The 121,702-nt window shown below is 39.4% G+C and overlaps 7 protein-coding genes across 12 annotated transcripts; 3 read left to right on the forward strand and 4 right to left on the reverse strand.

Moving 5' to 3' along the window:
* Nucleotides 1-265: 265 nt before the first annotated feature.
* On the reverse strand, nt 266-9,342 carry LOC117473532 (testis-expressed protein 47-like). The gene is made up of 9 exons (XM_034119141.1): nt 9,177-9,342; nt 8,014-8,086; nt 7,437-7,540; nt 6,902-6,966; nt 6,275-6,353; nt 4,938-5,063; nt 4,502-4,622; nt 2,683-2,742; nt 266-1,831 (listed from the first exon to the last, which is right to left on the reverse strand). Exons 1-8 carry the CDS (start codon nt 9,288-9,290, stop codon nt 2,705-2,707), a joined length of 720 nt encoding a protein of 239 aa, XP_033975032.1. The 5' UTR covers nt 9,291-9,342; the 3' UTR covers nt 266-1,831; nt 2,683-2,704.
* Nucleotides 9,343-10,389: 1,047 nt separating this feature from the next.
* ndel1a (nudE neurodevelopment protein 1-like 1a) lies at nt 10,390-28,015 on the forward strand. Of its 5 annotated transcripts, none has more exons than XM_034119144.1 (10): nt 10,390-10,473; nt 12,812-12,908; nt 17,474-17,627; nt 20,051-20,199; nt 21,054-21,190; nt 21,354-21,527; nt 22,686-22,780; nt 22,882-23,027; nt 23,508-23,542; nt 25,897-26,085. In XM_034119144.1, the coding sequence occupies exons 2-10, from the start codon at nt 12,823-12,825 to the stop codon at nt 25,905-25,907; spliced, it is 987 nt and encodes a 328-aa protein (XP_033975035.1). In that variant the 5' UTR covers nt 10,390-10,473; nt 12,812-12,822; the 3' UTR covers nt 25,908-26,085. The 5 variants fall into 5 exon arrangements, with proteins under 5 accessions (XP_033975035.1, XP_033975034.1, XP_033975036.1 ...); XM_034119143.1 differs by having other exon boundaries at nt 23,505-23,542; nt 25,897-26,046; XM_034119145.1 differs by having other exon boundaries at nt 23,505-23,542; nt 25,900-25,989.
* A 2,977-nt stretch (nt 28,016-30,992) lies between these two features.
* Nucleotides 30,993-34,079, forward strand: armc7 (armadillo repeat containing 7). The gene is made up of 3 exons (XM_034118976.1): nt 30,993-31,188; nt 32,437-32,580; nt 32,671-34,079. The coding sequence occupies exons 1-3, from the start codon at nt 31,101-31,103 to the stop codon at nt 33,012-33,014; spliced, it is 576 nt and encodes a 191-aa protein (XP_033974867.1). The 5' UTR covers nt 30,993-31,100; the 3' UTR covers nt 33,015-34,079.
* Nucleotides 34,080-35,743: 1,664 nt separating this feature from the next.
* acsf2 (acyl-CoA synthetase family member 2) lies at nt 35,744-66,889 on the reverse strand. The gene is made up of 16 exons (XM_034119819.1): nt 66,528-66,889; nt 62,978-63,173; nt 59,309-59,437; nt 58,500-58,553; nt 58,295-58,413; nt 57,298-57,460; nt 56,380-56,475; nt 55,284-55,435; nt 51,912-52,003; nt 51,679-51,755; nt 40,817-40,924; nt 39,811-39,962; nt 39,569-39,710; nt 38,991-39,101; nt 37,610-37,678; nt 35,744-36,233 (listed from the first exon to the last, which is right to left on the reverse strand). The coding sequence occupies exons 1-16, from the start codon at nt 66,644-66,646 to the stop codon at nt 36,171-36,173; spliced, it is 1,842 nt and encodes a 613-aa protein (XP_033975710.1). The 5' UTR covers nt 66,647-66,889; the 3' UTR covers nt 35,744-36,170.
* On the forward strand, nt 43,817-50,268 carry chad (chondroadherin). The gene is made up of 4 exons (XM_034119820.1): nt 43,817-44,814; nt 47,958-48,127; nt 48,209-48,352; nt 49,470-50,268. The coding sequence occupies exons 1-3, from the start codon at nt 44,029-44,031 to the stop codon at nt 48,348-48,350; spliced, it is 1,098 nt and encodes a 365-aa protein (XP_033975711.1). The 5' UTR covers nt 43,817-44,028; the 3' UTR covers nt 48,351-48,352; nt 49,470-50,268.
* Nucleotides 66,890-76,105: 9,216 nt separating the features above from the next.
* Nucleotides 76,106-92,164, reverse strand: tap2t (transporter associated with antigen processing, subunit type t, teleost specific). 2 transcript variants are annotated; one of them, XM_034119654.1, is made up of 13 exons: nt 92,039-92,163; nt 88,408-88,643; nt 88,109-88,305; nt 87,298-87,412; nt 87,078-87,208; nt 85,040-85,245; nt 83,662-83,859; nt 82,869-82,997; nt 82,584-82,775; nt 82,327-82,500; nt 80,923-81,082; nt 80,243-80,379; nt 76,106-77,261 (listed from the first exon to the last, which is right to left on the reverse strand). In XM_034119654.1, the coding sequence occupies exons 1-13, from the start codon at nt 92,039-92,041 to the stop codon at nt 77,076-77,078; spliced, it is 2,064 nt and encodes a 687-aa protein (XP_033975545.1). In that variant the 5' UTR covers nt 92,042-92,163; the 3' UTR covers nt 76,106-77,075. The 2 variants fall into 2 exon arrangements, with proteins under 2 accessions (XP_033975545.1, XP_033975544.1); XM_034119653.1 differs by having other exon boundaries at nt 88,109-88,643; nt 92,039-92,164.
* A 2,033-nt stretch (nt 92,165-94,197) lies between these two features.
* slc16a5a (solute carrier family 16 member 5a) lies at nt 94,198-116,255 on the reverse strand. Its single transcript, XM_034120182.1, has 5 exons — nt 116,096-116,255; nt 112,008-112,471; nt 105,287-105,430; nt 103,649-104,488; nt 94,198-95,964 (listed from the first exon to the last, which is right to left on the reverse strand). Exons 2-5 carry the CDS (start codon nt 112,366-112,368, stop codon nt 95,699-95,701), a joined length of 1,611 nt encoding a protein of 536 aa, XP_033976073.1. The 5' UTR covers nt 112,369-112,471; nt 116,096-116,255; the 3' UTR covers nt 94,198-95,698.
* Between the last annotated feature and the right edge of the window lie 5,447 nt (nt 116,256-121,702).

Below are 121,702 nucleotides of genomic sequence, written 5' to 3' on the forward strand. Positions count from 1 at the left end.
TGTGCGGATCTTGTTTAAAATGTAAAATCACTTTCTGTGGGCTTGCACAAAGCTTGTCCGAACAACCTGCAGCTGTAACGCAGGGTTTGAGAGGTTAAAAGAGACTCTGCATGAAACTGTTGCACCGCTGTCTTTTTGTTTCACAGCGAAACAAAAACTAAGATCTTTACAGTTACCTTAGATAGATATGTGATAGATAAAAAAAGAACAAATCAGAACCTGCAAAAAAAGTTTCCCAGGCACAGAAACAACAGGATATTTAAGGGCTGTGAATAACACATATTTATTTCCGTCTGGCATTTCTGCTCTTCAAAATAACACTTTCTGTCAATCAAAACAAATCGACCTAATGTTTCAGCTGTGCTACAATTCACACCAATGATTCAATCCGACCCTTCAATCAATACAGCATCTATGCCAGTGTTTATAAGTAGGAGTTTATTTTTATTTTCTTTAGAAAGTAATTGTTGCAATTTGGCTGTGCTGAAGTGAATGGTGTGTCCTGTCTATGTCTGGATTTCTGTGTTACAATGTGCTGCTCTTCGTTTTGTACTAAAGGGTTTCAGATTAAGGCTTGTACATACAGTATTCATCAAACACAACTTTATTAACAATAACCGTGTCGAGCAAGAGACAGCCGGGAGACAGTTTCCAGTATTACAGCTTTTGCAAGCATGCCCTTTGAGCACAAAAAATACGAAAGGCCTTTTTTTACATGAATAGGTGGAATGTATTGGTGATAGACGATGTTCACCTCATACTGTAGGTCGTGATGAAGGCAGACTGTTTGTGTTGTGGACATATTCTCAAGTAAAAGAGAGTGGTGGGGTATTTGATCAAAAGTGTCAGTTTTGGGTCGGGAGGCGTGGGGGGCGTTTGATTCGATGTGTGAAACTCGGCAGCATGCTTTTTTAAACCATGCCTATGAAATGTGTCTCATCTTTGGTCCTATATAAATGTGCTTGTATTTATTTTTTATAAGTGAATAGATCAACCTTTATAAAAAAAGAAGAAGAATTTAGTGCTGCCCTTTGACCTTTTTTAGTCAACTTTCCACCAGTTTGTTTTGAAACCATCATGATTTACTGTTTCCCCCATGTATCTTCTGTGTTTATACAGTGTCTATAGCAAATAAGAAAAGCACATCTGGCTCAGAACAGAGATCACTGTCAGGAAATCAAGCTGTCGTTATGTTTGTGCCCAGAAAACTACGCTTTCAAAGGACAACAATCTCTAGAAAAGTTCAAGAAAATCATATAGCAAGCAAGAAAAAACCCATGCTGCATTTGTTTGAACCCAAACTATTTGTAGATTACACTGTGGTGCATGCAGCCATTGCAAAAATCCATCTCCAATCCTCTTTTCTTTCCTTGTTTTTGCTTACGTTCCAATTAATGGGGGCCAAAATAAAAAGGGAACACATGAGTGATCAAGGAATCTTTTGAGACTTCAAAGTTATTTGTGTGAAACTGTAGTGACGCTGTGGACTCTTTAAAGTTTTGAGGAAATGCCTTTTTCTTGGACGAGCTATCTCCCGGTCACCAAGTGGAACACAGTGTACAGTAAGATAGAATTAAAATTAACCTCATTCGAATGTTGAAACTATTAAAAAATGTTTTTATATTACCTGGAGTTTCTGTGCCTTTGTTGCAAATGTGGTGTCACTGTTATTTCACATAAACAAGTGTTATATATAACAGCATTTGGAAAGAAGCATATTGAAGAACACAAAAAGGCTGCAGTATATTAAATGTTCAAACTGTCACGGTGATTTCTCTCCTCCAGGAAGCCTTCAGTCACATCCAAGGCAGTTCAGTGAAGGCCAAACATTCTGCAGAGGCATAAAACACTCCATTACGTTTCTGAATTGCGAGGTCAATCACAATGTTAAGTCTCTGACAGTGACAGCACTGAAATGCATGAAGACCTCTAAGATGAACATTTCACATGCTCTGCTAAACGTTAAACCTAAAATCTCAAACATACAGCTGCCATGTTAAAACCAAGCTGTGCTGCATGCAAAGATTGGAGCATGCAGAGAAAAGTACAACAGTGTCTACAGCCAAAATGCTGTTTCTCTGAAGCTAAAAGCTAAATGCTAATATGCTACCATGATCTCAGTGACAACGCTAACATGCTGATGATCTTGAGTTTAAGCATGGTGCTAATTAGCAGGAAACACAAAGTACAGCTGAGCCTGATGGGAAGGCCATTAGTTTTGCAGGTATTGGGTCATCATTCTAATGGCGCCTTTCCACTACACGGCCTCGCTCGGCCCCGCTCGGTATGGCTGGGCCTCGTTAGGACTGGCTCACTTTATGGCGCATTTCCATTACAGTTTAGGAACTGGGGCAGTATCTATAGTAACGCAGTATAGGCGGAGCCGTGACGTGATCTTCAGAGGACCCCAGAAAAACAACACAGCCGTTAGCTGTTAGCACTCACAGCCAGGAAAACCACATTCCCCCAGGATAATTAAAGTATTTCTGAATCTGATTCTGATTTTTTTCAGACAAATTTATATTTTCTTTAAGGATTTATCCTCCGTTCACCATGAATGTCTGAATACAATTGGAACAAGGTCATTGTTTTGCAAGTGTCAAGACTGACCAGTCCTAGGTCAAGGTGAAGCATTAACTGAGTTTCATAGTATCACACAAGCAAAATAACGAGATTCCCTACCTTTGACCTTTTGTCCACAACATTAAACCGTGGTGAGGCGGCTGCTGCGGATCACTTGTCCTGTTAAGTGATCGGAACACAGAGCAAAATGTTACTTGGTGCAGATTTGCTTCATTCAACACTTTGAATCATCGCTAAAATCAACAAGATTATTATAAAGACAATCATCTTTTCATTAGATTAATGTTGGATGAGTAAGCATACAGTGCATCCGGAAAGTATTCATACCCCTTCACTTTTTCCACATTTTGTTATGTTACAGCCTTATTTCAATTTGGATTAAATTCATTTGTTTTCTCAACATTCTACACACAATACCCCATAATGACAAAGTTACAAAAGTTTTAAAATAATTTTTGCTAATGAATTAAAAATAAAACACTCAAATATCCCATGTGCATAAGTATTCACACCCTTAACTCAATACTTTGTTGAAGCACCTTTGGCAGCAATTACAGCCTTAAGTCTTCTTGAGCATGATGCTACACGCTTGGCACACCTTTCTTTGGGCAGTTTCTCCCATTCTTCTTTGCAGATCGTCTCAAGCTCCATCAGCTTGGATGGGGAGCGTCGGTGCACAGCCATTTTCAGATCTCTCCAGAGATATTCAATCCGGTTCAAGTCTGGGCTCTGGCTGGGCCACTCAAGGACATTCACAGACTTGTCTCGAAGCCACTCCTTTGTTATCGTGGCTGTGTGCTTAGGGTCATTGTCCTGTTGAAAGGTGAACCTTCGCCCCAGTCTGAGGTCCAGAGCGCTCTGGAGCAGGTTTTCATCAAGGATCTCCCTGTACATTGCTGCATTCATCTTTCCCTTGATCCTGACTAGTCTCCCAGTTCCTGCCGCTGAAACACATCCCCACATGATGCTGCCACCACCATGCTTCACTGTAGGGATGGTGTTGGCCAGGTGATGAGCGGTGCCTGGGTTCCTCCAGACATGATGCTTGGCATTCAGGCCAAAGAGATCCATTGTGGTTTCATCAGACAATTTGGTTTCTCATGGTCTGAGAGTCCTCTAGGTGCTCCATGGGGGCTTTCATGTGCCTTTTGCTGAGGAGTGGCTTCCTTCTGGCCACTCTACCATAAAGGCCTGATTGGTGGAGTGCTGCACAGATGGTTGTCCTTCTGGAAGGTTCTCCCATCTCCACAGAGGAACACTGGAGCTCTGTCAGAGTGACCATCGGGTTCTTGGTCACCTCTCTGACTAAGGCCCTTCTCCCCCAATGTTCAGTTTGGTTTGGGCGGCCAGCTTTAGGAAGAGCCGTGGAAGTTTCAAACATCTTCCATTTGCAAATGATGGAGACCACTGTGCTCGTTGGGACGTTCAATGCTGCAGACATTTTTCTGTACCCTTCCCCAGATCTGTGCCTTGATACAATCCTGTCTCTGAGGTCTACAGACAATTCCCTGGACCTCATGACTTGGTTTGTGCTCTGATATGCACTGTCAACTGTGGGACCTCATATAGACAGGTGTGTTCCTTTCCAAGTCATGTCCAATCTATTTAATTTACTACAGGTGGACTCCAGTCAAGTTATTGAAACATTTCAAGGATGATCAGTGGTAACGGGATGCGCCTGAGCTCAATTTTCAGTGTCAAAGCAAAGGGTGTGAATATTTATGTACATGTAATATTACATTTGTTACATTTGCGAAAAATTCTTTAAAAACGTTTTCTATTTGTCATTATGGGGTATTGTGTGTGGAATGTTGAGAAAAAAAAATGTAATCCATTTTGAAATAAGGCTGTAATGTGAAAAAGGTTAAGGGGTGTGAATACTTTCCGGATGCTCTGTATATTTATCATCTGCTCTTACCAAAGTCCATGTGGATGTCTAGCGGTGAGTTGTACATCTGAAGGTGTTGCTGAGGCGTCAAGAGCTCCTCTCGAGCCAGCAGCTTGTAGAGAACCCTCTGAGAGGCGATCAGCTCCGGGGTCTCATCCCACACATATTTATTTGAAGTTATTATTAATAATAATTGTCAATTTTGTATAAATTCATCATGGTCATATCTAATTATTTCTGGTTTTCTTTCACTTATTTTGTTGCCTTGATGTTGTCAACTAACAGCCAAGGGTTAATATTATTTTTAAATGACCAGGAACATTTATTGAGTGATTGAGGCTTTTATTGCTACATTTATTTAATACTTATAGTAATTATTTATTTTTTAATCATTTACTACAATGACAGCTCTTGGCCTCCATATGCTGTACATCAATCCCTAAAGAGACCATAAAACTGAACACACCTTTTTAGATTTGTCCAGTGTCTGCAGCCCTGACAGAACGGTGCACACTAAAGTTTCTGTGGCCTCCTCCTCATCCTCAAGAGCCTTCGCTCCAGGGTCTCCTGCCACCTGGTCTGCTTCGAGCACCTTCAACAACATGAAACACTCAAACACTGCAACAAACTCATGCATACAGATTATAATTCAGAGAGGGAAATCATAGAAGAGGGGACATCTAAATAAATGCGTGGAGAAAGTGAATGAATGCTTCTGATGGCTGGTGCTGTAACAACACCTTACTAAGACAATTTAAAGTATCACCCAGTGTTATTTTTCTGCTATTAATCAGTGTGGGAGAAGTATTCAGATGTGTTACTTAAGTAAAAGTAGCAATACTACATTTTAAAAGTACAAGTAAAAGTCCTGCATTCAAAATCTTACTTAAGTAAAAAGTATTGTTATTAATGGCCAATTTCAGAATCGTATATTGAATTGCTGGGTCACTATTATGATTATTCATGTGTTTTGATCACAACTGGTAAATGAAGAGCTCATTTGAATAATTTGTTATACTGCTACTTGATATCTTAACCTATAAATATATGTCAAAGTTTATTTAATCATTGATTTAGATTTTGTATTAGCTAATAATATAGCCTAAAAAGTAACTAGCAGGGTTCATACACTTTTTCACCAATGACTTTTCCATGACTTCTCCATGACCTTTACCTATTTTTCATGACCAAAAAAATGACTCTCTCAGCGGTACCACTGAAAATGGTTTATTTGAACATGGAACAGGAAAATAAGGTCTGCATATGAAACATGTTGTGCCTATCTAAAACAAATCAAATAGGCTTACTAGCTTCTACACGCTAAAGAAACTCAAATCTCTCACCAGCAAAATACCTCGACAGTTAAATGCCATTTTACGTTTCATTACTATACGATACAGTATTTATTATCATTATAGTATTACTATTTCGGCGATTAGATAAAATATAAATTATATTTGATGCAACTTTAGTTACATTTCCAAGACTTTTCCAAAACTTTGGGAAAAATATTGTTTTCCATAACCTTTCCAGGGCCTGGAATTAGCATTTTGAATTTCCATGACTTTTCCAGGTTTTTAATGACAGTAAGAACCCTGAACTAGTTACAAAAGCTGACAAATAAATATGGGGAGTAAAAATGTAAATATTGGCTTCTTAAATGTAGTGGAAGTACAAAGTAGCATAAACTGGGAATACTCAGGTAAAGTGACTCAACATTGTACTTAAGTACAGTACTTGAGTAAATGTACTGTGTTACTATCCACCACTGATATGAATGCATCCTCAAAGATGAAAGCTCACCTTGTAGCTCCACTGTTGGAACAGCCTGCTCTGAGGATGATGGGCCATGAACACAACCCTGGGAGCTTCCAGCAAGGCACTGAAAGAGATGGAAACAATGGTTCTGTTTACCAGATATAACAGTCTGGTTTTAGGGTATTTGTATCCCTTTTGATTATTCTACAGTGAGGGGTGTTTATGGACCTAGTTACACGTGAAAAAAACAGACGAACAAATGAGCACACACACAGGTAGACATTATTATTTGAACACACCATGACAGTGCTTTTAAGTTGAATGTTATTCATCTGTTTCCATCATTGTCAAACATGATACCTTTGTCTTCAAACATACATATATGTGCTTTGAAGTTGGCAGGGTATGACTTCATCTACTAAATATTCTTTTATGATCTTATTGCTTTTATTTGCACTTTCCTTTACTGTTTCCTTTTTTCCTTTAAAGCACTCTTTGAAAGGAGAAGTGCTACATAAATCAATATTTCCTTTTGATGGAATTGTGCAGTCATAAAAACATTGGGTCTTTGGTTTGAATATTTAACTTAGTACAAGAAGATAATTTAATGATACATGATTATTTTGCAACCTTAAACCACTTTTCATGTGAGGATGAATGAAGCATCATTACCCGTCTGTCTGGTGTTGCATGTCTTTAAGGTCTGTCAGAACAGAGAGCAGAACCTCTCTGGATGACTGGAAGAGAGGCACAGAGAAGCGTAAGAGCACCATATTGAGTCATAATGGATAACAGTAATGAGGACTGAGTAATCAAATAGCCGCAGCCGCAATTATATCTGAAATAATGCATAGAAAGATTGTAGTGGTTGTCAGTGGTTACTAGAATACATTTGTTTAGTTGGTTTATTTTGGTAATTCAAAATATGGCAATTTAAAATGTATTTGTATTTATTTAATTGACTCCAATGTTGTAAAAACACTCACATTGCACTTTCAGTTTGTACCAATCTTGTATGGGTCATTTGTTTCAACCAACTGTGGATCCTGAAAATCCAAAATACTTGCAATAGCTTACATTTTTGGTTGAATGTATCCAAAAGTATTCAGATTCGATTACATTTTTTGTAATTCAGTGGATTACATTTCTACGCAACCTTAATGATAACACAACACACATCTTCCTCATAGACAAACTTGAAACTCACTTCGATGATATGCAGCAGACAGGATGGGTAAATGTACAGCCGGCCCGTCATCAGATCCCATGAATACCGTTTGCTAAGCTGAAAGTTGAGTCTCTCGTAATGAGCTGCGTGGAGACAAACAAAGGAATAGTTTGTTGCCGATAAGTGAGAAATGAGGCAGCCTGACAACTTGAAAGTGTCTCTGTCGTTAACACACAGTTCAGCCTTTCTTTTATTGTGTCAGTATTCCTAAGCAGCAACTAGAAAAAGCCCAACAGACAGGACGCCCTGCAGACGCATTCTCATAGAGGTGTGAAAGCTTATAAAAACTCCAACAAAGGGAAAGTCTGTCACAGCTCTTTTCACATTTTTGTCATTTTAAAGAGTTGAGAAATAGATGTTTCTCCACATAGATCAGTACATTTGTAACACCAATCACCATCATCCTGCACTCCCCTGAAGGAAAACAAGATGACATTGGTAGAAGGTGATTAGTTCATTGATTTGAATGAAGGGGGAATAGCAGTGCCTTATTATTATCGAGCACTGAGCTATTGTGCCCCCGCTCTTCGTGGCTCTAAGGTAATTGCTGGCTGACCTCCAAGTTCTGTCCTGTCAGCGAGGTCGTGGGGGAGCCGAGCAATCACTATCAGCCGCTGTAGCACGATCCTCTGGGGAGACAACGGAGAAAAGTCTTAGAAAAGCTGCAGAGCAACAGCAGAAAGTGCTTTGTTACATATCACACACATACAGGAGGGAACACACATGCACAAAGTACAAATAAGCTATATATGTTAATACATAATGTGCTGTTTGATATCATGTTTTTAGCCTTAATTCAACTTAGATCTCAGAACTCTAACATGCCTCTACTCTAAGCTGTATTTTTACAAACCTCTTCCTTTTCTAGATCAGTCTTCTTTGTCATAAGTAGGTGAAATAAACTACTCCCAGATTCCTCCTCTTTCTTTTGTTCTGCTTTAATGTCTTCCATCTTACTGTCTCCTCGTCCAAATCAAGCACTGAGTGAGTAAAGCCTTAGCGAGCTGCGTGCCCTCTCTGTTTATAAAAGCTTATATCCTAGAAACCTATTGTTCCCCAGATGCTGTAAAACCAAACCGGCTGCACTCGGATGCAATTACATATATATAGGCTGCATGAAAAAGGCACGAGCCAATCCCAGCCTTGTATTTCAGGTGATAACAGCCAATAGGAGGAGGATGTGCACAGGACAGAGGACACAGTAGAATAAGCAGTTTTGGTTCAAGTTAGCTGGTTCCTCCTATGATAGGAGAATGTATTATTACTAATATTACTAAATAAAGGTTGTATACTGTATGTGGACAAAATAAATGTTAACAAAGATAATACATAGGGAAATAATTAAATATGAAATAAATCAATTCAAAAATCAGTTATTTGTTTTATTTCTAAGGCTTTTATGTCTACATTTCCCTTCAAATTGAATTTATTGTGCATCAATTTACTGTAGGTCAATTGCTAGTTTTCATATATAAGTCTAAATTGTATTTGAGATATATTAAGTGGCATTGTCATTATATGTCATGAAAGAAAAATTTCATGTGATCAATATGGCTACTTCAGTGATTGTTGGCAATTATTTTGGGCCTTTTTTAAAGTGTTTCCCTTCATTATGGGTTAGTCGAGTAACGTTCAAAGAATGTACACAGTAACCTCACATAGCAGAGTAGCTAGGTGAGCTAGCTAACTCCCACCATGACAGGCTGCAGCAGCACAAACCTCTCTCATGTGACTGTTGAACACGTCGAACATGGTCGCTGAGTCTTCTTCCATGTCCTCGGAGTCTCTGTCCCAGGAAAAGCTCATCATTTTCTCTAAACTCTTCTCAGTCATTTTGTTTAATTAGTTGTAGGAGCTCCGCACGGTTACCATGGAAACATGTGAGGTAATGACGCGTTTGACGTCAAAGACCACGCAGTTGTTATTTTGACAAACCAAGCCAAATCTTATCACTTGTTGAAAAAAAATGCAAGACTAACTTAATCTGAATTCTGTATTTAGAGAGATAATGTAGTACATTGTAATAATAATAATAATAACACAACAATTAATACAAGTGTTACAAAATGTAGAGGACAAATGTGTGGAAACATTTCCAGTTAACTAAATACATTATGTCATGATTTTATAAATACTCTCTTGGTAAATGAATAGTAAAACAAGTAAATAGAAAGTAACATTGATATTATTGATTTAATTTCAGAATTGTGTTCTTTTTTTTGTCAAAACTACTTCTTTTTTAAATTACTCAACCTACAGATACGTTAATAAGTTAAGAAATGTACCCTTTTTTAAGTACATTTTTTATTTTGTCCCCATTTTAACTTCTAAAATATATTTTAAACTATTATCTAATACTTTAGACTGCTTATTTTATATGTTTTTACTTTGTACCTTAAAATTCTGTAATCTAATAACGTTGATTTACAGAGTAAATTAAGATTCTCCATACAGATGGTTTGCACAACACAAGAACACCTTGTTTACACAGTTAATTTAACAACACAATATGACTTTATTTATTTCAAGATTTGTTTATTCTGTCCCTAACATCATAAAAACTTAAATCAAGTAATACTAAACCCTGTTGTAGTCGATGAGCAGCAGATGGTGCTAACTTGATATTGACTTATTTTACGTTATTTGTTATAATGCGTGATCATGCGCAGTTTGTGTGCAGCAGTGAAGCTCGTGAACACAACAGAGCAAGTGAGTGCTAAGGAAATCCACCCTAAAATCTGTTTCTTTCCAGGGTTGTTTTCAATAGCTTTATCCACATGTATTTTCCCAGTCTTAAAAAGAGAATACAATAGTTTAATATGTCACACTTTTATCCAACCTGAGTCACACATATCGGGATTAATAATATTCATATTTAGGGTGGACTCTCCATTAAATTCCCCACTGAGAGGAGTCAGCACAGATCATCAGACATCAGAGAAGAAGCTCGGCCTCAGCAGCTCACACAAGCGGGAATAATGGACTGATAAACATCACTGTTTGGGGCGATGTTCAGGTACTAAATGCTTTTGATTTCATTGTATTTTGTCTTCATTTGGAAACCAGTTCAATTAAAACACTAGAGCCAACATGTCGTCGGCTGCAGCTGGTCGTTTGTTCGGTTCACGGCTTGTTTGCACACCCAGTTTTGACAGCTGAGCTCAGCATCATGTTTGTGCTGTTAGACGCCAATCCTGGTGTCATTCTTGTCCTGTTTTATGTAATTACCATAGATAGACTGTATATATAAAGGGTAATTAATTACTCAATACAAAAGTATGGTATTTTTAATGCATCAATTCAACTATTTTAATTTGTTTGCCAGGTGACTAATGTTATAATTAGTCAACCAGATTACCATATGGTCAGTGTTCAACAGGGTCATTTCTCATTTGGAAATTAAATCAGTATGTCTAAAGAAGATTTTAAAGTGTAGGCCAGTCTTATAAAACACAATGTTTTTTAAATCCTATAATATATTCCTTATAATATCGAAATGTGTAGGTCAATTCAGTTAACATGAAGGAAACGTTTTTTTTGTAATTATTCTCTCTGTTTTAGGACTGTTCCAATTATCAAAAAGAGAAAACAGGAAATAAATAAAATAAATCATCCTCTTGCAAAATATTAACAGTGTTTGTGTTTTATGTAGGGGGCATACCTGGCCCTCTTTATGATGCTATCGAAATGGCATGTGATGCATTCTCTTCTACTGTAATAACATTATAGTTTCCCTGTGGGCTGCTGGTTGAATGTAATCTGAAGCTGAATTATTCAGGAAAAATAGAAAGATATGTTTGGGCAACATAAAAGAAGTCAGTGACATTAAGAGCAGACAAGCTCTCTTTATGGTTAATGACTTTTCTGTTTGAGTTTTTGAAGGCCAGATTGCCTTCCCTTGTCCTTCAGTTGTTGTAAAGGATTTTTATTGTGTCAAGGACATTTTCACCATGATGCTAGAAGTCAGCAGTATTTATTGTGACACTTGAGCCCCTGCTGGCCTTGATGCCTTGTTATCCTTCTCATACCATACACTTTAATAATCACATACCATTCTTATTAAGGTTTATTTCAGTTTTTGGACCTGCACAATAGTTAGGTAGTGCATTCTGGAATTCTTATTTGCTGTTCTAATTTTAACTCTTGGTTTGCTGTTTTGAATATAATAATTTCTCCCTATTATTTCTGACCAGTCTCTGCGATGCTTATGTACTGTAGAAGTGTTGTCCATAATCAAACATCCACGAGATAACAACGTTTTGGAAAATATGCTTATATATCCTTCTTGCATATAGTTACAGTACATGAGAAGATTGGTTTCACTGTAGGATAACATTGATATAATATAACTTATTTCATATACAGCTTTGTAGCTGGGCATTTTCTACTCAATAAAGTGTCATCTTAACCTGTTATAATATATAATCATGTATTTGTTGATTATATTATGTACTGTATAATTAAAACGAATCTGCAAAGTAACAAAAATACAATATACCTCTGAAAAGTACAAATAGTTAAATACTGAACATTAGTAAGTATACTGACTGACTTGCTACCTCTGGCCATACCATTTAATTGTTTGGTTTACAGGTAAACATCTCTTTTGATTCCCGTTCAGTCAGCTGGGGACACAAAATGGAAAGAGCAAAAACAGAGCTAAAATAGTGCAAATTGAGCAAAATGAGGCATGGCTGAAATGCATGATCTGTTTGGTATTTTGAAAAAAAAAAAGTATAAATATGCCTTATATAGGTATGGTCCTACACTATATTATTCAAATATAGCATGATAGGTCCACTTTAAGTCAAAGGGATTGATTAATGTTGACAAAAAATGTTCTGGTTTCTCAGTTGGGCGTGTTCCCATCTGCTGCTGCATTGAGTTGGGTGTTTAGGGGTTAAATTCTTGTTTCCTCTCTAATTATGAGTCAGTATAAACGAGGCTTCGGGCCCCAATGTTACCTCTGGGAACAGATCAGGCAGCACTCGGTTGCATTTTTAACTTAGTAACAGATTTGTTGTCTTGTGTAATGTCAGAAGGGCCCTTGTTTTGCCAGGCTTAGATTTATTTGATCTTATGGAAGGCCAATATCAAATCCAAAAGGCTGTTTTGTTCAAACCTTGGAGAGCAGAGTGTGGTTCTCTGTGAGGGGAACTCCTCAGGGTCTCTGTGAATCAGCAGGGAGCTCTTTTGATGATGAATTCCTAGCTGTGAGTTTCTCACTCGTGTCTTTATAGACTAAGATCTCAAGCTATTGGAACATTGAATGAGTTTGTTTCAGTTCTGAGAGATAAACCTGGCCGTTTTATCTCATTGTAATCACTGTTGTTTTCTTATTCCTTCCCTTCCAGATTTGTTTGCCATGGAAACAGATATGATACCAAAATTCTCCTCGAAAGACGAGGAAATTAACTTCTGGAAGGCTCTTTCTCTCAAGTACAAGAACGGGTATGTAAACTGACTCATATTGTGTTGTTTTGTATAAAGGATAAAACCAACATTACTCCATAGTTTTTGTTTTTGTCAACAACTCAAAGACATCCTCTATCTTGTCCTTTTGTGTCCTACATTATGGTATAATGTGTAGACACCCCTGTTTATGATCTGGGCTTGTCCCCATTGTTCCACATGACAACAATAGTGAGCTTTGTTGTAACCGTTTGTGTTCCTTTTTTCTTCAACATGACAATGCCCCCCATGCAAAAAACACGCTTTATCTGCACAGCTTGGATTCAAAACTGGGGCATAGAGTTTGAAAAATGAGAGCAGGGAATTAGTTAATAAAGATATTACTTGCAGTTGCATTGTGGGAAATGTAGGATCTAGGTTTTGTGAAGCTTGACTCGTGCTATGGGGCCAAAAGTCAACGTATTTCTGACCATTCATCTTCAAATCTGCACAACAATAATGATTCCAAAATGCTAACGTTTTTCTTTTTAATGCAGCTGCAACAGTATTTATTTGATTGTAAAAATCATACCTTTTAAATCTGAACACCATGCTCTCACAATTGGCTACTAACTGCCACATTTCAGTAGAACATATAAACTTATAATCAATCAAATGTGAATGCACTGAATGGCCAAAAGTAGGCAACGTATGTAGACACCTGAGTATTGGTCTGTTTTCCCTGGTTTGCGCACTTTAGTCCAAAACAAGTTCAATCTAAATGCTTCCACATACAAAGAGATATCTTCTATTGGACAATAATGTTTCTTTGTGGTTGTGTTCATCCCTTTTCTGTGGCAACATGACAAAGCCAGCTCCAAAAAGACAAGTTTTTTCCCAGTTTAGTGTGAAAGAACTTGACCTTAACCCTATCCAAAACCTTTGTAATGAATCGGGCTACATTTGAGTCACTGATTGTACCGCTGAGTGGCGGTTTAGATCCCAGGCTCTGATGGAAACACCGGTGTCTTTGTGTCTGTGGGAACGGCCGCTCATCACAGTGGGAATACATCACCTGAGGAATGTTTGATCTGCTGTCTTGTCATTGGGTTTCAGTCGCCCATTCTTTGTCTTTCAATCAAACGCCAGCCTTGACATATCCAATGACTTTTTTTATGTGGGACAAGCATTGAGAGCTGCAATGGAAACCTGTCCCTTTATTTCCCAAAGTGATGGCTCATGTTTCACATAAAACATAAAGGGCTTTCATATGTCTGTGCTGTCCCATCTTTGAATGGCTTTATGTAACTGGGCAGCTGCTGCTTTTGCTGTTCAACATTTTAATGATGTAAAGGCTGCTAAAATTAGCTCCAAAATATAATCGTATTTTACAAGACATCACTTGATTAAGAAGTGATTACATCTCGACCCGCTTTGCTAAAGGAAGCAGAGTCAGGCCTACACCCAGTTATGTAATCTCTAGACAATGAGCTTCCTTTCAAATCAAGGCTGCATCCATCCTGTTTGTGATGTACAGTAAGTGTTTTCTTCTATACATCTATTCATGCTATGAGGTCTTGTATTATTAAGGTGTTTAGTGTTAAACTAACTTTAGCCACATTAAGTTTCAAAGACAGTAGTGTACTAAAAGATTCCTACATTGCATGATTGTATTAGCAGATTTAACAATAGGGACCTAGAAAAGCTCACTCCAGTAGAATGCAGATCTGTTGCAGGTGTGTCACGTTCTCCCCCTAAACAAAGAAGAGTTGAATGTCACTCATTTGCCCCTCCCAGCTTCATAGCAGTCAAAGCGGAGGCCAAGATAACTCAACCAAAAATGTTTTTGTCTTGTATCGTCCCTTGCTTGGATGGTATGATAGCCAATAGGGCTGCACGATTTGGGGAAATAATCTAATTGCGATTTTTCTGACAGATATTGCGATTGCAATTCGATTTGCGATATCTGTTTTTAAGCGACCCAACAGAAGTTTATTGTAAAATGAGGCCATATCTCCGGCTAGGAAGGTCGTATCAACGTGCTCCCGTCTCTAGCACCCTGCAGCCCGAGCTACGAGTGAAAGAACTAAACTTACATGAAACTTCCGTTGGGTTGCTTTAAAGTCAAGCTTCAGTTTCAGATTCACCCTGTAATAGAAACATGTGATGGAGCATTACTAACCTGACTCAGATGGTTTGTTTCACCATCTAGGAAAGCTCCATTGGAAGCACTTTGGAAAAGTATTTCAAAAATACTTGGCAGGTGATTGGATCAATCTGTCTATCACCTACTATCATGGGCCACTTCTGATTGGTTAACAATGGCTGGTACATGTGGAGCACAGCACTTCTGATTGGTGTGTATTTTCTTTTTTAAATCGCAGGCTTTGCGATTTGATAATCGCATCATTTAAAATCGCGATTTCGATTTAAAATCGATTAATCGTTCAGCCCTAATAGCCAATCAGGTATCGGATTAATCTGCAGATACTCCTGTTCACACATTTCTAAATAGGCCTGCAACAAGCTGGGTATGGCTCATTTGAGGCCCCTGATAACAGGTTGATAAACGAGTTGGCTGTCAATGATAGTATAAAAAAGTCGTATTTTTTATAAATTGTGAATCACAAAAATCAGGAGAGGTCCTTTCTGTCATTAATGATCAGAAATACATATTAGGCTGATATATCCAGGCAATATATATTTATATGATATCGATATCGGCATATGAGACTTGATATTGTCTTCAATGTTGGATATCGTACAGTATTGTACTGTATTATGGAATGAGTATTTCCTGGTCCTAAAGGCTGCATTACAGTATATGGATGTATTTCTTTGGAAGTAACCAGACTGTTCTAGCTGTTCTATTATTTGCCTTTTTGCGACTGTGGTTGAGTGGTCTACCAATCGCAAGGTTGGGGGTTCGATCCCAGCCCCTACAGTCAACATGTTGATGTTTCCTTGGGCAAGATAATTAACCCCAAGTTGCTCCCAGTGGTTCGGCCAATGGTGTGAGAGTGTTAGTCTCATTGAGCAGGTGGCCCCCAGTATGGCGGCCTCTGTATGAATGTTTATGAATGGGTGAATGATGAGTTGTAAATGTAAAAGTGCTTTGAGAGGTCCTAAAGACCAGAAATGTGCTTCATAAATGCAGTCCATTTACCCTTTGATTACCCACCTAGGCACAATGTCCACGTAACTTGGATTTTTTTGTAAAAAATGTCTTAATGTTTTGTGAAAGCAACAGTCAAGCAATATTCAACCATACCATTTTGTTGCAATATCAATATTGGGATATTTGTTGTGATTCTTTTATTTTCCCCATTTCGGCATCTGTGGTCAGATACACACACGCGCACACACACAGTACGAACTCGCACACATGATCGAACACATTATCTCAACACAGGCTAATGCTTGGCAGATCTAAAAATAAAATAACTCATCTTTTAGTAGTAGCATTTATGACGCATTTTAGTTTTGTGAACCCCTTGGAACTAGAACTCATTTAAAGCCGTTGTGCATTTATCTTTGAGAAAAGTCACCAAATAGAGCAAAGTTGTGTATAACAAGCAAAAAGAAGCATTTTGCATCAAGAAAATGTTCCTCTGCTTACTGAGGATTCCCCCGGATGCACTGGAGTATTTTGAGTAAAGATTATAACTGAAGAGGAAGCACCAGTTTGAGAATGAGTCCCAGCCAAACGTTGTGAATCAGTTCAGAGCGAGTCTCTGAGTCTCTGAGTCTCTCCACAGCGGCTGAACACAGGCTGTGGACATGGGTTTTCTGGCTCTGTGCCACCTCCAGCACTTTCACTCACATGATGGTTTCCATTTTTAGACAGCCGGCTCTGCGTGTGTGTGTGTTCATCCGTGGCAGTATCCACACTTACGTAACCTGCACTTTGTGTTTAAGCTGTTCAGTGATCACATGTCCTGTGTGGCTGAATGAAATGTCAGAGATCAGTCCAACTGAATAAAGAGGAATGCCAGTCAGTTTTTGTTTGTTGTCGTTAGATGTCAAATGAAATGTATCAAATGCAGCATGATCTGCTACAAAATCAGATGCATACATTTTGGTTTGAAACTATTGATTTTTTTCATTATCGATTAATGAAAATATTAAACATTTTGAAAAAATTGTAAAATAAATATCTATTCCAGTTTAGAATATTCCAGGGTGATGACTTTAAACGTCTTGTTATGTCTTTTTTTTGGGTCAGTTTTTCTGATTAAAAGATATATGTATATACAAAGAAAAATACGTACCTCAGATGTGTATTTAAGTACTGTAGGGTGTACTTGATCAGGATCCACCACTGATATTGATGATATTGACGGTTGATCATTTGAAGAATCGATGGCCAACCCCTGCTGTTTAAATTCGTACATACTGTGACAATTCCCATCATCCCATGATTGATGACCTGCCACTCAAAAACATACTGTATTGATTATCATGTTTTAGTTTGTTGAATTTGTTTCTGGGTCAGAGCCTATTTAGGATAACAAAATATAAATAACAATGGATGCAGCCACATGCCGTGCCTCCCGTGGCTCTCACCGACCCATTTCTGTCTAGGCCTGTTGTCTAATGGCCTCTCCTCCTCTGTGTGCCCTCAGCTGTCAGGAGGCGCAGGAGGAGCTGCTGGAGTTTCAGGAGGGGAGCCGGGAGCTGGAGGCCGAGCTGGAGGCACAGCTGGCCCAGGCCGAGCACCGCATGAAGGACCTGCAGTCGGAGAACCACAGACTCAAGAGTGAGGTGGACTCGCTCAAGGTAACTGCAGGAGGAAGAGGATGTGGGAATGTGTGTCTAATATGTCCATCTGATCTGAACTGAGCTGTTAACATGTTGGTTTCATACAGCGAAGTTATTTATATGCATACAAATATAAACATGTGTTTGAGTCGGTATTATCCTTCCAGTTTAGAATGATTGGATCATATAATATAATACAGTATATAAAGTATACAATGCTAACTGACAACAAACGTATTAAAGATGACTCGTAGCAAGTGTTTCCAATGGTATGACCTTATATCAAGTTCTTCTCTCAAGAGGGCACTGTCTAATGTTTTTATATTTGATTTAGCTAAGATTAGATATTTACCTAATGTTAAGCATTAAGAAAATTAGCTAGCTAGTGTGTTTGCAAAAGTCAGTCAATGTTAGCTTTAAGATTTGACACAGATGAACTAACGTTAGCACTCTCTGTTGCAAGATCCAGCTAAATCCTCATTTAAATATAATATTTAAATGAGGATTTGATATATCTGCTGATTTTTGCAACTTTTGGAGCTAGGACTAGTTATGTTCATTGTGAAAGAGATACGTTGGTTCATTTGAAAGAGGAATATTGAGAGGTCCCTTTGTCCTCAATCAAAAATTGCAGGATTTCATCATTTGTTTACATTTTATTGACTAAACTATTCATTGTTTTATTTGAAAAAGCAGTACTGGATAAGTCTTTAATCATTTTGATATATATGTTTTATTCTCCAAAAACCCATGATCATTTCCCCAGAAAAAGCGAAGATATGCGTCCTGTCTTGAAAACAATATTTGTAAAAATATCTCTCGTTGTACTGTAGGCTCTGAATCAAGAACAAATTGCATATCTCCCTTGAAATTAATATTTGATGTTTTTTTGTATTCCTTATATCACCACCCGTCCTTGAGTGCAGTCTCTTGGGTAACAGTCCCTCTGTAACAGCTGCTGCTCCCCAGGATGCACTCAGCACTTATTTTGTTGTTTTTTTGTGCACCTGCAGCTTTGCCATTATGGTTTTACTGTATGTAAAAGGTCATGGGAAATGTGTGGATCAAACCTTGTCCAACGCACAACAAAAAAAGTGTGTATAATGATAGAATTTGTGTGTGTCTCTGCTTGTCGGAGGCCTAACTCCAACTCCTTTTTTTGCCTCAGTGGAACCCTGGAGTTGATATAGTCTGTGAGTCCACGTGCAATCTAAATGTTAATCTCACCCCAGGAAGTGCTGATACACCTGTCAGTACTTACCCACCAACACTGCTCTGTCCTAAGCTGGCTGCACACTGTTTGTCTCTCATACATAATGCATCAGGTTGTGTCTGATTCTCGCGCCATAATTACAGGAAGGCGGGATGCCCATTTGTGTGTCCATGTTTCCAGCTGGGATGAGATGTTTGTGAGCCAAAGTGTCTGTCAGGTTTCAGGTTCCACACATCAGGTGGATCATTTGTCTGTTGGAGAATAGTGATAGTATTTCCAACAACATCAATTGCTTTTTGTGAATATGTTTTTGATTTTCATGATACTATTGGCTCAAACGGTTTTACCCACTGTGTTCCGTACAAACACAATTTCAGAAAGAATACGAGCTTTGAGAAAAGGCAACATTTTAGAAAAATGATGTTGTGTTCATTATACATTTCATCCATTGTCTGCAGTTTTGATTAAGAATCTACGGTGGCATAAAGGTGAAAACACAACAGCATTAGTGAAACTGTAAGAAATCAAGAAAGCGTATCTAACACAATACTATTTCACAAAATGCAGGAAACTCAATATTTGAAACGGGAATTCACAAAAAGAAATTACCATTTTTAAGAAAACACAACATAGGAAAATATAATCTTATCAAAACAGTATTTAAAAAAAACACAGCATTTTGCAAAATAATTCAAATCTAGAAAACCATTTCATTCCAAAAACAACACTGGAGAATTGTTGTTTTGAATGTTGTGGGTTAAAACAAATGTGTTGCTCCGTTTTCTCAGTCGATAACATGTTTAATCTTATCTTGCTTGTGTTTCGCACCTCAAGGTCCCCCGTACAAAAGTCACATCACAGCACACAACGTGTTCTTAATGTGACTTGTGTAACTGCTGGCATGTGCTGAGTGAGACTGGAGTAAAAAGACTCCTGTGTGGCTGCAGTTGAAGCAGCAGATGTAGGTCAGACACAAACGGGCCCGGCGGTATTTATTGAGCTGATTGTCTCGGAGCTGGTAGATATTTAGGTCACACTCCACATCCGCTGCCTAACTGGGGAAATGAAGGGGAGCACTGAAAAATGTATGAAAGCATGTCGGTGGTGTGTGTCTGGAGCTGTTCAATCACGTCTCCTGCCCGACGTGTCCCAGATTGAACACATGCGATCAATAATGTGCTGTCTGTCTTCATCCTCTTCTCTTTCTCCTCTTCCTCCTCTTCTTCAGGAGAGGTTTGAGCAGCAGTACTCTCAGAGCTACAAGCAGATCTCCATGCTGGAGGACGACCTCGGCCAGACACGCAGCATCAAAGATCAGCTCCACAAATACGTCCGGGAGCTGGAGCAGTCCAACGATGACCTGGAGAGAGCCAAAAGGTGTGAAAGGGCTCACATTTCAAACAAATAAAAAATCGCTTCTTTATTTGACTATATCATTTCTCTGTTAAGCATTTGATGTTCCTGAGTTACATTGGATTGATTCTTGTCACCAGATGAAGATTTGTTTCTTTATTATGAGCGCAATGCACCATAGACGAGATGTATTTGTATATAATTGAATACAATTTAATGTATTCATCTATATGACACGGATACTACTTACAGGCGATTTGATATTTAAATAAAATGTAAACAATGCAAGGTGTATAGGACTTCTAGCCAATGCTAATTTGCGGTTAGGCTTTAAAGGGATAACACGCATAATCAAATGAGTTCAAACTGAACCGCTGCAAACAGTCATTGAAACACCAATGAGCGATATATTGAGAACAAGATAGAAAAATATATAAAAGCTTTTTTATGGATCACTAAATAAGATTTATTTTTGTATTATAAGGATGAGACAGGATATACAATATTGCATCCAAAATGTTTCTTTAACAAAATGTGTTTTTCCACCGTCAAATCAGTTTCTTTGTGATCCCCGTTTAATCTACATGGAAACAGTCTTTGTTACAATTAACATACTGTATGGGTCAAATATGAACCCCCGTGGGGAACTGAATTTCCTCACAGGGATTAATAAAGGTCCATCTTATCTTATCTTAAATTCAATTGCTTGCTTTCCTTGAACTTAATTCAATCAATGCTGCACATATTGATCTCTTATACATACTTGAATAATGATTAATGAGTGTTAAAGACATACAGAAAGGAGCCCCCGTGAGGATATTGAATTAATAAAATGTCAATCTCAACATTGCTTTTTTTTTTTTTACCTCCTTCCTCAGAGCTACCATCGTGTCTCTGGAGAACTTCGAGCAGCGTATGAACCTCGCGATCGAGAGGAACGCCTTCCTGGAGAGCGAGCTGGATGAGAAGGAGTCTCTTCTTTTCTCTGTGCAAAGATTTAAGGATGAAGCCAGAGGTGATTATTGACCAGGTTTTTACTAATGAGCCACGCTGTCAATCACACGACATTAACATACTGCTGCTCCCCTCCAACCATTTCAAATATCTGCTTTCCCTCATTCTAAGTCTGAAGGGCGGAAGAGCTGCAAAATGTTCCTTTACTTTGAATGTCTTGGTAGATTTGCGGCAGGAGCTGGCTGTGCGAGAGAGGAACACAGATGTGAGCAGGATGTCCGCCCTGAGTTCCCCCACAGAGGACACTGAGAAGATGGACACGGCTGCCCAGGCCTCCCTCTCTCTGCCTGCGACCCCAGTGGATAAAGGTCTGGACAACGCCTTCGCCAACCCCGCAGGTAGAAGCAGCCCACTTCCCTTGAATGCATCTCATCATGAAGATGGAGATGCACCTTTATTTATTTGTCATGCACTTAAAGATGGGGAACATTTTCATTTGTTTGTTTCTTATGAAAAATAAAGAAGTGCATCTGGTCTCTGAGGGGGAAGAAATTATCTACATTTGTTTCTATTTTATTTTAATCTTTCCTTATCTTTCCTTGTTTTATTTTAATGCAATTTATTAGTTTTAATCTATGTTTTAACTTATTTTGAAGGGGGAAGGTTAATCACTTAAAAAAATCAGTAACAAAATATATGTATCCGTTGACTTTGTAGACAATAATACATCAGAGTGGAAGGTTAAGAAGGGTTAATATGTATCATCTTCACACTTGCTTTCCTCAGGATGTCTGGTATCTTGTATAAGATCATTCATTTCTATCCTCTGAGCTGCTATGATCAATATTTCTATATTGATAATGGATCACATGTGAAAGGCCCCCTTGTAGTGACTCTGCAGTTTCTCTCAGCTCTACGGAGCATTTTATCATCCAGTGATTCAGTGGTTTCAGTTCAGTGTTAGTGATGTTATCAGAGACATTCTGTTAAAGCCACAGCACACTACCAGCTCAGCTGCAAACAGCACAATGACACAGCTGGTGGACATAGTTGAGCATGTAGCAGTTATAGCTACATTCATAATGAACTCGAGTGCCTTTTCAAATTGAATTGTTATATGCCACACCCTTTTTATGGATGAATGCATATTTTTTCCTCTTTAATTATTCATGAATATTGGGAAAACTTTAACAATTGATGGTACTATAAATAAATATGAAGAACAAATGAAAACACTTTTTGGATACTCTCCTGATGAACAATGCCCTCTTTTGACATCATATTTGGTAATACAGTAAGATGCAGTGCACCTCAGTATTATTGTTATTTTAAAAAGAGGACTACATTGAAAAGATATAGTAAAAAATGACCTGTGCACTGATTATTATTTCCAACACTGGTCATGACACAAAATAAAGATTCATCCAGACAGTAAGTCTCTGAAATGTCATTTAGCTTTTTACTACCGAGTAAACACCTCCATGTTTTTATAGGCAGTAGTAATTAAGTGAATAATATATTTATTTCACTTTTCTTTCTTTACTGTCTCTGTACAGGTCTATCAAACGGCTTTGGCAGCAACACTCCGTTGACTCCTTCTGCCAGAATATCAGCCCTCAACATCGTCAGTGATTTACTGCGGAAAGTCGGGGTGAGTCAGTCCTCCAGACTTCCTGTTTTCAGGTTTTCCCTTTCTCTAGAAAGTCCCCATCTTTCCTTCATCTCTTATTTATTTGAATGTCTCCACCTCAGGCTCTGGAGTCGAAGCTGGCCGCCTGCAGGAACTTTGCCAAGGACCAGAAAGCGAGGAAGGCGTACACTCTGGACAACGGCAACGTGCTCAACGCAAACACGGCTAACTACTCACAATCACTCCACACGTCGTATTTTGACAAAGCGTGAGTGAAACCAAAATGTATCTGCCTTTTACTACCTGTTGTATCTCTTTAAATCCAGACAGGGATGATTATAGACAAGAATCTTGCAATGTAATGTCAAGATCTAATTCCAGTCAGATTAGTTTAAAGGATGCATTACGAGTGTTATATGGTAAAAAGAAGATGGGGAAATGTAAGCAGTACATTTATTCAAGTCCTCTACTTGAGTGCAAATTCAAGGTTATTTTCTTGAGTATTTTCAATATGTGCAAACATCTACTTTAATTTCACATCATTAATTGAAAGCTTTAGTTACTTTCAAATTACAATTTTCCATCCCTTTTCCTGAAAAATGACTACTATGAGTATTTTAGCAGTTTTGCAGAAGTACTTTTCTCAAGTAAAGCATCAGAATACTTCTTCCACCATTGATGAGAGGTCATGTGATATGTATTGTGTCTGGTGGATGACTAAGGAGGAGAGTGTGTTTCTTCCCAGCAGGACTGAGAAGGTCACATTCCCCTCATTGATTCTGGGTAATGACGGCTCCTCCTGTTCCCTGAGTGTCAGGGTACACTAACGCATGCTGCTGCTGATTATAACAAACCTCTTTCTCCATGTAGAGCTCATAGACATTAACCATGACTGCGGGCTAGAAGATGACTCCCCAGCCACTAACTTTGTGATTGTGGTGGTGGTGAAATGTAATGGTGCTGGAATATTTCTAATGTCTCTCTAACTCTAAGCTGACTGAATAGATCTCTTTCCTACTAGTGTGAGTTGTTGTTTGTTTTGATCCTACATATAACCATTTATTATTAACAAAGAGAGTTTTAAACCAAACAGAGTCCTTTTTAGTTTTCTACGTTTGATTATACCTAAGGATAAAAGCATAATAAAGCTTTATTTTATATCATAATAAGATTTATTTTTTCAAATATGGGTACGTCTGGTGACAGCTGGATTTGAATAATAAAAGAAAAGGCGTTTGTCACGTGAAGTCTTCTTTGAGCGAAATGCTAAAATACTCACAATGACAATGCTGATGTGTATGCATGCTGAGATTTAAGATTGTAGATTGTGGAGTGCTGATGTGTACGTTTTGCAGGTATAAAGTCATAAATCAAAGTATTGAATCGGAAAAAATAGCGACTTTCACTCCAAACCAAAATGGTACCTCATAGTATGCTGGAGGAGAAGTCGAGGAATCACCTAAGTCAGAAGGATCCATCATTTGGGACCCATCAATATTTTAAGTTTTACACCAATACATCCAAAAGTTGTTATATTTAGGTCACGGCAACATTTTGTGGAGTGACAATGCAGTTAGTGTGGCTAAAAAAGGCTTAGTACCAAAGAAAAAGGATGAAATAGTGCATTTGTTGGGGACTATTTTCAGCAAAGGATTAATCCACCGTTGGCAATATGACACAGAGGAAGAATATACATTTAGTTAAATCTAAATATTCCTTAAAACGTAATCCGATGTTTTTGGCACTTTTTATGCTGCTTGTATCTGCAGTTTGTTGTTGTGTGAGGCGGATAGTGAGAGCAGAGGCTGGCAGCGTGATGATGTGACTGTGTTTCTGCTGTGTGAGGGAGAACTACTGTAAAGAGGCAGAGTCTGCATATTGAGATAAATACACAACAAGGTCATTGTCCTTCTGCTATCAGAGCAGGGCGTTTGATATGTACACCACTAACCTTCAGGAAGGTCAGGAGGTCTTACTGATTGTAATAGAGGGAAGTATAATTAGAATAGGGCTTAGGGTTGAACCTTGATACCTTTTTGATCAATGACCAAAGTGTTCATGTATTCATTGATCAGGTATTTCATGATCTAAAATATAGAACTTCTCAACCTTTTAGACAATGTTTTTTTAACACTGATGTATATAGAAGTTTGGCATACTTTGAATAATCCTAAAAAATAAAATAAAGCTTTTAACTTTGTGAAACTAGGGTATTAAAAGTGTAAAATTGCCTTGGTATTCAGAAACTCTTAGTAGTTCAAACCAGGCCTATAGCTCGCCAATTTTCTTTATTTACATTTTATTAGGTCGTTCATTCCAGCTCTGAATGGTGCGTTCCAGAGTCATGACTCAGGCCTAAAGCAAACAAAGGGATTCTGGTCATAGTTGTGACCGACAAAAGAAACCAGTGTAACCGGTCAGATAGGATAACGCTGCAGCTTCCTTCCCACTTTCTGCATTTGAGTTCCATTTTTAGCTTCAGACACATAACTTTGTTTGAAATGCGTCATCTCTGTCTACTAGCTGCAGGCTCCTCTGTGAATGATAGAGACATTAAGAAGGGATATATCCGACAATTTAAGCAGTTTTTTCTTTTATTTCCAATTCCTTTCCCTTTTATTACGGGAGTCCAATTCTGCCAGGAAAATAAAAATTTTTAAAACTGTCATTACCATCATCATAATACTAAGTTAGTTTTCAATCATGATTCGTCACATGAAATCATATCCATTCAAAGAAACATAAAACAAAGTCAAATGCAATCCCGTCAGTTTTTCAAAAATGCTACATTCACATAAATTAAATAAGATGCATTTGTGAAATTATTAAAACATTATTTTTAATCAAAGTTTAGGTCTTGTTTTTTCATTTTATACATAAGTTATGTATCTATCTCTAAAAATAATGAGTATTTTTATTTTTGTCATTCCTACATTTTCCTGGCAGAAATGGGCTTCCATAATTATCAGCTTGTTTAATCATAACTGCCTTAATGAAGTGGTATTCAATGAAATGTTATGGAGGCTTTGCCTAATACGTCATGTTAGTATGACAGTGGCTGGTTAAGGTCATTTGTGCAACACTGTTCTTTCTGAGACCTTCCTGGTTTAATGTAACTCTTGTAACTGTGTTTGCAGCAGGTCGGTGAATGGACTGAAGCCTGGTACCCTGACGGCCATCACCGCCCCCCCCGCTGCCTCGTCCCAGGGCTTAGTGCCTCTCGCTGTTTGACGGTAAACCCAATGCATCGTCCTTCCAATTGAAAATCACATCTATGAAGACAAGGCCTCAGACAAATACTGTAAAACGTTATTGATGTACTGTTGTACCCCTCTCTGTTGTTCTGACCCGATACACTGTACTTATGGGTCGCTGTCTGTATATTTCATGTGTTACTGTATCTGCTGTTTGCTCACTGGCTTGTACAAAGATCTACTCTTCACAAATTTAAAGATTTACTAGGATCTCACCCTGAATTGCGAAATATGTGCACCATATCAGCCTAAAAGCATGGATTGATTACTGATCAGGCTTACCGGCCACAGGCCATAGGGTCAGGTTTCACATGTTCGACCCAGGAAGAGACTCAAAATGACCACAAAGAAACATGAGGGGACTACAACGAGACACCAAACAACTACAACGAGACACCAGACAACTACAACGAGACACCAGACAACTACAACGAGACACCAGACAACTACAACGAGACACCAGACAACTACAACGAGACACCAGACAACTACAACGAGACACCAGACAACTACAAAGAGACACCAGACAACTACAAAGAGACACCAGACAACTACAAAGAGACACCAGACAACTACAAAGAGACACCAGACAACTACAAAGAGACACCAGACAACTACAAAGAGACACCAGACAACTACAAAGAGACACCAGACAACTACAACGAGACACCAGACAACTACAAAGAGACACCAGACAACTACAAAGAGACACCAAACAACTACAACGAGACACCAAACAACTACAACGAGACACCAACAACTAAAAGACTCAAAACAACTACGAAGAGACACCAAACTATGAGCCTTAAAATGAGTCCAGACAAAAACCAACAACAAAGTGATACCAAATAAATACACAAATATTTTAAATGACTACAAAGAGAAACCAAACAACTACAAGAGACACACATCTAAAAAATGTACAAAGACAAACAAATCAACTTCAAAGACACACAAATTATCCAAAAAAGACAATTAAAATGACTACATAGAGCAAACTTTAACTTCAGAGACTTAAAAAGTTACAAAGCAACTAAAATAGATACAGAAAAAAGCAACTACAAAGAAACACACTGATTTAAAAAACACACAAATCCACTACGGGCGTTCAAAAATACTACAAAGAGAGTCAACATGACTAAAAGAACCGTAAAACCAATAATAAAAGACACGGAGAGGCAACTACTGAATAACACATTTGCTAAACAAAGCGTCTGTGCCCTGGGGCTCGCTGTCTCACAATCCTCTGATTAAATATGCAATTCAAATGTGTTTTTTTTAAATAAATAAAGAATGCAACAGCTTTTTTGGCCTTTAAACCTTTATGTATACAGTCTATGCTTTAAACTAGCAATAACTTCAATTAAGTCGTCAGTGATGTGCACTCACATCCACGTGCTGCAACCATGAAAGGAAAATAACCAGTTATATGGGTTGCCACATGCGCAGATATCCTAAATAATCGTGTGCCACATGGCCAGTTCACCATTAATTATTGATGTTTGCAAAATGTGGGCCTCACAGGTTAATGTTTTAAACATGATCTCTGTTGTGTCTGTGATTTTGGAATTCAACCGTTATCTTGTGACCCCTGTTTTATAGAATTTAAGTTTCAAGCATTTTGAAAAGAAGGGAAGGTGAGTCTGTGTCATTGAAGTGAGTCAAACACCATCTATCCTCTGAACGATGTGACATGATGTGTACAGTATGGGTCATATTGATCAATGTTTATCGACAGCCTTTAAGTGGTGCTGCTGTCGTGTTCAGACCAGTTAACCAGCATTCTTTTATTCTGTAGTCAGTTTTGATCATGTTGTAAAAGCTTTTGATTTATAACACATTTTCAGTACTGTACACAATGAGCAATTGAAGCACTTTGACTTTGTTTGAACTCACTTTTTATTCAAGTGCAATATTGCTTGTTTGTTTGTTATAGTTTGTAGGTTTTATTTATTTCAGATTTCTTTTCCGGCATGTTTTAATAAAAGGTGCAATTCTGTAACATTTGTTACGCTTCAATCTTTTTTTGCTGTGGTGGAAATGGGCGCTACAATTATTGAACTGTTTTGGAAATGAATCCATCATTTTAGGTATTTTTTTTAGACAAATGCTTATATTATTCTCTGATTCCAGATTCGCATATGATACTTTTTGGGGTATTTATGTCTTGGATAACCATTTATTAAAAGTCAGACAAAACAATTAATTAAAAAACATCACTAGGGCTGTGGAGATTATTCCTTCATAATAAAACTAGAATTTGCAAATTAATTCATACTGTTGAATTAACCGTTAGATGCATGAGTGGGTCTTTTTTGACCCGGTGAGGTGGTTTTCTTGAAGTATCTTTGTAATTACATTCTATTATCATTTCATATTCCAGCTATTCCTCAAAAAACATGTTTTGGATATCATGCCATTCAAATTTTAAATTGACATTTTATACTTTTTAAGAAATTGTAGTTTTTGTATTACAACCCCAGGCTTCCATAAGTGGGTCAAAAATGACCCGCATGCATTTTCTATGGAATTTTTTTTTTTTTTTCAAAATGTCACTCGTGCATCTAAGGGTTAAAGGAACATTTTGGGTGTATTTCTTTTGCTTGTATTGTATTTTTAGACTACTTTTAAATCGGCAGGCTCTTCAAATGTGCTTGCATTATGTATGCATCACATTACAATTATTTAATTGTTAAATTAAATCATTAATGTAACATACAAAATTACTGCATAATGATGTTTACTGCAAATAATGAGAGAGTCTAGCCAGATGTAAGGGTCCGTTTATGGCTTGTAGGCCTAATGGAACGAATGGAAACCTACAGGGTGCATTTAAAAATATAAAAACGATATGATAAATAGTTAAAGAACTACAACTTGAAAAAAAAACAATATGCCCCTTAAATGGTAATCAACACTGCCCTCTGCTGGACAAACATTTACAGGTAAAAAACAGAGCTGTACTTGTCATATATTGGTCATTTAATTGTGAGTATTCATGTCTCAAAACAGACACAAAGCAGTACATTTCATGTGTGTGACTGAATAATCCAAAATTATTTCTGTGATCATGCACATGTGTCTCCAGTATAGATATCTTCAGGCTATGTACAGGAATATATATACATGTAGAGTCTGAAGAGTCGTGTAGTACAACAGTGATAGTTCAGGCTGCAGTTCAGCTGATCCTTCCTCTCTTCTTCTCTGCCACCTCTTCGATCTGCATCATCCTCCTCTCCATGATCTCCCTCCTCTTGGCCTCGTTGCGTTCTCGCTCCTGAGCCTTGAGCTCCTCCAAATCCTCAAAGAACTTGTGCCTGCATGGGAAGAGGAGGAATCATATTTATTATATTGATTAATGATGGAGGAATGAAATATCGGACATAAATTAATAATGGAAAGCACGTCTGTGTCCTTTAAAACTTTGCATTTCACTACTTTATTGTATTGTGCTATATTGATATCCGATTAAGCAATTTTTCAAGTAAACTCAAAATATTTACTGGTTCCAGCTTCTCAAATGTAAGGATGGGAGGTACGATACGATACGATATTACTTTATTTGTCGGATCAGGTCTGACATTTGACTTGCGTCACAGCAGCTCCATGTCCAACATCAACAGACAAATATCCAGACACAAATACATGAAACACAAACAACAAACATTTAACATAACAGCACAATCAGTGAGAGAAAACATGCTCAAAGAGCCTTCAGCGTGCATTTGATCTGGGATCAGCTCTGTATTTACTGTGAGAATTGACTGATGCACAAAAGAGTGCTTCAGTCTGACTTTATTGAATCGTGGGACCCTGTATCTCCCATTAAGATGGTAGCAGTTCATATTCACTGTTCAGAATATGGTTTGGGTCAGAGATGATGTTGTTGGACAGCCTCACTAGGTTGTTATGATAGGCTGAGTCATAGAGTCTCTGACAGGGTTGACCAACAATCTTTGAGCAGATTTTTAACAGGTGGAGCAGTTTTGATTTGAAAGCTGCTGACAAACATTTGTACCAGGTAGTATTGCAGTACTGTAGAATGGATATGATCACAGATGTAAAGAACAACAGAAGAATATCTCTGCTCGCCCCAAAAGACCCAAGACGGCGGAGAAAATAAATTCTGTTTTGTCCTTTTGCACAGATATTCAATGTGATCCTTCCATGACAGCAGATGGTCAATTCGGTCAGTTTTTGTATATCATAGTAAACTGTAGGCGTGTATTGTGCAACACAATTATTAGTCCCGCAGGAATTGTTTACAGAATAATCAATCAATCCAGAAAATATTTGGCAGATCAGTCGATAATTAAATTAATTATATTTGCTAAATAGGCATACACAGTTGTCCATAACTGTCTAGTAAGTAGTGTTATTTGTAGCCTATGTAGAGTAATGTACCTTGTTTGTAGCTGCTGAATGATGTCTGTATGTTAGCTTTTCAATTTAAGAAGATGATTAATAAAGGATTCATGGGAAAAACCAAAACCAAAACATGCACACAATGCAATACATCATTAGTTACCTGTTGAAGAAAGCAGTGCCTAATCCCACAAGAAGCGTCCCAAATAAAAAGGGTTTGGTCAGACGCTTAACCGCAGACAGCTGGTGATTCGTCATTATAGCAACATTTGCAGTGAAGTGCCTACAGGCCGAAATGTAAGCAAAGTTTACCCTACATTTGCTTCACAGCTGACCTTTAGCTAACCGCTCCATACACACCTCCTTGCTTGTCGTGCAGTTGATCACGTAACACGACTTCCGGTTCACATTGTTTATGCACCAATCAAATGTATCTTGCAAAACACGATGGCATGTATTTAACCACCAAAGCCAAAATATGTTTGTTTTTTACTGCGTTTGGGTGGTTTTATTTTATATTTAAAAAATAATTATGGTTATTTAAACTTTTTTTTTTAAAGTTGAAGGTTTAGCCGGAAACACGTAGTTGTACGGACACATTTAACAGACGGACCACAGTCTTATCATGGCCATACATTCAGAAGCCAGTGCATAAGGGCAAGTTTGTGTTTCATAAATAGTTTATTTATTATAGCTAGAGTTAATATAGTTAAGCTAATAATATGTGGAAGAAAGATTCGTCCGAGGGCTCTGACCGGTTTGAATATTTACAAACTCTGGTCACTGAGTTTCAGGACACAGACAGTGAAGGTAGGTACACTTTTGTCATTACTCAATGCATTATGTTTATTAGGTTCATTTGAGAATGTCTTGAAAATAGAACAAATCTCGTTGTTTATGTTGAAAGCACAATCCGTCATGTAAACAACAGGGTAACCACCTCCATCACTCAAACAACAGAATTAGAAAACTGCTGTCAGTCTAGCACTGGAAAAATACTATAACCTAAGTAAATCTAATCAAGTAGTTAGGTAAAATTGTGAGTTACTTGTCTTGCATTGTACTTCCTCTATTCCAATTTGTTTTCCTTTGTATACCAAATGTCAGAGTCAAATACTGCACTTTTTACTCCTGCATTTATTTGACAGTGCAGCAGGATGGTCTGCATTGCATTACGATTTTGAGTAGTGGGAGGCGAGCAAATGATTTGAGTCACCTGTTCAACTGTATTTCCCTTGATGGATGTTCTGGGTGGGCTGTGTCTGATGTGCCATTCTTCTTCAGTTTTGTTCATGTTCAGCTGCAGACAGTACGTAAGCACTTCGGTTATTGCCATGCAGTAGAAAGTTGATGGGAGTTTCAGAGGATTTGATGTATATGATGATGGATGAAGTGATGATACAGATTTGTGTAGTGTAAAAGAGAGGACCGAGGACACTGCCCTGAGGGGCTCCAGTTTTTGTGGTGACTGTTGATGATGTTATATTTTATGAGTCAGTGGCCTGTTTCTGAGGAAGATATGAACCCAGTGATCAGAAGTGATGTTGAGATGTTAAATGTAACCTTTATTTTAACAATTTATTGTCTGAAACGTTGAATTAACAGAGTCTTTGATTTACTAATTCTAAATTAAGGATAAATCCTTCTTTTGTTTCCACAACCTAATTGTTTCCACTGAGTTTGAACTTGTTTAAAGCTTGTTACCAATATATACATTTCATTTCTGATGTGTTGTTTGAAGCAAAAACCTGGTTAAAAAACATGGTGATTTTATTTAATGTACACACATAATTTGAACAAACATTAAAAATGTTTTTGTTTTTCCTACTTATGACATCCCTCATTTTACAGTTGAAAAATAAGGGTGTCACTGCTCTCTGGTGGACAAAATCTGTAATGATGTGATTTCGAATACATGTTTGCATTTCTCTACTGTCTGCATCTTCTTGTTACTTATCAGCTAGTATGTATGTGTAAACTGATCTTGACTGTAATTTATTAAATGAATGTGTTCTTTTGAACTATTATTTGCTTACATAACTTATTTCACATTTTCAGAGGCAAAGGAGCAGGTGCTGGCTAACCTTGCTAACTTTGCATACGACCCAAACAACATGGAGAATCTAAGGGAGCTACAGGTGCCCGACCTCTTTTTGGACATGCTCACTGAGGAGAATGCCAATTTTGTGGAATTTGGAATGGGTGCGTACAAATGATCATCTCCTTGTTTTCGCATTGTGCATACACTGTTTCCTCACATCATCACTTTTCTCGTGTGTGTCATGTTCTCAGGGGGGCTGTGTAACCTGAGTATGGACCCTGAATGCCGAGAAGTTATCCTGCAGTGCAACGGGATCAGTTTGGTCACAAATTGCCTGTCGAACCAGAGAGAGGAGACAGTCCTGTCAGCCATCACTACACTGATGAACCTCACTACGCCCTCGTCACGCGCTGAGATCACTGATCCGGCCATCCTGCAGTGCATGCTACGTTTCTCGCTCTCAGAGAGCCCCCGCCTGCGCAGCCTGGCCGCTGTGTTCCTGCAGGACTGCTGCAGTCAGGAGCAGGTGGCCCGGGCGGAGCAGCAGATGCAGGGACAGCAGACTGCAGTCGGCATCCCGCTGCCCAAGGACTGAGACAGCTGAGGTTTTCATGTCGGAGATTGATTTGTGAGAAGATACGTTTGCTCTCTATGAGAGTATAAGAAACATTTGACACTTTATGGCCCCACATATACACCTGCTGCAGGGATTTTCTCCCATTAGGACAAAAGAGCATCATTGATGTTGGGTGAGCAGGTCTGTCTCACAGTCAGTGTTGCAGTTCATCTTAAAGGTTCTGGATCGGGTCAAGGTCAGAGTGCAGACTAGTCATGTTCCTCTATATCAAACTTTCTTTATGGGGCTGGCTTTGTGCAAGGAGTACATTGTCCAGTTCAAAAGGAAGGATAGGAACTGTGTTTAAGGGGATATTTTTGTTGACGAAAATATCAATTTATCCTTTATTCTCCATCAAATTGTTTTCATTCAAAGTTGAAGACTCCATATCTGTTGAAACATTTTTCATATTTGTTTACCAAAACAAATGCATTCCTCTGTTCAGTGTTAATGTGTTTTGCAGAATGAACAGTCTTTATTTTAAGAAGTCCATGACCATTACCATATACTGCTGTAGCAGTGTAGTACCGTTTGGTCAAAGCTACATTGTTTCTGGATTACAGATCCTGTGCTGTGTATGAACAGCTGATATATTCTGCTAGCATACACACAGAACAGATAGCTAGCACACATTTAAGTGTAGTGCCTTTTTTTCTCCAAAAGTTACTGGATAGTTTTTGCAGGGCTGTTTAGTGAGAGATGAATACAGTTGATAGCTAATTGCCTAGAAACAGCATGTGAAGAATGTAACTAAGTTGACTTGCATAAGGTTGTATACAAAGGGTTCAGAGAGACCACATCTCTTTTGTAATGCCAGATTCACTGACTGTAAGATCAATATCAGTACCTATTTCCCCCCAAAATGTACATTCCTTCTGCTCTGAAGTTATTTCCTAAGACCCAGGAAGGATGCTGGAGCATTATAGCCAACTAGTTGACTATTGAACTCTGTGCTCTCTGTAAGAATGTCATGTTCTATTACATTAAATTCCAACCCAAAAATATGTTAAATGAAAAGTGTTAAATAAACCAAGAGCCACGAAAGCTGTTTGTTTTTCTTCTGGGCTCTTAAGAGCTATTTCTGGGCCGAGTCCTTCAGGTCTAGACAGACGAGGACATCTGATCCTGCTGCCCAGCGTCAGTTGGACTGCACATGTAGCCCGGGCAGACTCCAGAGGAAATTCTTTACAGCGTGGAGAGTGTGTGTGTGTGGCATTCATTGTAAATGCTACAAAGATCTCCTTTTCTGTGTGTGTGTGTGTGTGTGTGTGTGTGTGTGTGTGTGTGTGTGTGTGTGTGTGTGTGTGTGTGTGTGTGTGTGTGTGTGTGTGTGTGTGTGTGTGTGTGTGTGTGTGTGTGTGTGTGTGTGTGTGTGTGTGTGTGTGTGTGTGTGTGTCAATGGCACTCCAAGGGCTTAAGAGTTGAGCACCTGCCACAGAGATCAATAAAATACCTTAATTCTTCCCGTAAAAAGAGAAACACCCACGCCTTGTTCTAATAATGTGGTACAAAGCTTATTTCAAGCTGATGTAAAAATATTTGAATAGCTTTTTGCAGGATAAAAAGGAGCTGTCGGGAACTCAGTGGCTCAACATCTACAAAAATGTCTGCACGGATATTCAGTGTACCTATACTGTATGTTACAAAGGGTATTGTTAAAGAATCATTATTTGATATTGTATATATTGTAAACAAATCCCAATATCCCATATTGTACTATGTTATTTTTAGTTTTTTTCCGAATTTGCATATATATATGCCGAAGGTTGCATATTTTTTACAAACTATACTATATCGTTTATTTATTTTTTTCGACATACTATGTTGAATTTTACATCGTTTCGGCATAGTATAGTATGTTGAAAGTATGCAAAATTCGTTTTTTGCATAGTTTGTAGCACATAGACATACTTTACTATGTCGTTTTTTCAGATTATTCGACATGTCGTATATTGTATATTATGTCAACATTTTAGAAAAAACATCATAGTATTCTTTTAAGTCAGAAAAATTGCATCGTATAATATGTCGAAATGTGTGAAAAAATGTGAGAGAAAAAGGAATGATAAAGCATGTAGAGAAATATGCAAAAAAGTTATAGTAAAGTATTTTTAAAAAATAAAATAAAATTGAATAGGATACTCTGTCAAAAAAAGTCCTAATATTGTATGTCAAAAATTATGAAAAAACAGTCACATTATTCAATGTTAAGTAAATCATAATAGAATATGTCAAAACATTTGAGAAAAGTCATAGTATTGTATATCAAAAAATGTAAAAAAACGGCACAGTATAGAATGTAAACAAGTTGATAGTATGTCGAGAAAAAGCATTATTTGTATATATAAGTGTCATTGTCAAAATTCTAAAAAAGTATTGAACAATGCGTCAAAGAGTCACGATAGTTATTCATAAAGAGTTCATTTTTACAGTTATTGAGGGCCAAAACATTTTTAGAAAAAGGCCTTGTATGATATGTAACAACATGTAGTCATAAACAAGTCATATTCTACTATATCAAAAACAAGTGCTTCATAAAAACATTAAAAAAAAGCATTGAAAAAAATGTACACTATAATTTGGTCATGGTATAAAGTAAGTTAAAAAAGTGTATTAATAATTCCAAAGTCTTAAGAAGTGAGCACCCGCCACAGCGATCAATAAAATATCTGTATTCTTCCTGTAAAAAGAGAAACACCCACACCTTATTTTAATACCATGGTACAACGTTTATTTCAAGATCATGGACAAACAAGTTCTGCAGTGATATTCAGTTTGCGAATAATGTTCACATTTCCGGTGTTTTCTATATTTTCTATATTATTAACAAATCACCAAACACATTGGGTCCTAGTGAAGATATACAAGTACAAAACTGGTCACAATTAACTCTAACTTCCTCAAAGATTTGGGCACTGAAGTCTTTATTAAAATATAATGCTAAACAGTTAGAAATAGTGCATTTGTTGGGACTACTTCCAGCATTGGATTAATTCATATTTGGTGCTCCTGTATTTGAGATAAAAAACAAACAATATGTGTGTGTTCATGGTCATTCATGGGATCTTTCAGATGTTCTGATGGTTGGGTATGTTTGTGGGACATGATATCAAGTCAATGAGTTACATGAACAGTTCATTTGTCCTTCTTCAGCCCGAGCTGCTGCTCCGCCTCCTCTCTCAGCAAATGCTTCTGGATCTGAAAGAAGAGTTTGCTGTGAGTTGTACTGAAGGAGAAGAGAGTGAATGGACCTTACCATTTAAACATTGTAAAATAATGAATAATCAAATGAACAACTGTTCCAAAAGTATCCGCCTTCAGGGATGGGACAGATGCAAATCTACAGAAAATAATTTGCTTTATTTTCATTATGGATTATAGACAAGCTGGTGTAACTTCGTCCAAAGGTGACAAAATCTGCCTCTAAACACATCACATAATAATATGCTTTTAACGAGTGGCAGAATTGATGGTAAGCAGATTCTGTTGGAAAATATTGGCAGAAAAATGAAATAATTAAAGTAGAATTTAGTTGCAGCACTAATGTTTTACGAGAATGTTGCACAATTTATCTAAATAGTTATCATTGTAATAAACAGTATTTAATTTCATCTTACTGTACACTATTTATTTATACATTCTGCTGTTGTATATATCATATTCCATTTACATGTATATTGACTTCTTGCACTATTTGTTTTATTAGTATTTTTGTATTTGATCATATAACTATGTTGCATTGTTGGAGGAGCTCGGGTCAGAAGATCTTCATTGCCATTTCTACACTGTAGCTTTGTGCATATGACATTAAAACCTTTGAATGTTGAATCAAAGAGCAGGAAGGCTTTTTGATCATGAATGATGAGATATGATAAACAGAATATTTGGATTGATAGGATGATGAGCCTCAAGTATTTATCCCACATCATCATCATCATCAGTTTTCTCTGATTTACATGAAATCTCGATGTATTTTATAACATTTGGATGTTAGAAAATGGCTTTAGTAATCTAGCTGACGTCTCGAAATGAGTTGCGTTGTCTTGTAATTGCTATAATATTCAATCTTCTTATCTAACTCTCAGCGACAGCAAATCATTTTGTTCAAATGCTTTCGAGAGGTGGGATTCACATTTTCTGAGATATTAGGGCGTCACTTATTTATGGGACAAACTATTCTGCAGACCAGTGTTGACGATTTGTAGCCAGGACTCTTTGGAAGCACTGTTAATACTGATTGCATTCTCCTAAAAGTGACTTTAGGCGGAGGGCTGGTTTGATCTGATACGCTGCTTTGGGACGGGGTCCGCGCCCCTCTGGGTGGATGTAACAGAGCGCTGTGCGTGCAGACCACCTAATAGCTCCCCTTCCCTCCTGTCTGAGGGCTCTCAGGGCAGCCTGTTCAAACACCATGTCTACAGTGAATTACTTCTAACTGCATCCCATGAGAGAAACACAAGAACCAGAGGCCAGGTCTTGTGTTGGACTTCATTTATCAGACTATAATAGATCTGGAAATATAAACCTTGTTTGACATCGTCATTTATACATTTCTGGAATGTATGAGCTCTTACCTTTCCAGTGATGGTGATCGGGTAGCTGGTCACAAAAAGTACGTAGCGGGGAATCTTGAAGTGTGCAATCTATAGGGAGAAGATGGAGACAGTTGTTCAACATTTTTGGGAGGAAGAAATATATTTAACCCTTGTGCCTCACTATAAAAAAGTTGCTCTAATATCCTTAAAGGGCAAACCTTCCTGAAACTGCTATAACATTTCATATATTAATGATATTGTTCACTTTCACAGGGTCAAATCTTTTCACTGTCTTCAGTCATCATGATAACTACTTAGTATTCCTTGATTTTCACAATTTTAACCCTATAACCCTCCTATTGTCTTCGTTTCTCCCCCCCCCCCCCTTACTTTGGTGTTCGCGGTCAAATTTGACCGGTCCTGTTTTAACTGCTATTACATTAACACAAAAACCATTAATCATCACCAAATTTCATTTAACACCCTTTCAAACTGTAAATATTGTATCAGACTACTGGTATACATGAACAACTGCAGTAAATATACAAAGAATAGACACTGAACATGTATTGCGTTTGCCAGGTGTGATCCATGTGGGGGGATGGGCACACAAGGGGGGGGGGGGGACACACATCTAGAGTGTGTGTGTGTGGGTGTTTGTGTGTGTGTTGTATCTGATCCGGATGGTTACTGATTCCTTTTCTTTATGGCGGTCATTTTTGACCGGGAACACCATGGGTGTTAGAAAGTTGACTAAATCATCCAAAACTCAATGAAAGTGGTGATCAGCCATTTTATATGTTCAAATGTCTACTGTGAAGGATATCATAAAGCCTTAATGCAATCGAATGTAAAACAAAAAAGTTATGATTGATGAAAGTAGTAAATCGGTCAGATTTGACCCGAAGGCAACAGGAGGGTTAAATGTTAGTTTGTAAACAAAACTGTTGCCTTTTGTAAAATAAATAAACACTTTCTCTCTCTCTATATATATATATATATATTCTTTTTGGGAAACTTTCTCCACACTCTGGGATATGCCAATGAATATAACACACCATTTGCCTGATGTGTATTTTCCACAGAGAGAAAAAATAGAAATGACTCAATCTGGTAGAGAAATTGTAAAAACTACAATACTGAAGCCTGGAGAAAACATTGAAATCCCTTTGTAATACAATGCAGCTTTTATGCTTTAATGGCAATGGGATCAGAAGTTCAATGGGGAATGTTCTGTCGTTAAGTATCCAGCTGTCTGTATAATCAGTACATAGTTTATCCAAGACTCATTATAGGATGCTGAGGTTTAACTTCCAAAACAGCCAAAATAAAGGAAAAATCTAAAAGCCACAAATGTCCCAAGTGAGGCACAAGGTTTAAATATGACATCTTATTATAAAACATGAGCACTGGGCCTCACCTGTCCTTTGCAGTAAGCTTTGATTTCCTCTGCAGTGCAGTCCTCTCCGTCTGCCAGTTTGATGCAAGCGCACACTTCTTCACCCAGCCGGGAATCTTCTACTCCAACCACCTGGGGAGGAAAACAAAAACAAATGTAGCTCTGCAGCAGCAAAAGAGAGAAGCATTGTTTCTGGTGCATCACAGAAACATTAAGATGTTTTCTTATCTATTTTATTTTGCTTTTGGTTGGGCATTAAACTGCTGTAGTATGTCGTATTGTGTTGCATTTTCCCAGCAGAAAATATAACACTTCTATTAGACTACATCTTTTATTTTAATTTAACAGTACATAAATAACAAAAATGTCAAAACCCTTAATATTTCCTGATAGAAAAAAATAAACTTAAGAAAAGTTAATTATATATCCAAAATAGGGGGTTGATATTTCAATTAGAACATTGTTTAAATGGTGTAGTATACAGTGTTTCCAAACCACAGACCCATATTAATGCAAAAAACAGCCTCTAACATGAAATACTTGAATTATTTTCTTTTCTTTAAATCTATTACTTTGCTTATGTCATGTTCTCTGCTCACCTGGGCCTCCTTGACTTTGGGGTGTGTGTGCAGGAACTGCTCGATCTCCGCAGGGTAAACGTTCTCTCCTCCTCTGATGATCAGGTCTTTGATCCGGCCCTCGATTTTACAGTAGCTGAACGCATCCAAGCTGCCGATATCTCTGCAGGGAACGTTCAAACATCAGCAACTGGACGACATAATTGTGATTTAAACATTTTTAAATAAAAACAAGCTATGATACACTGACAGCTCCCTCTCACCCGGTCTTGTACCACCCGTCTTTAGAGATGCACTCGTCTGTTTTGGCCTGGTCCCCCCAGTACTCCAGCATCACGCAGTACCCTCGGATCATGATCTCCCCCGTCTCCCCCAGCGGCATCACCTGTCCTGTGGTAGGGTTCACCACTTTAACCTGTGGAGCATACCATTATATGTTAGTTATCTAATACACAAAGGAATTATGGTATGACAATCCATGTGTAGTGACGCATATCATTTTTATATATGTACATACACTCAGTTTCTACTTTTTTAGAAAGAACTTTCTTTGCTTCCAGAACATCCTGAATTATTTGTGGCATTGATTTGAGCTTTAAATACCTCTTCTCGACTTTGTTACTTAAGATTAGTCAGCAGCAAATCTTTTGCTTTACACCGCATCTACAGTAGAGTCTTTCTCTAAGCTCTTGAGAATAATGTGTGAAAATAGAAGGCGTTCAGATATTTCTGAGTCAGGGCCTTTTAGACCACATTTTTTCCACAGTTCTGCGACATGACAAGTACTCAGAACTTTACACAAGTGAATCCAACAATATCACAGTGTAGGGGTTACAAGTTAAGTCCTATGTAACATTCAAGACTTCACTTCAGTAAATGTACAAATGTTGTAACAAAATGTACTTCAAATCTGAAAGTACTTGTTGGGTGGTACAGGCCCTTTTTAGAGAGTTTGTATTATAATACGAACATCAAATTATTTTAATATTACAACTGAGGCAGCTTTTGGATGTTACAGCTGACGGAGTCCATTTGACCTACTTTATGTAATGTTGGAGAGTTTGTCATATTTGTATAAATGTGTTAGTTTGTTGTTAAGATTTTAATCTATGAAGTAACTAAAGTTGTTGAACAATTGTATTGAGTTAGACTCTTCTGAGATGTTGTGGAAAGAAGTAACATAATATGGAAAATACTCAAGCAAAAAACCTCAACAAGCTTATTTGACTGGTACTGTAATAATGTATTTGTACATGATGTCTGACGTACCTCTAAGTGGTCGAGGATGCAGCCGACGGTCTCAGACTTCCTCTCTATGTTGTCTGTCGGGAACGCGCAGAACGTGACAGGGCTGTTCTCTGTGGTGCCGTATCCAATCTGTCAATCACAAACAAATAATAACAATATTAATAACTTTGTTTACATGGCTCCTTTTATACACAAAACGCAGTTCAAACGGCTCAACAGTGATGCATTAAAACACAATAGCACACAAAGATATAATAAAAGATCCAATGAAAAGGCAGACAAATAAAAATAGTTCTTGGCATTTGTTCCTCAAGCACTACTCAAATGATTAATCGCCTTACAAAATGGTTACAGATATTTATTTTTGACCATCACCTTTTAATTGTTGCTCTAAATTGAGAATACTCAACTTCCTTACTTAAATATGACTGTTTTTGAGACTTTCTGCTTGTCCTTTCCATTGTTTAAAAAGGAAATGATTGAGCTTTTTCCAGAGAGATGTGTTGCTGTGCTCGGAGAGGGATTGTAGACAAACAGGACCTGGAGGGCATTTTAGAAGCGGAGAACTTTACCTGGAAAATCCGGGAGGAGATGATATTCCCATTAAATTGTTAGATTTGTTAAGTCAACTCTAGATTCCATGTATCCTGTGTGGGTCCATCCATCTTAAAAATGCAGCACCTGAATCTGACCCGAGCAGCTTTCCAAAGTCCTGCTGCAATTGCTATAATTTAAGTTACTCAATCCTTTGAAACCTGTCATCACCTTAAAGGAATACACCTTTCAAATTATTGTTTTTATATAAACCAGTCGTGTGTTAGAATTCTTAAAGACAACTTGTCTCCACAGTGAGCAAAGAATCCAAAAACAAAGAGAGGTTTTGTTGAATTCAAGTAAATCAGGTCGGTTTAAAGGGGCCCTATTATGGTTTTGAGTTTTCCCTTTCCTGTAGTGTGTAATATAGGTTTTAGTGCATGTAAATGGTCTGCAAAGGCTCAAATCCCTGTGTTCCCTCCAGAGGGAGTTTCTCTCCCACACACTCCCCCCCTGCCTGAAACACCTCCATTGGACTCCTTTGTTTACTTCAGTAACATAGTGACATCACTATGTAACACTCACACTTCTATTGGCGAAGCGCTCAAACACATTGTACATGTTAGGCTAAGAGCCGTTGACCAATCACAACAGAGCCGGTCAGCTAACCAATCAGAGCAAACTGGGCTCTGGTTTCAGACAGAGGGTGAAAAGAGGTGCTGCAGCACAGGCAGTATGAGAAAAATAAAGAGCTTTTTGAACATTAAAGCATGGAGACATGTCACAGTGGAGACACTACATACTAATATGAACCTGACAATGAGCAGAATAGGGCCCCTTTAACAAAAGAAAACTATATCAAAGCATCTGTTTTACATCTATGCGTAAGATTGTTATCAAAATGCAGATGTTTGGTAAGTAGTGAACATATGATGGGATAAAAAAGACTTGGAATGTAGTGTACGAGTTGGGTAACAGTTCCATAATGGATTTTACTGCTATTAAAAGCGGACGCAATTTTTTTGCTCTTTTTTTCAATGTATTTTGATAATTCGCTCATCGTGAAGGAATGCGATAAATAACTAACTTTTCTTCAAGAATTCAAGGTAACAAGGGGTGTGAGTAATTGATACAAAAATAGTCATTTTGGGGGTGAAGTATTCCTTTAAGTACTCACAGGTTTGACTGAACGGACCATTACATAATACCGCACTCATTTCAAAAGAAATAATTCACAGAGGAATGTAAAGTGGCATCTAAAAACTTTCCTTTGTAAGTATCTTTCTGCAATTGTTAGGACCTGAAACAGCATCTCACTGCTGGCCAGGCATCTGGAGACTATTATGGGTTATAAAGCAGCTGCACAGGAGCGGCTCCTTTCCTGCCACCGCAGACTGAAAAACAATAGAGACGTCTGGCGCTGCACACATCGAGTCTGACCTGCCACGTTGTGAGACTTTCACCTGGAAACTAACACTAGAAGAGCAGTGTGGTCATGATCCTGGAATCTGGATATGATACATTGAAAAATGAGTATTTACATTTATAACAATAATAAGTTAAATATAGCAAGGCTCTAACATTTCGAGCTATTTTTTATTATTCTGCGAGTAGCAGACAACAGCTTAATTACTGTACTGAATAATAATAATAATTCAGACTTTTTTGCATGAATAAAAATGGTGTTCTTGAGGTAGCGTGCATGTTCTAATCTAAAGCCTCTTTGCAACGTATTCGAAAAGCAAGTACCGGTAAATGCATGTAAAAAACAAAACATGCATTTCTTCTTTAAATATTATTGTATTTTATTTGTATTTTATTTTTGTTGAGATCAATTCATTTGAAAACATAATCATGGCTTTATGGTCTACAAAACGTTTTTGAGTAATATCCTCATTCTTTTAGCAAAAAATACTTGCAAAAGTATGGCTAAGAGAAGAAAGAGATACATCTGCTAGTACCAATGTGTTCCCTGAGCGCTGTGCAATAGCTGCCCTCTGCTCCTGGTACTAGACTCCTGGTACTAGACTCCTGGTACTAGACTCCTGGTACTAGACTCCTGGTACTAGACTCCTGGTACTAGAATGGGTTAAAAGCAGAGAACACATGTCACTGTGTGCTCTGCATGTGTGACCATTAAAGAGGGGTTCATCCCTCCGTTTCTATATCTATAGAGCAGAAAATCGTTTTTTTGAGTTATTCTATATTGATAAATCTATATTTTTTGACAATTCTCAAACTAAGCATGTGTAATTCTCTCCTCATTTATCAGTTTATCATGTGCATCCAGCAGAAAGTCAGTCCTTCGTGTTTTGCAGCAATGCAGCAGAGAGTGAGCCTGTGTCCGTGTCGTCCTCCTGCTCATTCAGGGTTAAATTCTCACAGACACTTGACTTCCTCTTGCAAACCTCTCACTCCAACACTCTGGCAAGCCCTCCTGGTTTTTTTTCCTCAAGTAAATGTTATAAATAGTGCTGTGTGCTCTGTTGACCGGCCATCCTCCTCTCAAAGTGCATCGCCCACCTTCGCTCGGTCCCTCACCTTTTCTCTCCTTCTCTCTGCGTCTGATTCTCTCTCAACACAAACAGCTCTTCTTATTCAGAGATCTTCTATTGGAGACTTTGCACAGGACCATCAGCTTGTTCTTATTCTGCTCCATGACCGGAAAACATTCTTACTAAATCAGCGAGTTCGTCAGCATGCGTTGTGTGAGCTGGTTGCTGTTTGGGACCTCCATCCTGGTCCTGGGCCTGGCGGTGCAGGGAGCCCCGGGCCAGTGCCCAAACCTGTGCCACTGCCACGGGGAACTTCAGCACGTGATCTGTGACAGCGTGGGGCTGAAGAAGATCCCCCGGGTGTCTGAGGTCACCCGCCTGCTGAACCTGCAGAGGAACAGCCTGGGCAGCATCCCCACGGGGTCCTTCACCGACAGCAGGGGCCTCATCTCTCTGCACATGCAGCAATGCCAGCTGAGGGAGATCGGGTCCCAGGCCTTCAAGGGGCTGAAGAAGCTCATCTACCTCTACCTGTCCAACAACCAGATCAGCAGCCTCAAGCCCGGCGCCTTCGATGACCTGACGGCGCTCACCTACCTCTACCTGGATGGGAATCAGATCAGCGACCTCGCCAAGGGCGTCTTCTCCCCCATGATCAACCTCTTCATCCTGCAGCTGGACGACAACCGGCTCCGGGAGCTGCGGCCGGGGACCTTTACGGGGGCCAAAGACCTGCGCTGGCTGCACATGAGCGGGAACGAGCTGACCACGCTGCAGCCAGGCTCTCTGGACGAGGTGGAGAATCTGGCTATATTCCACCTGGAGAGGAACAGGCTGTCCACCTATCCCATCGCGGCGATGAGCAAACTGCGGGTGGTGGAGGAACTGAAGCTGGGGAAGAACCCCATGAGGACCATCCCAAACATCGCCTTCCAGAGCTTTGGGCGCTACATGGAGAAGCTACATCTGGACAACATGGGGCTGGAGAAGGTCAGTCTGTGGTTTTACTGGGTATTTACTAGACTTTAAGGTGAGATACTGAGCCTGCTTTATAGATATTTTTTTCCTTAGATTGCATTGTATATTTAAACATAATAACTTTAAAAGTAATCATCTAGGGAAGTTTCATGGTGATACATTTTAGATAAAAAAACGTTTAAATTCAGTTCATCTCATGAAAAGGTCTCTATGCTTTACTGTAGTGTGTGTCTGTCTTCATATTAGTTTATTTGTTTTGGTCTGGCAAACCAGTCTCCACCATATACCATCAGCATATATACGTATATGTATATGTATGGGCGCGCCAACGATCCACGCCTCCTTATCTGCAGCCAACAGCATCACACAGTGCCTACATGTGTGTGAATGGATGCTTCTACAGTAGACATATTATTACATTATTTTAGAACCTGATATTGTGACTGAAAAGTATGGAATAGTTGGTTTGTGTCATCCTGCTTCATCTCTATTTGGCTGGATAGATAGTCAGATCTATTTTGCCGAGATCTGACTGATAAAAGAAGAGTAGCTGTGCAGCTGTAATATACAAAGTAACACTATCGCTCATGAAATTCTGTTTCATGAAACACATGTTTTAAAGGGTATGATCACATAAAATTGTTGGTGTATAGTCATATAAATCGTTTTGGTTTTATGTCTGAAGCTTTCTCCAACAACCTCCATTTTGCTGCTTTACTCTATTTAATAGGATTGAATATCTTTGGGTTTTAGGCTGCTAAATGTCATATTTCAAAAATGTAACTTGAACAAAAAGTACAATTGATTTAGAAAATGTTAAGAATAAATAATAAATAAAATAAAAAACAGTTAAATTTAGATAATAAAAAGATTTATAAGTAATAAAACAAAACGAGAATACCTAACAAACATATGCATTAAATCAAACTCTCAATAAACAATACGTATTTTGCGGGGGAATTCGGGTGAACCGAACCTTTAACTTTTAATACGTAAGGCGGCTACAAGGCACTTCATAATTGTACTTCCATAAGACACTGAAGCTGATGTCTTCCAAGATATCCAGGATCCATCTATAGAAAGGCAGTTAGCAAGTGCCAAGGCTGTTTCCATCATTTAAAAAAAGTGTGCGTCTTATTCAGTTAAGCTCCAACATTTTATGCGTTCTTCCTTGGCCCATGCTACTTCAAATCGAGCCAGAAGTTTTTCCGTTATCCTGCTGACAAACAAACCAACAAACCAAACTGCAAAACAACCCTGGTGGAGGTAATAAATCCAAAGTCATGAACACTAAAATCTGCCACATATTGACGTTTGACTCTCAGCCAGTGGTTTGAGTCTTTATCACGACATGATGTTCAGATATCAGAAACACGAGACACATGTTTCCAGCCTGTACAACATCCATCCATTCCACCATATCCTACACAGCTTCAGTATGAACGTACATACAGTACGAGCTCTATGCTATACCACACATTCTCAGACATTCCTGAGTGCACATTTGCTTCATGCTTGAGGTTAATCCAATATTTGAGTGTACCTGTGCCACGGTATGGAGTAAAACAACAACCTTCTCACGCTGGGACTGTGTGAGAGCCAGGTGGAAGCAGCGGGAGGCGGCGAGTGGCGCGAGAGTAAAACCATTTTCCAGCCAAATGCAGATATTTTTAGAGTCGTTTTGTTTGCTGGACCTCCGCCAAGCATGTCCGAGTCTAATTATTACACAAGTGTTATTTTCAGCAAGGTGTGTTCTCTACTTTCAGCGAGAGGGTCTTGTAAACAGGTCAGGAGGGGTGAGAGGAGACAGGTCAATAGAGGCAGGGTGTTCCACAGTGCATGAAGAGGAGTATTTTTAGCTTGCCATCGCCCCAGTTGAATGGACAATTGGGCCCTTTGCAAGCCTTCCTGGCAAAGAAGGAGACGACAGAGAGCGAAAACACCCCAGCCATTCTGGAAGTCATCCATCTTCCATTGCTTCAAAATACCAGAGCCTGGGCTGCTCGTCGCTCTTCAGTGGAAATTTCCAAACAGCCTCATCTCCTCCAGGCTCGCATAAAACAACCCTTCAAAGCTCGGCTCCTCTCCCTCTTCCTTCACAAAACTTGACACGCTGAGATGGGTTCACCTCGCACCTCTCTGAAGCTTTTAGCACCCTCGCAGTCTCAGATGCTCATGAAGCAGGGGAAAAACGGAGGGCAGTGACCGTCAGTGTTTACATAAGTGCTGCTGCAGAAGGAAGGATGAGAGGAGGCTTTCATGCTAGAGAAACAGTGGAGAGATTCCCTAACTCTGCTTTGACTGACACACACAGGGATATGTGTTGGTCTGTGTGAAGCATGTTTATATCAACACTGCATGCACTATAAGATCAGAACTACAATCGTTTTTAGGAATATTGGCATCGATTCATGGACTTTTTGATCACAAGATCAATGTCCACATGCTAGAAAGTGTCCTTAGGAAACACACTTAAATCAAAAATGCTCCCTATGGCCATGCCAGCACCTTGCATGGTAGCTGACTGCCTGTGATGAATAGATTGGAATGAGCATATGAAAAGATGGTGCTTTAAAAATGCAGCCATTCACAAAAAACAAACTGGAAAACACAATTTAGCAGGGTTCAGATCTTCACCAGGAGTTTCCCCCTCTACCCTTCCAAACAAAAAGGAGTTGACTCTTACTCAACTGTCCCTCTCAGCAAACACTGGATTTATTAACCTCATATTATGTCTAACTTTAGTGAATAAGAACATATCTTGTCTGAAATCTATCTGCAGCAGCGCCTTTTCTATGCATGTACGTTTTTGAACCATGGCAAATGCCAAAATATGGCCTGCAATAGTCTAGCCTGCAATTGTCGATCACTTGCGTCCCCTACCGACTAGTTAAGAGGAGAAAGCTGTTAGCGATATATAAAACTGTCAGAAACAGTTTTCTTTTTAATGTAATGTAATGTAATCTACAGAAACCACCACAGTTCATTGAGCATACAGTCACTGACTGATGGGCCCTACTGTATGCAAGATTAGCTCTTGGTTAGCAAATACACACACACACACACAACGGAAACCATTATGCTGGTATGCGTGAAGTTTTTGTTTATGTAACCCAGGCGTAATGGTTTTTGTAATGTCTCTTTTTTTTTTCTAGTTCTCTGACGGTGCGTTCACTGGTGTGACTGCAATCAAGACACTGAACCTGGATAACAACAAGCTAAAGTTCCTTCCCAAAAGCCTGAATTTCAGCAGCATCGCCATCACCAACCTGACCCTCACTAACAACCCGTGGGGCTGCACGTGCCAGCTAGCTCCATTGCGGAGGTAAGAGATTCACCTTAAAAACAAGACGATACAGCCTCACCGGCAGCTCAAACTTAACTCTCTTCTGGTGGCTACTTGCAGGTGGATGGACTCTAGTCGCAATCGTCTAGAAGCAGTGTGTGCATCTCCCCCTCAGCAGAAAGGAAAGCAAGTGAGAGACAGCACCGCCTTGAGTGGCTGCAAAGTCAAGTCAAAGAAAAACAAAAAGGGCCGACAGCAGTAGAGGTAACTGCCACCTGACACGCCAAGGACACAACTTTTCTCTACATCATCATTTCCACATCTTACAAACTGACCTGATCAACTATTTAAAGATAATCAGCAACTCTTTATTATAATTGAATAATCGGTTGTAGTCATTTTGAAGGGAGAAAAAAGGTAAAAACGATCTGATTCCATGAGTACTTTCTGGTTCCCACACTTTTCTATGACATTCGACTGAATAACTTGAGTTTCCGACAGATAATTACATTTTTAGGACGCCATCTTGGGTCCAACATTTGTTTACCATTCCCTCAAATTGAATGGACCCAAATATCTAATCTTGTAACCAAGAAAGAAGTCAATGAAAATAGAAGTTGCAGACCTAAACTATTGACAATATAAGACTAAAGCCAGAAGAAGATTAGTTTAGCATAACGACTAAAAAACCCTGGTCACACAGGGAGTTGTGCTTGAACATTTCTTGAGCTAAGATCAAATATGGAACATTTATATGAGCGAGCTTTTTTAAAGTTTAAGAGCTTTTTTTCTAAACCTCTTAAACTTGTCTTAAACCCTCATTAGATGATGAATGGGGTGGGTAGTTTAGCATTGCTGTCTTCCATGAAACTACCACTAGGAGTCAGCAAAGAGAAATATGTTCAAATCTTACACATAGGACCCTTGAAATGGTACTTTAAAATCAGTATAATTAAAATAAATACAGTTTTCGTCTGTTGTTTTTGAAAACTCCTCTTGGACATATGTGACTGGAGGCACTTGACCTATGAGGTTAAATGAAAGTGAAGTTAAAGGCTGGGAAGTGACACCCTCACTGATAGCTGAGGTGCAGTTCTTTTCCTCTCTTTGAGTGCTTAATCACATGCTGGGATGGTTTGGTGTGAAGGTTTTCCGGTGCGATGCGATTTTGGATTCAGGCGCCACCACATGAGGTTTGAGTTAGTGTTGGAGTGGGCGGCAGTAGGCTTTGCATGATGCCGTTTGTTCCCTCCTCTCTCTCTCTAACCACAGAACTGTGTGTCCTGCCCTGTGTCCTCAGCTTAACTTTCCCGTGTTGACACAGAGTCCAGGTCATGGGGTCTGTGTTTCATTTGGCTGTCCATTTTGTGTCTTTCCACAGGAGACGCTGAAGAGGAGCCTGTCCAGGTGACTGGCTACACAAGCAACTCAAAGAAATGCTGACTCATTATACTTCAAAGCTGTCCCTCTATTCATCTGCCAAATATTGTCCCTAGTGTAAACACAGACAAAAACATTCCTATTTACCTTTGCTCTCCGTCTGTGGCGCTCACACCGGACAAATCAAGAACTTTATAGACCTGAGACATAACTTTACATGTGTTTTCCTTCATTTATATAAAAGAAGCACACATAAGAACCAGAAATGTGCAACATCCAGGTTACCAACAAAATAAAAGATGCATTTGTGTATTTGAATGCTACAAAAAGCACTAAAGACAAACATCTTGTCTTATATTTCTGGCTCAGAGAACAGGATACATGGTGAAAATGAGAATATTTGAATGCTTGCCTTGAGGATAACTTAAAGTCTTGGTTAGCATGAAACTCAAACTAGATAAGCTAAAAGGAAATGCTCAACATTTTAAGATAAAGGCTTAATCACTGTTTTACAGAGAGTGAGATTAAGCTACTGGTTAGCTTAACACAAAGACTGCAAACAGCTAGCCTAGCTTGTTTGCGATGTGACAAAATACCCCAGCAATACCTGAAAACCTACGTTATCAACATTAACAGATACCTTGTTAAATTAAAACATATTATGAAATTAACTAAACTCTTTATCTTTGATTCATTATTGATATACAAAATAATGAATGTCCGTTATTTCAACACAGTCTCACGGCATTTCGTGTTATAGTCACGACATTTAATCTATTGATTCGTGTTCACCAACACGATTTTCGCATTTTTTTCGTGTCACACAGAACGATTTGAAAAGCAATGTAAACAAATTAGAAGGAAAAAGACATTTAAAAAAATACAGATTTCAGTATTCTGACACAGAACGATTTTAGAAGCAATGTATTTATATTGGTAGTATGTTTCGTGCCTGCACCGAATAATAACAAATTAGAAGGAAAAAAAGATGACATAAAATACAGATTTCAGTATTCTGAGGCTCTGAGCCCCATTTCTTTTCCTCGCTGACGGCAAAAAAACTCTGACATTATACGATTTAAAATAAAAGGGATAGGGTTAGGCTTAGGGTAAGATATTGAGTAAGAACATGTTTTTATGAACCACACAGCTTCTGGTCTTCCAAGACCCTACCGGACAAAAAGACGTGGTGCAGGCACGAAAGACACTACCAATAGAAATACATTGCTTTTAAAATCGTTCTATGTGACACGAAACAAATGTGAAAATCGTGTTGGTGAACACGAATCAATAGATTAAATGAATTTCGTGAGTATAACACGAAATGCCGTGAGACTGGGTTGGTTATTTTGGCGGTTACCTGTTTTACCCTTGGCTCCTCAAAAGATTAGGAGGCAGAGAAATACCTTAGTGTCACTCAAACAGGTATCAACAATTGGTTATCATCTTTTCTACTTTACTGTATGATGTCATTTTTAAACCCACATTGCCTGGGAACATTAACAATACTTTGTAAAAGTGACCAAAAAAAGAAAGAAAAAAGAGATAAAGAATACTTATTTCTTAAAGAGGTTTAAGTGTGAAATATGTGGATAGAATTATAGCTGAATCACAGGACACAATTATCATATTTTCTCTTTCTCTTAGTGCCATTTTCCCTGTATGATGGTTTTGTATTACCCCAAAGAAACTAAAACTGTATATAGTTTGTATTTGGCACGGCTAAGAATGTAGACAACAAAAAGTTAATCCGAAAAGATGATTGCGTTGTGTTATTTTGTGTTTACTATAAAGCAGAAATATAATATATATACTTTACCTTTATTTAAAGTGTAAGAAAAATTAAATAATTTCTTGCAATATGTTACCGACTGTTGCCTTTATGCATTATAGCCTAATGTGTATTCAATATCTTCACATTTCCTTGACTTTTGGAAGGGTTACCATCCAATAAACCTTTTACAAAATCATGCCTTCTGTTTGTCTTAAATATACACTTCTTTTTAAGATGTCTAACAGGACTTACCTATATTCATACTTTTGCTAAATCTAATGGGCTTTTCTTAATGATGTGTCTCCCCCTAGTGGGTGAAAGCTGAATCGTTTTTGGGAACTTAAACTGAATTTCTGATCACAGTTGTTTTGATTCATATTATCTATAATAACAATTTAAAAACACTATTATTTTTAATAGTTGTACTTTGACTTACTGTAATTTCCTTGATGTTCATCACAGAAATGACCTTCTTCATAAGTTCTTGAGGACAAGGGGAGCCAGCCATGATGCCTACATAACAAATAGAAAAGCATGTTAAATCCACAGCAATCACTTTATGGAAATATTCTCAAACAAGTACTAGAGGCAGGAAAAAGGCAATGAATCCTCTAAACGGTCACTTCTTTTGTTCCATCCATACAAGCAGAATATCAGCATTTTTCTTACCTGCCTCAACGGATGACAAGTCATATTTAGCCAAGTCTGGCTGACTAATCATGTCAATATACATGGTGGGGGTGCCGTAGATGAATGTGCACCTGTGAGGACAAATACAAATACAAATAAAAAACATTTATTTGAGATAATAAATCCAGCATTCCAATGAGTTTCTGTTGTTCTGGCTGATTTCCTCATGTTAAGGAGACACTTTACAAAATGTGCCAACGTGCTGTGATTTGTTCCTTTCTAATTTATTTCAACTTGCTATAACATGCTTTTTTTTAATATAACATAAAATATGTTAGCCTTATTACTCACCCAGTAGTGGAAATGTGCCATGTTATAGCAACGAAGAAGAGTAATCAATCAGTTAAAAAAGGCTAAGAGCAATATATAAAATAACAAATAAAAGAAAAAAACTGTAAAAATCTGAGAAAGGTAGACAGATGAAATGGTTCGATTATTGCACATAGGACATACTGATATTGCATAGTTTGGTATACATATACATGTTAAAGGTAAGAATGGGGAAACCAGCTCAAGTGCGCTAGAATTTGAAACTACGCAGCCGAAAACAAATCTGCCCCTTCCTCCTCCAACACACACGAACGCGCACATGACCAATGAGGGCACGAGATAAGTTTGTGCAGTGTGTGAGAACAGAACGCTCTGATCTGTCGCTATCACACTGTTTGATTTAGCTCAAAGGCAAAGTTTGACAATTTGGGAAAAAAGGCTTGTATGCCAAGAGTTATATAAGGAGATCGATACTCCTCTCATACTGTACCTTTACCCTAAATTAGAAGCTCCATCCAGCAGCTGGTGAGCTTAGCACTAACACAGCTATACAAATACTGAGTGCTTACACAGGGCAGGGGGTCACTGGGGGTCACTGGGGCTCATGGCATATTCTTCCTATATTACTCTTTCAGGCCGATCTTAACAGTACGGCTGCCTTAAATAAAAGTACAGTTCGACAACCATTCATTAGATCAACCTCACACTTGGCGAGTGTATAGCTAGAACCAAAGGGAGTTTAATATTAAAATCTACTGGACATTTCTTAGTGCTTTATGTACACAATGTGTGGTGTATTAAGAGGGGGCCTAACTGTTACACCACCAAACGGCATGCTGGGTGTAAGTCGCTTTCTGATACACCCTACAGCACATTCCATTACAGATGAAGAAAGAAAGAGCGGATATCAAAAAGGGACATATTCATCAGTAATTCATTTGACAACTGATGTTAAAGTAAACTGGCATGAAGCATTTACAGTAGCATGTATTGATATGTCTGGTACTCAACATGCCTTTGCAATGAAATATAATAATCCTGTCACAAGCAGAATAAATGGACAGGATTTAAGGAAGTGCGTTTTGAATCATCGTTTGGCCTTTTGGCCATCACGATTTTTGGAACCAGAAGCTGCACCACTGTAGAGTTCAGTACAGCCAAATGCTGAACAAGACATTTCCAGTCAACCAAAATGTTACAATTAACTTTCATTAAGTGAAAACTAACTGTTAATTGGTAAAGTTCTAAGATGCAAACAAGAAGAGCACCTCTTCCTTACAAATCAGGCCGTTAGCAACATGCTAATTACAAGGTAGTCTGCTATTAATCAAGTGAAAGGTAAGATCATTTTTAAAAATACAAATCTAACTTTTTTATGCTACAAGTAGAGTCACACCTACTGGCCGTTACAAGGAAGGCAGGTTCAAGGCACTTCATCTTTGGGTTCACTTTTCAACATTTGAGTTTGCAGCTGAGCCATATTTCAGCACATTTCTGTGAAGGGTCCATCAGCTCATGGTTGTGTTTATATTTTCTCCTGTGAGTGTGCGTGGCATAACACAGGATGTAAAGGCTAAGGATGAAGTTTCATCCACATGTAGACAAAGACAAGCACTATGTTTAATGTACCACAAGATATGGGATGTACAAAGTAAAGCTTTTCAGTCATGTAAGTGTGGATGTTATAATTTTAAGAGAGATTTCTGAGAGACTCTTCCCGGCTCCTAGATACTTTGTATGGTTTTCAAAAGATTTTATATACATGTAACATATTCTTTCACCATCAGTGTTTTGTGTGCTATATCATGTGTGCCACATGTTTGCAGATAACTTTACTATCTGCACTAGAAACATTAATGACGGCTATATTACAATTAGATAAACCAGTTCCAGGGTTTGGACTTTGGAGTGAGTGAAAAAGGTTGTACAGTAGATGCCCACTTTTGGAAGCACTCAGAACTAAGGTGGCTACATTGTTATTACTTACTATGTTATTCTCATGGGGCAACATGACTTTTTGAGGAAATAAATAAAAGACTTAAAGGTCACCTATTATGCAAAATCCACTTTTTCATGTCTTTTATACATAAACATGTGTGTCCCCCCCTCTGTGTAAAGAGACTCTGAAAGTTTCAGGAAAAAATATTCGCTCTTTGTTTGTCCTGATCCATTTATATAAAAACCTGTCTGAAAATGAGCTGATCAGATTTTGGCCACTTAGTGATGTCATAATGTTTTTTTGGCTTGTGTAACCATTAGCCAATCAGCAACCAAGGTAACCCCCCCCCCCCCCCTTCCCACCTTATCACCTGAATCTCCTCCTAGAGCACCATTGAGTTCTTTTTAACCAAATATCTCTCTGAGGGGCGTGGGGAGGGGCTCCTTATTTTCATCTAAAGTAACAGACCCAGAGTCAGCACTTCTGAAACAGGGCTGAAACAGAGGGGATTATGGGATGCTACAATGATCTGTTTGGTATTTGGAGCCAAACACTTCAGAGATATGTTTTGTATATATCTGAGACCTATAATATATTGATGAAAAATAGTATAATAGGGGACCTTTAAAGCTAGAGTTTGCCTACAAGTGATTCTTGTTGATTCTCTTCTCTTTGTACATGACTAAAAAACATGTGATATCTGATCTCCCTCAGGAACTTTCCATCTGTTAAGAATATCCGACACTAATGCATACCAGACTCAGCAGACGTGACCTCAAGCTGGAACAAACACAAGCTAAAGCATATTTCTCCAGCCCTCTAACCTTTCAGCATACAGCTTTCCAGATATTTGATTTTCTTTCAAATAAAAAATATATATGCAGATTATTTTTAGTGCACAACTGCTTCTTGCTTGCACTTTGCAGTTGGATCATTCCTAAATGTAAGCCAAAGAAGTCTGAAAACCGGTTCTCACAGCAGTTTTGAGAAAGAAAGGGGATTATTGTAAGCACGTTAAATCCTTTGTCAGGCAGTAACAGGATATTAAAGATCAAACAGCTTTCTGTCCTACTAATTTAATATAATCCTTTTTAAGACTCCAGAATACATGAATGGACCTGGCCAAGGATTGCTGACATTACCTTTCACTCTCCATAGCTGCTAAATTGGCCTTTCCATCGTACCCAGCGGAGGGAAAGACCACGGAGACGCCATGGACGGCCATACAGAGCCCCCCCCCCACAGAGCCGAAGCAGTGGTACAGAGGCACAGGCAGACAGATCCGGGTGTGAGGCTGAGGGACAATATCAGGAGGCAGAAGGGACATCATTAGGGAGGCAATTGAAAAAGAAGGAGGATGATGCATCATAATGTATTGATAAACTACCACCTGCTTGCTTGCTTGCAAAAGTATGTTTCTCCTTTATTATTTTAGACAAAAGTACACTATCAAATTTCCATCCACAGTTTGGAGAAGGCCCCTTTCCTGTTTCAACATAACAATGCACGTGTGCACTTTCAGATATGTTTTTCAAGGGTCTTGTGAAAGAACTTAAATGGCATTGTAACAGTATGTTTTCTTAATAACAACAGATCCAATGCATAGGTTAAAATCAACACTTTTTTTATTCATTTAAACAGCTGGTAACCGTTTTTAGAAAGCATTACTCAAACAGGGGAAATTATTCCTTTTTTGGGGCCTTTACTTAAAAATGGCAGACAAAAACATAAGAAAAATGTAAGTAAAGAATCCTGCTGATGAAATATATGAAGATTTATCTCTTTGAATGGTTTTTAATACAAGACTTCCTTATTTTCAACTAATTTCTTTCTATTTCATTTGTTACATTAAATGTATTACTATAATATAAAGGATAATGCTAATCAAATTCGGTATTTCCTTGTTGTTTACAACTAAATGAGTACAGTATATGTGGCAGCAGGACATTGTGTGTGTGGCTTATTGATGCCTTTTTCATATGTTTTGGATAATAGTGAAGCTATATGGTACAGAAAAGGAAATGTATCCAGTTTTGATACACACGCAATACTTGTAACTACTGTATGCACACATTTAGTGATGGTTGTGGTCCACTTATGGATATGGATGTTCAATCCAGAACTCCATCTATACCCTGCTATCATACTCCGAACCCCCTTCTGTTGACTTCAAATATGCTCACTGCTCAGAAGGCCTTAATTAAACTCTAAGATGATATATTGTGTGTAAAGACTCACCCTCCAGGTGTATCCCAGTCTCTTTCCAACGGAATAGGCATTGTTGACGATGTTGTGATGAGACAGCGTGGCTCCCTTTGGAGCTCCAGTTGTGCCCTGGTAACAGACATAATTACGGAAATAAATGAAAACCATAAAGCCATAAAAAGGTCTGATACTGTCCTTCAAGATGACTGATAGGCTTCTTGATTTCTCTATAAACATGGTGGAGCCTACCTTCAGTCAATGACAAATTGTATCTAAAGTGTGTTATTTTGTATTCTTAATAGCGTCACTTGATAGTTTGATCATTAGTATGACAAGTATATCACTTTGACCTTTGTCCTAATAGAAATAATAACTTTAAAGTAAAACCTTGCACACTGTAAAAGAATTGTGTTGCAAATTGTGGCCCTATATGCATTTCTATTTTATTAAGATAACATTTCAGCCCTCAGGCCTTCTATAGGTCAAAAATCATTATCTTGTAGAAGGCCTAAGGTCCGAAATGTCACCTGAATAAGAGAAATATTCAAATGTAGTACTGTGCAAAACCTTTTTTCTTACTTTTATGTGTACTTTTATGTGTAACGTGTCCAAAATGTGATCACAGTGCAACTTTTGTCAGTGTGCAAGCATTATATATCATGTCAAGGGCTAAAATATTCCCTGTTCAGTCTATATAAAGTTAGATCCAGTGTGCACTTTTTCCCAGGACATTCTGCCAGAAAGAAAGGAAACCTGGCATGTATTCAACATGTTTCAGCGTGCACTGACCCCAATGGGGCTCTTTGAATTTCCTTAAAAAGGTAAAGAATGCAGGAAAATGCTGAAAACAAATGATAGATGTATACAGCGAGGAGGGGCTAACTTAAAAACAGCAAATGACAATGCTACATACTATTGCTTTAAGGGCAGCAGGAGTTATGCAACCATTACCGAGGTGAACTGGATGTTTATGGGGTCGTCAAAGGACAGCTTCCTCTGCAGATCCTGGAGCTGCTGCATGTACTGGCTGCTGCCGGCCTGCATCACGTCCTCCAGGAGAAGCATACCTGGCTGCCGACTATCCACAACGATCACAGAGCGGAGGTCTGGGAGTCTGAGGGGAAACATACAGACAACATCTGGGTTAATGCTTTACAACTGAAGTGCTCCAAGGTACACAGCAATATTTAGTTGTCATATATATATAGTGTGTCCGGGATTGAGTCCTGGGCAACTTTGAAGGACTGCTTGTGCAGGAAACAACTTCTTAAATAATATTGAACAAACTGTGGGAAGTAAATTAGCAACTAAAATAAAATGCTTAAGATCTGGCAGTATCTCTGAAGAATCTTTAAACAACACTCACATGATTTAGCTATTTTTAACCACCATGTGTAGAAATGATATCTATGTGTATTACAGTGCTCCATAAGTTAAACCTAATCATACAAAAAGAGTCATTCAATACAAACTCAGCCAGACCTTCCACCAATACCATGGATTTAACTTGGTATGAAAAAATAACTATTAAAGTTAATGGACCTTGAATGTGGGTTTGATAGTGATGTATACTAAACAGAATTTAAGTTAAGCAAGATAACTAGTTAAGTAATTAATATTAGAAACTTATTTTTGGTGATTTATTATTTAGTTATTTGATAACTATTTACCATTTACTATTTACATTCACGTTACGAATTAGCCTTAGGGTTTTTGGGATGTCCAGTCAAAATTGTAACCAAATCCAGTGAAAAATAGACAATTATTTGTGGCCTGGAATACCCAGACTTCCAAAATGTAATAAATGCATAACAGAAAGTGCTATAAGATTTTGCGAGGTCTCATGAATTGTACAGTATAGAAGTTTTCACATGATTAATAATCCATAACTTGCAGGGAGTTCTCAGTGAGTGTACATGTTGGTACTGGTGAGCCCCAGCAGCTGTACCTGGCGCTCCTGATGTCTCCTGGGGTGGACGTCTCGATCTCTGGACATATCTGTCTCAGCATGTCACAGTACTTCTGAGTCCTGAACTCCGTAGGGCACACGATAGCTTTACACCCAACCTGTGGAGAGAGCAGCACATGATTCACTTTAATGTGAAACAGTCTCTGCGTGTCATAACAATAAAATGTATGTAAAAGTCGCCCACCTTCCGCAGTGCAAACTCCACTTCCTGCAGCTGGTACGCTGGGTTCACAGACACCTGTCGGGGGGAAACCATTAACAGTCGCTCATGTAGGCAGAAAATGAAGGTTTAGAGATTAAAATGGACCACAGCCAAAACTGTGACAATGTTAAGAACATAATGTACCACCACTTTGATGCGAATATTCCAGATCAACGTGTAAAATGTAATATTAATAAGGGAACACTTTTCCACTGCTTATGGGACTGCCCAAATATCAAAACATTTTGGAAAGATGAAAACTCTGTATTCTAAATCTTAATAACACCACATAATAAAATGACTGTTTAAAAAAAACCTTTCTCATTGTCTTGCCTTGGAGAAATTGACCTATGCTATAAAGGGAAATCCTGATGCCTTCTATAAAATATGAGAAAATCCTAACAGTTTTTGGAAAGGAACTAGTTACGACCTGGTCAATTAGTAGGCAATATATGATTGTGATGTAGCTTCCTGTCCAGCTTTGTAACAAGGTCCACTTACATTATTTGTAATCATTACTCATTAACAATAATGTAATAATCCTCATTTGTGACTCAACTAGTGAGTGTTTGTGGCAGCAGGAGAGTTTATGTTGAGTTCAACCAAAATGAACTACAGTGTGTGTGATCATGTTAATGATGTTGCTCATTGATGTTTTTTAAGATGAGCTCCAAGGCCGAGAGATAGAAGCTATAAAATCCTGCTGACAGCATTAACAAAGAGTAAGGTCACCGTCTCCCTAAACTCTTTATGCCTTCCTGTTAATGCACTACGCTGTGGCCTTGACCCACCAATATAATGCCAGCTCTGGCTGTGGCGAACTGGAACAGGATCCATTCGTAAGTGTTGGGACCCCACATGCCGAGCCGGTCTCCTTTCTGCAGCCCAAGAGCCAGCAGCCCGGCTGCAGCCTGATCCACCTGCAGAGAGAGGAGACAACATAATCAGGTTAAACGTGTCACTTTGAGAAAACACATGCAGCGATGCAAGTCCATCAAATAAAGATACACATTCTCAAGGGCGCTTTATTCAAAAGACTTTGGATTCCTTTGATACAATTCTTTGATGCATCATGTCACCAGTAAACTACAATTGATCCCGTATTAAAAAAAATATGAATTTTCTCTTAAAAAATGTTGTAGTTTAAAATGCATTAATGTTTAGGCACTAACACATTGTTTTAATGAATTAACAGCAGAGATGTTTCATGAAAGCTGCATTCTGATTATTATATTCCTGCTCTCTTTTTTGCAAGATTAACAGTATCACTTTTTAAGGTCACTGGGTGAAAGTTAACAAACTATACAGGACTGAACTGGCAGGTTATCTTGTTTCAGGTTGGATGTCGCCTCAACAACCTCCACCAATGGGAATCCACTATTTCACCTGAGCGCTGACACCCAGGGCAAAATCATTCCATACATTCTTGCAACTGCTCAAAGCGTGATTCCTTTGCATTCTAAGTGATGTATGAAGGCGCCTTGGAGCATATCAATAAGTTAACTAAACCCAGTTGGCATGGTTGTGATGATTTACATTTGATTAACCATTTAGTGGTTAATTGTATCTGCTAATTACTCATTGATGCATGGAAAGGCCTGCTTCCAGCTTCAATTGAGAGAGGGGAACAGGTTTGTACAGTTAGTAAAATGAGGTTAAAGGTTACTTTACAAATGTTTAACTGTAGAATGTAATTACAAGCATTTTGCAATTACTCTTTTCACTGGAGTTCAGGTGCTAAAATGTTATTGGTCTAGAGCAGGGGTAGCCAACACGGTGCCCGCGGGCACTTGGTCGCCCGCAGAGGCAACGTGAGTCGCCCGCGGGGCATGTTCTAAAAATAGCTCGCCAAGCAAATCCAAAATGTATAAAATACACAAAACAAAAAAGGAAATGTAATTAAAAGAATCTACCCTATGCATAAACGAAACCTAAATCATAGCGAACTCTATCTACTTACTACAACTCTATATCTATCTAACACCCCTCCTCCCCCCACCCCCAAAATTAATATCTACCAATCACGTTGATTTGCGGGACCAGCGTTGCAGTCTGGAAGAAAAGCAATGTGGCACCTCCCCGCTGATTTTCCTTCTGGCAGAATCTACACAACACATCAGCCCCATTGAACAGCCTATCATGCAGCCTATACAACACATGGGGGGCAGAGTTTTACTCTGTGTGTTGCAACTTGCATATCTTTATTGCACTTGACGCACACACACGCATGGCGTAATTTCCACCTGGGACAGGGGGGAAATGTCCCCCCCACTTTTCGAAATCCCGTTTGTGTCCCCCCACTTTAAAAATATGTTTATTATTTTTTTTTAACGCAAGCCGTCGGTCGCCACGGAGGAGCGAGACAGAGCGAGCGAGAGAGCTAGGGAGGGAGAGGGGGAGAGAGAGAGCGAGAGAGCTGGGGGGGGAGGGAGGGAGGGAGAGAGAGAGAGCTAGGGAGAGCATACCTTTATCTATTTAATATAGATAAAGTAAGAAATCATTCCAATGTGTATAGGACAGTAAAAAAAATCAAAAAACAGTTTGAAAGGGGAGTGATTAGTAAAATAAGCATACATAAAAAGAAAAAATGCTAACTAGGTAACATAAGATAAGAATAAACCAGTTTAAATGATTTGTTATTGGTTGTGATCATATTCTAAAGATGTTTGGATTATTGAAAAGTATACAGCTCTCTTTCATCTGAGTGTTGAGAGCTGTATCCATACATTCATGTTGTGCTCAAAGTGCTCCAGATTGATGCATTTCACTTCAACATTAAAAAATAATCTTCCTGGGGGTGCATGCCCCCCGACCCCCCTAGAGGAGGTGAGGACCCCCCTGGAGGAGGTGAGGCCCGTCCACCCCCAAATAAAGCAGGTTAAAATAATTAGATTGCATACATGTTCTTTTAGTAAACACTGCAAACGGGTCCCACAGACCCAAACAGCAAACAAAGGTTAAAGGTCAGCATATCATAATGTTAAAATGTGCTAAATATATACACCGCAAAAAAAGAAAAGTAAAAGTAGCCCCCGACTTGTTTTATTTTTTTAAAGTAGCCCTCACCCTAAAAAAGGTTGGTGACCCCTGGTCTAGAGTGAATGCTGTGGAATAGTTTGAGAAGGTGAAGCCATCCCCATAACTATCTATCACTTTTTATGAGTTGTACAATTATACCCTGATGGTGTAAACATTAACATTGAGAACAATGGCTGGGTGAACAGGTTTCTTAAAAAGGCACTCGGAAGTGGATAGCATCTACATCTTAAAGAGGTAGGCAATTATTTTAGAAGATTTTTTGTTTTTTTCCATGTACATTGAGGCAAATCTGCTTGTTGTAAGACATCCCAATGCAGTCTGCAGTTGTTATAATCAGGGGTGCACATAACTGGTACGCAGGTACGCATGCGCGGCAACAATCTGAAATGCGTACCGTCACTTGTGTCACAAAGCGCATTTGCGTACCGACGTAAATGTGAAGCTTTTCCAGAAGGCGGTTAGTTCACCGGACGAGAGTCGGTCAGACAGGGCTGCTGTTAACGTCGGTCTGTACAGCAGCCCTGCGCTAAAACAGCTGATCACAACGTTCACACGCTCCGCGGTCACGAAGCTCTGTACTCTACTACCACCAACCCCCCCCCCCCCCCCCCGTTGACAATCGCGAAGCGTTGTACTCCACTGACGCCCCCCCCCCCCCCCCCCGTTGACGATCGCGAAGCGCTGTACTCCACCCCCCCCCCCCCCCCCCCCCCCCCACCCCCGTTGACAATCGTCAGAAGTTGGAGTACCAAACACTGGGTTTTTCTCAATCGCGAGTACGCTTGCTTGGTAGCACATGTCTGCCGAGCATCTTGCTTCAGAAGCGAGGCAAGAATACTTCCTGCCATTCGGAAAACAAAGAGTGGAACAGGCTAGCAAGTGTGCAGGTGTGCGTCATATGAGAGGCCCCACCTTACATCTTCCGCCACAGATTTGGGGAAATTGGTCCGTGCGCAAAGCATTGTGGGGATTTTAAGACCGCGAAGTCTACTCATGTGAAGCCTCGATATTTCTCCAAACGGAGTACGCCGGGCTCGGTAGATTTCCAAGTATGCTGGAGATTGGAACAGTCCTTCGGCGGCACTCGATGACGTAGTATGCTTGAAATAGTGGCTCTGAAGCAGCTTTACTCGCGATTGAGAAACACCCACTGACTCCAGGTACTCATCTGAGTACCTCACTGAGAAAGTTGTGTGCACCCCTGGTTATAATGAGCCATAGTCAGAAGGGCTGCAGAATAAGAAAATAAAGCGGGGTGACATTGATGAACATTACTCCCAGGACTTCCATGTTTGGATTTAAGCACCAAGTGTAGGGTTCTGGGCCTTTTCTAAAAAAAGAAGCATTGCAAACAGGGCCACAATGTATTTGTTTCTTGGCATTCCAACATCCAACCTACAATTTGAGAAGAAAAAACTCACATCCTTCTGAAGCTGTGCGAAGGTTTTGCGGACTCCATCTTGCAGGAAGGCCACGGCCTCTCGGTCAGGGAAGCGCTCCACCGTCCTCAGCAGGGAGTCTCCTACCGTGGAGTGGAGCAGAGAGGTGGTGGTCGTGCCGTGGGCGTAGCTGGTGATGAGAGACGGGATGATGGGCGGGGAGTCCACATGGATGCCACTGCAGGGAAACACAATATATTTTTAGACACATGTTTTCTTAGTCGTCCATGTCAGTACGTAATACATTTGGACGGACAAAACAAGACATTTTAAGATGTTACCCAAGATTCAGAACAATTTCAATATTTTCTGATATTGTACAGACTAAACAACCAATCTATTAATTAAAAAATTATAATCAGCAGATTAGTCGATCATGAAGATATTAGTTTGCACAAATTAAATGTCTTTTATCTTTCTCTAACTAAACGAAGAAAACAAAAAAGTCTTGTTTGGGTCAAAAATGTAATAAATTGGATCCTCCCATTAGGTATATTTATGGGTAATTAATAAAAGTAATACTTACTCTTGATTATGATGTTGATTAAGTACGGATTTAATCCACTTTATATTATTAAAACTGTTCAAGACTTAATCAAAGAAAATGTGTATTTATTGTCAGGGCGCTAAAACTGAACAGCTTCCTTGTTGAAACCTCAACAAACCATTTCATCTCCTCTAGAAACTCATTTACAGGGGCTATCGTCAGCCGTTATAACGTTTAGTGACATAATAGTTTGTTGACCTGATAAGGGAGAAGTAAAATGATAAAGGTTTCCGCATGGGTTCAACTGGACTGTCAGTCCACCTTTCACACAGAAACACAATGACCCACAGGTTTCCGTGCAAAAGAACAACCTATTGAATATTTGTGAATAAATTATGAGAAATGAATAGCTCTTTAGGTTATTACAGGGCTGCACTGACTTGTAGTGTTCAAATTAAGGTATTTTTTGCATATCCAGATTTCCATTTGATTATTTTCTATTCTGTTAATTGCCATACACAATGTTAGCTAATCACAGTTGGTCGTAACAGTGAAAAAACTCACAAACGTATAACATGTGAATTAAGGCAGTGCCTTTTGTAAAGGGTCACGTGTTAAATAAAGGTTGTTAACCTCAAGTTTCTTACTCAATGGGTTTGATGCTGCGTTCACACCGGACGCGATGCGATGTTTGGGGGCGGCGCGATTACATGTAAAGTCAATGCAGAGACGCGGACGGACGCAAATTCGCTCCGACGGCGCGCATGAAGCGGTGGACGCGGCGCGAATCACGCGATTGAACGGTGCCGCGTTAAACGCGAGAGTTCAATTTTTTCAACTCGAGCGTCAAATTGACGTGACGCGTTCTCGCGGAAGCCAATCAGCGGTGAGGATCTCAGCCTGCCGTCACTGACGTTCAACCACACAACATCAGCCGTTAGCTGTTAGCAGTTAGCACACAGAGCTCACAGCTCCTCATATCTGTTCAGAAACTGGACAAAAGTTAAACAAGTACAAACCACAGACTGTCTGTGCCATGGCGAATACAGTCGCTGCTTTATTTATGTCTGTAGGCCGTTGTTATGAGTGTGGAATGAGCATATACAACGTTAGCTTAGCCTGGTCGACCCGATCTTCATTCAGAAAACAAGCATTTTAAAAGATTTTTCCTCTGCCGTCTGTCTGTAGACTTGTCAAAGCATTAATTCATGGTTTTTACTAAACGGTATCAGTATGTTGTTACTTCGGCATCATTTAGAAACGTGTATTACAATTTAATCACGGTAAAATATCTTCATGTTGTTGTAGTTGTAGCTCCCGAGCCAGCGCGTCTTTTTTTAATGATGCGAGTAAACACAGCTGGCAGCCGCGGTGAAACTCGAGCGTTTAGAGCGATGCGATAGGAGCGATTTAGTTATAATAAGGGTTAACATCCTGGGAAATGTAACACATTTACACGAAAGGGAAAACCCCAAAAAGCATAATATGGCATCTTTTAATAATACAATACATGCCTGCCAAATAATTAATTATAGCAAGTATCATTTACAATTTTAAAAGTCAAACTGGCAGGGGCAAAATCAAGTAATGGCTCTATTTTAAGGCTCAATCACAACAACCAGCACTACATGTGTACACACACTGTTGTGAGCAGTGCAACAGGATCAGGTTAATTGAGACAAAAAAGCAGTTGTGATGATAAATAATTATCTCTTCACTCAGTCCCGGCTTGTCCGGAAAACAATTATCTCTGGCAGAGAGGCAAAATGTGAATATGCTGCCAAACACTTTGACATTACATTTCCTCTGTGATACTGTAATGCTGCTTGAAATACTCTCTCTACATTGTCATACCAGCACAGCTTGCTGCAGTGTAAGGATGTCATCAACATTACATGTTCGAAGCTGATTATTATTAAGCTAATAAGGTGATTTATTGTTGCAAACAACTGTCACTATAATGTCAGGATGTATGTAGTGGCACCCTTATCTGTTTTGGGGCAACAGAGGTGTTTTGGCTAATGCAAGTTAATACTTTCTTGAACATTTGTAGTTCTAGTTACCCCTTAATGTGAATCTCCTTTAATCCAAAACACTTACAAATCCTTAAATTCTTTATCACAGGACAATTTTTTTCACTTAAAGTACCCATTGAAAAATAAATATGAAACATGCATCATTCTAAAACGCAATAATGTAACATTAAGTCATTATAACAATAAAGTAATAGAAGCTTTATTGTTACAATACAGTACAACCTAGTTGAGTGAAGTATAAAGTAAAATGGAGTACACTTAAGTAATTTAAGTTATTCATTACATGTACTATAATGCTCACAATTGTTAGTAACCTGACTGACATATTAGAGGGAATCATATTGTTTACATCATTTAAAAAAGTGTGCCTCTTGCGATTTAAACATTTCCTTTAGTCATATTGGGATTTGGGGGAAATCTTCTTTCTCTAGTGTTTGTATTACTGGAATCAAAATCAATGATTGTCTTTGTGATTCATGTTAATGTGATCAGCAGGCTGCAGGACTTACTGAATCAGTGCATTGAGTGGGTTGAAATTATTACAAGAATATAGCATAATCATCTGAATACCTGCACAACAGGAGATAGAAACAATGTAAGAATTTGTATTTTGCATTTAGTCTCCTGTGGGGGACTGCAAAACAACATGCTGGTGCTTCTTTAAACTCCTCCAACATTATTTTTACTTCTGCTTATTATTTATAACATACCAAATAAATAGAAGAGGAATGTATGTTTATACAATGTTGTGTCAAGATTGTGCAAAGCATTTATGAGTAGGTCATCATTTTGTAGATTTGAGTTGTGACAATCATGACTTTTCAAAGCACATTTTTTTACATAATCATAAAAAAAGAGAACGTTTATTAAGGAATACATGGTTTATAATGACACAAGAGGAAAGTATCATTGGGTACTTAAAAATCTTTCTCGCTTGAGCAGCCACAAAGAGAGAGAAATCTTGACTGAGCATTATTCCTATTATTTATCACGACATGATGTATCTCACCGACTCGCTGCAGGCAGGGCTGGATGATGCGTCCATGGTCTCTGCAAAAGTTTAAAAGATCTTGAAAAGCCACTGTTGCTCCGAAGAGTCTGTGAACACAGCACAATCTTTGGGATCATTGTGTGCAGATGCAGATCACCGCGCCCCTGAACACAACACTTGAGCAGATTTCCACACTCCGTAAACAGAGAAGTTATCCAGAAGGACTTCCTGTGCACCGCTGGAGAGAACCACACTGACTGGAAACACTGGGAAAGTCTCTCTTCTCAGTTAATCTGCAGCTTTTAGCCCCCTGCTCGGACCTTGATCCTTTACCTTTCACACAATTGCTGTGAGAGCATCAGTCCTGTCCTGCTGGTGGAGCGCTGCAATGCAGGAAGACAAGTCTCAGCAATTAGATGCACACCCTGACAGCTACGCAGTAGTGTAAACAAGTACTTGATTGCAATTTTGAGGGACTTGTACTTTAAATCAAACAAACATAGATGAGAGTGTAAAATATAGTTACAATTAAAGGTGGGGTAGGTAATTTTGGAGAAACCACCTCGAGATCGCTAGAATTTGAAAATACACAGAAAAAATCTGCCACTTCCTAACGGGCCGTCTCCACGGCAGCGTTAACAAAATCTTGGAGGTGGGCGTATCTGAAGCTTGGGGATTTTTTTGCGATCAACCAATCACATGAATCTCCCGCCCGCGACATACGAAGCCAAAAAGCCCGAAGTAAACTGGATATAAACTCCCCAAAACAGGCGAAAACATACCACTGTCTCTGCCACCTCCCTCCATGCCTGGCTCCTCCGGTTTATATCCCGGTAGGTCTGGTCATAAAGCACCGGGTGATTGATTCGCTACCGCTAATTTCTCCTCCATTTTTTGGAATATGAGGAAATGATCTGCGGTATGTCTCTCCCAGCATACACGCCGTTTGATTGGCTAGAGCTTGAACTGTCAGATTTGCGTACACGGGATTTGATTGGCTGACGCTTCCTCCTCAGCTTCAAAAGTTGAACATTGTTCAACTTTGGATCTTGAAAATCCTGAGAATCTCCGCTCGCCTGCCCACAATGCATTTCGGCGAAAGCGAAAAAAAGTGACGTCACCCCATTCAAAGTGAATGGGCAGAAGCGTTTCAAGATTTTTTAACGCTGCCGTGGAGACGGCCCGTTATGCTGCGTTCACACCGGACGCGATGCGACTATTCGCTTCGCTCTAACGGGCCGTCTCCACGGCAGCGTTAAAAAAATCTTGGAGGTGGGCGTATCTGAAGCTTGGGGATTTTTTTGCGATCAACCAATCACATGAATCTCCCGCCCGCGACATACGAAGCCAAAAAGCCCGAAGTAAACTGGATATAAACTCCCCAAAACAGGCGAAAACATACCACTGTCTCTGCCACCTCCCTCCATGCCTGGCTCCTCCGGTTTATATCCCGGTAGGTCTGGTCATAAAGCACCGGGTGATTGATTCGCTACCGCTAATTTCTCCTCCATTTTTTGGAATATGAGGAAATGATCTGCGGTATGTCTCTCCCAGCATACACGCCGTTTGATTGGCTAGAGCTTGAACTGTCAGATTTGCGTACACGGGATTTGATTGGCTGACGCTTCCTCCTCAGCTTCAAAAGTTGAACATTGTTCAACTTTGGATCTTGAAAATCCTGAGAATCTCCGCTCGCCTGCCCACAATGCATTTCGGCGAAAGCGAAAAAAAGTGACGTCACCCCATTCAAAGTGAATGGGCAGAAGCGTTTCAAGATTTTTTAACGCTGCCGTGGAGACGGCCCGTAATCGCTCCTATCGCATCGCTCTAAACGCTGGAGGTTCACCGCGGCTGCCAGCTGTGTTTACTCGCATCATTCAAACAAGACGCGCTGGCTCGGGAGCTACAACTACAACAAATGAACATATTTTACCGTGATTAAATTGTAATACACGTTTCTAAATGATGCCGAAGTAACAACATACTGATACCGGTTAGTAACAACCATGAATTAATGCTTTGACAAGTCTGCAGACAAGACGGCAGGCAAAACACCTTTTAAAATGCTTGTTTTCTGAATGAAGATCGGGTCGACCAGGCTAAGCTAACGTTGTATATGCTCATTCCACACTCATAACAACGGCCTACAGACATAAATAAGCAGCGACTGTATTCACCATGGCACAGACAGTCTGTGGTTTGTACTTGTTTAACTTTTGTCCAGTTGCTGAACGGATATGAGGAGCTGTGAGCTCTGTGTGCTAACTGCTAACAGCTAACGGCTGATGTTGTGTGGTTGAACGTCAGTGACGGCGGCTGAGATCCTCACCGCTGATTGGCTTCCGCGAGAACGCGTCACGTGAATTTGACGCTCGAGTTGAAAAAATTGAACTCTCGCGTTTAACGCGGTACCGTTCAATCGCCTCAATCGTGTGATTCGCGCTGCGTCCACCGCTTCATGCGCGCCGTCGGAGCGAATTCGCGTCTGTCCACGTCTCTGCATTGACTTTACATGTAATCGCGCCGCCCCCAAACGTCGCATCGCGTCCGGTGTGAACACAGCATTACAGAGCCCCTCTTCCAACACACACGAACGCGCAGTCGCGCACATGACCAATGAGGACACGAGATAAGTTTGTGCCCCGATGGAAGGCTGACAGGCAGGTAGGCCATCCAGTTATTTTAGCCGGGCCGGCTAAAATGATTGGTCGTACTTTTTACAGTACTACGGCTTCCACAGATGACATTTTTTTATGGATTTTTTGTCAAAGCACTTAAGATATTCATTGCTATCGGGATGTTAAGAGCATTCCATGGAATATAACAAAAAGTGTATCTCGAGCCGGTTTCTCAAACTTACCTACCCTACCTTTAAAGGTGGGGTAGGTAAGTTTGAGAAACCGGCCCTCATTGGTCATGTGCGCGTTCGTGTGTGTTGGAGGAGGGGCTCTGTAAGGAAGTGGCAGATTTTTTCCGGCTGTGTATTTTCAAATTCTAGCGATCTCGAGCAGGTTTCTCCAAAATTACCTACCCCACCTTTAAAAGAAAATTATAAAAAACATGAAAGGTCGAAAAAAAGAAAAAAACGAGAGAACAATAAAAAGAGATGAAATACATAAAAGACAGTAAAAACAATAACATAAAATACCATCAAATGTAGGTTTCAGGAGGATAAACATAGGGACATATAAAACCAGCTCTAACTATATGCTTTTTGCTACTTTTTACTTCTATTCCATTACAATTCAGAGGTCAATTTTACATCACTACATTTATTAAATACTTACTTTGCAGATTTAAATCAGACTTTAGTTCCACCTGGAGTAAATTCACAAGCTACCCTGCAGTATACAAAGTCATTTAAACTAGCTGCACCTTTACCAGCTTTGATAACACTTTAATCCATCAATAATTATAATCAAAACATTTCATATTATTCTGAAATGGACCAATCTGCAGAATGAGTACTTTTACTTTTGGTACTTTAAGTATATTTTGATGCTCATACTTTACTTATATTTTGAATGCAGGACTTTTAATTGTAACAGAGTATTCTTACACAGTACTTCTACTTTTACTTAAAGGGGACCTATCATGCAAAATGCACTTTTGTACGTCTTTTATACATGAATATGTGTCCCCGGTGTTCCAGGGAACTCACCAAGTGTCAGAAAACACAACCCTCTCTATTTTCCTCCATACCCAAATCTCTAAAAAAGGGGCTGCAACGGATCTGATCAAAACTGATCCAGATTTGAACACTGTCCTGACGTCAGGACGGTGGCGCTACGGCTATTGGGCCAACTCTCCACCTATCAGGGGAATGTGGGGTTGGGCCACGGCCGGCCATTGCTGCTCGAAAGCGCTGGAGACGCTGTAGTACATATGCCAGGCCTGTAAGTGGCGCTGTAATCTGCCACAAAAGCAGCAAAGAAGACTTCATATGGTAACCATGGTTACCCTTCTGTTTATAATAATAATTATAATAATGGGTTCCATTTATAAAGCACTTCATATTTGATTTCAAATCCCGAAGTGCTATTCTCCACCTCTCCGCCTCTTCCAAGGAACGAGGGGACCGTGCGGCAGAGTTTCAGTTTCAGTTTCTTTCGCCGATCAAGATGTCCGTTAAAGTTAAAATCTTCCGGACAAAATTTGAAAAGTGCCGGTCAAAGGTCTTCTTTGTTATTTATTGAGCTTTAAAACAAATGAATAACGACTCTATAGGCCTATAATAATATAATAAAACCATAGACTGTATATATAAATAAAACACGGAGGATGGAGATCTTTTTTTCTCCCCCTCTTGACTTGATCAGAGCACGGCTACCCTCTCCTGCAGGGGGGCGTGGTCTCACAGAATCAGCCCCGTAGACAGCAAACAGCACATAGAGCGAAATGAGGCATGGCTAAAATGCATGATCTGTTTGGTATTTTGAAAACAGAAACGTATAAATATACCTTATATAGGTATGACCCTACAATATATCATTTAAATATAGGATGATAGGTCCACTTTAAATACAAGATCTGAGTAGGCTACTTCTCCCACCTCTGCAGATACGTTTAACAGACATGTTTGAAGACATACAATACTAAGAAATAAGACACTTGGGATGTACCCCATGTCAATGCAAGGCATTAAGGGATGTTGGAAAAACCTAACTCTATTATCAAAGAACCAAGGTTATGTTCAGGAAGGGTTCGTTTTTTTTCTCAAATGTGTTCAGTGTTGTTCTATGGGAGATATAGACCACTCCCAGATTGCATAAACTTTCCTGGAAACCATAAGAAATGTCTATCTTGGCGGTGATAACCACAGGGACTTTGCCTCTAGTACTACTTGTGCTATGCATGGCCATAAGACATCCAGCCAGTAAAACCTTTCAAAAGAACAAATCTCCAGTGGCGGCTGGTGGAAAATATTTTAGGTGGGGCTGTGGAAATGGTGATCAAACAATACTAGAGGGGTCCGGGGGGATGCTCCCCCGGTAATTTTTTTTGAGAAAAGACCCCTTAAATCATGACTTCTGGTGATGTTAGAGGGGGGGAGAAGGACAATTTGAAGCTTAAAAATATGAGAAGACTGATCAATACCTCCATAACTTCAGTGTGGTTAGCTATGAATCTTCCAAAACTTCCAAACACCTTGTCCTGGACATAGTTTCTACAGCATAAACTGTGCAACAGTACAGTAGGCCCACACAAACTGCAGAACACCGGGGCTTTGGGAACACTGATTTAATTCCCATTTAACCTGTTAAGGGGCTTTTTTCCCCCGTTTTTTTTCTCACGAAACTGTGTCTCAGGGCTTCTTAAAATGTAATAAACTATTCATGTGTCCTACTCAGAGGAAACGCATCTAACTGATGATATGAACCATGTTTACCGAAACAAAACACAAGTCTCACAAGAAGCGTCTAAATGAGCCCTGAGCGAAAAAATGCTAACGCACTCTAGGTATAAATCAATCGATATACTTATCGGATATGCACAAACAAGCTTACAAGCTGAGATTCCACATATTCTAGAAATATTAGTATCATCACTGAGCGATCAGAACTCGCGACAGGGGAAGCAAATACAGACATCACATTAGGTAGCAAAACATGGAGATATGTTCACCTTTTGCAGAATAACAATTCTGATCAAAAACGAGAAAAACGCAGCTGAAGGTTAATCCATAAATTAATCCAATGTGTCTGTCACTTTGAAAAATGATTGATGATCCATAATTCAATTTTTATGTCAAAAACTGAGTTTTCATTAGCTGCTAAATGGTAGCTTCCAGAGTGTATGACAGCTTCCTGTTTTGTCTCCTTGGATACGAGTCCAAACAACTCACAGACTGCACCGGGCGCTCACGTAGGAGCCCTGTGACCATCATATTTGACGACGCTGATTGGCTGAAATTATGTTTTCGCGGCATAGTTTACACATTACAGATAGCAACAGTCAGCTGCTAGTGGCTGCTGCTGCACTGGTTGAGGGCTCCTCTCTTAGCGCCCAGACGAGAGAAGGTACACGGGCAAGGCCAGGCAGGAAACATGTGACTTATCAGTAACTTTGGACATCGTAACACAATTTTAAACGAGATTTTATTGTAGATTATACATTTTACTGATACCAATTATATAATATTTACCTTGTTCAATAAAAATAAAAATAAAAAAATATATATTTTTTTAAATATATTTTTTATTTTAATTTTAATTTTAATTTTTTAATATGGGAAGAGGTGGGGCGGCGCCCCTAGCGCCCCTATGGACCGGCCGCCACTGCAAATCTCAATACTTAGACACGGCCTAAGAAGTGACCATACTCCTCGTGGAATAAGCCCTTAAACCATAAGGGGGGCCGCAAACCCTTAATGACATAAGCCAGAGAAATGGCCTCCACACTTCCTGTTCTGAGAAGAAAGGAGGCGGGTACAAAATTGAAAGCTCCTTGTGGCTCCTATGCTGACCCCTCCCATATAGGCACAAAAGCTGGATTGGGCCTCTTTCAGACCATAGCAAGGCCTTGGGCTTACTGCTAGCAGGAAGGGTGGATGTTAGAAGTCTGTAAGTCACTATAACTCTTACCCACATGACGGTAGGATGAGGTCGTTCACAACAGATCTCGTCCCACAGGGCAGTTCATCAGTGTTCAGCTGTCGGCCAATCTCTGCTAGGATTTAAGTCTAGTCAAGCAGATTCATTGCAAGAGAGCACACTGATTGGTGCATACTACTACGTACTCTTAAAAAGGAAGGTGGAAAAGGTTTACAAATCTGTTAGGCAGTGAGATTTAGAGGAACCTAATAGAGAGCAATCGTGTTGGCGCAGGTCAGATGCAACAGAAGGCTCAACTGCTGTTTTTTTTTGCAGGAGTAGTTTGGATGGTGGTTGGGCTGATGAGGCCCTCCTACCATCACACACGTCTCTTTAAACCTCTTCAGCCACTGTTTCACCAAGATGAAGGCGGCCCGTTGTCCACTGGGGAAGCAGCATCAGATGGACTGGGGGTATGGACTGATGAACAGGAAAGTTGGAGGCACCCTCCTCATCCTCCATGTCAAGGTCAGAGTTGGCATTGCTCTCTGCGTCCTAAAAGCCCAGCTCCACTTTGATGAGGGTCTGCTAGCGCCTATAGAATTCTGTTCCTAGACATGATAAGACAAGGTGACTGCAAAGGAGCAAAATGTATAAATATTTAGTCTTACCAGGTACCATGTCACAACGCATTAGCCTGTCTGTCAGTAGGGCTAGCAAACAGGGTTAGAAGATTGCTGGCTTAACCCTTACTACTCAGCTTCGCTAACAAATGAATCTTAAGTGTTTCCCCTACAGTATATACAAATAGTGGCGGCGCAGCGCCGCTGCTGAAATATGCGCGCCGCTGCTAGGGGGCGCCAGCTAGGTACCCCAAAAAAAAAAAAAAAAAAAAAAAATTAATTTCTTTAATAATTTTTTATTTTTTTTTACTTTAAATTTTTTTTTTTAAATAACAATAAGTGGCGACCCTTTTTAATTTTTGATTGTTTGTTATGTGGATTTGTAGTATTTGTGTTACTGTATGTTCAATAAAGGTGTATTTTTGCTAAATCTTGAGACATTGCCACTGTATGTCTAGGCAGGGCCGATTTTTGGCATAGGAGACATAGGCCTGGGGCGCCAGATCTGGGGGGCGCTGCGCTGGTAGCTCTGGGAGGGGAAAAAACATTTTTGACTGTTGGCGCTCATCCTAATTTTCGGCCTTGATGTAACAACATTCATAATTAAAGGGGACCTATCATGCAAAATGCACTTTTGTACGTCTTTTATACATGAATATGTGTCCCCGGTGTTCCAGGGAACTCACCAAGTGTCAGAAAACACAACCCTCTCTCTTTTCCTCCATACCCAAATCTCTAAAAACGGGGCTGCAACGGATCTGATACAGACTGATCCAGATTTGAACATTTCACTGACGTCAGGATGGAGGAGCTGACCTATCAGGGGAATGAGAGGTTGTCGTGGCATGGTAACAGCATGGTAACACGATGCTCGTAACTCGGCCCCCTCCTTTGCAGGGGGGCGTGGTCAGCTGCAGCGCATGCAAAGACAGAGAGGAGAGCAAAATAGAACGAAATGAGGCATGGCTAAAATGCATGATCTGTTTGGTATTTTGAAAAAGAAAACGTATAAATATACCTTATATAGGTATGGCCCTACAATATATTATTCAAATATAGCATGATAGGTCCACTTTAAGTAATTGTAACACCCTTTTCACCCCGGTTACACTTTTCATTTGCCCTGTACGATGGGCGCTGTAAGTAATGAAAGTGGGGGATGTTGGCTTACCAGGCGCCCGCAGCTCACAGCCAAAGTGCGAGCGTGGGAGCGAGAGAGCGAGAGAGAGCGAGAGAGAGTGAGCATGGGAGCGAGAGAGCGAGAGAGAGCGAGAGAGAGCAAGCGAGGGAGAGAGAGAGAGAGGGCGCACCGGTACCGGCGCTGTTGTTATTAGAATCTGGTGCTAGCTGCACTAACGGATATAAGAAGTAGATGTTTCTACAACCAGGGTGGAGGAGAGCACTCCTGTCAGACTGAGAGGCTCAGTGAGGTAAAGGACTCTCTGAGTGTTTAGATAGTTCATTTTAGTCTAAGTTATCTCAGTGGGTCTCAAACGTTTTGAGCACAAATTATGTAAACACATATTTCCAAGGCACTCCTTTATAATTATTAGGATAAATAAAAACAGGTTTGAAATCATTCCAATGTATACTATAGGACAGTAAACCAAAAATATCGTTTAAAGTTGGAGAGATACAAACATATGCATAAATAAATAAATGTTAACTAGGTAAAATAAGATATGAATGAACAACAAAAATAAAATAAGTTACATTTATTTGTTATTGGCTATGGTAGGTTATTGGTTATGTTCACATACTTATTTGATTATTAAAATGTAAACCGATCTTTTTCATATGGGTGTTTTAGATTTGTACCCTCTAGATCAGGTCTTAATTGTGTGCTCAAAGTGCACCAGATTGAAGCATTTTACTTTAAAATGTTCAAAAAAATCTTCCCGGGGGGGCATAGCCCCGGACCCCCCTAGAGGATGTGGCGTCCACCCCCCAATTCAAACATGTTCATACAATACTGAATACATTTGAAGCAATTTTGACGTATATTACCTATGTCAATACGTTTTTGTTTTTGTAGTGTATTTGTCTTTTGTAGAGATTTTTCATTTATTCTTTATATATCAAAATCTCGCCTAGGGCAGCAAATTGGCTAGAACCGGCCCTGGTACTAGGCCTCAAGAGCCTTTCTTGTGCTGGCAGATACATAGAAACAAATTGGCGGGGCGCACTTCGCACGTGCACACACTAAAAAATTCCACGCGCTCCGCGCTCACATTATGCTGAGCCCACGTGCCTTAGCACCGCTGCTATGACTCCATCCTAGGGGAAACATTGAACCCACATTTGGTAGGTACATCGTTACACATTAGCTGGAGAGTATACTGTCACACAGAATTGGTCAACCTAACCCGTTTCAAGGAAAATGTAAAATGAGTTACTGTACAGAGTGTAGAGTAAGTCAACAAACTGCACAAAAACAGTATTTAAAATTTTTTTTTTACAGTTCTTTATTTTAAGCAAACACAGTGGGTTACATTGAGCCTTGTAGAGTAGATTAGTACACCAAAGAAGCGCTATTACCGCAGGTCAACTTGTGTATCGTAACACAGACCCAGATCCTCTACCCCACTAACTGAAGTTTTCTGAAAGTCTTCCATCTTAAAACTCAAAACATTAAGTATTACAACACTAAAAGATTTCATTGCATACCACAATCAACATAAAATGGCAAGGCACGAGAATTATCGTGTTTTTTCGTACAAATATATAAACATGGGATTCATGTTAAAAAAATGAGTGGACAGGAAAGTGAGCATGAGCAGCCAGTGTCAATGTGCATTTACTTCTGAGACTGGTAGCCGATACACCCATTATTTTTTGTCAAATCCAACCTTGGTCATACAGTCCAAGTTTATTTAGACTGCAGTAAAAAAAACATGGGTGTAGTATCTATAATGCTCTAGTCCACATTCAGAACTCGGAACTGGTAAAACAAGTAGCTTGGCTAATATTAGCTGGAGTTGAGAGTTGACTTTAAATACTACAAAAAACAAAACTGCATCAAAAACAATACTAATGTTTGCTTATTAGAGCATTCGTCTTAGTTCTTTCTGATGTGTCGGTCTGTTGAGATCAAACTGTTAAACATAATTTATACTCGTATTCTCCATTGAACATGCAGACCACACCCTTCTTCGTTACTTTTTTGACATTCATTTTGTCATTCTTTCCCTGTTTTATGTACATTTTATGTCCATTTTCCTGTAATGCACAGCTACATTTTTTGTATGAAAGGCGCTTTACAAACAAATGTCATGATCAATCATTAAATACATTTTGTACTGACATATCTTTAGAAGATAAAACATGCAGATGAGTGGGTCAGGATAAATATTCCCACATTAAAATGTAGAAACAGTAAAAATACATTTACTGAACTTTTCTCAGCTGGGTTAAGAGAACAGTTCCTCTTTCCAACGATAGTAGTGCCCTTCTTTGGCCATGAGTTGTTCGTGGGTCCCTTCTTCTACTACGGCTCCCTTCTCGATGAAGATGATGTGATCTGCCTTCTCCACAGTCTTCAGCTGATGAGCCACCACCAGGACAGTCCGACCGCAGGTCAGAACCTCCTGCAGCACCTGAGACACAACCCAACAAAGGAATACCACGTTACACCTGGGAATTCCAGCATTACAGAAAGATGGCGGATAAAAGTAAATGTTGTGTTGAGGATGGGTTGCATATAGGGTTGCAAAGGGGCGGAACATTTCCGGTACATTTCCGGAAAGTTTCCAGAAAGTTTCCATGGGAAGTTAAGCTGGGGAATTTGGGAAATATTCGATGCAAAATTAAACAAAAAACATGACATTTCAACAGATCTTTTAAATATTTTTTTTTAAGTAGAACAGAACAAGTTTTAATTATTTTATTGAACAATTATTTGTTTCATTGAAGAACGAAAACAGGAATGTTGAGTTAAATATTACTCACCCTCCCAACCCCACTCATTAAAAAATGAACAAAAATGCACCACCCATCCACAAATCCCCACAGTCCCATTCAAAATGTTAAATGAAAAGAGCCCTTCTCCCTCCAAAAAGTCCCATTAAACATGCAAATCTTCCTTCAAGCAATCCTCTGCATTTTTGCTAAACCCTTTCAGTCAACAGGCTCTTCCTGGGCCTCATCAACATCCAACTCTGATTCTTCCTCTTCAGTGTCACTGTCTAGCCTTGTTGAAGATGGCTCTGTGTCAGGCTCAAAGAGCCATAGGTTTGCCCCAATGCCAACCAGTTTTTCCACTCTCACATTAGTGAGCCTGTTGCGAACCTTTCTGTGGTCTCAATAGCCATGCAGTAAGCAGTGTGCTATGGCATGGATATTCAAGTGTACTTGAATGGCATTTGTTTGTTTTAGTCAAGATTATGCTAAAATATACTTTCCCCAACTATATTTAAGTTCCCTATGAAGAGCCAACCTTCAATTTTGAAAATTCCCAGTTTATTTCCATAAATTCCCGTTAATTCCCATGGAAAGTTTCCATCTTTGAAAATTCCCGGAATTTTGCAACCCTAGTTGCATATTCATTTTTTCTCCAATAATTTGCAATACAGTACAATTTTTTTTACAATTCAGGTAAAGCAATATGGAAGTGGATTAAGGGTCCTGAAACACCAAACTGACTCCAGAGATTTAGGATCTGCATCTTGGCCAAAAACTCCCATTTGAACACACCGCAAAGACTTCAGCCAACAGGCAACTATCGCCTACGTTCTTCGCCTGCATGAGAGGAAATAACCCTCCTTCTCAGCAGGCGGCGGTAGTCTGTACTCATCAATCAAAAAGGGAAACCGGAAAACATAGGATATTAAGTAAATGAGTGGTTGTTAAACAGCAATTGTCCACCATTTTCAGACCACTATCACCACTTCATTACAGATGGCTTTGTTTTTATAACAAATATTTGTGTATTAGAATGATCAGATGTGATAACTATGTGTGTGCTCTCTCGGTTTCACTCCTTTGTTTGTTTTCCTTCCATCAGTTTCTTTTCCAGTACACCGATCAGCCAATCAGAGTGATTTATTTTGATGACAGGCTTGGCTGCCAATGTAACATGTCGGAATCTGCCGTCGTGGGTTGGGGAGCCTTAAGGGGATAAGAACAATAAAAGAAAACATATCTTCTTTATCATCCAGGTTGTTTCCACATTCCAGCCCTGCCTCCTAAGTTATTAAAGCCAACTTGATGAGCAGGGAGCAGCTGTTTCAACCCGTTGGGGGGGTCCCAGCCCCATCACAGAACAGCCTCTTTATGCATGCAGAGCACAAAGATGCCTTTCTTTTTGTAGATACTCTTCATGGGCTAGTATCACATGCACTGGCCTAAGATTAGTTTTATGAAGCTCAGCGCAAGTTCAACCAGGAAGACCGTCTTTACTCATTCATTTACTAATTCTATCTTACTACTCTCTCTCCTCTCAATAAGTGATCGGGGGCGTCACTCCCCAGCTAAACCAATCACTTCATTCCCACAAGCCTATCATAGCGCTCTGCTAAACCTTTAAATCTGACAGCTGTCATTTCAGGTGAGTAGACGCAACCCTCCTCCACCCCTTTTCACCTCCTGTCCCTCTGAATCCAGGGTCAAGCTAAGCCCCTCCCCTTCAGACCGACCCCAACTATCCCTTCACCACCACCAGTGTCTAGACCCCCGGGGGGTTTCATCGGCTCAGTTCTCCCCCTCCTGAATGATACTCCCGCACAACGGGGCCTAATCGCCAAACACCATTACATTCATTTGTGTATTCCTGGCAATAAATATGTATTCTTACATCAAAACCGTCTCTCCCTGATTGAAAGTCTATTATATGCACAACAGTTACAATAAAGCATTTAAAACATATAATGCCAGGGTCTCTTAAAAAATCCCATAAGTTAAAACTAAATGAGAATCTAAGACATACAATTGTGTTAAATAAAATAGAAAATAAAGTATTATAAGTGTTACGTAGATAATGATTGCATTTGAATATACTGAATATAAACATGAATTTAGTAAATGAGCCTCTGCAGGAGTGTAAACAGTTTGTAAAAGAGTGAGTAGAGTATAACAGTAAAGTGTTAAAGTATTATTTAAACACAAATGCATCCGACCAGTTCAAAAGAAAGGAACATCAGCTGGTTCATTTTTTGGGACTATGAACTCAGTTGAAAGGTCAAAATGATGAATCTGAACGTGTTCATTTGAATCTGTGTGAAATTAACTCTGAGCTAGCTCTTGTAATGAATACAACGGAAGGAATTCGCAAATAATTACAAATAGAATAGAGAGATGGTCACAGTTATAAGTGGAATTGAACACATTTACTCAAAATGTAATTAATTTCTTCTATAAAATGGCAAGTCATCCTAAGAACCATTAAAATAAAATAAAAACTTCAAATCTGGCCTCGCTTTGCAACACACCTTTGAGTTAGGACTTTACATCACAAAATCAGAACTCTGAGACATGAAGTACAATTATAAGGGTGTTTGGTTTCGGAAAGTATACTCAAAAGAATATTGAGTGCTCCTGTGGTGATGGATGTCATTAGAGGTATTTATTGTATTTGACTTACAGTATGCTGCACATCAACATCCAGTTTGCTGGTGGCCTCGTCCAGTATGATGACCTGCGGCTCCCGGACCAGAGCTCTGATGATGGCCAGGCTCTGCTTCTGTCCGTCTGACAGCTTACCACCACATTCCCCTATATCTGTGGAGACCAAACACAGACTTTAGGATTATGCAGATAATACAAATGTACTTTAAAAAAAAAATCAATATCACATCACGTATGCTAGGATCAGGTTAATGTTTAACTACTTTCAAATCATATATCTTGTTTTTTCCATCACACAGTACATCTCCCCAGATTGACACACTCTGTATTTTCTGTGTCTGTTACAACGGCAGCTGTCAATGTAAGCTAATTTTTGTTTATAAATAATAAGATAAAAATAAAGCAGTCACATAATAAAAAAAATTCTGTCCTCATAATATAATGCAATTACAGTTCATATAAATACTGATCCTGCAATAAGCGGACAATTTAAATAACAAAAATGACATAATGTATCTTAGGGGCATTAAGTTGACAAAAAACAACAAAAGCATTAGACCTATAACTCCACCCCTTATAGGATGGTATTGAAAAACTAAGTAAAATTGTATATGTACTATTCAGATCTAATTGATCTGATAAAAGACTTCTATGTTAAGTATTAAATGTACTAAATATCTTTCCAAACTTCTGTACCTGTGTCATATTTGTTCTTGAGTTCAGAGATGAAGTGGTCTGCGTTGGCCTTCTTTGCAGCTTCCTTCACCCTCTCTAAGGTGCAGTCATTCAGGCCGTACTCAATGTTGTACCTCAGAGAACCAGAAAACAGCACGGGATCCTGGGATACCAGGGCCATCTAAAAAAAAGTATATTGACTTACAAACTATTCAAAGTAAAGTGTTGGTGGACGCACATTCACCAAATACAATATCCTCATGAATGTATAATTGAAAAGCAAAGTAAAAAAAACACTTTTTAATCTCCAAATAAATCAAACTACCTCAAATACCTTATTTGTTTTGTGTAATTAGCAGATATTACCCTGATAAAACACTGGCTCACTTAAGGTGGATTGACCTTTAAGGTAGTCCAGTTTACATCATTTAAAGGTCACCTATTATGCTATATTTGCTATATCTATACTGTACAAACAGGGTTTTGCTCAAAATACCAAACAGATCACCCATTGTAGCATGCCTCATACCCCTCTATTTCAGCCCTGTTACAAAAGTGCTGATTATTGGTCTGTAGCTTCAAATGTGACCAGAGCTGCTGTGGCTAGACCCCTTTCCGCATGCAAGCAGTGAGCTCTGTGAAAAGAACAGTGCCTGCTCTGCCGGCAGAGACTCAGCTAAACGCTGCAGTGATTAAATGCCATATCATGTTCCAAACCACATCAAGCATTATTTCTGAAACAGTATGGAGCTCAAATGCTTTCTCTTTCTTGCGGGTTTACCACAAGGCGAGTACCTTTTATATCTGGCTTTTTTACACATACTCTCTCCAGTACAGCATTAGCTCTGAATGTTAGCGATGCTTGCTAATGTAAACACAGACCATATTACTTCCAAAACATGTCCCGCATTGTTTCTGATACAGCCAAGTTTCTGATAGAGGACAATAGGTTCGGTCGTGGGTGGAACGTTGCCAGGAGTTCAACGTAAAGCCAGCCCACATTTGAGTAATTTCGTCATGACCGCAGCAAATCTGGATCAGCTCCGTTGTACCCCCGTTTTTAGAGATGTAAGGAGGAAAAGAGAGAGGGTTGTATTTTCTGATTCTCCTTACACACCGGGGACACATATTTATGTATAAAACACATCAAAAAGTGCATTTTGCATAATAGGTGACCTTTAAGTAACAAGCTACTCCACTGCACTTGACCCGGCATTTGGTGGTGCAACTGTTGAGTCATGTCTGACATCTAGTGGTAACATTTGCTATACCTGTCCAGCGTTCAACTTTAAACCAGTTTAAACATTTTGACACAGAACAAACTCTACAGTCTACACAAAAAAGGCAACATGTAGAAAATGTAAGCATTCCCCCGTTATTGATTTTCTGCAGGGATCTAGCCTCCTTTCAGTGAGACAGCAGTACCTTTTGATGGAAGTATTTGTGATTGTAATGATGCAGAGGTTGTCCGTCCAGCAGGATCTGCCCCTCTTCAGGTTCGTACAGCCTCTTCAGGAGGCTGACACAGGAAGTCTTCCCGCCTCCAGAGGGACCCACCAGAGCTGTCATCTTACCTGGCTTAAGCTCCATAGAAACTTTCTGTGCAGAACATGTTACTCATGATCAGAATTCATGTTTAACCCCATTAGAAATGATTTATGATGCTGTAGGACACACGGTACCTTCAGAGTTGGTTCCACGTCAGGAGATGAGGGATATTTGAAGGTCACATTTTGGAAAACAATTCTTCCCTCCAGCCTCTCAGGAGCTAACTCTCCCTCCTTCTTACACTTTGGTGTTCGGTCAATATAACTGAACACTTTGGAGATGACTCCGACTGTGGACATCGTCTCTCCATAGCAATACATGATCTCCTGTGGCAAAAATAATCAACAGCAAGTATGATTTATTGAACTCAAACACATGGGAGAGATTCTGAATGGGGACATATTTTTAACTCAGCCCACCTTTAAATTGTTTGACATGGGCTTCTGGTACAGGAAGAAGGACACAAGACTTCCAATAGTGAGGTCACCTGACGATATGAGGCTGCGGGCCTGTACCAGCATGAGTATCTTTATTCCCAGACTCACCACCTACATGGAAGCAGAGAGAGGAATTACTCACATTGTACCTCAAACTAAAAGTATTTTCTTACATTATTGGAGCAGCACATTTGTACGGAAGACAAATCCTGCCAGGAAAATAAAAAAGAAGTAAGATGTGTGTATATATGATAAAAACACGAATATCAAAAATATCAAGTCAAGATTCAACATTAATATCTCCTAGTTTCACATATATCTCATAATGTTATTTTCTTAAAATGTTGACATAGTGATATAAAAATGTTAGTTATTAATGTCACTATCTCAACATTTGGAATTTATATTTTATATTATTACGAGAGTCAAGTCCAACATTTACTGCTCAGTCTTTCGTAGTTCTGACCTAAAATATGTAAAAATGATCTTAAAATGTGCTCTTATTATTTATAATTAGTCCTAAGTATATTATAATCATTAACTATGTAAATACAAAAAATGACTATTATTGAGTAATAATCTTCTATGACTCAAAAAGTCGAATTATTCACAAAAAATAGTATCTACTGACTATGCATCATTTTATTTATATAATAATAATAATACTTCATATTTTGTATTCTTTTCCTGGTAGAAATGGGTCTCCATACAATGAGTTTAGACCTCAACATGTGCTCTTGCGCTCATATGATCTATGAATGATGGCTGTTCCTACCCTCCGTATCAACAGGAAGACTGCGCTGTAGATTCCTGTACTTCTCTTCACGGCGCACATCACGTCCAGAGCCTCATTGTACCTCCTCAGCTCGTCTTTCTCCGCCCTGAAGCTGCGGACCGTGCGAATCCCGCTGATTGTCTGGAAAGCCAGGTCTTTGTTCTGAGCGTGGCACTCCTGGATCTGGTCTTTCAGGTCCTGTTTTACAAAGACTGATTCAGTAACACTAAAATACACATGAGCAGACAGATGTCATCATAACAGGTTCAGAATCCTCTACTCTTACAAACAAAAGCAATTTACTCTGAGCCTCTTGGGGGAAAATCAAAGGAGTGCTTCTAAATCTGGCAGAGCTTGCATTATTGCTGCCAGATTTAGCACCCAACCCTGTAACTTTGGCCAGAATGGTCATAATTTGACAAAAATCCCACTGGTGTGAGTTATTCTCCTTTAGTTTAAGCAAACAAAAGATTTTTTTTCTGGATTGTATAAAATGGCAGGGGGGCTTCTAAATCTGGCAGAGCTGGTTAATGCTGCACGATTTGGCCTCCCCCCTGTAACTTTGGACAGGATGAGGATAGTGGAAGTGGGCGAGCACTTGACCACAGCCACGTGAATGTTGATTGATTGACATCTGACACAGGCAATGGTGATAGACCTCTCTTGCTTTCTACACAGCCATTGGATAAAAGACAAGTTTTAAAGGACGATTGTCAATCAAATGCGGGACATCGTCTGAATTTGTAGGTCCCGGGACAAAGCAAGACTCCTGGTCACTCTAACCGGATGTGTAACATGCAATATTTCTTTTTCCTTACTATATTTTTTCGTCATGTGAGGTGTACAATGGAGGAAAAAAATCTATACTGTATAAACAGAAAATGTGGCTATGTTTTAAATGTAATTCTTTATGATAACCTTCCAGAGATAGTTGGATACCTTCAAATTCAATCTGATGTGTAAACTGAGAAATTAAGCTTTTATAACCTATTAACTATAGCCATACTTTGAGCTGATTGGTTGGATACATTTTTTAAAGGGATTTCCCGCCCCTAAAGCAGATGTATTTGTGTCACACCATACATACTAAATCCAAGTAGTCATTCATTCAATCCCATCTGGGAATTACTCACCAAATAAGTAACTGTTTGTATTAATTAGAGCTCTACTTACTGGTTGAAAAGCACTACTATACTTTGTTAAAAGCTGGGTTAAGAGCAGAAGGACCAAACTACTGATTGATTAGAAACAATGAACGTGGAAAAACTAAATAACAACCAATCAAACAAACAAACCACTATGATAATAAGTAAAGAAACACTACACAGCTGTCTGTTTTCTAACGTCTATTCAGAGTAATCCATCTCTTCACACCTACCTTGGACCAGGTGATGTATTTGTTCTGCAGGAAGGCCAGCAGAGGCATCTCTATACTGGTGAGCAATGTGAGCTCCCAGGACAGGCCCAACATCACTCTGAACATGAGAACGGTTTTGACTGTGCTGCGGACCAGAGCGTTGGAGTTCAGTGCGACCGTGCGGCCCATCCTGTCCACGTCAGAGTGCAGGCGGGAGGACAGACGTCCTGAGGGGGGAGGGGGGAGGAAAGAGCATGTTCAAGGATGCTTACTGGCAGCTAAATGTCTGCAGAAGTACATTAGTTCTACACTTATTGTGGAGGGAAAGTGGAAACTGTCAGATTGTTCGACTAGTAAGTTATAAATAATTACTCAATGAATAAATAGTTACATGGCTTAGTTGAATACTACATTTTGTATTGATCAATAAGCGGTCTGCTCTTTTTCCAATATAGATTGTTTTCAACTTTGGGTTCATGATAGCTAAACACTCCTCAGTAAAGAAAAGAAAAACAGCGATAGAGAAGGAAAGAGGTTATAATACAGAGCGCTGGAAGACAGATAAATCAGCAGAAGAAGGCAGACAGGAAGTATTTGTTTACATAATGGTTGATGGAAAAGAAAATATGAACTGGCTTGGTCAGTTAAGCCCGCGTCACACTGTCCCGAAATTGACACCCGATGGACACACGAATATGGAATTGTGAATTTCGCACGAAGATGGCCCTGAACCACACACGAAGGCAACATTTACACTATATTTAAGACATACAACTGCAACGAAAGTAACAAAAACAATTATGTTAAAGTACTATGATACTGTACTGATATTTTCAGACTTTGTTCTTTACTTTATCCGTCTTTATATGTAGAAGATATTAAGTTTTCTCCGTAATGTTGTTGCTATGGAAATGGCTTCCTGTCAACTCGCCTTCAAAATAATATATTATATCCTTTTCAGTTTCACAGAACACAAATTGGGTTATTTACATAATATGTTTACATGATTTTGTTGTGCAATAAAACAACCCGATGGACACATGATAAAGGAAATGTTCAAATTCGGCTCTGATCGTAGCGACATCGGGCCATTCGTGAGGGCATCTTAAGCCATCGTATGACCGCCGGTGGAGTTTCTCAGGCTCCGGCAGCAACTTCGTGAGCGGTGGCAAAATCTTTGGCATGCCAAAAAATTGCCGAAGGACCTTGCGAAGGTTAATTTTCGTGTTGAATTCATGTGTCAATTTTGCCCTTCGTAAGGCCATCGTGAGGGCATCTTGTTATCATCGGTGCCATCGGGCATTCGCCCCGATCAGAGTGAGGGCGAATGCCCGATGGCACCGATGATAACACGAAGATGACACGATTTGACAAGATGCCCTCACGAGTGCCTTACGAAGTTGCCGCTCACGAAGTTGCTGCCGGATCCTGAGAAACTCCACCGGCGGACATACGATGGCTTAAGATGCCCTCACGAATGGCTCGATGTTGTTACGATCAGAGGCGAATTTGAACATTTCCTTTATCGTGTGTCAATTTCGGGACAGTGTGACGCGGGCTTTACAGAAAACTCAATCAGGGCTGAGTTACGTTGCTGTCGCTGTGGTTCCAGCTTAATGGAACCAATATGATCATTTTTCATCAATAAAATCATGTTTAAATCAATATGTAATGTCAAATTATTGTTTTAGTAGCCGGTAAATAAACAGGATTATATGCAGCAACCCGGTTATCATAGTGAAAGAAACCCTGAAAGGTTGATCAGGAGGATTCAGGGTTTGAATTACCCTAAAGGAATATTATCACTGACTTATTATCAACTGTGGGCATATACCTTATCACCCAACATCCGTGTCGGTCCTTACTAATGCTCCTGATGCTAAATAGGAGAAATGTTTCCATAGCGTGTCCTCATATTGCCATGGCTATGTAGTGTACTTTTTGGGAATAAAAGTCTAGGTGGAAAATATATTGTGTCTACAAAAACAGATTTCTTGACCCTGTAAATCATTGCATCCCTGAAACATCCCATTAGACACGTTCACATTGTTGTTCTCACCAGGGTTGTTCTCCTCAAAGAAGTGCACCTCCTGCTGCAGCAGGGTGTGGAACAGCAGATGCTTCAGTCTCTTGTTGAGTCTGGCCAGAGTGCACATAAATATGCCTCCTCTCATGCCGGAGAACAGAGCACTGTCAAGATGGAGACATTACAAATAATTTGGTTTATGTTTCCCCATCAGTGAAATAAATCATCCATAAAAAAAGTTTAATTTCATTACCTTCCAAGCGAGACAAAGGCCAGCTGTCCAATTGCATAACCAACGCTGGTTTGATGATTTTGACCTCCTAGCATATCGATGACATTCCCCTGATATAATGGGATATATGTATCACCTATCAGGAAAGACAAACAACACAGATTATAAAAACATTAATAAGTTGTTTCTGTGATATATATCCTAATTTTAATAATACATTTAAATTTCAATGTACTGAAACAATCTCTAAACAAAGATATCTTCAAATAGATAGAAACAGAAATTATCTTTTTACGCAAATATCACACCTTCATTTTTTTAGTCCTGTTTTTACATTTTTTAAACCCCATATTATTTAAAAAACAAAATACTCTTAGTTTTAGTCTTTTTGCAGTATTTGTTGACATCAAGAAAAAACACAATGGATTATTCTTTAGTCATTTATAGGGATGTACTTAAAATTTTGAAGCTTCATTCGAACAGTTTTAATAAACATTAAAATGCTGGAGATCCTTTTTTTAAAGATCATTCTCTATACAGCTAGCATCTTTATAGTAAGTATAAGTATAGTATTATCTTTTATAGTATTTAAAAATGTTTCCCTCTTTTTTTTTATTCTGATGACATTGTGAAACAGCCTTTACATGCCTTATTCAGAAACCAAAAGAAAAAGTAAAAAAACATACATTTGTTACAGCCCCAATAGTTTCGCTGTTCTTCTGAAATTTTAATTATACAGTAGAGTCATTGCAGTGTTGACAGCTACTGTAAGAAGGCATATATGCCCATGTACCATATAAAATACTGTAGAATATCAAAGTTTCATACTTACAGACGACTCCTAAGATGAGGAAACTGAAAGCTGCAATCAGGTAAAGGGTGTCTGGTTTGAAGTATTTCAGCACCCTGACAAGCAGCCGCCTGGCATCCAGGTCAATGTTGTCCTTTTTAGTCTTTGAATCACCACAGAGGCTCTTCTCCCAAACCACACAGGCCAGCAACGAGGACAAGGGGCCCAGGAGCAGCATGCTGAGGTCAGGAGATGGTCCAGTGTTAGGCTGTGAGGGGGGCGCCATGAGGATCCGTCCACTTTCAAACACAGGAGAGAGAAGGCAGAGGAGAGCCACTAACCTGCGGAGCACGCCCTCTGGCTTTCCATCAGTCAGTTTTGAGGTGAAAACATGGAGAACGGCCCACTTTGCCGCCCCAAAGGCCCACACGCCTGGCAGGCCACCCCAACTGGAGCAGCTCAGCAGCACCAGCACGGCCCACAGAGCCAGACACAGAGCCGTGTCGAACAGGAGAATGACCAATCCACATGCTGCCAATTCCTTCATTTTCCAAACTGCAAGAGGCTGAATCTGATCCTAAAAGACAACAATTTCTGTTATATATAGTACAATGATTGTGACGCCAGTATATAAAAGAAACAGGTAACATTTATTCAAGAGCTGTACTTGAGTTCTGAGTTTTTTTGTACTTTCTATTTGTATCCAACTTTATAGTTTAGCAACAATACATTGTGAAACATATGCAAATTTACAGAGTCTTATATATGAAGTTATGTTTATTAATGTTCCACTACTGCACTACTTTTAAGGTGTCTTATAAGTCCATGTGTGCTGGGCGTTTGACGAGGTGAAAGAAGTACCCATCTTGTACTTAAAGGTAGGGTAGGTAAGTTTGAGAAACCGGCTCGAGATACACTTTTTGTTATATTCCATGGAATGCTCTTAACATCCCGATAGCAATGAATATCTTAAGTGCTTTGACAAAAAATCCATAAAAAAATGTCATCTGTGGAAGCCGTAGTACTGTAAAAAGCAAGACCAATCATTTTAGCCGGCCCGGCTAAAATAACTGGATGGCCTACCTGCCTGTCAGCCTTCCATCTGTGCACAAACTTATCTCGTGCCCTCATTGGTCATGTGCGCGTTCGTGTGTGTTGGAGGAGGGGCTCTATAAGGAAGTGGCAGATTTTCTCCGGTTGTGTATTTTCAAATTCTAGCGATCTCGAGCCGGTTTCTCAAATGTACCTACCCCACCTTTAAGTAAAAGTATAAATTCCAGAGTGTAGGAATACTCTGTTACAAGTAAAATCATTGCATTGCAAATGTTACTCAAGTAAAAGTACAAAAGTATTGGTATCACAATATACTTAAAGTGCCAAAAGTAAAAGCACTCATTATGCAGATTGGCCCATTTTCTTATAATATATATGATATGTTTTGATTATAATTATTGATGCCTTAATGTGTTTATCACAGCTGGTGCTGATTATATTTCACATTATTAATCCAAAACTGCAAAGCTGTAACTATAGGTATGAAATACATTTAGTGGAGTAAAAGAACAAAGTAGCAAAACATTAAAGGTCCAATGACATGGCCATTTCTACTGATCATAATTCCATTGTTGAGGTCTACTAGAATAGATTTACATTGTTCAATGTTCCAAAATCACATTGGTTTCTCATACAGCATCTCTGTATAGTATGTGTATTCACTCTCTGTCCTACACGCCTTGTTGGAGCTCCTGCCCCCCCCCCTCCCTATGAGCCCACTGTGCTCTGATGGTCAGCTCGCCCACTCTGTTCTGATGAGTCCACCACCGTTACAGCGGAACATCAGTGATTATGTTTTACGGTACGTCTACACAGCAGCGTTAAAAAAATCTTGGAGGTGGGCGTATCTGAAGCTTGGGGATTTTTTGCGAACAACCAATCACATGAATCTCCCGCCCGCGACATACGAAGCAAAAAAGCCCGAAGTAAACTGGATATAAACTCCCCAAAACAGGCGAAAACCTACCACTGTCTCTGCCACCTCCCTCCATGCCTGGCTCCTCCGGTTTATATCCCGGTAGGTCTGGTCATAAAGCACCGGGTGATTGATTCCCTACCGCTAATTTCTCCTCCATTTTTTGGAATATGAGGAAATGACCTGCGGTATGTCTCTCCCAGCATACACGCCGTTTGATTGGCTAGAGCTTGAACTGTCAGATTTGCGTACACGGGATTTGATTGGCTGACGCTTCTACCTCAGCCTCAAAAGTTGAACATTGTTCAACTTTGAATCCTGAAAATCCTGAAAATCTCCGCTCGCCTGCCCACAATGCATTTCGGCGAAAAGTGAGGGAAAGTGACGTCACCCCATTCAAAGTGAATGGGCAGAAGCGTTTCAAGATTTTTTTAACGCTGCTGTGTAGACGCACCGTCACAATGGCGTAAGCAACCAGAAAATGACACCAGTAATGACAAACAGATGAGAATGCTGCGTGGGGTCTGGGTGCCGTGTTGGCGGGACGTTGCGGGGCTCGCTGCTGCGCCCTTTGAGCGGACAGTGTGAGCTGGATTACTGGTGTTGTTTCCTGGTTGCTGCGTGGGGTCTGCGAGACAGCGAGAGCGAGACATCGCAAAACTTAGCCTGAACTCAGCCTGAGCACACACACAAACTCACAGTGAGTTTGTGTGTGTGCTCATCGCGAAACTCAGCCTGAACTCAGCCTGAGCACACACACAAAATCACAGTGAGTTTGTGTGTGTGCTCAGGCTGAGTTCAGGCTGAGTTTCGCAATGTCTCGCTGTCTCACGCTGAGTTCAGGCTGAGAAATCCGCGGAGCAGCGGCTGAGAAAAGATAAGGCTGAGTAAGTGTGTGTGTGTGTGAGGAGCTCCACGGATTGGTCCATTTGGACCTGGGTATGGGCACGTCACTATACTCAGGAAGAAACAAATGGAAAAAGAAAAATCTCCAACGAGGCGTACTAGGGCAGCATAGACAGGTCTTTTCTGTGTTAGAGTTTTACTCGCTACAGGGTGTACTTTGAGGGTTTGTGACTTTGCAGACCGTTTACATGCAGAAAAAGCTACATAACACACAAGGGGACGGGAAATAACTGGAAAAGCATGACATGGGACCTTTAAAATACTTAGTTAAAGTACTAGTTTCTCAAAATAGTACTTAATGTACTTGAGTAAATGTCCTTTAAACTACTTTAAACCACTGGGCGTTTGTACTGTGTGTGTGTGTGTGTGTGTGTGTGTGTGTGTGTGTGTGTGTGTGTGTGTGTGTGTGTTACAATAAAACACATAACTAACTTACATTACTTTGAACAATTATAGCAAGTAAGTAAAAACAATGCATTTCTTATTGTACTTAAATATTAAAAGTATATAAGTAACACTCTCACAATAAACACAACATTATGTAGAAATATACGTTGTTCAGTGCCTAATTACATTACATTACATGTTAGACGCTTTTATCTAAAGCGACTTACATACTCAATACTGTGGGCAATCCCCACAGGAGCAATTTGGGGTGAAGTGTCTTGCCCAGGGACACAACGACATGCTGACTGCAGTGGGGTTTGAACCTGTGACCCCCTGATCCGAACATCAACGCACTACCTACTGCACCACACGCCTAATTAACATTAAACCCGAGTAAAACCAGAAATATGAATTATGTTAGCTGACAGCATGCCTGCAACAATATCACCAACATATGTTACTATACACCCCGTTACGGTTAGTTTAAAGAACCCTCATAACTTTATGAATTCGTAACTTTTTTGTATAGTTTTTTGGTGTAGTGGTGTTACTCCTGCTAGCTAGTGTTCGATAATAACTCCTAAAACACTTGTTGATAAGATTATAGGGTCGCTTACGCCCTCGCTGCTGTTTGATAATACGCTTAACAAACCTGTGGCACACAATAGTCCCATATATTTCAGGTAATAAGGTGTATTTGTAGGACTTACCATGTGTTTCCCCTCACAGAGTCCACGGTTAGCTAACTGCTATACTTTTACTTTTAGTTTCACTTTCAGATGGGTGACGTACTGTATGCTTCATCTGTACCGTCTCCGTACACGTCTCCGTTCTTATGAAACAAGGCGACATTACACGACATAGCGCATAGAATCATAGCCTTAACTTCAGTTTTACGCTTTCATTTGTACTTCCTTTAACCAAGGATGTATAAAGACAAGAGAATAGTCGAAGAGCAGCAGCCGTTACACAGTATGGCCACAAGATGGCGGCAGGTAGAAGAACTGGAGTACTTAAATATAGTCTCTGTATTTACTTAGTAAAGCAGACTTTTTAGAAAATGAACCATAATTACTTTTAACTGATAGATCATTTTTTATAAAAGTAAGAATCCTGTATTCAAAATCATAATTAAGTGAAACTACAGAAGTAGCCTAGCATCAGAAATACTGGAAGTACCAGTAGGCCACTTTTTTATTTCATTTTTTTATTTTTTACATCTATTCAATGTAGTAGGTCACTTTTTATAGTGAAGTGGTGACGTAGGGTGATGGAAAGTAACCAAGTAACATGTGCAACTTTGAGTTACTTTCGATCAACAAATCGAAATTCTGATCTACTAGGATCAGATTGTATTCAAACCTAGGGGAAAACATGAATTCATGAATTCCTCTATTATTACAAAATGGGAGATTCTGCAAAATGTGTTATTTTACATTTGGAACTTAACAAATATTTTGACGATTACACTTTAATTTAAGTAGCTTACATGCATGACTCTTCTTTTTAACAGTTATTCTACACTGTGGTATTTCTAAGTTTACTTAAGTGATATAACTTATATATTCCTTTATCCACCCATGCATTTCAGGATAGTTGTTATTATTGGTTTATAATTTTTGTTGTCTATCACATTCACATTACATTGATTTTGCAGCTGGTAAATGTATTTAGCACAAGTCAGCACTCACCCATTCACACCCAAATGTAAACACTGGTATCAGAAAGGTGTTCATACAAAGTGCCGTCTGCTCAATATGGTAGATTAACAATCACACACATTGCTATGCCCTCCAGAGGAATTTTGGATTTAGTGCACTAAGACATTTTAACATATTGAGGATGAAAGCACTGACCTGAAAGGGGTGATTTGTTTTTTGATGATTGCATTTATGCACATAATACATGTTTGGATTTTCACCGAATAAAACACACAACAGAGAAAAACGTTAATATTCAAACATTTATTCTCCCCTACCCCCGTTCAAAATGTATAAATAAAGAATTTATAATAAAAGGTACTAGCCTTGACAAATTAACATAAATCCTGTCATTGCAGAGAAACGTCTCTTTTTGTTTACTGCAATTCAGCTAACACCTGACATTTTCAGTCACATCTGACACAAAACAGTCTCACTGGTTCATTTATCAAAAGATAAATCTGTCATACAATCTCTGATTAGGACTAAAGGTAAAAACTCAGTTACAGTGTGATAAAACTCCTTAGTGCCATAAAAAACATTCCTCTCAAGAAAAACGATATAACAACATGAATTAGTTTGCTTCCATCCTCAAGAGAGGGCTCCATACTTTCATATGGTTTAAATGCAGCAGTTCTATAAAAAGGCACTGTTCCATTAAGGAAAGAAAGCATGAGAAACACTAAACAAACATGATTCATTGCTGCTTATACAGTACAAATGTTCATTTTTCTACATGTGACGGTAGACAACAAAGAGATACATATGTGTGTTATGCTCAGCATGCTGTGTTTAACACAATACATAAGATAAACAAATTCCTACTTAAAGGTAGGGTAGGTAAGTTTGAGAAACCGGCTCGAGATACACTTTTTGTTATATTCCATGGAATGCTCTTAACATCCCGATAGCAATGAATATCTTAAGTGCTTTGACAAAAAATCCATAAAAAAATGTCATCTGTGGAAGCCGTAATACTGTAAAAAGCACGACCAATCATTTTAGCCGGCCCGGCTAAAATAACTGGATGGCCTACCTGCCTGTCAGCCTTCCATCTGTGCACAAACTTATCTCGTGCCCTCATTGGTCATGTGCGCGTTCGTGTGTGTTGGAGGAGGGGCTCTGTAAGGAAGTGGCAGATTTTCTCCGGTTGTGTATTTTCAAATTCTAGCGATCTCGAGCCGGTTTCTCAAACTTACCTACCCTACCTTTAAGATGTCAAAACACTGAAGAAAATATATTTAAGATGTCAAAACACTTATTAACCTATTTCTTCTTCCATACTGATAAAGGCCTACAGTAACACGTCTCAAGCTATTGCTAGTAAAAGGATACATAGGATGATATTCTATATTTTTCTTGTCAAAAATATAATTATTTTTGACTCAATCCCACATACACTGAACTGCTGCCACATTTCTAACTAAAGGAAGAAATGTGGAATAATCCGCTGTTAAAAGTCGTCCCAACAAAAACATGATTTCTGCCTTTCTGAGTAATATTTGGTGTGTAGCCAATTATATTGTATAATATATGTATTTTTTGTACAATATATGGACATGACTTCGATATATTGTTTTACATGCATTTGCTTACAATGGTGCTAATATTTTAACATATGAAAGAATAATAATAAAGAGTAGGTTTTTTTTATAACAAGATTTGGGCATTAAGCTGATGCTGCATATCTCTTATTAACAGTACATTCATTTGTATTTTTATGATCTTTTATTTATTTAGAAAAATATTTTCTTTTACATCCTTATTCCAATTTCGGAATATTCTTAAGAATTGACGTTAATAGCTCTTTCATATGGTGAGCTAGCCTTATTGTTCTGTTATATTATCATCTGCATAAAGTGGTCTTGAAATTAAATAAATAAAAGTTAATTGCAATATTTTTCTGGGATAAAATATTGTTCAACATAAATATTTATCCTGATAGGGGATGATGGCCTTTAGGTGGTCATCATGTTGAGGCACTGAGTGGAGGAGTAGTAACATCTGAATGATATGAGTTCTTATTGCACATTCAAGGCCCAAATCCTTAAAGAAATGTGCATTTAATGAAATAACCAGAAATTATTTGACACACTGTGGCCAGGTAGCTAGGACAAATATAGAATAATCACACCATATGTTTCTTTAACTCTTATTGAAGCACTCAGGGAGCGACTTCACTCCACTATGTTTGCCATCACTTTGATTTCACCCATTTATATTTCTACTTAGTTTGTTTGTTATACTGTATCATTTAACAGCAGCTAATCAGACCTATCGATAATCATATACTATCATCATTAAAACACTCCAGCAAACATTCAGTGATTTCTTCAACAAAGGATCGTGTATGTAACTTGGCTTGATGAAGTGAGATACCTCATGTAAGATAGATTGTGTGATCACATTGATAGGATCAGCAGCATATTTGCAATAAATAGTACAATCACTGTACTGTAGTTGTTAAGTGCACATCTGTTCATTTTGGTATAAAGGTTGTCTAACATTAATTATTCATTGTGGTTCGTCTTGACTTTTATGGCACACCAGATGGCGGGAAAGTAAACAGTGCAACATCTGGAGCACCGAGCTGGCTGGTGCAAACATCCGGAAACAATCTGCAAAGCTGATTGAGTTTGTGATGTGTGTTAGAGGAGGGGGGGGTGGGGTTCAGGCGCCGGAGGTGTCTCCTTCACACAAGGCCTTGTCTTTGTCTCCTTCTGTGGGCACGCTGCGGTACTGGCAGTCCGGAGCCAGGTCCACAGCAGGTCTGGCTGCTTCAGGCAGAGGGGACGGGGGACCCTGCTTCGACAACTTCCTGTCCCTTTTGTCCAGCCAGCTAAACGCCACGATGAGGAACACGCCGGAGGAGGAAACCACGGCACTGCAGGCGAAGAATACGTGGTAGTACTCGCCCGTCCTGTCGATCAGGACTCCTACAACAACAAGAAACATCATCCATTATGTTTTGTCTTTTATGGGTAACATTTGTTTAAAAAAGGTCTTATATTTTTGTATAATTCCCTTAAAAGAACAGAGAAACTTTCATAATAAGGTTCCTAAAAGAGCTTTAACATTTGGAAAATACACAAAGAAATTAAGACAGTGTTATTTGGTAGAATCAGGGTTCGAGTTATGTGGGAGCCAATGGGAGCTGAGCTCCCATAAGGAGGGGCCTGAGCTCCCACGGACGCAGTGAAATCAATCTGTGGGGGTCGCTAATACATTACCAACAACCATTATTTTAATCACAAATAATGCATGTGTCAATGTAATGAGTATTATTTACGTTAACGAGGTAAATAGGCTAAAAGAAAAACATGTTTTCCAAAAGAACAACGCATCTCTTGAATGACAATATGCCTGCACTGCACCTCCAAGGTGCGCAATACATTATTGCACAATCTATGCCTGTGAGCTTGCTGCGCGAGCCGAGATGATGTGTGTGTGCGTAGTTGAACATTTTCATATTTAAAGGGGACCTATCATGCAAAATGCATTTTTGTACGTCTTTTATACATGAATATGTGTCCCCGGTGTTCCAGGGAACTCACCAAGTGTCAGAAAACACAACCCTCTCTATTTTCCTCCATACCCAAATCTCTAAAAAAAGGGGCTGCAATGGATCTGATAAAAACTGATCCAGATTTGAACACTGTCCTGACGTCAGGACGGTGGCGCTACGGCTACTGGGCCAACTCCACCAATCAGGAGGAGACAGCCACGGCCATTGCCGTTCGAAAGCGCTGGAGACGCTGTAGTACAGGGGTCGGCAACCCCTGGCACGCGTGCCACCAATGGCACGCGGCACCGTAACCAGTGGCACACTAGGAATAAGTGGAATAAGTGTACAAAATATTTATTTTATTTTCGGATCCTGAACGAGACCGCCGCCAGAGCGCGTCTCCCCGTTACCTGCAGAAGGAAGCCATGCGCGCAACGCAGCCCCACTCAAAAAAGCCGATCGCGAGACGTAACATACATGACACTTTTCTCTGTGTGCGGCAAAACAAGCTCGCCAAAATCGCTTCACCAGTCTGGCAGTATTTTAAGGTGTCCGAAAAAGACAATAAAATAGCGGTATGCAACGTGTGTGAAGCATAAATCCTGCAGCTCCACCCGCTGTGACGGACCGGTGAGCGGAGCAGAACACACAAGAGTTAGACCTAACACACTTAGCTATTTGATCTACCTTTGGAACTAGTTATAAATATATTTATTCTTCACTGTCACTCATTACTGGATCAGTGAGCTGCATGAGATACTGACAGGCTGTCAGAGAGAGAGAGGGGGAGAGAGGAAAAGAGAGCGCTTCCGCTCATTTCCCCCGTGTTATTATCCAAAGTTAATGTAAACTTGAATAATGTAGGCTACTTCATTTTAATGTAACAATTATGTTGGTTGTTGTTTGTGGAAGCGCCAGTGAATGAGCCCCATTAACTGAGTTTTAAACATCACTTTTCACGAGTGTTTTCGTCGAGCTCTTCAACACCCTCTCTCTCCCCCCCCCCCCCCCCCCCCCCGTTGATAATTCACGATCGTCGGCACGCTGATACATTTTTTTTTTTAGAATGGCACTTCATATCAAAAAGGTTGCCGACCCCTGCTGTAGTACATATGCCAGGCCAGTAGGTGGTGCTGTTCTCACAGAATCAGCCCTTGCAAAAACAGGGCGAAAAAAGTGCAAATTGAGCGAAATGAGGCATGGCTAAAATGCATGATCTGTTTGGTATTTTGAAAAAAAAAAAAGTTTAAATATGCCTTATATAGGTATGGTCCTACACTATATTATTAAAATATAGCATGATAGGTCCACTTTAAGTTTGTAGCAAGTAGAGGGCTGCTGGCAGGCCCGGACTGGCCATCGGGAGGACCGGGAAGTGTCCCGATGGCCTGGCGACTTTTTTTTTTTTTATGTATTGTGAACGCAACCCTGCGCAAATGTGGGTTTGCCTCACACAGGGTGACTGTCTGTCTACATCAGGGGTCGGTGAGCGGAGCAAAACACACAAGAGTTAGACCTAACACACTTAGCTACTTTATCTACCTTTGGAACTAGTTATAAATATATTTATTCTTCACTGTCACTCATTACTGGATCAGTGAGCTGCATGAGATACTGACAGGCTGTCAGGAGAGAGAGAGGGGGGAGAGAGGAAAAGAGAGCGCTTCAGCTCATTTCTCCCGTGTTATTATCCAAAGTTAATGTAAACTTGAATAATGTAGGCTACTTCATTTGAATGTAACAATTATGTTGGTTGTTGTTTGTGGAAGCGCCAGTGAATGAGCCCCATTAACTGAGTTTTAAACATCACTTTTCACGAGTGTTTTCATCAAGCTCTTCCCCCCCCCCCCACCGTTCGTTGATAATTCACGATCGTCGGCACGTTGATAAACATTTTTTTTTTGAATGGCACTTCATATCAAAAAGGTTGCCGACCCCTGGTCTACATGATGTGGCATCTGTTTCATATGGGTGTTTCCATAGATCTAGTCTCTTTATTTTCCCTCAAAGTGCACCAGATTGATGCATTTCACTCCAAAATGTAAAAACAAATCTTACCGGGGGAGGGGGGGATGTTTTAAAAAAAAACATAGAGCTCAGTTTATAACTCGAATTGTTTTACTTTAATGAATTGCTAGGGCAAGAGATGAATGAACGGATAGGAAAGATGGTTGTGCTTTAACAACAGGATTCATAGTGGAATACCGAACCCAAAGTCTTTTTTATTACCAAAAACAAGTGTTTAGGCATGGAGTATTTCTTCATTCCTTAAACTTGAAAATCTAAAATGTTTGAAACATATTTTGGTGCACTAAATTCTGTTTAGTTTTTCAATCTCTCAACTTTCTGATTTATTTTATTTTTGTTTAACTAGTTACAGCAACTTCAAACAATCATAACCAGTCATCCATTTCCCCCAGCTGTGTCTATATGGTTAATAGATGATTTCATCGAGTTAAAAAATAAAGTTTATAAACCACTTCAGCAGTGGCGGCCGGTCCATAGGGGCGCTAGGGGCGCCGCCCCACCTCTTCCCATATTGAAAAAAAATAAAAATAATAATAATTAAAATTAAAATTAAAAAAAAAAAATATGTTTAAAAAAAAATATATGTTTTTATTTTTATTTTTAATGAACAAGGTAAATATTATATAATTGGTATCAGTAAAATGTATAATCTACAATAAAATCTCGTTTAAAATTGTGTTACGATGTCTAAAGTTACTGATAAGTCACATGTTTCCTGCCTGGCCTTGCCCATGCACCTTCTCTCGTCTGGGCGCTAAGAGAGGAGCCTTCAACCAGTGCAGCATCAGCCACTAGCAGCTGACTGTTGCTATCTGTAACGTGTAAACTATGCCGCGAAAATATAATTTCAGCCAATCAGCGTCGTCAAAGATGACGGTCACCAGGCGCCAATGTCAGCGCCCAGTGCAGTCTGTGAGTAGTTTGGACAGTGACTCGTATCCGGTTGACGCAGTAGTTGATGAGGATGGCTTCGTGTGCAGGTGGAGTCTCCGGACCTCGGTCCCCGGCTAATTCTGTTCAAGAGCTAATCTCCAATCCTTTCGAAAGGAGAAGTTTGGCAGATAAATTGTTGCTTAAAGACCTTGCACCGGACCAACCCGATTTGAATATATCGCAGCAATCTCGTGAAAAAGACAACATTTATACACGAGGCTTCACAAGTAGCTGGTACACAAGAAAGGCTTGGCTAGCTGGATGCAAACAGGTAAATGCTGTCTTTTGTTTCCCATGCTTGGATATCACTTTATATGTAGAGAGGAGGTTTCCCATGGTTGTTAGAAGTTTATTAATAAGTGGGCATTTATCACAGAAGTGATTGTTCTGTCTCCACGTTTGTTGCATTGTCTGTGATGTATTTTCCAACGGTTATAGCTCCTGTTCTGTCCCAGCAACACTACACGGTTTGCAGCTCCACCACATTTTTGGTTTATCTTCGGTGTCGCTTAAAATCTGCTTCCCATCGGACTAAAACCTCCACGTAATCTGAAGACAGATACTTGAAGTTATTTAAACCTTTTGCAAACTTTATGTTCTTTCTTGCTCTAGCCTTGCCAGTTACATTGTACATAACACATATATTATCATTATGCTAACTGGTTGTTCGTGTTAGACGATGTAGCTTTTTCATTTCTGAGTTATTGCTATATGTAAATAAGCCTGTTTGTAAATAATCCTCAGAGAAACAAAGAAAAAACACAATTTATGACATTTTGTGCTGTGGTTATTTTTTTTAAATTGCATTTATTCACAGTTCAGTTTGAAATGCTGTAGTGACTTGTATTGAACCACTTAAATATTTATAATTAATGCTACTGAAAAGATGCTATTAATTTTATATCTCACATGCAGTTCACTGTAAAGCTACTTGGTGAAGGTGTTGGTTCATAAAACATGAACAGTTTTAAGAAAGAAAAAAACAGACCAGTTCTGAGAACACAAATTCCTGGTAAAGTAGTAGATGTTGAGGTTGATAAATAATATTTTCCACACTGAAGATTATGGAGGTATTGATCAGTCTTCTCATATTTTTAAGCCTCGATTTCTCCTTTCCCCCCCCCTCTAACATCACCAGAAGTCATCATTTAAGGGGTCATTTCTCGAAAACAATTTCCGGGGGGAAACCCCCCGGACCCCCCGGGTAGGTCACTTACGGTACGTCAAGAGCCCCACCAAAAAAAAAGACCACCGGCCGCCACTGCACTTCAGCTATAATGCCAATCATTAGGAATAAAGAGATTCATAGTCCAAAAAAGAATAGAGTGTTTTTAGGAAAGTGTGAAATGCTATGAGTGTGTGTATACGGCTAAAGACATACAATGACAACATTAAGTGTATGATTCAAAATGTATATACACAGATTAAGATCTCCTCACCCTATTTATATTGCCATAAAAGGGCTCCACCTTTTATATAAATACATCAAATAGGTGGAAGAGGAAGTAACTGACCTACAGTCAGTTGAGCATGCAAACATGTTAACTGTGTCTGCAGGCAAATGTATTCTTCAACACATATAAACAAATGAAGTCTATAACTGAGTGAATAATGATTAACACATATTTGCATACATGAAAATGGAGAAGCTCTTTCAGGAAAAAGCTTTGGCTTTTAAACTCAGCGCAACTATAATACCCCAACAACAGGCCTGACATTAACACTTAAAAATGTATATATTTTACTTAACTTTTATAGTTTTTAGCCATTCAAGTATATTTTATTTTATATATCTTTTAATTTATTTTTTTATCATTAAATCCAATTTCCATACGATGATATGCATTTAATGAATTCTCTTCTCCACAATATTTGTTTCTTATTTTAAGTTTTATTTTCCATCTTATTTTGCTTTTTGTTTATGTCTAAGACTTTCCCTGTTTTTATGTTAATATTCACGTTAAAAAATTATTATATATATATTTTTTAAATATTAAAGTTTTTATTATTATTATTATACTTTTTATTCGTCTCAAACCTTTCCTTTTTGTTCAGTTTAGTGACCACCACTAGTGATCTGGGACCACATGGAAGAGCGACCCCAGTCAGATTCCCAGCGTGTGTGATCGTGTGTTGACTCGTATCCGAGGTTACATCACGGCCTGGCTATTAGAGCACTCAGACTAACATGGAGCATACCTGTCATCTGAGACGAGGAGGCCTCTGCCCTTTCCCCGCTCTGCTCCACAACATGAATACCCCCCCCCCTCCTCCTCCAGCATTAGGCACAGACTTGTTTCATACCGGATCATTTAACTGTGAGTATGACAATGTTATTTACAGCAACAGCCTCGAGCAGGAGGGGCGGAGCTGTCTATTGCTACATGTATTGCCATTCTCATAATAAACAAAAGCACAAACATGGCAGTAAAACACATGCAGACACACATGCAGGTCATCTGACTTCATGTGTTTTGTAAGTTTAAAGGTCCCATGTCATGCTTTTCTGGTTATTACCCGTCCCCTTGTGTGTTATGAAGGTTTTTATGCATGTAAACGGTCTGCAGAGTAAAAAAAACTCAAAGTACCCCCTGTAGCGAGTAAAACTCTAACAAAGAAAAGACCTGTCTATGCTGCCCCAGAACGCCTCGTTGGAGATTTCTCTTTTTCCATTTGTTTCTTCCGGGAACTGCATGACGTAATGCGGTTCCCGGAACCAAAATGGACCAATCCGCGGAGCTCCTCACACACCAGGATCCCTTGGCGTCACTATCAAACGCAGTGGGGGGACCTTTCGCGTACATTTTCAACTAACAGGGAGTCCCATTGACTTGCATAGAGCTCCCTGGTTGGTAATAGACGAGTTGGGATCGCGGAGAAATGCTCTCCGCAGACCCATTCTCACAGCGTTTATAAACCTTTTTCTTACTCAATATCAAGCCACACTTATTGTTTTTACTTCGGCTGTGAGTGTTTGTGTGTGCTCAGGATGAGTTTAGCTTGTTCTCGCTGTATCGCCGACCCGGAAACCACACTAGTAAGCCAGCTCAGTGAGCAGCGAGGCTCGTAAAAAAAAAAACGTAAAACAAGGGACATTTGGTATAGCTTTACATTTCTAAACAAAGATAAAGAGAAAACAGCTAAAAGTTAAAATAGCTACTGTAGAGGTTGAACAATTGTATCCAGCAGAGCTGATCAGGAGATAACTGGCAATATTGATTATTTGACCATGGCACTGCACCGTTACATCATTTCCTGATCAAAAGATTACAGTATTTAAACAGCTACTTAAGGTCACTGAAGGTGTGACTGCTCTGAACTTTGAAATCCAGGAACATAAGCTCAGCAGGAACAGTGTTTACTAAGGTAATAAATCAAGGTGAGGATTTTGTCATTTTTTCATAGACTTCTATACAACTGCTCTTCTTTTTGCAACCAGTGCATATGTTTTAACTGGATTATTGAATTACGTCATCCTAGGTGTTGATCTTCAAATCAGGAAAAAAGGAGATCGGACGTCAAGAACAATCGGGCTAACACCGATGTTTAACATAGACTTCTATACAACTGAAGTGGACGCCAAAAAGAGTCGGAAAAACACATTTTAAACATGAAATCGCTGTCTTTTGTGTTTTCACCAGTTGTTTTTTCCGTTGGATGAATTCTAACAGGGAGAGCTGACTGTAATGAAGCAAGTGATGATGAAGACAGCAACTCCCATAATGCAAAAGCAAACTAATTCTTTTGTTATTGTTTGGATTAAGAGATTCCTAGCAGCAGAAAAGTACACTTAAACCCATAGTGCAATGCACAAAGTTTATTATGATGAATCAAATCATTGTTGATTGATGTGTGCATCATTTTCCAATTCAAAACAGAAAGTATATTATTTCTTGTACTCTAACTGCAGTACATTACTAGTATGTAATTAGGACACAGCTGTGGTTTAACAGGTTTTGGGTGTTTCACCCCTGCCGTCTAACCCAACCAATACATCTTCCTTCAGAGCAGCTCTCTCATTAATAAAACTGTTTCTACCAAAGACTAAAATCTGCCAGAGGCTTTTAAATCCAGCTGAGGCAAATCCTATCCAGACCATCTGATTATAATGTGCCCCACATTCCCTTATCTCTCCCCTCCATCTCCCACTCTACCTGCTAGTGGAGGCCCGATGAGCAGCGTGATGCTCTCCATGACAGCGAGCAGGCCCAGAGCGGAGGGGAAGCGCTTCATCTCCACGATCTCCATGAGGACGGTGAACATCAGGGAGCCCACCACACTCATGGACAGCCCGTAGAAGACCACGTAGACGAGCAGCACGGGGAAGCTGGGCCCGATGCAGCAGATAGTGTTACTGAGCCCGTTGACCAGCAGCGCCGAGGCAAACACGTAAATGTGTCGCCCCTTGAACCAGGGCATGCTGAAGAGGATGCCGAAGGGCGGCCGCACCACGATGTTGACCATACCCATGATGGAGATCAGCAGCGCGGCGCGGCCTAGCTCCATGTCGTTAGCCGTGGCGTAGGGAACCAGGTAAATCAGAGGCACCACGAACCCCAGCATCATCCAGGTGATGCCGATGGCGTACATGCAGTAACGCGAGTTGTGGCAGAGCTGATCAAACGCCATGTGTTTTCTCAGAGCAGTCACAAAGTAGTTCCATATCCTCCTCATCCACCCTTTTTCCTTCGTCACTTTCTCCTCCTCAAGCGGAGGGGGTCCATGGTTCATCAGCGGCAGGCCTTGATGCTTGGGGGGCTGCAGGGGCCTCATCAAGGCTCCACACACGCAGCAGTTCAGCAGCATGGCCCCCAAAACAAGGAAGCTGCCCCTCCAGCCCAGCTCTGTGTGGAGGTAGTTACCCAGGAAAGGTAGAGTGCAAAGTCCCAGCGCCGTGCCCGTGGAGGACATGGCGTTGGCGAACGCACGGCGACGCACAAAGTAGTGACCGAGGATCGTCACCGCTGGCTGGAAGCTGAAGCAGAAACCCAATCCTGAAATGAGAGAAAAACATTCAGAATGGAGCAACATCAGGTATAACATTGTGTTTATTGATTTACAAGATTATGTAAAGAAAATGTGCAGTAGAAAATAGATGCAGCCAGAGGTGGAATTACCAAGTACATTGTCTTGAGTATTTCCATTTTATGCTAATTTATACTTCTACTCCACTACATCTTAGAAGACTTTCTACTTCAATAGAAAGCAGCCAATTTATTATCTTTTAATCTATACACCTATTGCACGTCTGTCTCTTCGGGGAGAAGGATCCTCATCTGTTTTTTTCAACTTTTTCCCCATTAATTGTTGGGTTTTTCCTTGTACCCTGCAGAGTCTAAGGACAGGGAGTGTTCAAAAACTCCCTGAGCCAAATGTGTAATTTTTAATAATGGGCGTAAAAAAATCTAATGTAATTGAGTGAGTCTTTTTATGCTTTGTTATTTGTGGATACATGTCGAGGAAAAACATGTCTCAAGGTAACAGTGGATGAGATGTTTCTTATTAGTATATGAATGATCATTTCCGGGTCAAGTATTTCTTTAATTTATTTGTAAGGCCACCTAACTTACTCTAACATACTTTAACCTAAAAACATTATAATTGTTTATACCCATTTACAGATAAGTATAATTTGAAGACACGTTATTTTGTCCAGCTTTGGTCTCCACCAACTCCGAGGGAAAATGCTGTATATGTTACTGCTAGATATTAGCTATTCTCTAAATGCTATTATTTGGCGGGCAGGAAGTGAACATTTGAAAAGATTATAAATCAGTGGACGGTTTGCTGACCTGTAATAACCCCAGCTGTGACGTAGAGCTGTTCGATGGACTGGGTAAAGGAGCTGGCAGCCATTCCCAGCCCACTCAGGACGCCGCCCAACATGATTGTCGCCCGGCAACCAAGTCTCTCCACCAGCACGCTACAAAATGGACCTGTGGATCAAATGTAATGCTCTTAGTTTAATGCATACCGGAGCAGAATCAGGCTTACACAGAGGAGAGGTCAGCAGGTCTCACATTAACATTTCTTGTGTTTATCTGTAATCTGTACCAGCTGAATGGAAGCACTGCAAGCATGACTGAACACTTACTTTGTGTGAGTACATGGGCTATAGCTTAAGTATAGCAGTTAGCTTGCTGACCTATATAACTGTGTGAAAATATGATGCATTTCAGGGAAAATACATAGATAGATGGATAGGGAAATTAATGCAAAATACCAGCACAAAGAAAGAGCACAGTAAATGTTTACATATCAACACTAGAAATAAATATATATATATATATATATATATATATATATATATATATATATATATATATATACACATATATACATATATACATATATATACATATATATATTTAGAGAGAGTATAAAGAGGAAGTTACACATTGGGTTTCCTGAATTCTCAGTGCTGAACACAGCAGGATATATCGGTTAAAGGTCACAACGAGGGGTGGTAAATTCAACCCACGCCTGTGTTGTTAGGCAACAGGGCTGCAAGGTATTGATGGCAAAACATATTGTAGCCATCTATAAAAGTATCTGTTTAAAGGGGCCCTAGTGTACTTTTTAGGGGTTTTCCTTTCCATTAGTGTGTTATATATACTTATTATATTATATTACTGTTTTTTACTATTCATTCTACTGTGTTGTGTGCTGTTTTATATTGTTCCATGCTCACTGCTTGTAGCACTTCGGGATTTGACTTCAAATATGAAGTGCGTTAAAAATTCCTGTGTCCAAAAACCATGAGAACTCAAGCAGGTGCAATTTTCACACACCCACCTGTTGTAGCTCCTGAATAAAAAAGTCCCTCTACTTTGCTCTGAATGCAGCAGCTTAAAGGATAAGACTGGTGTAATTCTATATGTTCTTTGAGTCCACAAATCCCATGCAAATATCAAAACAAACATCTCTCAATAGATTTATTTTGTAGACTGTGGCTCTCAGCCCTGAGGCCACTGGTTCCTACTGAAGACAAACATCTTACAAACAGATCAAAATGGATCATCTTCTGTTTAAAAAGGCTCAGTAATTTCTGCTGTGCACCGTACTTATTTTTCAAATGTAACCCAAACAGGAGGAAATGGAGCATTTGTTAGGGACCATTTTCAGCAACCAATAATCCATCTTTTGCTACTCAAGTGAGTATTTGGGGCCGAATGACCATATTTGGACATTAGTGAAGCTCTACAACACATATGAATAAGATATATCAGGCTTTAGAATGCACACATAACTTGTTTGTTTTGGTATTATTTGTGGGATTTGTTGACAGTAAGAAATAATAATAAAAATCACTAGACATGGCCTTTAAAATAAAATACAAAAAACTGAATGTGTGCCTTTAGTGACCCCCTATGATTCCTTGGTATTCAGATTTGTAATTTCCAAAAGACTAAGCCAACTTTGATGCAATAGATTGTACAATGAATGTTCTATTTGTAGCTATATTTGAATAAGTATTTTCATTATCAATAAAGAAAATACTTTTAAAAGAAGTTGAATGGATGAATTCAGGGGTCAAAGTCAACACATGTTTATGACACATTGCTGATTTGTGAGTCAAAAACATGCTTTCTGTTGACTTTTAAGAAATGGTGGGGATCAGGTTAAAGTAGTGCGATAGCATTAAGATTGCACGGACCGGTACTGACTGTTTTGATATTGCCACATCACTTTGTATGACAAAAAAAGGGTGCAGGAGCGAATTACTGAGCAACGCCTACAGAGAAACTACACTTCACTGATTTATGTATGTGGACAGCAGGGCACTAATTTTAAACTAGTTTTGACAGTTGATGCAGGTGCAGATGTGACAGAAAGAGGATGAACGTTATCAAACCAATCTGATGAAATGCAGCCGTTGCAAACTAGGAATGTCCTCGCCTAAATAAACTCTAAGGCCCCGCTCACACGGGAACGTTTGCGTTTATGCACAGTATGCGTATTCAAAAAAGTCTTCCGTTCACATGCATTCGTTTCATTTAACGTGTCTGTTCAAACGAGGCCGCTGGAAACGCTGTAGTACATATGCCGGGACTGTAAGTGGCGCTGTAACTTTCGCCAAAATACACCAAAAGCAGCGAAGAAGGGCAGCCCAGCAGCCCCGCCGCAATGTTGCCATGGCTACCCTTCTGTTCATGCCCCGCAGTGTATTTAGCAACATGTAGTTCATGTAATTCTCCATGTCCACTTGTTGCTGATGGTTGTGGTAGAGGAGCTGTAGATTTTGCACTAACATCTGTAGCATGGTCAGTAGCAGTAGCACTAGCAGTAGCTACTGACAGGAGGAAGTGTGTGTGGCGATTGCTGGTATTCAGCGGGATATAGTAATTTCCTCAGCATATGGATAAATGCAACGGGGAAGTTAACTGAAAGAAACCGAATCTGTGGATATTGCATCGACCGACCAAGAAGCACGTCTCCGTGGAGAGGACCCGCTCAGAAAAGTGCAGAAAGAGAGATATTCTCTACAAACACCGGGTGAGATCCTCCTTTGTCAATATAATGGATCAATGCATGAAATCTGACTCTGTTTATTTTGTTTAAGGAGTATATTGGGCGTTAACAATTCTGGTTTGCCTTTTATAATATTATTTCATTCAAGAACCCCTTGTGCGTTTAATTAACACAGCTATTTTTGATAGTTGCTACAGCAGTGAGCAGGAGAGGTGGGGCTATCGCTATTTTTTCAGGAAATATTCGTATAGAGGTGATTACACGGACTCGGTTGACCCCCCAGAGCGTTTCGTTTGCAAATCTATCCACCTTGGGACCCGTTATCGTTTGTGGGGTCAGTTTCTATCGGCCTCGTGTAAATAATAGGGCTATACGCACGCGAAACTATGCAGATACAAGCAGTTTTCTCCTCGTGTAAACGGTGCCTAAGTCCTTCAACACGCATACAGTACAATCAACAGATCTGTGAAACTGATTTTCTCTACCTAAATCATACAAAATTAACAGTAATCTTTAGTTTAGATTGGATAAGTATAGTAGAGATGTGCTTATAGGTTTAAAGTGCTTACGTTTTAAATGACTTTCACACATCTTTTGTGGATTTTGCACTTAATAATTGGGTAATACCTTGCATTATTTGCATCTATCCTACCACCAAAATATCCACTGACACTTTGAAAAAACTGTTTTTAAACATAGAAAGTTCCTGGACTGAGTTAGAGTGTCAGACTAACAACATTCCTTCCTGTAAATGCGTCCAAGGGTTGGCTTTCCTGTGAAATTATCTTCTCCATGTCAAACTGCGATCTAACTCTCACTAGTTTTAAGAGGAAATCTCTTACAGGCATGATGTGCTGTCTGCAGCAGCACAACATCCTGCTTTTCACCTAATCTACATTTGGCTTCACACACAGACGAAAACAAGATGTTGCCAAAAATAAAAAAGATTGATCTTCTATATTGACCTTAGATAGAGATAGCGCTTTGTGCACCACACGGAGAACTAGTGCACTGACAAAAGAATAGTAGTCTTTGAATTAACATGTGTGTCAATACAACACAAGCTTTTAATAGTCTATGTTTATTTTCTTTATCAGTATCTTTTCAATGCTAGTGGCAGAGGCCTCAGTTCAGCTTGCCTACCTACCTAAAAGTGATTCATCAGAAATAATGCAAATGAGATTTTTGTATTTTATAATATGAATACCGTTCCTAAAAGTCTTCTAAAAAGCTCCAGAACATGAATCCTCAACATTTTGACATCTCTTTTTCTCTTAAAAGTAACTAAGTGTCACGTGTAAAGTTTGGAATATTATTATTTCTAACCCTGAAGCCGTGATGTTGAGCATATTAAAGTCCACGTGAGCTGTGGGTAATAACCAAACTTTAGTTTCTCATGGAATAATCCTTTCAAAATCAACACGAACCCAGCAAGGCAGTTTAAAACACGCACAAATTCTCTCTCGAGTTTCACTGCTTCCCTGGACAACAACAGCAGGTAGGAGCTAAAGTTACCCCGAGGCTGCGGGGCATTAAAGGGCAACTTAAATGTTAAATTGTCTAAATTGTCGTGTGTATCATTCCCCCTACCCAAGCTGTGCCACAGGGACAGATGCCTGTTCAGCTCTTACTGCGAGGCGGATCTCTGCACCTGAACTGTCTCCACCTCACTGGTGTCATTCAAGAGTAAAAGGTCCTCACGGTCTGCATGCGTCTGTGCCATATCCAGAGAGGATACATCCAATAATAGATTAAATCGAATTACTCTTCCGCTTCTCTGGATACTTTATGTTCAATTTGCAAGTTTAAATCTAATTGTAAATCGTCAGCGATGTGTAAAATGTTCCTCTTTATTAAGTTAGTTTATGTGAACTCAATTAAAAAAGTGAATCTACCTCAGGATGACTTATTTCTTAAAGGGGCCCTATTAAGCTCATTTGTAGGTTGAGATTTGTATTTTTGCCTCTACTCTGACATGTTTACATGCTTCAGTTATTTTTCTCATACTGCAGCACCTCTTTTCACCCTCTGTCTGAAACCAGAGCCCAGTCTGCTCTGATTGGTTAGCTGGCAGGCTCTGTTGTGATTGGTCCACCGCTTAGAGATGTCCCGCCCTTTAGCCCATCACTTACAATGTGTAGGAGCGCTAGCCAATAAAAGCGCAAGTTTTAAATAGTGAAGTCGCTATGTTACAGTAGTAAACAAAGGAGTCCAATTGAGGCGTTTCAGGAATGGGGAAGGGGGGATGGGGGGTGGAGTGTGTGGGAGAGAAACTCCCTCTGGAGGGAACTTTGGGATTTTAGCCTTTGCAGAGCATTTACATGCACAACAACCTATATTATACAGGGGTGCCCAGTCGATCGCGAGATGTGTCTAAAAATAGAACAACAATATTCTGTTTTATCGTTAATGTCCTATAACATAATCTTCCTGTGCCAGAATAATGCACTTGAACGCATCAAAGCTTTGTGATTGGCCGGCGTGACCCCATGTGTCGGGGCGTGGCTGGTGGGCAGTGGGCACTATAGCTGACGTTGTCCGTGTCAACAGGAGTGACAGTCCGCACACACACAAGACCGCAATTATGGCAGAAGCAAAAAAGCCCAAAATATATCATTTTCACTCTGAGTGGGAGGATGATTATTTTTGTATCTATTCCAATTCAAAGTCCATCGGTCTCATCTGCAATGCGAGCGTGACTTTATCGAAGAAGGGTAATTTAGGAGCGGCATTTCAAAACAGTGCACAAACGCTACGAGACGGAATTCCCTCCTAATTCTGCCCTACGCTCCCAAAAGGTGAGGGACCTGAAAGGACAGCTAAATGCACAGCAGTCACTTTTCACCAGGCCCAACAACAAGAGCAAGGCTGCTACCTTGACATCTTATCGTGTCAGTCACGTTCTTGCGAAACACATGAAGTCTTTCAAAGACGGCGAGGTTGTGAAAGAAGCATTCCTGGAGGCTGCGGACACGCTTTTTGGGGACAGTAAAAATAACAGTAGCATTTCAACAGGTTTTTGATATAATAAAAACTCAAGTTAGATACCGTTATTAATCAGCTGTAAGTTTTAGTTTGTTTGAACTTATTCATTATAATTATTGTACAAAATGGTATAAGAATGCAAACTTAAATTGATTATAGTCTATTATCAATTCAGGTTAAGAAACTAGTGTTGCTTGCATCCTATTTTAAAAAGGCATTTCTTTTTATACTCTACTAAAATGCAACAAAAAAAGGGTTTGATTCTATTAATTTTGTCTTTTTTATTGCACTTTGGCAGCAGATTCCTGTGTAGCTTCAGATCTGAGTTGTCTTATTAGTAAGCCTAATTTATACTTTTGTAGCAACACTATTTTTATATAATGGCAAAGAAAGGGTTCAGAGTCTTTCTTTTTTTCCTGTGTCATATGTGGCAGCACTGATCAATGTTTCTTGAAAACATGACCCACTGTAGTATGTGACGTGTGAATAAACTCCAACTCTGTATCAACAACACTGTTGTGTAACTTCAGTTAAATACTTGTATGTGTGTAGATTAGAAAGAGGTAAGATAAATTATCTGCAGTATTTTATGAAGTATTAATCGTACAAAGGTCAGTTTTATACAAGTAGAAGTGTGTATTTACCTGATAGTAGGCTGTCAGTAATGGCTACGCCTCTCTATTTGGACTGGTAGATCTCGGCAGACTGGCAACTTTAAAAGTAGCTCTCAGTTCAAAAAAGGTTGGGCACCCCTGATGGAAAGCCCCAAAAGGGCCCCTTTAATATAAATGAGCTGAAAGCCTTTAAGGCACCACGATATGTTAAAGAGTATTTTCTTGTAGTTGATCTAATTAAACAATAATCACCCCTTAACCTTGCCCAAAAATACCAACAACAAAAAAATACAGATGTAGAAACCATGGCTCAGGAATGGAGGTCTGAAGTTAAGCCATGAATTTGAGGAATTGTTAAACCGCCAGTATACAGGAATAAATGACTGAAATTGAGTAAATAATTAAACAGAGCCCAGTTTATTTCCTGGTCTGCCAGCTTTACCTCCTGCGTGCAGCACTGACGTCATGATGGAGGGCACCCAGGAGGTCTCGCTGTTGGAGGCGTGGAACTCATTCTGCAGGTCGGTGTAGAAGATTCCCACGCAGGAGGGGAAGCCCAGGGTCAGAGCCAGCACTACGATGGTGGCAGCCAGCACCACCCACCCCCAGCCACCGTCTGGAGCTGTGACTGTTCCCGGCACAGCCACGGAGCCCCCGCTTCCACCTCCCTGCCCCCCCTCCTCGGATTCACACTCGTTGACCTCTTGAAATTTCTCGATGCCGTTGGACTGCTCCAGGTCCCCGGAGGCCTGGGAGTGGAGGCAGCCATCCCTTGTCTCTCCGATTCCATTTCCCTGAGTCATTTTCTACTGGGCAGCTCAGGAGGGGCTCCTGTGTTAGCTCTGCAGGGTGTGTGATTACCTTTCCTGCCCATGTCACTGTGACTGCTGCTACCTTCAGGGACACCTAGGACGACAAAAGCAAACAATCCATCAGGCTGTGCAGAGAAGCTAAAGAGGTGGGAGGTTTTTATGGACGGGGTGTAAATCTAGTTTCATTACAATACCATATTATATTGATTCCTTTGATATATTTGCTGATATTACAGAGATATCATTTAGATTACATTCAGTGCCCTTTGGTCGATATAAGGAGGTATCGTAAACCCATTTAACACAATTAAATACGATAATAAAATCTCACACAAAGCAAACATGACTTGACAATTTAATTACTGGCCTCTGTAGGAACAAGGTGTTCTTAGATGGAATTAATGATTTGCTCTCAGGTAAAACTTGACTGTTTCTTATAGGATAAATATGTAAATCGTTAGATCAACCAATAAACAATCAGATCTCATATGTAAACATTTCTGATGTTATATTTGCTTCCTTTTTGGTCTTCTGAAACAGTTTTTCTTTTATGTAATGCAATGACAAGGTCTGACAACAAATTATAGAAGGAGCATTTCGGAAAGAATTGCAAATGATTCGGGAAACGTACCAAAGTGAAAAAGAATAACTGAAATATAATAAAACATTTAGCATCTTTAACAGAGTTTCACAGGGTTTGGAACATGTGAGGAATACTGTTTGGAATGTTCTATTCTTAACAGCAGAGCTTCAAGGCTACAAACACACGAGTGAATGGAGAGAGGCAGATCGTAGTGAATAGTGCCTTTACACTACATGTCAACATTCCCTATACACACACTGATTTGCCGAACCACTTATCATCTAATCTAATGCTCATTCACACACACTCACACACCAATGGCACAGCCTACGGGAGCAAATTAGGGGTTCAGTATCTCGCCTAAGTGGGCTTGCAATTATGTAGCGCCACTCAAACACTCACTCACACACACCGATGGCGCAGGATTCAATGATAGCAGACTGGAGAAGCCCTGGATCAAACAGCCATTCTTCGGATTAGTGAACAAATGACTGCATGTTCATTATAATTAAGCAATAATGGTCAATGGTGCAGGGAAACCCAGGAGAAATGTGCTTAAATCTTCTGGTGGCCATGTTTTGTACACTAATCTAATAAACAAAGGCAAGCTAAAATGAAAGCAATGACCTTTTATTGGCTTTGCTCCTGAGCTGACAGATGATGCACTTTGTTACATTGGTAAAATGTTGACATACACTTCAGGAACTCTGAAACAACCCTATGACTTCTAACCTCCTGTGCAGCATGCCTCACATGTTCAGGGTAGATGTGCTCCAGTTTTATCAACAAAAATCCACACCTAGATGTTTAAAATCCAGTTAACAAAGGAGAGGCCTGCAGGGTTAAATAGTGGATGCAAAGGGCATCTGGCTAGCATGAGACTAGCATGCACTTATGAAAACCCTTGTGAATGAATGGCCCTCTGTGCAAATGCTCCAGTAGAATTTCCCCTGGAGACTCTTCATATTATTTCCAGATGTACCGACGACTGAGCAGAGAAACATCCCCTCAGGTTAAGTTGCTGAGAATATGATTAATAGCTAATGTTACTGTACTCAGAAATGTCCTGTACACTCTGTCTCTTCAAATATTTCACATATATGTATTTAGAATATTTTACAAATGCTTTAGCTCATGATCAGAACACAAACAAAAGGAAAACTACTTATATTTAAACAAAAACACTAAATCACATCTGAAAATACAGATAAACATATCAGAATAACTTGAAGTGCTTATCAGTCTGCATACCAATTAGTTGAATCAATTGCAACACATGTTGCAAAAAGCAAAGCATTGCAACATAATGCAAGTTCACAACCACTTATAACTTATAAGAAAATACTTTAATTACCTTAACAAAAAGTGAGATATATGGACATTCTTTGGCAGTTTGTATTTCAAAGTGTGGCTTATTGTTATATACATACAGGGCTGAGCGATACGTCCAAAATCTGGGTTATAGCTCATTTCATATCTCCATAACGCTATAAAGCAGGATTTCCGGAAAGTCAATAAACAAATGGATTATTTGAACTCCATGTGGTATTAGTCTGTTTTTCTGCACTCCTTTGTGGATTGAATATTTGAAAAGTGAACTTTAGTGGAAAATGAACATCCTGTAACAGTTTCAAGTGAAAATAGAAAAAACTAGAAATACTGCCTAGGGTTTGTTTGCCTTTACATCCTATATGTTTTATCCTAATAGACATTTGTGTCAAATGGTCCTAAATCGCATATTCATTTTTCAAAGAATGGCCTATAACCTTTTTTCTTTCTAATTAGTTCATGATTTAGTTTGTTCCAAATGTTAAGCTATTCCCCCAAGGCTATCGTGAGACATCACATTCAATGGAATGGACGTACAGACAACCATGAAAAAAACATTAATAAACATTATTGTCTACCAATATTGTGCAGAGAGAAGCCTGTGCTATGTATTCTGGGGTAATGGAGCTTAAAGGGTGGAGAAGCATGTAACAGGAAGGATGCACGTTGGAGTTCCAGTTGGTTAATCGAGTGGTAATGTAAAGTGTGGAGAAAAAAAACAATCATTTAAAATCCCCTAAAAAAATTCAGATTTTAGAGTAGACATTTCTGTAGTGTGAAGTCAGACTTTGCACCACATTATCTTTATTAAACGACAGAAAATAATGTATATTCCATCACAAAAATCAAGAAATTCTTATTCTAATTTATTTCCACTTGTGCGTTTGTGCTTTGTGTAAAGTTAGGTTGACCAGTAGTTTGATATTTACTCTACAAACATGGGAGTGGTCATGGCAGTTGGCAAGGAAGCAAATATGCAGGTTCACACAAATCCGTTTCCTATTGAAATTCAATTGCGGTCTACTTTTTCCCCTAATGGGAAGAAAAATATGTTGTTGTTTTCTGGAAATAAGTTCAGAACAGTATTGGTAAAGCACTTTATAGACCAGAACCAAATGGCAGGAATGTTTTTCAGCATGACTGTCTGGTTCCTTCCCTTCATATTCCTCTTCCTGAGTGTGTAAAGGATCAGTGAGGGGGGGTAGGCAGGCTTCACATATCCCTGCAATCTGATCCACAGAGCCATGTTTTTACTGTTTCACCTCCAGCTCCCTTTCCTGCAGCCTTGTGTAATCATGCAAATAAAAAAACAAGTGTCTTCCCTAGATAACTAAAAGTGATGCTGGACAGCTGATCCTTGCTGTGGGACAGCCCATGGAGGGATGTGAGCGCTGCGTAAGAGTCGCCTGTTTAACATGTCATAAAGTGGAATTTATTTACTTGCATAAGGCAGCAGAAACGAACCATTATCCGCATTAAACATGACTTATTTTCATATTTTAAACTGTATTAACGCGCAGGTTTTTTTTACACATCCACCCACGTGGAAACTCGCTAGGATTTCGTGTTGTTTTCGGATGGAAATATGCACATAAACACGGTGCAGACTCCATTACATCCCTGTCACATCAAATCATCTTCTCTCGGCAGAAGTCTCGCTTCCAAAGAAGTGGTATTACCACGTCTTCTGTTCCTAAAGTGTGATATCACCCTAAACATCACTGTAAACAGCACGTCGGAGTCAAGAGGAAGCGGTTTAACCATCAATGTCTTCCGTGAATTAACAAACAAATGCTGAAACATCACCTTTTTTTATTGTTGGTTGTGGTCGTCCAGCTCCCCGTCGGTCCCACACACTCAGGCGCGGTCGCTCCTCGATGACTGGTGGGGCAGTAGCCTACCATGGGGCTGACAGACCTGACAGACCAGGGAGTGCTGCTATTCTTCGCGGAGCTCCAGTAGCGTCCGCCCGCTCGCGGTGGGAGGAGACTGACGTGGCCCGGCGGGGAGGGTCGGTGGCGGCCGCTGCGCAGGCCCAGCCCCGGAGAGGTGTGGTCCTACCGAAGGCCTGTGTGGTGAACAGCAGGGGGAGGCTCTACTGAAATACTGGAATATGTATATTATGTATTACTTTGAAATGGTGCAGTGTACCAAATAGCACACAGTTTACACAATTTCAAGTCACTTTACTTGAGTATTTACATTTATGCTACTTCCCTGCTGAAAAAACCCCAGCATAGACCAGTTTATGGTTGGTGGTTTTAGCTGGTGTTAGCTGGTGTTAGCTGGTTTAGTTGGTTTACCAGGCTGGACAAGCTGGCCAGGCTGGTCTTGCTGATAAAGTTTCAGCCACACGATGGAGTTGGCTATGATGCCAATATAAACAAGGTATTTTGTCGGCTCTGTACATCAATGCCGACCTATGCTGACAAGTAAGTGAAGGGTAGAAAATGTTAATGTGGCTATATTCGCTATAGGGAAATGTCCCAGCAGTTAAAGGTAGGGTAGGTAATTTTGGAGAAACCTGCTCGAGATCGCTAGAATTTGAAAATACACAGCCGGAAAAAATCTGCCACTTCCTTACAGAGCCCCTCCTCCAACACACACGAACACGCACATGACCAATGAGGGCCGGTTTCTCAAACTTACCTACCCCACCTTTAAAGGTAGGGTAGGTAAGTTTGAGAAACCGGCTCGAGATACACTTTTTGTTATATTCCATGGAATGCTCTTAACATCCCGATAGCAATGAATATCTTAAGTGCTTTGACAAAAAATCCATAAAAAAATGTCATCTGTGGAAGCCGTAATACTGTAAAAAGCAAGACCAATCATTTTAGCCGGCCCGGCTAAAATAACTGGATGTTCTACCTGCCTGCCAGCCTTCCATCTGTGCACAAACTTATCTCGTGCCCTCATTGGTCATGTGCGCGTTCGTGTGTGTTGGAGGAGGGGCTCTGTAAGGAAGTGGCAGATTTTCTCTGGTTGTGTATTTTCAAATTCTAGCGATCTCGAGCCGGTTTCTCAAACTTACCTACCCCACCTTTAAGGCTACTTTATTGATCCCAATTTGGGAAATCTAGGCTATTACATGTCTAATTCCTGATAATGACAGGAAGGCAGAAAGCGCATTGTAAAAATAATAATACGAGTTCAATGTCACCCTCCTTTTTTTCTTTTAACAATGACAACAATATAATAATTTTAATAAACCAATATGAACAATTGTGGAAAATTAGGAAGAACTGATGATTCAAATGTTGTAGTACAAGTAGTAATGTATAGTTTGTGCATAAATTACTCTGTTCCACATGTCTTCAGTCAGTTCTGGACCCTATATTATGACACGGACACTAGTTATACCAAGGCTTATTAGAAGTAAGAGTGGTAGGAGAGGAGTGGAGTTATCTTTGTATTTAGGCTGCAAGTCGACAAAGGTGATCAAATGCTGATGCTAATAATGATCCGATTAATTTGATATTGATTGTCTGCCAATAGCGAATCCTGATCCGATTCTTCTATTTCCCAGATAATACAGCTGCACCATGTACACTAGCTCTATTTGTTTTTGCCATTGTAATTCACCATAAGCAATTGTTGACTGTAACGTCTATGCCAACCAACTGTAATGTATTTTACCATACTTTAACGGTCAAGTTCTGGCAACCACAGCAGCCCAAATGTTAACGTAAATTTCAAGTTTTCTTTTTACAGCTAGTGTACTTATATCTGTACATTTCTTTTCAGTTTGCTTCAAGAAGTGGCTTCAACAGAAATGCAGGCCAGATTGGGAAAGGCTGGACGCTATACAACGGGAAACATTATGGACATGAACAAGGAAAACCACTTTCTTTGTTGTCTTTTTCTTATCATACATAGTGTTACTGTTGTTGTTACCATTTAAATATTGAATTTTATTTATTACTTTTATTTTAAATCAAATGCACCTGTTTTAGATAATATATTTATTATTTGATGTATAGGTTGATTTGCAGGTTGGTTGTTATTTGCATAATTATTGTATTGTTACTGTTTATTTTATTATATTAACTAGCTATTTATTGCTATTTATTAAATTAAAATAATAAAGCTGGCCAGGATGGCTGCTGGTGGCCGGTTCACCAGCCATCCTGGCCAGCTAAAGTGTCCAAAACCCCTCTAAACCAGCCAACCATTCCAGCCTAATATCTACTGGCTGGTCAATTTAGGTTGACCAGCCTGACCAGCTAAATTTGTCTAAGCTGTTATTTTCAGCAGGGTTTACACTACATTTCGGAGGGAAATATCGTACCTTTTACTCCACTATTTATTTGAGTTTCAGATTAACACAATATTTCAATCCACCTATACATTCTGATATGTTATTATTGGTGTTGCATTGATTAGTCGACTAATTCATTGATCAGAAAAATAATGACAAACTATTATTAAATTCATTTTAGATCAATTATATTATGATATTTAAATGAATATCTTAGTTTTTCCAAAGGACAAAACAAGACACTTAAAGACATCACCTTGGACTTTGATAAACTGTGATGGATATTTTTACAATTTTCAGACATTATATGGATGAAAATATTTATTGATATACCATCAAATAAACCATATAATAAGTGATATGCTTTTTATTATTCCTTATTCGTCTTTTTATGTGATCCAATTATTCAAATTGTAAAATAAAAAAGTAATCTACAATATTGCCCTTGGAATGTTTTTTCTCCATTGGTTCAAACAACTAAAATGAAATGTGTTTTACCAAATGTCCCAACATTTTACAATGTAAAATATCTTCTCTATGTACCATTCTCACTTTTTTTCACATCATTTCGGTTTTATTTGCACACGTTTTGAGATACCGGTCACCGAATAACACCAGTGGGAGGTGAGAAAAAGTGTGTGTGATATGCGTGAAATGAAAAATAGCAAGTAAAACAATACTGACTGGTAGAACAGGTGGCTAAATGTAACTTTTTTAATCTTTATCTAGGTCTACCATTTTTTTAAATCCACACTAGCCAACAAACAGTCAGTGAGTCAACATTTTTTAAAACACAGACACATTTTATGATTAAAAACCAGACAGGGTTTTGTTAAAATGTGTTACATGTAAAAGAACAACATTGGTAGACAAAATTCAAAAAAATATAAAATAAATAAAAGTGAAACAAAGAATCAGACAAAAACTGTTTTTTGTCAGCTTCCGAACATTTTTCTGCACAGTCTCAATTGACGATATTCACATTGGACATCAAATACTGTTGATAAATGAACACAAAGTAACGGTTAATAGGTGACATTATTCAATACCTCTAAATGAGTGTACAAGTGTGCATGTCCACAAACGCATGCAGGTGTTTACAGGTTAACTGGCTAAATTATCCATGGATTAAAAAATCTTTCTTTTGTGCGTTGAGCTGCGTAAATGATTTATAAACCAAGGTTAGGGGCGAGGGGGGCGGGGTCTGCAATCTGATTGGTTGGTTAATTTCAAAAGCTAGCTATTCTGTATTTAAATTAAACCGACGTGACAAAGATACAAAAACAACAAAAAGCAGAACATGTGAGTAGAGAATATGTCTAGTTGTAGACCAACTGTTCAACACAAGACATCTACACCTACAAACACAGAGCCATGCCTTCCTCTGCTCCCCCCACCATGCATCACATACACTTTGCACCAACACATGGGTCAGACAAAATCCAGTACACAGTACACACCATAATCTCTAGAACAATGCATGCTCTTGTGTTTTCACGTGCCCAAACAACAGATATATTTATATATATATGTATATATTTTATTTGTTAAAATTGCACATAATCTGTAGGCTAACTAGTGCATGTGAAAGTAAAAACTATAATGGTCATTAGTTCTATTTTTTTGTTCTTAAAAAACGGGTGCTTGATTCGAAATGTCTAGATAGTCACAGATCAAGGTCAGTGGTTCGCAAACTGTTTGGCTTTTGACAAGGTTGCAACTATTGATTACTTTTCTGTTTGTCAGTCCAAAACCAAAAGAAATTCACTTTATTTTGAGATAAAACTGAGAAAAGCAGAAGAATTTAACATTGAGAGGATGGAAAACAGAATCTTCTGCCATTTTCATATGAAACATTACGTCAACAATCAAACACTAGCCGCCCTTATCATGTTATTTTTCTTTTCATTGAAATCATTTTTGTAATTCCTCAAGAAGTAAAACATGTGGTGATTCACAAGAAACATTAACAGAGAAAAAAACAACAGCCATAGCGATGGTTCTGTAAGGCTGTACGTTTTGCTTTGAGCTAACATGCTAATGTTTAGCACGTATCATTTTTACCTCATTAATTATCTTACTTGCATTCAAATTGTCTTTTATTAGCACTACTGTATTTAAAAAGTACAGCTATTGGTGAAGGAAATGTCATTACAGGAGTCATACAGATCTCTAAGAGTAACATTTAAGCACTTTTTAAGCACTTTCAAGGTACCCAAACCAAAATGATTGAGACTTTTGATAAATAGGCAACAAATAAGGTTTACAAAATGAATTATATGTATACATATTTTATACTGCCACTTTGTTTAATTAACCAGCTGTTTCTTTTAAATTAGATTGCATGTTCTTATAATATAATTGAATCAAAAATCATATTCTTAACCTTAAAGAGAAAATGATGTAGTAGCACAGACGAAAAGCCAGGGGTCATCCTCTGGGAACCATGAATATGTGTTCAATACGACATGTTGTTGATCTATTTGGACCTACGATACTAGCATGGCTAAGATTTAAAAAAAACTATAATTACAGGAAAAAAGAGCAGTATATATATTGTTGCTTTCCCATCTTTTTAGAAGTCTTGCGACCACTTCTGGGGATACACCCTCAGTTTGGGAACCACTGAACTATGCAACCAAGGGAAGATCCAACTGGGTCCAAAGAAGAAGAAGCTAATAGAGGTGGAGTTCTAAGTCAAATCCTTATCTGATGACAAGTGCACTGGTGTTTTTTTATTAAAGATAAGAGCAGCAGGGTAGTCAGCTGTGAATGATCTTTCTGCTGCCAAGTGATCCTTGCTTTTATCTTGTTTCAATAAAAAAATGTATAAAGCCAAACCACCAGCAGTGTTTACAGCAGATTGGGACCCCATTCTGAACCTCCAGGAGTGATAAGGGGCTGCACAAAGCAATGGCACAAAGAAAGCAGCTGGTTATCATTTTGAGTTTGTCGGTATTGTAAAATAAAGCAGGGGACAACAGGTTTGTTTGGCTTGCCTCTCACTGAAACACTGAAATTGAAAACAAGCTAAAGACCGCATTACACCTCAGGTAGGTGCCTCCTGGATTTTTTTTAAGGTATGAGAGGCACCTTATGATAAGAAGGGAGAACAACTGTGCACAACACAGGTCAAAAGGCACGACACTGGA

The sequence above is a fragment of the Trematomus bernacchii genome, unplaced genomic scaffold (genome assembly GCF_902827165.1).
Source record: "Trematomus bernacchii unplaced genomic scaffold, fTreBer1.1, whole genome shotgun sequence".
NCBI lineage: Eukaryota > Metazoa > Chordata > Actinopteri > Perciformes > Nototheniidae > Trematomus > Trematomus bernacchii.

Coding starts and splice junctions, on each gene's coding strand:
- armc7 (XM_034118976.1), top strand. CDS start 31,101: ATGTGGAAGAAAGATTCGTCCGAGGGCTCTGACCGGTTTGAATATTTA. Junction 31,189..32,436: donor TCAGGACACAGACAGTGAAG/GTAGGTACACTT, acceptor TCACATTTTCAG/AGGCAAAGGAGCAGGTGCTG. Junction 32,581..32,670: donor TTTTGTGGAATTTGGAATGG/GTGCGTACAAAT, acceptor TCATGTTCTCAG/GGGGGCTGTGTAACCTGAGT.
- chad (XM_034119820.1), top strand. CDS start 44,029: ATGCGTTGTGTGAGCTGGTTGCTGTTTGGGACCTCCATCCTGGTCCTG. Junction 44,815..47,957: donor ACAACATGGGGCTGGAGAAG/GTCAGTCTGTGG, acceptor TTTTTTTTCTAG/TTCTCTGACGGTGCGTTCAC. Junction 48,128..48,208: donor CAGCTAGCTCCATTGCGGAG/GTAAGAGATTCA, acceptor GGCTACTTGCAG/GTGGATGGACTCTAGTCGCA.
- ndel1a (XM_034119142.1), top strand. CDS start 12,823: ATGGAAACAGATATGATACCAAAATTCTCCTCGAAAGACGAGGAAATT. Junction 20,200..21,053: donor GACCTGGAGAGAGCCAAAAG/GTGTGAAAGGGC, acceptor CTCCTTCCTCAG/AGCTACCATCGTGTCTCTGG. Junction 22,781..22,881: donor ATTTACTGCGGAAAGTCGGG/GTGAGTCAGTCC, acceptor TCTCCACCTCAG/GCTCTGGAGTCGAAGCTGGC.
- acsf2 (XM_034119819.1), bottom strand. CDS start 66,646: ATGATCCCAAAGATTGTGCTGTGTTCACAGACTCTTCGGAGCAACAGT. Junction 58,554..59,308: donor CCAGAGCTGGCATTATATTG/GTGGGTCAAGGC, acceptor TCCCCCCGACAG/GTGTCTGTGAACCCAGCGTA. Junction 52,004..55,283: donor GCAGCTATGGAGAGTGAAAG/GTAATGTCAGCA, acceptor TTGTCCTCACAG/GTGCACATTCATCTACGGCA.
- slc16a5a (XM_034120182.1), bottom strand. CDS start 112,368: ATGACTCAGGGAAATGGAATCGGAGAGACAAGGGATGGCTGCCTCCAC. Junction 105,431..112,007: donor GTCAGTGCTGCACGCAGGAG/GTAAAGCTGGCA, acceptor TTTGATCCACAG/GTCCATTTTGTAGCGTGCTG. Junction 95,965..103,648: donor CATCGGGCCTCCACTAGCAG/GTAGAGTGGGAG, acceptor TTGTTGTTGTAG/GAGTCCTGATCGACAGGACG.
- LOC117473532 (XM_034119141.1), bottom strand. CDS start 9,290: ATGACTGAGAAGAGTTTAGAGAAAATGATGAGCTTTTCCTGGGACAGA. Junction 7,541..8,013: donor TGACAGGACAGAACTTGGAG/GTCAGCCAGCAA, acceptor GTCTCCACGCAG/CTCATTACGAGAGACTCAAC. Junction 5,064..6,274: donor TCCAACAGTGGAGCTACAAG/GTGAGCTTTCAT, acceptor ATGTTGTTGAAG/GTGCTCGAAGCAGACCAGGT.
- tap2t (XM_034119653.1), bottom strand. Junction 87,209..87,297: donor GCCTTTGTCTCGCTTGGAAG/GTAATGAAATTA, acceptor CCATCTTGACAG/TGCTCTGTTCTCCGGCATGA. Junction 82,776..82,868: donor CCATGTCAAACAATTTAAAG/GTGGGCTGAGTT, acceptor TTTTTGCCACAG/GAGATCATGTATTGCTATGG.